A 144,179-nucleotide genomic window follows, 5' to 3' on the forward strand; every position below is an offset into this window, starting at 1 on the left:
CATGCATATTTCGCATGCATATGAAGAGAACTGCAGCGGCAGAAGCCCATTACTCAGTAGCGTATAATGTTGAACTCTTTAGGAAGAAAAGTGGTTTATTCTGAGCTGTCTGTGTACAAAGGAAAACGTCAAAACTGGCACCAAAGTGATGATGAGGCCTCTGTATATCTATCAGAAATGACAATTATCCTGGAAAACCATCTCTCTGGAACAGTTTCTTGTAAATAAAATAGTCAACTTCTGAAGCAATCGTGCAGTTATTGTCCGGGAATGCATCCATGCCGCCACAACAAATAAAAACTACTTTTAAAACTCATTTGTAAACACACAAACAATATATCGTAAAACATGACAGATGGATGGATAGTTTCTTGTTGTGTAAAAAGAGGTGGACTGGGAGGGTTGTGAAGTCATCTAGGACTTTAATAGTTAAAAGAACGTAAAATAATTTGGAATATCTTCTGTAGCCAAAGGAACAAATACTACAGCAAATGAGAAACTAATTTGATTGAGATTTGAAAGTAAATTCACATGGTTCATTTCTGCTACGAACCTGATCTTCAGCCTCACCTTGTGCCAATCGACTACCAACACAAGAATGTGCTTTGCCTCCTTTTTCGCCATTCAAACAAAGACAAGAGGGCTTCTAATTTAAAAACTCTCTAAGCAGACGGTTTGTCCTGTCTCATCAAGCGCGAGTTCTGGAAAACAAGTCCCTGAATAAAGAAAAGAAAAAACTAGCTATACTGTAAGAGCCAAAAGTGTTGTTCTATTGAAACCTGTGAAGAAACCTGGCAGCGCATTAAGTGCTTCGATGCGGATTTGGTGGCAATACTTCCAAGCGCTACATTCTGAACTAAAGTACTGAACCAAGGAAAAAAAACAAACATTTGTTTTGGCAACGACGAAACACTTAGTTGCATGTAAAACTAATTGTTTCTCTGCAGTCTGCTCAATGAATCAATCAACCAATAAATGAAAAAAATTCAGAGAATGAGAATCTCCTTCGATTCTCATTGTATGCGTTTTTGTCTGAGCGGCATGTTATTTGCTTATTTGCATTTATGAACTTCTGCTAATGATTGAGGGGCCGGCTGTTCTTGTTCTCTCTCACACAATCATCATCTATCCCTTTCGTATTAACTCAATTCAGAGCTAACCATCCTCTTTCATCTCTTTCATCTCTCGCTGTCTGTGCATCTTGTACTTTAACTCCAGCTATCCGCAAGTCTTCTCTAATCACAACCATAGATCTCCTCTTTGGCTTTCCTCTTTGCCTCCTACCAGGCGGTTCCATTTCCAGCATCCTTTGACCGATATGTCCTCTGTTCCTCGTCTGAACGTATCAAACCAACTCAATCTGGCCTCACTCACAGTCTGAGCTGTCCTTCTGATGAGCTCTCGTTCTCCATTCTGTCCAACCTCGTCACTCCAAAAGAAAATGGCAGCATTTTCAACTCTGCCACCTTCAAGTCTCTCTCCTTCCTAGTGGTCATTGGTCCTGCCTCCAAACCATACAACTAGTCTCACTTACCATCCCAGTTTGTCCCAAACATTTAAACTCCTGCGCAATTTTATCATCAACTCAATGCAGAGTCTTTCTCCAGTAAACACAAATGCGCGAAACAATACTGAACAATTACTGTTAGAATTAAGATGCATATCATGATAGAAAATGAGGATCCCAATAAAAGGTCACTCATATTAATATCTCAGCCTAGACAGCTCACCCTGTGACATAAAGCACCTGGCCACAGTTGTTACCGAGCATTCTTTACCTCACCTTCTGTCAGGTCATTCCGTGGCATTACTGGCTCCCCACTGGCTTCCTGTCTGGCAGACTTCTGGCTGCCAGGTCGTATCCAACTGGTCCTCAACCTGAGCGCAGCTGCTGTCAGGCCAGGTGGCTGTTAACTGGCTGTCTGTCAGCTGAGCAATCACCTCACTGGCTGAGTGGCTTGATCCCGGCTGTTGGCAGGTTCTGGTTTGTCCTCATGTAGTGAGAGCAGATAGCTTGCTGGAGATGAAATCAGGAACTCATTACATATGACCTTGAAAGTGGTTAACAAAATCAACCCCCCCCCCAAAAAAAAAAAAAAATTAAAAATCCCAGCCTTCTGTATTCTCTAAAAAGTCGTGCCACAACTTAATTCTTTGGATAACATGTATATCATCAGAGATAATTGGAAATGTACCAAACATATATCATCAGGATGTTTTAATTGGAGGTCCAAAGTGATTTAATTAAGAAAATGGTAAACTAATTTCAACTTACAAAGAAAAACAAAACAGAACACAGAAAACAGCATGTGCAGCAATATTGGCACCTCTCCTTAATATTTGGTTGCACACACTTTGGCGATGATGACAGCTTCCAAATGTTTCTTGTTTCAATCTATAAGCTTTTTGCACTTCTTCGGTGGCATTTTCTCCCACTCTTCCTTTGCGATATGTTCAAGCACTGAACATTTGAAACATTTGTTTCTCAAAAACAGATTTCAGACCCCCACAAAAATGTCCATATGGATTGAGATTAGGACACATTGCAGGCCATTGCATTTGGATCTTCATCTTGGTGGAGGACCCATGATCTTCACCTCAAACCAAGACACTTGGCTCCAATATCTCTTGATAATTTTCTGATTTCATCATATCTGTACATGCACTATACAGGCGAGGCCTCCATTTCAAGCTGCAGCAAGGCAGCCCCACAGTATAATGGATCCTCCACCATGCTTGACTACCAGCAGGGTTTCTAGCTTCGGTGAGTGAGGGGGAATCAGTAAAGAGTAAAAAGCCAGGCTCAAGCGGGATTTTGAACCTTTCGGCTCACTCTGTTGAAGTGTAAGGAGGAAATTAATCCAATGCACATGAAGAGGACAGTGATTTTGTGCATCCATTCACCCATTTCCTATATACCGCACACCCTCATCAGGGTTGCTGGTGTGCTGAAAAACAGATCAAATTCCTCCCATGCAGAACCCTCTGCAGTGCTGGCCCAGAATGTTGATGTTTCCTTCTTTGGCCGAGTTGTGAAAACGTTACATGGTGAGGACAGCACCAAGCACAGTGAGAGCGAGAGGATCGAGGTGCTGCCTGAAGAAAAACTTGCCCAAAAAAATAAACGCCCCTTGTGACACACGGAAATTGCACAACCCCAGCCCAGGCCAATCATTGGAGGTTGAGGTGGGACCACTACCTAGAAAATCCTGCCGCCTCTCTGGGCGCCTGCCCATATCTTGGCATATTTCTTACAGTATATCATGTCATGCAACTAATACAGATTGATGGAAAATGCAAGAAAGAAGATGTGTAGTAGAAATAACTGAAGTGATGATCTTATAACTACAATGCAAAGCCTTGTTCTTGTTATTATAACTGTGCCGAATGCTTGCATTGGCACTGAGTTGAAGTCTGACAAGACTTGCTGACATTTCCTACAAATTTGGTGTTTAACTTGGGATCTTGCTCTGGATCATGTTGTAGAAGCAACAAAAATTATTTGAGATTGAGCATGATTTGAAAATGAAATCATAGTAAATAGACTTAAAAAAAAAACAGAACTACCTGGATTATGAAATCTTGAATCAAAGAAAAACAGCACAACTTGCAAGGAACAAGTGCCATTAAAAAAAAAAATGCCATCGGTTCCAATAAATCTCAGCAGTAAACACAGCAGTGACGTCCTCCCTTTGTGACTAAGAGATCAAAGCCTTTCACGGAACACCTCCACAGAGAGCCAAACTAAATTTACATTTGGGAATTAAAAAGTGTAATGAGATTGTCCTCGTGAAATTGTGTTTCATCCAGTCCTTTGGTGCTACGATAAATCACATTCTACGAGACAATAAAAGCAAAAAAAAAAAAAAAAAAAGGATGGCGTACGCCGAGAGATAACATCCACTAACAGCGGGCGAGTGGCTCAGGTTAACAAGTGTTGTTCAACAGGTCTTCAGCAAATAGAATTAAAAGACTATTGTTGGATCTTTGCTGCACCCCAGAGACTTAAAGGCAGATTCCTCAAGTCCAAAGGCGTTCAATCTTTCTTTATCTTGATCTGACCACGACTGAATTTATCACTTGCTACTTGAGATAACGTGTTAGTGCAAGTAAATATACTATGTGCTGTGTTTTTGTACATTAACAGCTGCTGAAGACATGTCAGCCTCACCTCCACTACAAACAATTCCTCTCACTGAAAAGTGAAACATTTACAAGTCTCTTGGGTTGTGTAAAGTCGCATGTTTTTTTTTTGCTTGGCTTCTCTTTTTAATGGGACCACTGAGTTACTGGTGAAGGCCGGTGTGATGATGACCATAGAACCAGAAATAAGGCTGACTGCAACATCCAGTAGGAAACAATCTGGGTGCTGAGTACAATGTGAGCAATACGATTAAAAGTATACATCAATTACATTATAATCATTTTCAACTCAGCTATGCTACTGTATATCGCGTGCAGCTAAAAGTATATTGGCTTATGACCAAAGTCTAATAAGTGGCACAGTTTTATCTTTGTTCCCTCTCAATAAAGATAAAGTTTGCAAGTTTTACTTTATTATTATTTTTTTTTGCTTTTTAAAAAATTATATGTAAAAAGTGTGTCAGAAAGGTACCAGGACTACGTATCATGAAAACCCAAACTACAAGTTTTCCCCTTCAATGTGGCGTTTGCTCCGTTCAGTGGGTGAGAAGATATGAACTTGTGAAATATGGTTTTATTCTTTTGGAACAGCCTGGCTATGGACTGTTGAGACTGTCAATATTTTCTAAATAATTGATTTCATTACAGCTTTAAATCGGCCGGCACGGTGGTTCAACTGGTAAAAGCGTTGGCCTCACAGTTCTGAGGTCCCAGGTTCAATCCCGGACCCGCCTGTGTGGAGTTTGCATGTTCCCCCCATGCCTGCGTGGGTTTCCTTCAGGCATGCCGGTTTCCTCCCACATTGCAAAAACGTGCAACATTAATTGGACACTCTAAATTGCCCATGGGTGTGATTGTGAGTGCAGCTGAGATAGGCTCCAGCACTCCTCACAACCCTCATGAGGATAAGCGGCAAAGAAAACGGATGGACATCTTTAAATCATTGTGTCTATTGATATTAATAAATCTACATTCACTATCTACAAACATTTGATAAGATTTTATCCAGGGATATTTTTTTAACAAAGTGAATATCATTAATTTATACGGTTTTATTTTAATTTGCCACATCCTGTATGTTTTCCATCATTTTCTTTCTTCGACTGATGATGGGAGTTATGGAGTTTCAGTTCAGATTACGTTTCATCACCCCCTGTGTGTATTGGATGTGCGTATGGGAGGAGGGGGTGCAAAGGGAGTTTCTTCTGATCAATAAATATAGTAAACACCATGGGTTGTCTTGGTTATTTATTCTCACAAAAATGAGAAAAGGTCAACAGGAGTACAATCTGAGAGCCCCCCTGCAAGTTCCCTGTCGATTCACAGTCAGCTCACTTTCCAATAAGCAAGCAGGACAGGATGCGCCATGTTGCTTCTTTTCTGTTTTGCTCATTCTCCATCAATCTCTCAATGAATGGAGATGCTCCCACCCCAGACTACCAAAATCTAATTATTGATTTACTTACTGAAGCCAACACGTTGCTTGCAGGTGGGCCGGAGACCCACAAGTAGTGCAAAAGTTCACACAGGAACCACAAGTTCAGCAGTGTCGTACCTGTACGACTTCATTGAACAAAAGTTCATGAACTATTTTAGATTTCGTCCGAACGTGAAGTGTGCTTAGTTTATTTCTCCCTGATGAACGTGATTGAGAATGCACTCATTACGGTGTCAAAGAATTGTGATTTGGAATTTATTGTTTTATGACAGCACAGGTATCAAATTCAAGGCCACGGGGCCAGATCCAGCCCGCCACATGATTTTATGTGGCCTGCGAAGGCAAATCATGTATGTCAACTTCCGTGATTCTTGTTCAAATCTGTACCAAAATTTCAAATTGTCAAAATCATAAATCTTCATGTTTAGGTATTGCAAGCGTCTTTATGTTACCAAGAATCAACAATAGTTGAAAAACCTATTACCCTTATTCTCTGAATCCAAAAGTAATTCATAAATTTCACGCATCAATATGATGAGGCGATAAACGATGTTTATGGTTTCGAAGTCATAACGGCCCTCTGAGGGAAACCGAAACTACAATGTGGCCCGCGACAAAAATGAGTTTGACATCCCTGTATTACAAGTATAGATAAATGCATATTTTGTTAATACATACACTGTAGTCAGCCAGAGCTGGAAGGAATCCAATGTTAGCAGTCCTTTCACCATCAGTCCTGTCAAACTGTGTTGTGGGTTTTTGTCTACACATTAAAAACAAAAATCCCTCTTTGGTTTAAAAAAAAAAAAAAAAAGACTATTCAAGCAACAAAGCAAGTTTTTCCTCATGTTTTTGAGATTGTAGGGTGAAAGCAACAGTGTGGAGCGAATGGGTAGCAACAGTGGGGAAATGACATTGCAGTATTTTGAGAGGAACAGCCCATCAGCAACAACAATAACAACAACAACAAAAAACACTGTAGTGGCTACTAAAGCACTATCGCCTCAACGCTAAAAGTAAGCAGCTAATAGTGTTACCAGCATTAGCTTCAGATAAAATTGTTCCAATCTTAATGAATTATTTAGCAACCTAAAGAATTAATCATGGCTAGACTATGCATGAACGATGAACAAAAATCACATTGTGTTCAAAGTTTGTTCAGCTATGTTGTGCTAATTCATTTCATATTCAAACGAAATATCCATGTTTCACCACACCCGCCCGCTTTTGTTTGTGTCCGTCTGTTCAGTTGCTTCTGTCGTCTGTCTCGCGAGCCCTCGTCCCTCATCCTTGTCTACAGGCTGTGCCAAGTGACGTGACAGATGAGCAGAGGAAATGGTCGCTCACGTTTCCTCCATAATTGGAGTTTACAGAGCCGTCGCCTCAAGGCGATATCTACAGTGTCTCATTTTCTACAGACAAGGTGAGGTGAGGGGAAATCAAAGGTGAAATCTGATTGGTGGTGAGCACGATTGTGTGAAAGCTACAAGAAGGAAAAGGACAGAATCACAAACACAGTAACCAGTCAGTCACTGGGGTCAATTAGATTATTATTTTTTTAAACACACAAAGGTTTTAGAGTTTGTCTATAAAGGGATTTTAAATATTTTGAAAAAAGCACTTTAGCAGAATCTAAAATTCTCCTGTATTTAATTTATCCATCTATTCCTTTTGACTCAAAGGTGAGCCAGAGCCCCCCAGCTGATTTTGGGCAATCACAAGTATCACATAATTTAAAGCTCAAGTGTCGTCAAACGGATGATTTTTGGTATATCATTAATGGAAAAACCCACAGCCAATATGGTCCCATGTGTTTTTTCACCACAAAACATGATTTTGACGTATACAACTTTTTGTAACTCCTCCTCTCGGAATTTGTTGTCGAGAAGAAGCAGGAAGTGACGTGAAGGACAGTAGTGCCCCCTCGTGGACTCCTTTGTTTCCATTAGTTTTACCTCCGCGAAGGTAGCTCGTTGTTCCTTCGTGTTAACCAAAATGCCGGCTCATTGCATTGCTGGACATTGCTTAAACACTCGGGAGAATGGAATTAACCTTCATAAGTTTGAAAGAAACCCGGTTCGTTGTGAAAAATGGATTGCACGGGTGCAGAGGACGAGAGCTTCGTGAGTTTCAAATAACAGGTAGGTGTGTATACAGCTACTAAAAAAAAAAAAAATAGTTTGGGGCGGACCACGTAATCGGTCTCTCTCATAATGTAGCAAAAGATCCGCGTATGAAATGTGTGGATGTGCACATCGCCCAGCCAATAATGTCCCACTCAGCCTGCAACATAGCTCGAATCCACCCCCTCTTGCACGTCGGGCCGAAACCCACCCACACCGGCTTAGCCGCCGCGTTCGGCGGTCACATCTTCCGCGAAGGCTGAGCGTCGGGCTTTGCGATGGGGGCGGCTCTGAAGAACCCAGCCGAGAATGCGTTACTCAGTCGCGTGCGATGCGAGCATGAAGCGCACAGGCTCGACTGTGAACCGTCATAAGCCACACCGGCCGGCTGCGATGAGCCCCGGTGGCTCATCTGTGCCGCGGAAGTGGATCGGACGGGATGCGGTTTAGCTGTGATGGCACATCATCTGAATATGGCTCGAAACAATAGTGTAATATTGCCCTGAGGGCTCGAAACAATAGTTTAATATTGCCCCGGTAACTTCACTCAGTTGTGTGGTGTTGTCCTTTTCGAAAAGAGCTTCCGTGTCAGAAGGGGCGTTGGAAAAATCCGAATATCTCTGTTGTTCGGCTTCCATAGTAGCAGGCACGGCGCGTTTTCAACGGCGGAAGTGACGATGACGTCAAGGACAGATGACGCGACTAATATGGCGACCAATTGGATGTCGAGGGACACTCAATGTCAGTGACGTCTTTTTTTTTTTTATGGTATGGACATTGAAGTGAATACTGTTTTATGTATTTTTCATTACAATATCTATTTTACAATGTTTATAGGGATGTCACCCGCACTTTAAGGTCTGCACATGAAGGACCAATGGAGATTAATTGGTCCAAGCAAACAAAATCCCTAAATTTATGACCACACCATCGATTAAAATGGCATGGTCACACTTGCACATCAAAGTTATCTGCCTGTGTCACATTATGCAATAACCATACAGAAAGCCATTAAAATCATATTCCTGTATCACATCATCCACCCAAACTCTTTTCAAAGATATTAGGGACCCAATCGATACATTGAGCTAGGCAAAAATTAATTCGCAACCACTTATTATAGGTGGGATGATGTGGCCTTCTTCAAAGAGGTATTTCAAATATTGATATTAACAACAAAAAAAAACCACTATGTATATGAAAATGTATTACTATCACTATTTTTACTTGCTGTGGTAAAAAATAAATAAATCATCCAGACTTTCAACACAGGTGAAAATTACAGCAGAGAAGAGTTCAATGAGGAAATTTCATCCCTATGAGCGCTTGAGGCCGTGACAGAATGACGTGATCCCAATGTGGGCGAGCCAAAATCTGGATGAAAATCATATATGGCTGTTGCTTATCAGTTCTCTGCAAGGCCCAGTATTTGCTATTTACTTTTGGAACTGTCACATGCAGTACATCAGAGCAATAATTCTACTTGTTGGAACAACCATTCATACTTGGAGCTGGAATAAACTAAAATGAACTTGATGACAATAGGTAATCTACAGTATATGTTATCGGAATGAATTTGCTGGTAATAATTTCACCTAAGATCATGTTCAAACTGCATATCATAACTGTTTGACCTATTACATTGACATTCTTCTACTCTGGCAGATAAAAAGCAAGTTTGAGACCACTTGGTCGGTGTTTTGGGAGAACAATCGTGTATTGACTAAAAAAAAATAAAATTAAAAAAAAAAAGCAAAGTACCAAGGATTTGGCAAATATATCTTGAGCACACACACAAACACACTGAAAGTCTCAAAGGAGCAATGGAATAGATGAGGAAGGGATCCATGAGCCCAAAGAACTAAATAAATATTGACTTGAAAGAATGAGGTCTATCACAGTACATAAAAGGCACACACACACAGACACACAAGCGTACAAACACACTTTCACAAAAATCCATGTTACAAAGACCTCTGTACACCATTACAGTTCAACCTAATACTTCAACAAAACCTCGAATCACCATTAATATTTATAGGAAGTCAAAGATTGAGCTTTCCAATAATAGCAGTGTGTGTTTTGTATATCTCCCTGTTTTTATTGCAAGCTAGAGCACTTTACTGGAAATTCTGACAAACTGTGTGATCCTGAATATTTCGTTCCATGGATATATTTCTTCTTTTAGTACACCTCTAGTTCTCCCTGTGTGAAGTAAAGTACTTTAAAAGTTTAAACTATGGTAATGAGTTGGGACCAGAGGTGAGTAGAGTATCCAAATATTATACTTGAGTAAAATAACCGCTAATTTAGAATATTATGACTCAAGTACAAGTAAAAAGTAAAAATAATTCAAATAATACCAAAATATTTAGTTAGGTGGAAGCACCCAAAGAAAAAAAACTACAAGAGTAAGGTGAATAAATTCTGTTGTTGTTTTTTTCAACAGACCATGAACATAAAATAAGTTAAAAAAAAACATTATGTTGAAGTTGACACACCCCCAACCACTTAATTAATTTATTTTAATTTTTTTAGGTCCCCAGAATCCAACAACACAAAAATTGGTCTCCACAGAAACATTATTTGCTTTACCTGCTTAAAATACTTTTTGAAGAAGCTTTTTTTGTGACCATACTTAGTGATTGTGTGTGCGTATGCGACACCACAGGGGTAGTGCTAATGTTGCCACATCAACAAGCGAAACATCTGCAACTCACCGCAAGGTGTTTTCTCAAGATTGAAGTGGGCTGCAGGATCCAAGTTTGAGAAGTCACAATTTAAAAGCTGTACGAGAAAGATGTTGTATTTTGGATTCTGGAAAATAAAACCGCTAAAACAGCGCGGCTATTTTTGCCGCAAATTAGTTAAATTTGATTGGCTCGTGATGGTCGAGTGCCCGGTATGTGACTGCGTTGTGCCATTTGATTGGGGAATTGGAGTGCGAAGACGTTACGATTCCAGGCGCCCGATGCGGAAGTCGAATATTGAGAATAAAAATAGATGCTCACACGCAAGAATGAAAAAATGGGAATAGCGAACGGCGTGTCGATCATTTTAACGGAGTAGAGGTATCAATCCTTGCTCCTCACATAAATGCTCAACTACAAGTGAAAAGGATAGCGAATTTAAAGTTCTCTGACAAGTACAGTTTATGGAATTTGTTAGTTGAGTAAATGTAAATGCAGTGCGTTATTCTCCATCTCTGGTTTCGACACTTCATGATGATGGGGGGGGGGAAATGATTCATTAATTAAATACATGCAGAAGCCTGCGTATAACAGAATTGAGCCAACAAATCTTTTTCATCAGTGTTTATTTACTTTGAGGTGAAGTGGTGGGGCAGGGGGTTGGATGGAAAAGCAGGTCAGATTAAATGATGTAACTCTAAGAAACAATTCAATTTCTTGCATTTTATTTTCTGTGGTAAAATGAGGCAAAATTGTCATACTTGGTTGATCGTATCATATTTAATCAAGATAATAATTATAGAAAAATAAGTAAGTGAAAATATCATCATGGAAATTGTGGGCTCATAGTATGTATTGCACAGATGGACCAAATCCATGACCACAATTGAATATTGTTCTTGTAATATACATTTTGTCTATTTCAAAAATGAGTGGTCCATGCGTGAGCCAATTGTGACAAAAATTAGTTCAGTGTTTTTTGTTTAATCCTGAAAACAGATGGACTGATGGAGAAAGATGGGCAGATTTCCCAACAAAAGCCTAACCTCCAACACAAAAAGGTGCACATTGTAGAGTATACATGCATTAGCAGTCTATTCAGTGGTAAAATTGCAAATGAAAACATTTTTTTAATCATTTAGGGAAAATTTGACATTTTACAATGTGACACTAACTGAATTTATGATTGCCACCCATGGGCTACATGTTACTTTTGAATTTTACACTTATTTCAAAGCATGATGTTCGTTCAGAGAATGTCGTTTGTCTGATGAGATGACAGAAGAGACACAGCCACACCGAATACTTCACTCTCTGATTGAAGAAAATAAGTCTCTCCTCATCTGACCATTGTGGAGTCAAATGTGTTTTCTCCATGAACCTATGGTGTATGACTTTTCTTGCTACCAGGGCCCCATTATTAATCTCCACACCCATTAGATTTTGGGTCCGACTCATTCTTTGTCCTTGGTTTAACTTATTCTTCTGTGTGCTGTTGTTTAGCATTTGTGTATCTGTAATTAGTCAACCCAGCCTCTTCAGACAAACCCTCTTGTGTGCAGCCAATCACTGTCATTCCTCATGTCTGCTACAGTTCATTGTTCTGTCAGTCCCACTCTTATGTGTCACTCAATCAGTTTCAAACATGCCCTGGTGATTTGCTCCGAGCGTCTCATCTGCCTCATTAACCTGAATGTATGTTTCAAAGCATGTTTGTTATCAGAAGAAATAAAGCAAATCCCCAAAATGCAAAACGTGTACTGTACTACTCTGCATCGATGCTTAAGTTTGAAATAATCTAAATAGCTACGTGTTTTTGGCATCTGGTCATCCAATGGGCCAATTCTACGACTAGCCTGTCTGTTGCCATTGGTGGACAGCGCTCCATGCAACAGTAAAAATGTACAGCCAACAATGCAACAGTCTTCATACAACTGTGGAGGTCATACAAAAATAAACCAGTTAAGGATGAAAATAGCGACTATCCTTGCTAGCTTCATCCATGCTGATCTCTTATTTTTGTCGTCGAAATTATGTACAATAATGCATGGGCACGTGCCAACATCGCAACACTTTATAACACTGTAGTAACACTTGTAGGAGCATGGCATTAGACGGGTTAAGGTGGAACAGTGGATCAGCTGGTAAAGCATTGGCCTCACGGTTCTGAGGACCCCGGTTCAATCCCGGCCCCGCCTGTGTGGAGTTTGCATGTTGCATGCTGCGTGGATTTTCTCCAGGCACTCCGGTTTCCTCCCACATTCCAAAAACATGCAACATTAATTGGACACTCGAAATTGCCCGTAGGTGTGATTGTGAGTGCGGCTGTTTGTCTCTATGTGCCCTGCGATTGGCTGGCAACCACTTCAGGGTATACCCCGCCTCCTGCCTGTTGACAGCCGGGATAGGCTCCAGCACTCCCGGGTCCTTCGTGAGGTTAAGCGGTAAAATAAAATGGATGGATGGAGACAAGTTAACCCTAACCTACTTGTAAAACAGGCAAGCAAAATCCTAAAATATAACAAAAGCAAGAGTGAACCACAAAAACATTTTTTGAAACAAGCTACGACAAAAATAATTAAACGATTGATTGAGTATAGATGCAGTATGTGCCTCTCCACAAATCTTATAGCAAACATTTTACAGAGAAACAACAGACATCACTTTTTTTTTTTAAGTTTATGTCTGAACCAGAGAGTTGAGCAAAGTATGGTCCGTGGACCACATTAGGCTCAGTGGAGCCAACTTAACAATTTAGTGGGTTGGAATTTAGAATGTTCAAAAGACCTCAAATATTTGAGCCATTCATTTGCTTTTTTCCTCTCCCTAAGATGGGTAAGTTAAAATGAACTTTTTAGCTTTTATTAGTTTTCCAATACTGATTTATTGCAAATAATTCAAAAAGAGTAAAATAAAATATTAAATATTTAAATAATAAACTTGTATGAAAATCAAGTATAAAGTAATTATAAAAAACAATAATTTGAAATGTTACATATTTAATCTTTTTTTTAACTGATCCAACAATGACATGACTCAAAAAAAAAAAAAAAAAAATTGACAAGTTTACCCACCGGTCTCAACTTTTGGTCCTGAAGAGCCTTACTTTTTGAGCAACAGTGCCCTCTATTGGTGTTACAGTGACTGCACTACAGTGAGTGTGCAAGTGAAACTTGCAATTTGTACATCAACCGCAGAATCATATACAATACACTTCGATAAAATTTGATACATTGACAAAATTGATAATACCAGTATACTGATCTATTAGTAAAAACTGGACACATCCATCCATTTTCCTGTTCAAGTCACAGGTAAAAACTGAAGCCTATCCCAATTTTGATTGGGTGAGAGACCAGTTACACTTTGGACAACCAATCATTTACTTTCATACCAATATGGAAAATTTATACTCGAGGGTCTAGATTTTAGAGCCTTCAAATAACCTGGCTCATGTGAAAGATTTTGGAAGCCGTGAGGAAGCCAAAATACTCAGAAAACACCTAAGCACAGGAAGAATTTTGTTACCCAGAGAACTTTGATTGCAAGACATCAAAAAGTTCAGTTCAACTCATTATATTGTAATGACATGTTATTTGCTGAGGTGCTCTGATGTGTTTTCATATTTTCCAGGTTACCAAGAACATGATCCATTTTAGCACCAAAAAAAGGGCATAAAGTGCTTACAAGACAACTAGATGGATTGAGTTTCTGATTCAGTTTAACCGAGACGAGAGAGGCAAGAGAACGGATTTTGTCCCTCATCATTCATGAGATTCTCTAGTTTACTCATGGACTGGAACTTTAATTTTATTTTTGGGTGACCCTCATGAAATCAAGTTTAATTAAAATTCCAAACTTTGCATCAACTCTCAATTAATTAAATTATGGAAAAAATCATTTTGGGGATGCAGTGTCCAGCCATTGCAGACACTCTAGTTCCATTTTGTATTTTAAATTATAAGTCAAATGCTTTTCAAAAGTAATAGCAAAAAAACCTCCATGTGACATTCAATTTAAAATAATTTCATAATTACATCGAAAGCCCTGAAAGGAGTTTGTTTGGGAGAAAAAAAAATCATACATCAGTGTTTGAGACATAAGTCATGAGAGGCTAGTGCGTAATATTGGATATTTTGATTTTTTGTTTTATTTTTGCCTTGACTTGTTTAGAGTACAAAAACATTATTTCCATTTTCTCCACTCCTTTGATCTATAAACTCCATTAACATTTTGTCTTCTTCATTTCTCTTCTCCGTGTTTTCTTTTATAGTGCTCATCTGGTAGATTCCGTAACCTCTCTGCAGCCTAAAAATAAAACAAAGTACAAGCGATTGTAAGACAACGTAAGGGACAGTCAGTCAATACCATTAAATCTTGTGTGATCATCAATCTAGAAGGCCTCTCAGTCAAGGCAAATGTCCTGTCTTTTTTCACAACAAAATGAAAATTTGTTTCAAAGAAAATCCTAAATGTCTGAAATGCATATTAACAAACCATGAATAGATGCCAGTTGTAAATGAAGCTGTGGAAAACATGCAGGCGTGTTGCTATTATAAATCACCTGTTCAGGAGTGAGGTCTCTCTGCTCCTGAGCAAGTATCTCATAGCCGACCATGAACTTCTTAACTGTGGCTGAGCGCAGCAGAGGTGGGTAGTAGTGAGCGTGCAGCTGCCAATGGGAGTTGTCATCCTTTAAGTAAGGGCCAGTGGGGGCTCCTGCGGAAAACAAAAACATAAGACGAAAGATGCAGGATTTTTTTTCAACTCACTAATAAAATGTTTTTTTTCCCAGAAACCTCTTTTCATGTATCTATTTATGAGAATGAGACCTTGCCCTCAGCATTACCTTTGCTTGAGTGCAAACAAAATTACAAATAAATGGCAGAATATATTGATGTGTGTTCTTTGTGATTCTGCAGTACACCTGCACACAAGCAAACAGAACAGCCAGGGCGACTGGCTTGACGGCTAATTAAGAATATGCATCACCACGGCAAAACAAGACCATTCATCTCTCTTGCTATTCACACAGCATGAATGAAGCACTTTGCTCATTAAACCTTTTAGACAGCAGACCAGAAATCAACCTCACTCATCAGTTATCTGAGAAACACAGTTGTACAATTGAGCAGTGAAAAAAAAACAACAAAAAAAGAAAATACTTAAAGTGGGTGTTTTCAGGGTGGAAAAACTATCCTTTAAATGACAAGACAGATTGTTTTAAATTGCACACCAACTGAAAGTATGTGCATTAGGGCCAGTTAAATACTGTACTGTACTCGCAACAATTTAAAATTACAGGTAGACCATGTTTAATTTCAGAACAATGGTTTGCTCATAAGCATCGTGATAATAGTCAGGAAGAAACACACTTCAAGAGAGAGATTCCTGGTGGTTCCAAAGTTTTATTTACTGATGATGGAGGCCACTGTGCTCATTGGTGTCAAGAACCAACGGTGCACGGGCGGACCCAAATGCAGGACTCCAAGATGAGGACATGATGTTCAGTGGGTTTTATTATAAAGGAAAGTTGTGCACAACAACACAGTCCAAAAAGGCAGGATCCAAAACACAAGAAACAATGTCCGATAACTATGAGTCACTAAAGAGCATAACCAAAAGCATGACTGGGCTATAATGGCGCAGTGGTGGAGTAACCCTGGATGCGGGAAAGCATACTCAACTGGCAAAAACCAGTGACAAAACTCCTACTTGAGTACATTATCTAATCATAGTGCCTCATGTGACACAGCTGTGACCGGGAGCAGGTGTCAGGGATGAAACCTCTTGGCCGTGCTCCAGCCTTGCTCATGACAATTGGGACCTTAAAAGCGTTCCAATTTTTATCCGGACACTTGCCAACAAGTGTATCAAGACAATCCTGTTGACATTTTTTTTTTACTTCCTACTTGGCCTTCATTCTGACATGCACTATGAACTGCAAGATCTCATGAAGGCATGTGACTGCCTTTCCAAAAAGTACCACTGGTGGACTTCAATAAAGCTGTAAAGATGTACATCTCAAGGATGATCTGTGGAAAGGAGGACACACCTGACCTCAAGCTTCATAGCAAAGGCTGGTAATACTTTTGTACATGCAGTTGATGAGTAGTAGCCCGTCTGCCCCACTGTTCTTTTGAACTTTTGCCCTGTCGTTACCAACTAGTACAGTAGAAGGTGCATCGGGATTGGGTGTCGCTCACGTGCAACAATCTCATGTATAGACCGTAAAATCTGAATAGGAATGAAATCAAACTTTATAAACCTTGTTTCCCCTCACAAGAAATCTCTACAGCAGGCACTGACAGGCAAGTATGAATCCGTAGTACTACCCACGTTTCCCTCTGTGGGATCCAATAAATCTCCAGAGATCTTGGCTGCCAATAGAGTCTAACGGGAGACAAATACACATTAAGTGGAGGGAGACGGTAAAGAAACTACCAGCGGTAAAAAGAAAGTGTAAACACAAAGAAGGAACAGATAGGGAATGTAGAGTGCTTGTATTAGTAAATGACTGTGCACTTTCTCATGATCTTTGGGAGGTTTAAAGGTGTTTGACTCTGTGAGAGAATTTAAACACCAATTGTGCTGTTTATACAAGTATTTTTAATGTGTTTTGCTGCCGAACAAGATTGGGTGCATCTATTTCTAATCCCTGACTTTTATGCCATCCAACTAATTCCATCAGTACAGCTCTACTCTAAGACTAGCATGATAAAAAGGTGGGCTGCTACTAAATAAATAAGGATTAACGGCCAACACAGATGGGAGTGATAACTCATTAGCCAGGTTTTTGAATGTGTTAATATGCGTTGTGGTTTGCGATGCTGTTGGAAGATTCACAGCATGGGCATGGCTCCTCACTATAAAAAATCTATTGCCCTTCAACTTAATTGTTTTTTTTTTTTTTTGGCATTTGCAAAAACTTGTGTGCCTTTTTCAACAGCTGAGGAATTTTGGCTGAGTCTTCTTTGCAGAATTGTTTTAATTTAAGTCACATTGGTGGGTTTTGAACATGAACTGCCTGTTTGAGGTCATACCATCAATTGGTCTGGACTTTGACATGGTAACACCAAAACCTTGATTTTGTTTTGTGAACTTGCTGGTATAATTATGGTAGTTGTCCTGCTGCATAACACAAAAACACTTAAGATTGAGGGCACAAACTAATGGTGGGACCGTGGCCTCAAGGATTTTTGGGTAGACAGCAGCCCCAGGTCATCATTGACCCACCATGTTTGACTGTTGAAATGTTAATTTTCAAGTATGCTTTCCTTCATGGAACTCACCCAAGGATGCCAATTTTGTCCTATGTCTTTTCCTTTATTTTTGTGAACTCGTGAACATCTAAAGTGAGGCCAGTGAGGGCTGCAGTTGTTTAAATGAGTTTTGGATTCCTTTGTGACCTCCTGGAGGAGCCATTGTTGCACTCTTGGAGTAATTTTTGTTGCCCAAGCATTCCTGAGAAGGTTCAGCACCGTTCCCAGATCTCTGTATTTGTGACTAATGGCTCTGACCACGGTTCACTGGCATCACTTTATTTCTCATTTGTTCGAGAATTTCTTTGGATCGTGGCGTGATGCAGTTCTCGTTGAGATCTTGTAGCTTACCTCACTTAGTCTGACAGGCACCATTAAGTGATTTTTTGATTCGAAAAATCTGACGGTAATCAGGCCTGGGCGTGTGTAGTGAAATAGAACTCAGCTTCCCAAAAACCGTGGTTAATCAAGTTAGTTGTTTTCCCATTATACATGCAAATCTAATCATTTAGAAAAGATTTTTTTTGTAACCCTGGTATTGTTTTTTGGGTTATTAAAGTGGGAGGGGGGGGGGATTTTTCACAGCCCTGTGTAGATACCTTATGTACTTATACATAGGGTTAGAGAACTGAACCTGAGTTCTGCTACATGTTTTGTCATCATATAGAATGTTTGGACTTCTTTTCTCCTGTTAGTGCTCATAATTTCCCATTGCATTATAATTCATACCTGAACGTACATTTGAATTTTCCATTTCAGGCAATAGCAGGCACTGCAATGGTGGATAAACAGCGAAGTGTCCATTTTATAAAATAACTCAGCAAGGCATAGATGCTGCACACATTGGACCTGCAACATTTAACACTCAGCTTTTGAGGCATGACACTTGCTCTCCTGTCACATATCACTCATTGCATCACTGCACTCTGCTAACCTTTGTTTCGTTACGGCACCTTTGCTCGGTTCTTCTTTGGCGAACCCTCAAACTGGGTATTTCCCTCACTGCCTTTTGCAGTGGAGATAAATATCAAGTACAGCCTGCCTTTTTAGAGCAACAGCTGCCTGGGCGGTAAATATCAATCCTAAGCGGCTCTTCCAAACTTAAGTGTATTTGTGCAAGCTGTTTCTTTGCTGCAGTCCAACATCATCTTCACAGCAAGACTTCAGAGATGCAAGTGGATTTCTCTGTCTTAGAGCCACGTAAAGTAATATTTTGACAAGATATTTGTCATATCCATGATTTTTTCAATTGTGGAAAAAAAAGGTGACTTAGGGTGACTAAAGAATGATTGTAACCAATATTGGCATGAATTGTCTAATTGGCACATTTTTATATTCTCATTAAAATCAGGGATAGCTTCTTTTCTTATATCAAATTGGCGCATTTCAAAATATGAATTATGATCTAAAAAATTTTTCACCATTTATTTAGTTCAAGGATAAAAGTGTTTCCCCACATACGTATTTGCTTTTAGCTACTTGCGAATTCACCTATTCAGAGTTTAGTGGGAATATAGCCCATCATTTGCTGAAAAACAACCCATTCACTGTCTTTGTGGTCAGACCAAATCCCAGTTATTTTTAAAAGTACTGCTTTGGTGCCAAGGAACAGCATACAGAATGTTGAAACTTCATTTTGACAAGCCATCGCACTGCCCAACAGTTTTGCCACCATTTATAGGCAATTATTTTAGGGGTGTTCATTACTTCCCCCATCCGTCTCAAGCCCCTGCAAATAACAAGGAACAAAATATTGTGAAGATATGTTTTGGAATATAATTAGTCTTTTGTCTCAACATGATGCAGTTGGGTAGGAGCAATGTATATGCTGTATTTCTTTAAAAAAAAATAGCTCCACTTTGTAAGATTCTTAACCCCCCAAAAAAACACTAGTGACTCTCTCCAATTGAAGAAATAAAAATAATTGATTTGTGGACGCAAAATCAGTTATGTTGCTGATTGCGGTGTCAAAAATATCAACAGGCACAGCAGACACAATCATTCTGATCAGCAACAAACTTATGAGTCACGGATTTTTGGTTAAGAAATTTTGTAAAGAGAAAAGAAAAAAAAATAAAAAAATACCAAGGCTTAGCTAACAAAAGTGGGGGAAAAAAATCCTGGCTCAGCCTCAAAAAGGCTTCATCCTCAGTGAAAATGAAATTTGTTTGTCTCATGGGGATTGCTGCAGATCATGGGGAGAGTCCTACTGGCAGTAATCATCATCATCTATGTAAACAACACCACAATAATCAGCACTTCTCAGGGGTCCCACAGCTCACTAACAGTGCTGCAGAGATTATGCTGCACTATAATATAAAACTGTGGAACCATCTGATGTTTACAAAAGGGACATGGTTTTCTTTCTGCTTCTGATTCAACTCCTGTCTGCCAGCTCATCTAAAAGTGCATGTAACACATTGCTTGGTAATGCCATCATCCTGTAGCGTTTGGTTGCCCGCAAGAAGAGAACAAAAATGTGGCTTCCATCTAAAATTGCTGCTTGAATTCTGCTCCATCAGCCTCTTTTTTCTAAATGTGTCTTTCCTTTATTCCTTCAAATCATCTGCTTGTCCTCCTGTGAAATTTCCACATGGCTGTGACAGTTGGCCAACCAGCTTTAGAACCATCAGATAGTCTCAGGTATAAACAATGGAATTTTTCTACGTAGACACATTTGGTAACAAACAGCTGGAAAAAAAAGAGCTGATAAAGTGGGAAGATTTCAAATGATGGAAAAATACAAAATACATTTTAGCACAATTGACTCACTTAAACTATAAAAACCTAAGGGTTTTCCATTTGGGGATTGTAGATGTTTCATTGTGCCACAATGCCTACTCCTGAAGTAGTGTACAGATAACAACATGAACTACTCCAATATGCGATTTACACTAATTATAACACTTACAAACAGCTATCCATGTTTTTCGTTGAGCGTTTGTAGAAAATGTCTCAGATAGATGTATCCATTTGTCACATTAAAGCAACTTTGCAAAGTACGTTATGAACCATTGGAATAACAATATGTCAAGCAATATTAGGGTAAGAAAAAAAAATGCATCCCTTTCCATTTCCCTTGTTGCCAATAACTTGAACGGTAAAAAGTTAACCTTTAAATATGTTAATATGTTTGACAGTGATGTATGGTGCAGTCAAGCTTTGACTGAACATTAAACTCAACTTTTGACAAACATGCTGCTTAATATTCATTCATATTAATTGAGGCCAAATGGTCAGGTAATTTGAATTATTTTAAAGTACTGCTACAGTATTGTAGTGCTATTCTCCTTTGATTGCTCATCATTCTTGTTACATTTATGTGTAAGGCGTATTTTTGGAGATTATTTCAAAGACTCCACTAGGGTAAATTTCATCTTTGACCTGTCCTCAAATCCAAAAATCCTTGCATTGATTATTATACCTGATGATTATTCCTTTTCATGGAGACTTAAAATGTATGAGTGTGGGTTTCCTGTAAATTGTGCACTCTTACCATGCCAACCCATGGAGTAGGGAAAGGACACATTAAATAGATTGTCGTATTTGGTCAGCAGTTGCTTCATAATGTCCGCCAGGCCTGAAAAAACAGAAAGGACCGGAAGATAAAGAGAGCAAACAAGACTTAAGTAGAACAGTTTTCACAGGTGATTCTAAATGACCGACGGAACGGGAGCTTACAAGAGGCAAGGTAAGACTAAGAAGAATGAGAAATATAAAAGTGGAAAGACTTTATACAAAAGCGACAAACTGTCTTCGTGCTTGGGAAAAACAACTTTGCAATTGTCAAGTAGCATCTCCCCAAAAACACACTTACTCTCCCTCTCCTCTGCGGTCAACTCATTGATTCTGAGGACATGTCGGCGTGGTAACAGCAGCAACTGGTAGGGCCACGTCGCCCAGTAAGGAACCACTGCCAGCCAATTACAATTCATCACCACCAACCGTTCCTAAAAAGAAAAGATTGTGCATGTGAGTGAAAATTCACAATTGTCAGCACTAACTAGCAGAAATGTAAATACATTGTGGAAAAAAAAAGCTTTTGGGGGCAGGGGGGGGGGGTTGTTATTCCCACCCTCTGAAGTCAAATCAGACCAAACCTCTCCTGTTTCAGGTGAGTCAGGATCACTAAAATTCTTTTATTTTGTTGCATGCCACAATAATGAAGAGAATATTAGATTACACAGTATATGTAAACATCTGGCTACAATCTTTTATGCATATGTGTCATTGTTACTATAACTTATCCTTATTTTTTTTTCCTCATTGTAATTTCAATGGCAACCTATGGATATTCACTATTCGTGGTACAGCTCAGTCCCTATCTCTATAATAACGTGGGCCCCTTGTATTATGATTACATAATACTGTGTTTGTGGCGTAAGAAATGATTTCATCAACTTTCATCCATCTCAGGGGTACCACCATGTTGGGCAACATCACGCTCTGCTGTTGAAATAAATGTTGCAAACACCATGTAACCCCAGTAGATGGTTTGAACAAAATTCTTGCAAGTTTGGGTTTATGCATATTTCAAATGAATTATTTGTAATAAATGGGGGTTACAAAACAATTTTGAAGCCATGTTGAATTTGTACTCACACCATATGCCATGACATTGTCATGCAAAAACTTGATACATACTAAAACCCGATTGTCCACAATTACACAGATTAGATATCAGGGTACTTTGATTTCTCACAGGGCTAAAACTTGTAGAACAAGATAGAAATTACTTCACAAATAAGACTATTATAAAAAGCGAGGAGAGAATAAATGTGCACTGACATTTGAATAAAATGAACTATCAAAATGTTATAGTGAATGCAATTAAAACAACATTTAGTGTAGTTATTCTTTACTGATTGTTATCGTCTTTAACCTTCTGCCACTTTCTCACCCCTTTCCAGTATTTTCACCCTGCGAGTTTAAGGGGATTATAATGCATCAGAATGAAGACTGAATACAAATGAATGGGAAGAAAGACAGAAAAAAAGGACTGCGGTGTGCTGTAAGCGGAGGATGTCCTAAAACAGACACCTCACACATCACAAAATCCCACGCAAAAAGTTTCATTCAATTAGCTTGGAAAGTTTTGCTTTCAAACTCAAGGGTATCACATGGGAGGCAAACCCCAATTCAAGCTTCTCCAAGTACTGCCGTGTGCCAATTTACAATCCTAACCTCAGGTCAGACAGACGGGAGCAAATAGGAAAAAGGACACTATTGGCAAAAACACACACACACTTTTAGGCAACCCGGCAAACACACATACACGCATGTACACACATACATACACTATCTTGCTCTGCTTCCATTCTAGCTTTATAAAGCTCACCTCCCTCCCCGCCATGTGCCCTCACAAATCTCATACGCGTGTATTTGTATGAATAAATCTTTTTTCCCAAATCATCTACGTAAATGGATGTTTGCCAGATTTCTTCATTTGCCTGTAAAGTGAAACAAAGAAGCAGCTGGGAGCATACGCTTCTGCACTAAATATAAGCTAAAGTGCAACTCCTCAATTGAAAGGACAGTGGTTCAAAGTGCCATGAGGCACTCAGATCCTAACAAATCTCAGACAACCCTATTTCGGACCTTAGCTCAAGGCTTGATGTCAAAGGTCAAAAACTACTGCATGATTTCTACCTCTTCCTTTAGTACTTAAATCCTTCAACAATCTAGCAAACTGTTTGACCTTGAAAACGTTCTCATAGGAAAGAATCTGTTCCAAGATGAAACTGCCATCGGTCATCATCATCAAATCTTTGTTTCCTGTACAGAGTAGTAAAATTGAAATTCTAACCCTTAAATGTATAAGAGATACAGTATGAGAGACATCACGATCTCATCCACAATGGCAGTTAATTCTTCTCAACTAGCAGAAATTTAAATACACTGTTTTTTTTTTGGGGGGGGGGGCACCACCAAAAAGCTCCAAAAGGCCAGAGTAAAAGCTAAACACTCACATCGATACAACTCAAATGTCCATACATCCATTTTCTTTGCCGCTGATCCTCACAAGGGGTGCGGGAATGCTAACAACGGGCAGGAGGCGGGGGAAACCCTGAACTGGTTGCAAGCCAATCGCAGAGCACATGGAGACAAACAGGTACACTCCCAATCACACCTAGGGGAAATTTAGAGTGTCCAATTAATGTCGCATGTTTTTGGGATGAGGGAGGAAACCAAAGAAAACCCACGTGTGCGCTTTACCAGCTGATCCACTGTGCCACCCACAAGTATAATGTATTTAATGCAATTTTGTTTCAAACTTATAAAACTATTTTTCACGAGATCAAAAACACCAAATAATCTTGCACATATGTGAATCTTATGAGAAAAAGTTCCTATTAACTAAACGTCTCTTGTTCTTGTTCTGAATGTCATACCAGGGAGGCACCAACTACCGGTGACAAATTCCTCGTGTGTTGTTACACACTTGGCCAATAAAACTGATTCTGATTCTCATTCTGATTGCAACAGATTCAGCATCCAAACGGGCAATTTTGCAGTTGATGTTTTCATATTAAGAGCTGCCAGTGCAATACTCAAATATGGGGTGAAAAATGAAAAAAAATCTCTGGAGCACACTTTGTTCAGTTTGCACAAAGGTATCTGCTTACTACTGCAACATTCATATTGTGCTTAAGTGCTAAATGTGTTATGTCAAAACCTAACCTCAAGGTTGCTGTTGTTTATGTTCTTCACACATGACTGGATAGTTGCCAAAACATGCAAAACGAACAAAATATGTCTTCCTAATCTTTTCACAAGTTGATGATAGATGCCACAGCATGATGCTAATGAGCATTTTTCCTGCCCCATCACATGCTTCACTGACTGAAAAACAGGCAGAGTGTGCTAGAGGAAAACAGGAAGGAAAGGTGTGACAGAATAACATGGGGAGAAAGGCAGTTGGAGCAGATGGATGATGCACGAAATTTCCTTTAATAATGGGAAAGTCAAGGGCAACTGGACTGGGTTAGAAGAGCATTCGTTACTGAACTGGATAACCAATAAATCACTTCAACACAGTGGCTTGCTATAGAATAGCATATGTCGCATTAAAATCAAAGTTAGCATAACGTCCAAGTGACTTACTGCCTCGGCATAAAAACGTTATTAACAACAATATAAAACAACTGCAATCCTTCTCTTTTATAAAAATGAATCTTTATTCTAAAATGAAGAAATAAGATGCTATTTAAAAAGTTCAAAGTCTTCATTAGCAGAAATGACTTCTGTTGTATTTCTAGTACAATGGAAGATCATAAGTAAAAAATAAAAAAATTGAACATTTCTTGCCCGAAGATAGCTGGAAAAATTGATGGAAAAAATTTGAAATAATGAAACTGTGAAAAAAAATTGTTCAGGTATCTAATTGCTGCAATAATAAATGCTTTATTAACTGCAGATGCATGATTATGCAACAATTTAACATTCATAACTGTCGTACAATTACAAAAAAACACTATAATAGTAAAAGGTAACAACATAACAGTATGGACTGACCTTAGAGGTAACATTTTGGCTAAATTTACAACTGTTTTCTCTACATGGGTGTGTCTATACTGTGGTTGTGAAAGTGTACCTTTCTCTCAACTTCTTGCTTGGCATATTGCAGCAGCAGCGGCTCTTTGTGTTTTTCATAGAAGGCTCTCTGACAACGATCAGACAGAGCTGGCTCATTTGGGAGGAAGTTGCTAGCCCACACCTGTGATATTGAAGGGAAAAAAAAAGATGTGGTAAACAAATATTAAGATATGACAGAATCCTAGAAAGTTGGTGTTCAGGTTATGCTCTGAAAGTAAGTAAAGACCAGAGGTATAGCAAGTGTTACGAAGAGTTCTGTGGCCCTGGAATTGCTTTAGGGCAGTGGTTTTCAAATGTTTTTGAGACCCCATCCCCACCCCTTTTGGGGATTAATTTAACACACACACACACATTAATTTAACAAACAACACTGTCACTTGAAATTTTCTCCGGCGGGTGTATGTGCTATAATTGCAAATTGTAAAAGCAGTAAAAGCAGGGGTGATAGTGTTGAAAACTGGAAGGTAGGGGGTGGGGAGGCATTGAAAGATTGTCAGGGTGGGGTGGGGGGCTAAAACAATCTCCCCGTCTCCCCTTTCATGATGCCGCGGCCCCCAGTTTGTAAACGACTGTTTTAGGGCCACTGTAGTTCCCATTTTTGTGTGTGCAATTTGTGGTATTGTGTACCACTAAGATTATGCACATACTGTACCTGAGATGAAAACAATTATCAATCTCAACATCAACTATATTGTAGACTTCGGAGTTAGGGGAGGGAGGAATGAGAGAGGAGGGAGGGAGCTGTCAATATCAAGACACTTCTTCCCACTCTGAACTAAAGATTTTCCCTCTTTAATTATGAACACTACCTAATCAAATAAGACTTCCAAAATGTTATTAATAGTGGTCTCTTCACCATTTTCATGAGCTTTTGCAACCTTACTTAATATTTCTGACAGTGGGAGTAAAAATTAATGAAAGTAGAATACGGAGAGCAAATACCAGAGGCATTCAGTGCGGTTTTTGCATGCCATGCAGCGCTGCCTCTGACAGACTGGCTAATTGTTTTCTGATTAAACAACCCTGAACCTATTCACCCAGAATGCAGTGCACATCCAAAGACGTCACACATATTGTGAAAAGCGTCCCTGCGGTAATTAAGTAATTATTCTTTCATTTGCAAGTATTTTTGTGTTGGCGCTTCTTCATCAAATATCATCTGCCTTCGGGGCTTAAATCCATAAATGACATCACACAGTGACTGAAAGAAAAAAGAAACGGACTCACTGTAGCTGTTAATATTAAAAGTTCTTGGACACTTCAATCTACATGTGTGTGTGTGATTATATCTGCATGCGCGCCAACATCTGTAGCTGTGGGTGTATTTGTGCAGCTGTGTTTCTGTGGACTCTTGATCCAGCTCAGATCCAGTAGCAGACTGATGACTCAAGGAGAAATGAAGAGATGACCCACAAGAGACCAACAAAGATGAGCATCTATTCCCACAAGAGAAGTTGTTTGGAATATGTTAAAAAAAAGGAACGCTTTCCTTCTGTCTAATAAATTAAAAGGCTTTATTATTAATGATGTCAGTAGCATGTTACCGAGTAACATTTTACTTAAATACAAACTTTTATCGTAAAAGATAATCTAATATTCTATTTCCAGACCGGTCATTAGGTTAAAGATCCTTGTGTAATTAACTTACTATTTCTTTGTCATTTTGCTTACTTATAAAGTCAAGTACTGAGTTAAGTGCTTATTGTAAGTTCATTTTTCAATCAAATATTGGGCAAGGATTATACTCCCTGTATCTAAATGATAATGACATGACATTGAAACACGAATAGGCACTGGCAAAACAATCTGAGTCATGAGCTGAAAAATGGAATGTTCAACTATAACATTGTTCTTTTAAGTGAAATCCAGAATACACTTGATAAATTAACCATGCATTAAAAATAGTATCTCAAAATAGATCTATTTACAGGATTATATTTTCATTGTAACTCCTTAATCTGGTCAAATAAAAGAAAACGAAAAAGAATGCCACGATTCACCGTTTGGATGAAGTCACATACTGCCCTCTATTGTCAATGTGTGGAAATTGATAGTACATGATGCTGATGTATGATAACTCCCTGAAAAATGAATGAATGACATTTATTGTCATTAAACACACATTGATCAATGAGATAGGTAAGCTTCTCCTATATCAGTGCATACATACATAAAAATTAAAATGGACGTAACTTTGAACCCCCAACTAAGATCAACTATTTGTTTTAAGTAGGTTCCTTGGATGTCCCATAAATTGAGTTACTATCATACATTTTGAATTAATTAATGACTTACCGTAGTTTCAGGCTTCGATATTTTGTGGTCAATATTGTGAGTGATGAGTAATTTGTGTGTGTGGGTTTGCATCTTTCACCTGACAATGCGGATGTGGATTGGAACAACCCATCATAGCTCCTTTATTTTCAAAGATCTAAAGAAAAATAAAATAAAATAAATGAGAGAAGTCTATTTTCCTGGCAAACACTATAATCTTGCACACAAAAAAAAAGATTGATATGACAATGGCCATAATTATCCAGTCCAAGAAGGTATTCTAAACAGTGTAAGGTTAGAATGGACACAACAGAACATCAATGCCTCCATTTTCTTTACCAGTTGACTTGTTCTAGGTTATGGGGAGCCGGAACAAAGGGGCACAAATAGACAGGTCAAATATTCACAATATTAGCAGATAAAACCATACTGCCCGCACACAGTCATGCAAGTGAATCACTACATTGTCAGTGACACGCAATACGACAAAGAACCTGAATGAATATCTTGAACAATTATACATCTCAAATGTATACTATTTTGTACTGCTCATTCTTCACATTCACATAAGGATAAGTTTCAGCATTTGCGTGACTGTGAAAACACACTTATTGATGGGAAACATTGTTTCTGGGGAAACTTTAAAAAAAAAAAACAATCACCAAGATTGTTTTCAGTTACAGTTCAGCTCGCTCCATGTACACAATATATTAAAAATATGTAAAATAACATGTTTTATCTGGGAAGGATGCCTCTTCATGGAAAAAAATAATAAATGAGAAGAAATGTGATTTAACATCAAAGAGCACACTGCATAAATGTTTTAAGCAAAATGTCATTTGTGATTTTGCTCATATAATGCTTAGAATTATGGCGTACCTTCAAAGATAAACTCATCATTTAACGCCCATTTACATATTTTTCTACTTGTAAATTTCTCTCAGGCATAAGGTTAAGCAAATATTTTAGGGACAAAGTACTGTAAAAAATTTTAATGTTCTTCCTGTTTGTCGCATCTTTGTTGTTATTGGGGTTGGACAACCCCCAAAAGTAGTTATTTCATTCATTACAAACATTTTAAATCTATTGATTATGTGATCACATTTTTTTTTCTGTCAAATGTTGGAATCAGTATCAGCCTAAATATATCTCGGTCGGGTCCTAATGAGAAGAAACAAAGTAAATACCTGAACCCAAGGGTAGGTGGCACCCAGTTCTTCTATGAGTTCCGCCCACTTGTCAATCACACTGACAACTTCTCCTTGATTCATCAACGGAAGGCTGATGTCAGACCAGGGATGGAAACACATGACCTTGCTGAAAAGATGTGGGGGATTAGTTCAAATAGTGGCAGTGGTTTAAAAAAATAAAATCAACAATATTTGTAAAAGTCTATTCTTTACCTTTGTAGATGCTGACATTTTCTTAATGTGTGTCTATTATAACTTTTTTTTTTTTTAATCATAAATGAGTGGTTAAATTGCAGCCCTGAAATGCATGGAACGATGTTCATATGTAAGTGTGTGGGAACTGCCTGTTTAAAAAAAAAAGTGTGATATCTAAGTGACACACATTTAAAACTGGGTTAAGATGGTAAAAATCGCATGTGTCTTTATGGGAGTCGTAGCCAAGATATCAAGAAACTGTTTTTTAATGTACAATCACTTAAAAAAAATTTGCCAGAAAACTGGGAACCATTTAAAGTATACATTTGACCTGTAGCATTTTCACTCTCCGCAATCACATGATTACAAGAACCTCTTTGTGGCTTTCAGTTTAAGTGATTGTTGAGTCGAGAGGTAAAAAAAATGTAAACGTATGAACTGATACTGAAGAGACGTATTTCCTGACTATAATTGATTGACACACACAATCTATTTTTGCACATCGGTTGTTCTCCCTCAGGTAATTTCAGTCATTTTGATGCAGATGCCAGGTTGAGGGAAGCATGTGGTAGAGGTGCAGAACTAGAGATAAATGTATTTTCTTGTCACCCATCCAAATTGCTTTATTCTGACAAAAATGTACATTATCAAATTGGGAGCTTATTCAGACAAGCCAGAGTTTTAACTCATTACTGTGGTTAATCTAAATGGAATGTAACCAATTAACATGTCTCCAAAGAACCTGAGACAAATCATGGACACTTGAGGAGAAATTGCAATTATCCTCTGCTACTTAGCGATATTGTAAATGGCATTGTGCATAAAGAGGTTATGTTCTCCCTCATGCTGACTTTTTGTTTCCTCAAGCACACAATTCCCCCAAAATCTTGTATGTGTGTGTATAACTGGTTGTCTCAGTGCTGCTGGGGGCCAACAAAACTTTTAATTCAAGATCCCTTTGCAAAAAACACTTCAGCATCATGCGGGAACAAATAAGCATTCCAACCAATCCGTGGTGAAAATGAAAAGACACAAACACTCAAATAACCCAAGTGTAGGAAGGAAACAATAGAAAAACAGGGCGAGAGAATCTATTTCAGAGTATCGGCCTCATTATCCAGTGAGTGTGTGTGAATGTGTGCATATCTCAACATGAGGTTCCAAGCGGCACATATATGAATATGTGATTAGATATACTGTACTGTTTTTCTTTAGGATGCAATGCAATGATACGGATTTGCCACAAAACCATTGAAGCAAGATGATTTGAGAGGAACTTTCTTTTGCAGAGGTTTTTGACCTACTCAGTAGGCTGTGGATGTTGATTGTTCATTAGTCTTGCATGCTTGGAAGGGAGCGGCTATCCTGTTTGGCATGTTCAGCATGTAAAGATTGAATGTGTGCAGTCATCACACACAGCTAAGAAGAATTTATGTTTCTAAAATACAGTGTCAAATCTTCCTGACTTTTCTTGTCAGGTTAGGAAACATTTGCATCCATCCACTCTTGGAAAACAAAGCATAACGTGCCTATGGGTGTGACCGGGTGAAGTTAAAGGAAATCCAAAACAAACATAGATAGCTCGGTACAGATTCAAACTTCACGTGAAATCCAGTACAGTAACCAATACTGATTGGTCCAAAAGAGGACTCCATGTTACAGTATTCTACTCTTGCACAACCTAAACTGACCCACTTCTGGACTTGTATAATTAAGTCACCCTTTTCTCGCAAGTCTGCCAAGATGCTCTGCTTTGAATCACACAACATGAGAATTATTAAAACGACATAATAGATGTCCTATTGTGAGAGTTGTTTGCAGAGGAGTAAAATTACACATTATAGTGAGTGATGTTCCTAATATAGGTTGTATGATAAGCAAATAAAGACTGAGTACATAAAAAAATCCTTGAAAATGAACATCAAATATTTGTAATATTTACATGGAAAAAAAACATATACTTACCACACTCCTCTGGCAGCTTTAGACTGGAACAATGGATGTTGATCTGAAGCTGAAGAGCACGACATTTTTAACTCATAATAATGTAATGACAAGAGTTAGCAAACTATTAAGAATACTAAGAACTACTATTTTTATCCTATCCATGTAAGTGGAGTGAAATTATACACATTTCCAAGAGATTTGTTTTCCCACATGTGAAATAATGACTTTCATTAGGATGACGTAAGAAACACTTACGAGGATCCGGAGCATCTGACTGCATGGCAGGGAAGTCATTTTCAAAAATAAAAGTGCTCTTGTATTCTGGATTTGTCTAGTGAGACAACAGAAAAAATACACATAATTTTCTTGCCAGTTCACAACCAAACGGCAATATAAAGCAGTGAGATGTCAAGACCAGAACGGCCTTCTCTCCAGCCTTACATTTACAACTAAAATATAAAATGCGGATAGGGTGTGTAGAAGATGGATGGTTGTTATATATATGTCATTTTTTTTGTAAGTGATCTACCCCAGTAACGGACCAGACACGTAATTTATGGGCTGCCACAAATAAACATGGAAAGAGTTTCATTTGTTCCATGACCATGTTCAAAGTTCCAAACACTTGTATCTCAAATGATTTTTTCCCCCCTATTAAAATGAATGGAAAAAGTGTTATTCTTTGCTTCACTTCTCCTTTTTCTGGTGTGAGGACTTTGGCCACCATGGGGCAACATACCTAATACAGATATACATACAGTACTGTACAAACACCACCAAAGAAGGTAAAAGATAAAGAATATATGCCTGTGCTTGTTATATTGTCTGTCTACATGGGTTGCTAGTCTGTGTTATATATAGATTGGTTAACGTGTTATAACACTAAAACATGTGATTTGTTAGCCTGTTTATGAAATTTTCTATGATGCAAAAGGCCATAATGATGTTTGTTTCAAACAGACAATTTGTAATTCCGCTTTGCTTTGTCTGACAGCAACTTCAACTGGGAGTGGCAGAAAAAGGCGGGGTACAACCTGAATTGGTTGCCAGCCAATCGCATGCCACATAAAAACAAACAACCATTCACACTCATATACGGGCAATTTAGAGTCTTCAATAAACCTGTGGGAGGAAATCGGAGTGCCCAGAGTTGGGATTTGAAACCTGGTCCTCAGAACTGTAAGGGAGATGTGCGAACCAGTGATCCATCATGTCGCTGATCTAGCACTTGCATAAAAAAAAAAAAAAAATCTCACAAATAAAATGACCACGTGAGTCAAGGTACCTCGGAATTACTGTATGTATACATGTTTTGTTAGCCATTACCTCTCCATTAGCACGTGTGTTTCCAGGACACAGTGGATTGTAAGGATCATATCTTGGTATACATTCCTCTGGAGGGTTTTCCACCTGACCGGCCCAGGGTCTCTTCATGCGGTGGGCTGAGACCAGGACCCAGGTGTCCCTCAGAGGGTTATACCGCAGGTGTTGATGCTCTGAGGGTGAATTGAGACAAAAAATATATATACTTTAACACACTTACAACCGTTGAAACATACTTATCGAGTATAATGGTTAAACAAAATATGCGTTTTGTTTGAACATTCACACAATGAGTGCTACTTAAGCAGAGTAAAGACATTTGCACAAGGCATCATTTGTCAAACAAAGTCTGGTTGGTGCTTTTCAGATAACTTGATCAACGACTCTTGTGTGACTCAGCCTGGCTGCACCTCACTTACACTGATGAGTATACACTAGTCATTATATGAGAGCATACTGGAAGTCCCACATACCCTGAATGCACACTGATAGATTTATTGACAAAAAACAAAACATTCTCACTGCCCGTGCAATAGTTTGACAATGTAGCAAAATCTTACGTGTACTAATCAAACAAAATACCAAAGTACAACAATCAATCAAAGCTGTCTGTGTAGACTTTTCAACAGAATGTAAAGCAGTAGACACTCGACCAAATATTCACATGCAAACACGACAAGAGAAACGTTTAGCATATTTTCGAAGTAAATGTGCAAAGAACGCAGCAATACGTCAGAGCAGAAAATAATGCATCTAGAAGTTATTTTAGTTGAAAACTATTCACACAGTTGGAAGTACAAGTGGTATGGATAAGAAAGGCTCAAATTTACCGACATGCTGCATCCATATATATTATTTTGATCACGGGGCGATTAAAATTATGGGAATATTCGGGATAATCGGTAAGTGGAACAAAAACTTCAGCCTCACACTTATTCTACTAGTTTTGGTTCCGGTGCAGAATTCAGATGCACGAGTTTCGGATCGACTTGTAGCTCTAATGAATTCAACATGCCAACGGAATTGAAGCAAGTACAACTCCATACCTTTTGGATCGAAATGGGCTTCAGGGCCACTCATGTCAACAACGTTGTTTAAAGTCTATTTGGAAAACGCTTCGGAGGCTACTTCCTGCAAAACAGGGCCATACTATTTGCTCTCGAAATACGTGTCTGTTCCTTAATAACAGACAACCGCGTTCCAAGTCGACCAACTTTAATGGCAGATGTTCAGCATATAAGTATTTAACAGGATACATTATCAGAACTGGAACGGACCCTTAAATGATAGCTTCATAAAAAACCGTAACCCCGTATAGTGCATTTGAATGGAACGTCTACCGTGAGCGATTCGTCATCTGATTGGTTAAAAGCTTACATCTTTGTCATCCGATTGGTTCACGGTTACGTGCCGCCTCCACTGATCCAGGAAGTAGCCGTCAATCCTTTGTTGGTGGTGAGGTACGCCATAGTTTCCTTTTCTTGTTTGCTGTGTCCCTGCCTGTTTTTGTCCGTCAACAATGGCTCTTTTAGGTTCGTGTTGTCGCCTCTTGGTCTTTGTCGGAGTTGCCGTCATTACCGTATTGGTGCTGAGACACTGGATGGCTACCAAGCAGTACATTTTCAACCACGACGATATCGCCAAACTGGCCAAACAGTACGCGGGTGAGTTCGAATTTCGAAAAACGGAAAGCACGTGAAGATGCGCGTGCATTGTTGTCACGTGTCACAGACCCGTTCAAGCAGGACTAGCACATTGTACACGTTTTGGCTTCCCTGCTCATGCTCGGTTCTGTCTACTCGTAGGGCAGGATCACGAGCAGGCCTATTCAAAACTGGTGGTCGAGCTCAGGAAGAGGTAACGCGATTTTAGAACGACTATTTATACTTCAAAGGACTCTGTTTATATTTGGGGTATTAGATACTCACACAGGGTAATAAGACCTCCACAAAAAATGCAAAGCAAATATTCTCTTTGTCGTAGCTTTTGGTTTGCATAAGTGTAAAACAAGCCTGTCATACTGAGTGTAGGTTCTAATATCGGTTACCTTATGGAACACGAAATAAAGGGGGGGGGGGGTAAAAATAACTCACTGGGATGCTGTGCAATTATCTGTCACTGCAAAGTATACCAAAAAAAAAGTGACAGTCAATCAAATGTTATTGTCCTTGTGAAGCAATAAGTTGTGCACAATTATGTGGTACATGTTTGATTACAATGCAATGGAGTAATACTTATGTAACACACAAAAGTCACACCAATTTCATCTCCCCTATTGAGCCAAGGCACCAATTTTACATTTCATGCCATACTGCATATAACAAAACAACTATCACATCTCAATTCATCACAATTGACTTAGTGTGAAATCTGAGCCTGTTTAAAAAAAAAAAAAAACACAAAACCATGACTGATTCTATAGTAGTAATAGCAACAAGTGGATACACCGGATTATTGTACCTTCCGCCATCTAATGGAAGAGTATGTAAATGTTTTACATTCCATTATACGTTGTTAGCATAGGTAGATGAATAACAGGTTTAGTTGCAATTTAAAAAATTATAATTTGGGGGAAAATTAACTGAACCTGGATCATTTCCAGAATTACCTTGGAATTAGTGTGTTATTGTTTGCAGATAATGTCTGTTAACTAGAACGTGAAGTAAAAGAAAGTAAGCTTCATGTTGTGTTGCACATTTTGAAAATCTAGCTAATCAAATGTAAACTAATGTAGGTATCCGGGCCACATCCTGCCAGATGAAGACCTGCAGTGGATTTTTCTGAGGGCTGGAGGCTTCATGGGTTCCATGTGTGTTCTCCATGCCTCCCTCACAGAGTACGTGATACTGTTTGGCACTGGAATAGATACGTCAGGACACTCGGGTAAGGCCAGAGGGAAGTGTGTGTGTTTATCACATTCTGAACATAGTGAAAGGGATTAAGTTTACTTAATTTGTAATGGTTATTCATTCATTTTTTCCGAAGTCAGATCACAGGGGCAGCATTTTAAGCATAGAAACCCAGACTTCACTCTCCCCAGCCACTTTGTCCCGCTCTTCTGTGGTGAAACTCGAGGTGATGATGTCAGAGACATAGTCTCGTCAGCATTTCTTGAGCTTCCTCCCGATATGACGTGCCCGTATTGATCGTGGTCGATCGAGATCGACACATTGAGCACGTCTAATCTTCAGGGTGTAGGAAATCCGGGCAAATCTCACCTTGCCACCAAGCAAGTTTTTTTCTTTTAAAACACCTCTGTGACTTCAGCCCCAGAGGTAGGAGAACAAGTTTCAGAGTCCCCAGACTTGCTTCTTCATAGGAAGGCATGTCAATGGAATTGAGGTTTTTCCAAAGTATTTGGTCCCATAACTCAAATTGTCATGAGTCCAAGGCTGCCCCCTGACAATAGTGTTGATGGTGTAATCCTCCTTTTTGTGGAATTTTACAGGCATTGATTTGTGAAAAGTTTCTTCGACTTTCTTCCTCTGTGTCTGTAGGTCGTTACTGGGCTGACATTTCTGACACCCTTGTCTCTGGTACCTTCAGAAGGTGGAAGGAGGGAAGTACAAAGAATGAACTCTTCTATCCTGGTATGCATAAACATTTTGACTGATTTTCTTTTCCATCCATCTATTTTCTCCACCGCTTATCCTCACAAGGGTCGCCGGGAGTGGAGCTGGAGCCTATCCCAGTTGTCAACGGGCAGTAGGCGGAGTACACCCTGAACTGGTTGCCAGCCAGTTTCAGAGCATATAGAGAATAACAGCCGCACTCACAATCACACCTAGGGGCAATGTAGAGTGTCCAATTAATGTTGCATGTTTTTTGGAAAGTGGGAGGACACCGGAGTGCCCAGAGGAAACCCACGCAGGCACAGGGAGAACATGCAAACTCCACACAGGCAGGTACGGGATTGAACCCGGGACCTTAGAACTGTGAGGCCAACGCCTTACCAGCTGCTCCACCATGCCAACCGATTTTCTTTTAATTCTGCTTATTTACTAAAGTACTACTAAACTACTGTTAGAGGCAGTAGTTTGGTTTTATTAGCTCCTTAAATGCAATTTCAGTTTGCTTTTGTCAAATGCATGATCATAAATCTAATTGTGATAAAGTGCCTTTTTTCACATTGCAATGTGAAAAAAGGCACTTTATTACAATTTTTACTTTGTGCACATATGATTTATTTTCTTACATTAGTTTAATAAAAGGGCAGCACGGTGGACAACTTGTTAGACCATCTGCCTCATAGTTCTGTGTGGAGTTTGTATGTTTAACTCGTGCCAGTGGGGGTTTTCCCCCAGAACTCCGGTTTCTTCCCACATCCTAAAAACATGATTGGTAGGTTAATTGAAGCCTCTAAATTACACACAGGTATGAATGTGAGTGCAAATGGTTGTTTTATATTTGCCCTGCGATTGGCTGGCAACCCATTCAAAGTGTGCCCTGCCTCCTGCCCAAAGACAGGTGGAATAGGTTCCAGCACTCCCATGAACACTGTCAGGATAAGCAGCCCAGAAAATGGACGCATTATGGTTAAAAAAAAGTGCCAAAGCGATAGTTGGTGCAAGAAAAAAATAACTTCCGCTCAATTTTTTTACTGTGTCGTATTGTCATGAAAAAGAGCAAAGTGGTGTTTTGTTTGACTGTATCATGAAAGAAATGGCATAAAAAGCTTGATTATAATGACTGACCTTTGTATAACATCAAACACAGGTGACACAGTGATGCACCATATGGGGGAGGCCGCGGGGGTTCAGTGGACCGCCGGAACATGGATGGTGGAGTACGGCCGAGGCTTCATCCCGTCCACGCTGGGTGTGGCGCTGGCCGACACTCTGTTCTGCACCCAGGACTTCGTCAGCTTGTTTCACACTTTGAAAGTCTACGGAAAATCGATGCTGTTGGAGATGGGAACAATGCTCGCTGAGACCGGAGTGTTCTAAATGCAAAGTGGTGACACTTTTTGACACGCGCACTGGAACAGTGACGTCACAAGTTGACGTGCTGTTTTGTTACCAATGTCTGACACGGAGTAAATTCATGCCAGATGATTGTTTTTACCATAAATGAAAGAACATCCTTGAATATGCTTGATTTGAGAACCCAGTAAGATGTAACTGCATCAACACTACAAGTGGACTTTCAAAAAAATGTAGCCACTCCCTTCCATGTCAATCTTACACAACAAGAGCATTCCTTTGAAAGCTGCCTAAACAGACAATGAAGCCTTTTGGTGCTAACAAAACAAAACTGTCTTAGCATGTGGTTTTAAGAAATGAGTCAAATTCTTCCAAATACTTGCTGAATGTGAAATTCTTCTGAGGGCAAAGCATTACCCATTCTGTTATCAAAGGTTGATCATCATATTTCTTGATGATTGCATAAGCACTGCTGGCATGTTCCTTTCTCCAATGAAATGTTTTGTGGTTTTCAGTGACACGTTGCTGTATTTTTGTCTACTACCTTGCTTAACAAATTACAATTTAAAACCATCCCGTTCGCAGAATGCATCTCATTTTTGTATCATAAACATGTGTAGTTGTCAGTTATTTTTTTCCGTTGCAACCTCTGAATTACATATCAGTGACATTTTCTCAATGAAAAATACTTAACATTAAATGTTGATAAGCACATGTGCAAATTATGAAAAGAAATAAACATTTTTGAAGTTATTAAAATTGTCTTATTAATACTAAGCATGCATTGAATAAATGAAGCTGAGTCTCTAGTAAGTCATTTTTGTCTCACCAACCTCCTCGCTTGTTAAATATGAAAAACTGGGAACCAATCCACTTTTTTGGGTCGTGTATGTACAATATAATGAGCTCAGTTGTAGGATTTATCAGTCCGTGTGTTTTAAACTAAAGGGACGTTCACTTTGAGGCGATAGTTACATTGTTCAATTAAAACATCACTGACAAATCCAAAATTGAGCAGTTTTATTTTTTTCCACTTGTATTTTAGCACCATCTCTTATGCTAATGATATGTTCGATTTTAGGTTAAACACAAAGTTAAATATACTCAACCACGGATTAAATACTGCGTATTATACGGCGTATAAGTGAAGCGAGCGTCAGCATTCCCTTAATTGTTGTGTCCAATAGTAATTTAGAAAAATATTCCAAATTATCGTAGAATTTGCAGATTTGACCCGAAAAATACATTATCCAAACCTTATTCACCCATGCTCTGGATATGCTTTCACGTATAGAATCTAAACAGCCTGTAAACTTTTTACAGTCACGACAGGTATGCGTGTTTATGTATATAACCTCACCCTGAATTTAAGATGACGCCAAACGCAATCAACGCCATTTGCTTTGGAGCAAAGGTCGACGTGGACGAATACGCTAGAGACGATTTTTAAATCAGTCAAATGGTCATTTCCATGTTCAGTAGCGAACTTGGCAATCAACTACTCACAAATAATGAGGGAGAATGTATACGGCAAGTCCCGAGGGACAAACCACAGAACCCGTTCACGCCAGTCTTCTCTTAAACGCAAGAATCGGACAGACGCCTGACACTGTATTGTGGCAACAATGGAACAGACTTACAATTGTGGGAAGTACGCACATCAAGCTCGAGAGGCAGTAAGTGAGTCCTCACTCTTTTTCAAACAATTTCACGTAGGCCAAGGGTTGTTCGAGTTATGCTAACACTGTTAGCAAACTTGGCATATGCGTTCAAAACGATCGACACGAGATTGTCAACACTCAATAGGGCTATGAAATATTCTTTCACTGTCTTATTATAGTTTGCCTAAAAATCTTAATGGGCTGTGTGAGGGTAGTAATATTTAACGTTTTCTTGGCGTGCACCGGTTGCCTAGTTACCCTAGTCGAGTGATTGTAATCCATGGTAGTTTGGTGCCCTCTACTGGAATAAAAAATATTGGCGCAAGAGGGAAAACCGTGCAATAGTTAAAATCCCACTTTGGTTGGACCCTCTCTACCAACAATACACACGCAAATGAAGATGGCACGTGCCCATTTGTGTGTTTAACTTGTAATGTAATTCCAGATCCAATGTCGCTTGTATGTCAAGTATTCGACGTGCACGGCCCAAATTTAAAAAAACAAAAACAAAAAACAAAACTGAGTAGAACCTAGTTGCAATAATTTTGTCTTATTTTCATCTAAGGGTACTCACTTTTTATGTAAAGGATAAGAGCATGTTGCCTTCTTCACAAACTCATGGTTTGGGAAAAACTCTGCCATCACCTGAATAATCTTTGAAAACCCTTTAAAATATTACTTAAATGATCTCAATAGCTCAAATAACATAATTATTGTGACCATTTAAAGTTTGGGAGTATGGACTAATTATGGTCTTGGGAAGAAACGGAAAAAAAAGATAAGAACAAAAAGTTGTGTTCCCGGTTAATTCGATCTTCAAACTGTCATAAAATTTTTGCATCTCAATGGATTTTCATGAAATTTCAATGATGACAGCTTGACTAAAGCATTACCATTTGCACTTATCTTAATGAGAATTGCATACAAAGCAACAAATCTGGCGATTTTACCGATTTTGCAATGCGACCAACATTTGCGAGCGTTAAAAAACACAGTGCAAGCGGTCATATCACCTTCATATTTCATTTATGGATCGATAAGTACAAATAAAACATAAGTGAAGTACTTTAGAAAAAAATATATACTTAACCGACAGGTTTTGATCGAGGTTTTAAACGGTTAAAATTGTCGAATAAAAAGTACTACAAACTCTAGCAATTTTAAAAATACAAAATGGAGGTTGTAGAAAGAAACGTCGAGTACGTCATCAGCTTCTGTGTGTTTTGGTGCAGTAATTATGTGTGCGTGTATTTTTATTCTTTATTCTTATTATTTATTTCTCTGTTATTTATTTATTCTAAATTCACACGTACACTCCTCGTACACTCAAAATAGTGACAGACATCGCACTGCAGATTCTTAGAGAAGCACAGTCTGATCCATTGCGCAGTACAATGCTTCGTTGAGACAAAATCTTTAATTCCATCTACTCCCCAACTGATTATGATGCTGAATCGCAGTTAAACGTTGCTGGGACATGGGTGACCTCAAATGTTTCTTTTTTTTTAATTAACTTGAGTGGCAAGGGCTGTAAGTGGTATTCCCAAAACCGAACAGTGCTGTTCAGCTGCACGTAATGCACAAGCCAAAAACAATCACCAAATGATCAAATGTCTTGTGACTTAGAAAATTTTACTGTTACATTTTTATTAAGACAAATAGTAGGTAAAAAGTCCAGGTTCAGAATTCTATAACAGTTTTTAATCCTTTTGTCATTTTTTTTTTTTTTTTTTTACTGATTTCTCACGCCCCTGTTTATTAGGATGATATGAAGATTGAGATGAGGAAAAAGGCTCTTCTTATCCTCATCTATCAACATCTAATGGGACATGGGTCAGTCTTGGGTTTAGTATACTCTGTTAATCTATATTTTAACTCACAGTGCAAGTTAATTACATGAAAAAACAAAAGGAATAATTGATAGTGAAATGTGTCCACCCAACAGCTATCTGGCCACAGCGGCGGCCTTGGAACAGGAGATGAACGGAGGCTTGAAGAAGTTTGAGGTGTGCGAAAATGTCGATTTGGAGATGGTGTTGATGGAGTATGAGAGCTATCACTTCGTCAAGTTCCAGAAGTTTCCCAAACTGATCAAGAAAGTAGTGGAACCAGGTGACACCATCGAACAGAAGTGCCTTGAATCTTGATAAAGTCCAGTTGTGCTTCACCGAGGTCATCTTATCTTTACAGTCCTCTGTCAAGGTGAAAGCAGAAATACGAAAAGTGGTGGAAAAAAGAGGTGCGTGCATGTCGCTTTCTCCAGAATCAATACAAATGCAGGACCTCAACAAAGTAAACGTAGCACAAATGCATAGATCATTTTGGACTATTGATGATTTGATTTTGTGTACGTGTATTTGTGTGCTTCGCCTGTCCTCTTGCTGCCATGAAACTGATACAGCCTCCTTGTGGAATAGTTACAGCTTATTTGATTGTATTTTAAATAAAAAAAAAAAAAAGACATCCTATTACCACCATTTCTCTGCTAGGGTTGCTTCTTCAGCTGCAAAGCCTCTGCCTAAAAGCCAGTTTCCAAACCTTGGTGGGGAATCGAGACAGAACACGTCTGCTCCTGCACAAGCATACGTACGGAATTTATCTATCATTTCAATTCGATTATAACAGATTGATTCATTTTGAAAGACTCTTTTGTGTGTTTTACTCACTAGGGCGATGATTTATTTGGTGTCACTGTTTGCCCCATCGCTTGTGCACAAGCTGGAGGAGCACTCGTGACAAACAAGGTGCTCGTTGTAGCTTGTTTATGGTGTGTTTTTATTTCTTCAGGGGAGCTTTAAATAAAGATGATCAGTTTTGCTTGTGACCTAATATACCCATCAGGTCTCTATTTGAGGCATTTATGTATTAATTTGAGTTGAATTTGGGTGGGGCATCTTTGAGCAGAGGCCAATATTTGTGGAAATACACTATTTTTTTCTCTTCTCTTTTTTTTGTATTTCTTCCCTTCACATGTATCTAAAGCAGAGCAAGTATTCTTCAGTTTGCAAGTCCATATTATTCATTTCACCCGGATGTGTACTAATTCCCGTGCACGCATTTTGTTGTTGGAACAGATCCCTGACAGCTCAGGAGGTAGAGGAGACACTGAGCAGGAGGTAATTACTTTCAATTCCTACAGTATCTAACAGTAATAGAGTACAGTACAGGGGGCCCTTGGTTTGTGACGAGTTCTGTTGCCACGGCTGTGACGCTACACTAAGTTATGCAGATGCAATAGTGGAGTCGAAGCTATTGTAAATATTTGTAAGACCCATACCAACAAAAGATTTCAATGGAAAAACAAGTACGGCAGTAACTAAACTTGCCACCCAATGGTCCCAGTTGTGTAACCCTATTCTTACACTACCGCAATCTCACTTTATGGCACATGAATTTTGGCCGGTAATTTCAATCAAGCAGATTTCAATTTTTACTGCCAAAATGTGATCACTTTGTTAAGTTTGAATGCAGACGAGAGCACATTTAATCGTCGCAAAAACAGTAAACCTGCATAGAGAGACACACGACTCCCACATTTAGGACAGTCAGACCACCTCTCTCTGTTCCTTCCCCTCCTCCTTCCATACACTCCCTCAGAAGGAAAACACCCCTCCTAACCAGAACCATCGTCATTCGGCCCGTGATCGTCTTCTTGATTTCCAGGACTCTTTTGTTCAATACTAGAACCCGTCTGAACACACTGACACTGTCCTAGCCATGGATACTTCCCAGAATACGAGTTACGATGGTCTCATGATCATAGTTTATGGCAGCTAAACTTTAATGAGGAGGCATCGGTTGTTCCCTCAAAAACTGTGTAAATGCTCAGAAAATCATCAAGTCATACTGTTAACCACCTAATTGAGTGGTTTAGTACTAGTCTTCAGTTACCAGCGTGCAGATACTGTATGCCTCCTAGTGGCTATCTGTAGTATAAAGATGCAATTATTATAAATTATTTGCGAGCTATTGATTCTTTTTTCCTTGATTCTTCAAAAGTCAGTAATTTCAGAATCAATACAGTTTGGGCTCCAAAAAAGGAAATAAGCCACACATTTCGTTGTTTGTGCTCAAATTCAAAGAGTGATTGTACTGCCTTTATGGACAGTAAATGAGTAACCGAATAATATTTGTGATGCACAACAGATTGCTGCCTTTTGCAGTCCGAAAATAATAACAATGCTACAAAGTGTCGCCCTTCTTCTAAGTTGAATGTTGTGCTGCGGTGTAGGAGCGACTGCTGAAACCCCTGAGTGGTTTTTCAGGAATGAGCGGCGAAATGACAGAATTCGCCACGATCATCAATAAGGTGATACACACACGCACAATCTATTATCTATTATATTACTGCATATACGATTCTCCACCAGTCATCCCCAAATTATTTTTTCTTTTCTTTTCAAGAAGGGAAGTAAAAATTTACAGATTTTATGTGATTACACAAGTGTGCACACCCTCTTATAACTGGGATCACATTCAAACTTATGATAAATGGGACGTGCCACCATTTGATGTGCCTCTGATTAACCCAAAATACACTTCAGATGTTCGAGTAGGTGATTCATAACATTTTTGCTTTCTTTCAGAGGTCTGATGGTGTTGTGCTAATACTCTTGAACTGTTCATAATTGTGTCCACCTTGTCCAGGCCTAAAGCATAATAATCGCACCATCATGCTTTAAAAGAGGTGTAGTGTTCTTTTGGTGATGAGCATTTTTGTTTGCACCAAAAACACCTTTTGGAATTACAGTAGTGCATGGCCAAAAAGGAACAGTTTCACTTGACCATAACAAGATCCCCTAGTTGCATCTGGAAAAAAATGTGCGACTATTTTATGTGGGTTTCAATCCGAGTAGTTTATTCTGAACACAGCTCCATTACTAGATATATGTGGGGTAGCACATGTGCAAACACTTCAGTTATTTTACTTATTTTGACTTCCTGCTCTCAGAAAGATTGGAAACAATTCAATAAAGTTGTAAAGGTTATAGGCGAGAGTAATACTGGAAAGGATTTTGAAATAATTTTTCTTTGTCTCATTTTTTAATCTCAAATAGCTGGCATTTTGAACATGGACGTGTGTGTGTGTGTGTATATATATATATATATATATATATATATATATATATATATACATATATATATATATTATATCCAGTGTATGTGATACCGCAATACCAAATGCTGTCCACTAGAGCGCAGCAGAAACTTTATCAAGAACGAATTGCAAGGCTCTGTTAATGAAGGCTTAAGTTCTTTCTGCTTCCCTTGTGGAATGTTTCACACTTGAGGACACCTCTTTGTGCCTAATGGCACCATGGCTGTCTGTTTCTCGCTGATACTTCCACACGCATCACTCTTTGTGTTTGTGTGTGTCTTTAAAGGACATCTATTTGCACAACCCCAACGTGAGGTGGGAGGATATCATTGGACTGGAGGATGCAAAGCGATTAGTCAAAGAGGCCGTCGTCTATCCCATTAAGGTGTGCCCACTGCTATTTCAGCCCCGCTCGCCCTTCTTCGATTCTGAATACATCTCCTTTAAAGGCCTGAAAGAGGAGGGGGTCACACCACTCCGTTAGGCTGACATTAAATCCATATGTGGGATAATATGGCAACACGTGCAGAAATTGATAGGGGAATTTCTATACACGCATATCCAGATGTCATGACTTTGACGCTTCTGATAGATGTGATGGCATCCAATCAGGTCGTCTGCATCCTCGTGACATTTACACACCGAGATGGGGACCGATGCGTCTATCTGCTTCCCTGCAGCTTTCCTTTTATTGAATAATGTCCCGCCGCCACATTCTGTCTCCATTACTATTCATTCTTCAGGGTATAAGGTCACTTTGGTGATTCCGCACAGCGTGTTTGTCACCTCCGAATCATATTAATGTATGTATTTGTTAGTGGAAATCCCTCCCCACGCCCCCACCCCACCCCCAATATAACAGAAATATCACCGGCCTTTGCATATGCTCGACTGCGACGCACACGGAAAGTTTTCCCTAATTTGTTTCCTAATTATGAAGCCTTTTGTTCTTTCTAACGTTTGTACTCTTGCTTGTCACAGTATCCCAAGCTCTTTACGGGACTCCTTTCTCCATGGAAGGGCTTGTTACTCTATGGCCCCCCAGGTAAAACAAACAAGTCTCGAACTGAATTATTAACATTAACAGAGAAAATGCTTAATGTTGACCTTTGGACTTCTAATCAGTTAAATAAAGTTTGGAAGATTTTAGGAATTTTCAAAGTTGGAATCTTTCCATCCAGAAAAGCACAAGTGAATGCCAATTTAACATTTAATGGTATTGTTAGAGGCAGCACAGTGGAGTAGCTGGAAAGTGTTGGTCTCACAGTTCTGAGGTCCAGGGTTCGATCCCGGGTCCTCCTGTGTGGAGTTTGCATATTCTCCCTGTGCCTGGGTGGGTTTCCTCCGGGCACTCCGGTTTCCTCCCACATCCCAAATACATGCGACATTAATTGGACACTCTAAATTGCCTCTAGCTGTGATTGTGAATGCGGCTGTTTGTCTCTTTATGCCCTGCAATTGGCTGGCATCCAGTTCAGGGTGTACCCTGCCTTCTGCCCGTTGACAGCTGGGATAGGCTCCAGCACTCCCCGCCACTCTCGTGAGGATAAGCCATGAAGAAAATGGGTGGATGAATGGATGGATGAATAGTCCTCCAAATAATTACTGTAGTCAGAGGAAATAGTGAGAAATACAAGTACTGAGTAACTCATGAGTCATTCCTGATTTGCTGTTTTAGGCTAGTTGTTGTTCAAAGTAATGCAGTTCAGTCTTTCTTAAAAAAAAAAAAATCTCAAGTAAAAAAGTGACCCTCGTGAGGATAAGCGGTGAAGAAAATGGATGGATGGATGGAAGTATCACAGCCAAGAGAAAAAATAGCTTAATCATAAACAAGACATCCATGCAAAATAGATGGCACTTACAATCACACCTCGGGCCAATTTAGAGTGTCAAATAAATTACCCGCAGTTACCAGCATATTCTCACGGAAAGCTTCCAATTTGGAATCTTCCAAAATTCCCTATTCTAATTTCCCATCGAAATTTATCATCGCAGGTACGGGGAAGACCCTGCTGGCCAAGGCGGTGGCTACTGAGTGTAAGACGACCTTCTTCAACATATCAGCATCCAGCATAGTGAGAAAGTGGAGAGGGGACTCGGAAAAACTGGTCAGGGTATGTTCGCCTTCAACAGGCACCAGTCACAACATTAGGTACACCTGCACAATCTGATGAGTTCCAATACACGAGGTCTTCTGAGAGTTGTGAAATATTAACAATTACTCACTGAATGACTTTAACCTCAATCGTCTGTAGATTTTTTTTTTTTAGATGAGTGTATCATGTTGATTATCTATACTTGTGTGTACAAATGTGCTCATCCCACGTTTTAAAACATTGGTATGTTAGGGGTATTAGCTGGAAAATGTCCACATATGTGAATATGTTTGTGACAAAAAAGTTCATTATGTACTCTGTCTCTCAATGGTTGGGCCAGAAAAATTGTGACAAATAGTACAATTGTACACAACAGCAAACTATAAAAATAATTTTTAAAAACCTAGCAGTGTCAATGAGAAATTAATATTACATTTGTAAAATTAGAATATATTTCACAGAGCTCTTTGTATCAGCACTCATATTTTGCAGATTTGACATTTCAATTGACTGCAACATAAAAATGAGACATTTTCTGTCCTTATTTCATGTCAAAAGTTTTTTTTTTAAATATATTTTTTATTTGTTTACAGGTTCTGTTTGATTTGGCACGGTACCATGCCCCCTCCACCATCTTTTTGGATGAGGTGGATTCTATGATGGGCCAGAGAGGAAGCAACATCGTGTAAGCTGTCGCACAAACTCTTCGTATTTATATATCTTAATGTACGGTACGACTTTCATTTTGTTCTGTCTGCCCATCATGGTAATTAAGGCTGTGCAATGTTGCCTTAAAAATGATTTTTTTTTTTTCGTCCTTTTGCTTTACAATTCTAAATGGTGCGTGTGTTTTCAGCGGCGAGCACGAGAGCAGTCGGAGGTTAAAAGCAGAGTTGCTGGTCCAGATGGACGGTGTGTCAAAATCAGAGGACCTTATTTTTGTACTGGCAGCCTCCAATCTGCCTTGGTAATTATCACTGAATGCATGCAAATGTTATAGTTTTATAATATTCAGATGTTGAGGTATGTTTACTTTTCTTCATAAACGGAATTGTGAATTTTGACAAATTGTCTTCTGCAGTATTCTTGAATTTTTTTCCAAATAATCTGTCCTGTTTCCAAGTGGAATAAAGGCACGTCAGTGAGAGAATATCAATCAGTCCTTGTAGATAAAATGGTTGATTCAGGAGAAATATCATTAAATAATTTAAAACTGGAATCTTAAGACATTTGTGACACAATTTTGTCAAAATACCCTTTTCACCTTTTTCGAGTTGGTCTGTTTTTCGGCACTTATACTATCTTAAGTAATTGAACCACTGCTCTCCCAGCCCCGCCTCCTCCCCCTATACCCTCTATGAACTGCCGATTATTTTGTGGAGAGAAAATTGTGCATTATACATGAGAAATTATGGTATATCTGAAGACTAGTGACAGGACCTTGATTTCTGTAACTTGAAATGTCGATACCACAGCTCTGATAGGAAACCAAATGTTCCATACATGAAAGTAATAATCCCTGAAGGTTGAAAGAACAAATGAAAATTGTGACGAAAATTTTTTAGATTTAGTGTCTTTCACTCATTTAAAGTGTATGGTAATTTTGATTGGAAATAGGACACCTCACTCCTTGTTGGCTGTATGAGATCAATAGGGATCTTTCTAGAAATAGAAGACAATAATGACGACGGAACCACCATTGTTTTTCTGTGAGCTTCACATTTGAAAACGTCCCTCCCCCAGGGAACTGGACCACGGCCTGTTAAGAAGACTAGAAAAGAGGATTCTAGTTGGTCTTCCTCCTGCACCGGCCCGCCAGGCCATGATCGCACATTGGCTGCCTCCTAAATCCACAGGAGAGTTGCAACTCAAAGCCGATCTTGACTATCAACTTCTGGCAAATGTAAGTTGGTCCATCTTTATTATATAGTCAAGCTTCTCGAAAGACTCCCATGAAATTGTGCATTTGTTTGGCAGGAGATGAAGGGCTACTCTGGCTCGGATATCCGACTGGTATGTAAGGAGGCTGCAATGAGACAAGCCCGCAAAGTCTTTGAGGCTCTGGAATCAAATCAGGCTGGGAGAACCAAACAAGGTCCGTTCAAAGACATCCACAGCTACAAACATCCTGCATCCCTTAATCGAACTTTCTGTAGAGTTTCATGTGCATTTTAGTTGTGTCAGTGTTGGGGTGTGACTAATTACATGTAAGAAGATGAGGCCATTTTGTTCTAAAATTTATGTAATGTAATCCATTATATTAGTGTGAGAAAGTATGTAATTAAATTACGGACAGATGTCACGTGATGACTGAGGCTTTCATCCTTCTGCAGGAGACGCAGGCATGCTGGCCATGGAGCTCGAAACTGTGACAACGCAAGACTTCCTGGAAGTCTTGGCACACACCAAACCGTCGGTCAGCGGCGTGATGGATAAACACACAGCCTGGGAAAAGGATTTTGAATCCGTCTGATCGACCCTCTTTCCATTCACTCAAAGTTACTGGACATGTTTGGCCTGTTTGGTTCATAAACATTTTACTTGGTGTGCTTTTTTTAAATTCATTTCCAGTTAGAAAGCACAGTGTTTACATGAAAAAAAAGCTAAGCATTTCTCAGCAAGCAGTCATGAAATAATATTGGGACTTTTTATGCACCATTATATGGAAATAGTTAACAGATGAATAGCTGTTTAGCTATTGTCGTCAAATACAAGTGCCTTACTTCAAATGATGTTAGAGTAGGTTCTTAAGGATGTGTTCAACGGCATCTGCAAAAGTATCGCATGTCAGGTGAGGAGGGGGGTTGATTTTATTCTCGTCTCCTTGCCTGTATTTACCTGTGAGATTACATCAGAGGTCTTGTAACTTCAGGTGAAATACTACACAGGGTCACAATATATAACTTATGGTTCAACTTACCAGTTCGAACAAGAATCCCCAGCATTCCTGCACTATGAGCCCCTCCTACGTCATCTCTGGGATCCTGCGAGAGGACAAAGCAACAGTAAACCACCTGTGAAATGGAAGGTGGGATTGAAAGAAAAAAAAACTCAGGTGACGTTAATTGAAGAGAGTATTCTTACATCTCCGATCATGACTCCTTCATCTGGGTTACATCCCAAATCTGCCAGTGCCTACATGCAAAAAAAGTCTTAGACCTACACATTTTATTATGATCCATGAGATCTTTGTAAAACATCCATTTTCTTTGCCGCTTAACCTCATGAGGGTCGCGGGGAGTGCTGGAGCCTATCCCAGCTGTCAATGGGCAGGAGGCGGGATATACCCTGAATTGGTTGCCAGCCAATCGCAGGGCACATGGAGGCAAACAGTCGCACTCTCAATCACACCTGTAGAGTGTCCAATTAATGTTGCACGTTTTTGGGATGTGGGAGGAGAACATGCAAACTCCACACATGCAGGTCTGGGATTGAACCCAAGACCTCAGAACTGAGGCCAACGCTTCTTTGTAAAAAAATGACATAACCACAGTTGGTAGGATGGTGTAACAATGGGTAAACTAAACACTTTGTAAAAGCCTCAAGAGAATGGAAAAACAACCTGTGTGAAAAAAGTTTTCTCAGGCTTTCCCACCACAGTAGCTTTACAGTCTGCGGCATACTCCAGTCCAGTTACAAAGGGCCCAGGGCCGAGGGCCAAACCATCTTTTCTTTTATAGTACCGAGCCTTATGGATTGCGAAGAGAGGAGCGCCATCCAGAATCAGTCTGAGACAAATCACAGAGTACATTAATTACTGTTCCCTAAACCAATCTCTGCAAACACCTGACAAAACAAAGTACTGCATACTAAAATAATCTCAATTTACTCACAAATTGAGTGAAATCTGGGCCTGTTCAGGTACTCATCATATTTATATATGAAATTTATGAACTAGTTTTGGAATCAGAAATCAAGGGTAATGGGTTTTTCCAACTATTGTTGTTTGGTAACACAAAAATGCTTGTAATAGCTCAATGTTATAATTTATGATATGACAAATCTGAAGTTTTGGTACAGATTTGAACAAAAAAAATCATGGAAGTTGATAACGTATGATTTGCCTCCCCGGGCCACATAAAATCAAGCAGTGGGCAAGAGCTGGCCCTCGGGCCTTGAGTTTGACACCTATGTTATATTGCATACCAATCCAGGTTTATTGTAGCTCCTGCCATTTAGTGGGAAAGCTTTTATAACTACCTAGATGCAACAGAAAATTAATAGCACCAGGCACATCCTAAAGGCTGTATCATCACCTGAAAGCCTTGTTCATAGTTTTGTAGTCGAATTGATCAGGAGCGAGCCCGATGACAACAGCATTTGGTTCAGATGTGTCGATACCTGCGAAGTGAATCGAAGCATCATTGACCTTCAGGGTGATTTTTTTTTTTTAAACTAAAACTACTGCTTTAGTGAAATCATTTTTTCACAAGCTGTATCCATGGAGGAAAACATGTTTATTGTCATGTGTACCTTTGAAATCTTCCAGAGCGCTGTCCTCCAGGAGTAGCAATGGTCTGTATTTTGTCTTCTCTAGGAGGCTCCTCGCAGCGCTCAGAGATGTGAAGACCTCATTTTCCTACATGACAGAAATTACAGCACATAAGATAGCAGTCATTAAAGGTCAAGTGTCATGCCTATAAACATTCTAAAATAGATATTGAAATGAAAAATACATATAACATTATTCACTTCAATGTCCATACGAAAAAAATAAATATGAGCAGAGACCGCGTCATCCATGCGAAAAGTTGCGGAAGTGTCATTCGACATCCACGTGGTCGCCATATTGGCTGCATCTACTGTCCATGAGGTCACCCTGGACATTTGCCATTGAAAAAAAAACGCTGTGGCCCCTACTGTGGGACATGCCCCTTCAGACACAGAAGCTCTCTTCGAAGAAGAGAATATCTCACAATCGAGTTAAGTGTCCGGGGCAATAAACCCTATTGTTTAGAGCCATATTTAGATGATATGCGGATAACTTCTAACAACAGACTCCCAGACAGTATGTATAAGCCAGCCTAGCTGAAGCCGTGGTCTGTTGACGAGGAAGCCTTTGCCGGGGAGCATGGCACGGAAGCCATCCGACGCGCACATCGACAAATTTAGCACCCCTGTCATACGTACGCGGATCTTTTGTTACATTATGAGAGACGGATTACGTGGTCCCCCCCAAACTATTATTTTTTTTAGTAGTTGTATACACACCTACCTGTCATTTGGAACCCATGAAGCTCTCGTCCTTTGCACCCATGTAATCAATTTTTCACAACGAACCAGGTCCTTGGAAACTTATGAAGGATGAATCCATCCACCCGAGTGTTCGAGCAATATGCAGCAATGCAACGAGCCGGCAATTGACCACTCCGTGGATATTGCGCAATCCGCGTCACTGACCAATCAGAGGCCAGAGATCTGCATAAACCAAAGCCCGTTTTTGCTCCCGCCATTTTCTCAGACAACATTGCATGGTCCAGTATAGTTTTAGTTAGCGTTTTATCGCGTATTTGGCTTATTTAACAAAAAATATGGTTAAGAGGTGGAGTCACGGACTTTGTAATAGTGACGACAGGTATCCTGAAAGGCTAGTTGGTGGAGTTCGATTCGTACCCTTTCCAAAACCGAAGACCCAGTACGAAAAATGCCTTTGATGGGTCAAACTTTGTGGAAGACCGCATCATCAACTAAATCCATCTAATATCAACCGGAACACGTTTGCACGAAGGTATGCCCTATATTTGATTTTCAATACATGTCTCGTATAAATGAATTCAAAGTTCTTCGCTAGCATAACACTGCTGCGTGTGAACAATTGACACACTTATTCTTTGTTGAGCGATATTTAGCGATGATCGGACTGCACAAACGTGTCGCTTTCTTGCTGGCTGGCGGCCGAAGCTTAACCAGACTGTGTTTGAACGAAGGTATGCCCTATATTTGATTTTCAATACATGTCTCGTATAAATGAATTCAAAGTTCTTCGCTAGCATAACACTGCTGCGTGTGAACAATTGACACACTTATTCTTTGTTGAGCGATATTTAGCGATGATCGGACTGCACAAACGTGTCGCTTTCTTGCTGGCTGGCGGCCGAAGCTTAACCAGACTGTGTTTGCACGAAGATATGCCCTAAATTTGATTTTTAATACACGTCTCGTTTAAATGAATGAGACGTTCTTTGCTAGCATAACACCGCTGCGTGTGAACGATTGACACACTTATTCTTTGTTGAGCGATATTTAGCGATGATCGGCCTGCACAAACGTATTGATCTCTTGCTGGCTCGCGGCCGAAGCTTAACCAGATTGTGTTTGCACGAAGATATGCCCTAAATTTGATTTTTAATACACGTCTCGTATAAATGAATGAGACGTTCTCCGCTAGCATAACATTGCTACGTGTGAATGATTGAATGAAATCAGAAGCATGGCGTCTCTCTCAGTTAAGAATGTATTGTATTTAGAATCTATAATATATCGTTGATTTAAATGAAATCAGAAGCATGGAGTCTGTCTCAGTTCAGAATGTATTGTATTGTATTTGCTATTTTTATTGTTTGTCTTACGTCAGCGCATGTGGCGTGACGTCACTTCAGGAGGCGTGGTTCAGTGCCCTGTACGGAGGGGTCAATTTGGCTAACACGAAGGAACAACGAGCTACCTTCCTGCAGGTAAAACTAATACAAAGAAACGAGTCCGCTTGAGCGCGCTCTTGCCTCCAACGTCACTTCCTGCTTCTTGTCGAAAACAAATCCCTCGAGAGGATTTTCATGTCAAAATCATGTTTTGTGGTGAAAAAAAAGGATGGGTCCATACCGCCTGACGTTTTTTTTTCCATTAATAACATACTAAAAATCATCCATTTCATGACACTTGACCTTTAAATAGGTTATTTAGCACCAATTCACAGACGCTCTTCCAAGGGACTTTACTAATTGAACAGGTCAAGTACCACACTCTTTATACATTACGTAGTACATATTGCAAATGGTGAAAGAGGCAAAGAAGAAACCTCAAACAGAACCCAGGCTCTGTGGGGTAACCTTCAGCCATCCCTGGTTGGTTTGGGATTGAGAGAGAGAGTCAAGGGACAGACGGTAGGTAGACATTTACAAAGAATGACTCTGAGGGACGCATAGTCTGATACAGTAAATGTTTGATTTTGTCACGAAAAATACAGTCAATACTATTTTGTGAACAGCCTGATTTTTTGTTTCATAAAAACAACAATACACAATAGACATGAATTGTATAGAAATAAAATCTGTTATAGAGATTGTGTTCTTTACTAACTTTTAAGTACATTACTGTTATTATGAATATAACTGTGGTCAATCACAACAGAATAATTATTTTTTTTTTTGTTTGTTTTTTTTTTTACCTGGAGATCAAAATTGAGCCGTTGCAGCCTTTCCAGCAAGTTCTTCTTACTCTCTTTGGTTGTGTTGGTCACAAACTTGATGGCAACAGACGTCTGCCGTAACCTAACAACATCCAAAAACAAAACACTGAGTTGACAACCTGGTCCTCATTCAGATAGCGGTCCCCCCCCGAAAATCTCCACACCTGGAGAGGGCATCCTGCGCCCCAGGCACCGCTGTGTCTTCTATGTGCAGAGTTCCACTCAAGTCAATGAGGACGGCCTTTAAAGCACGTCTGCTTGCCATTCTTGTCACCTGCAAGAGAAAAAAACGAGAGCGTGAACCAGGGAGGGGGCAGGCTATCTTTAAAAAATACTGTATATATCAACAATATTGTACACCAATGGTTGGCAAAATATGGCCCATGACTCACTGAGCATTTACATTATGATGAGTCCTCTAAAGTAGATTAAATATATTTGTTCTATACAAATAATTTCATCTTGTTAACGCTATTGTTAATATTTTTTTATATTTTTAATGTAAGTATATTACAATTAAATTAATTACATTTTCTTTAGTTTTTTATACAAGTATTTGTCAAGAATGCTTTTTTCTTCATTGAAAAGCAGTAACATACAGTATTTGCATCAAAGATTGTGTACTTTATATTATTCTAAGTAAAAGAAATTAACGAATAGAACATGTAATAATCCTGAATGTTTAAAGGGCTCATTTCCATCTGCTTTCCATCCTTTCATAAAAGCTACTTGGCCTTCAGTCAGGGTATGATTTGTTAAACTGATAAAAAAAAAATAAAGTCCACAGTAAATGGAGCTTTGGACATGTTTTAAAGCTGCCTGAATCGTTTTTTAAATAGATTATAATCATAATTCACGCCACAATTGGAAAAATTGATCAGATTACTGTTTTATTCAAACCTAAATCAGCAGAGGATTAATGACCAGTTTGTCCTAAAAATGGTTGGTGCCCTGCCTCGAATGCAAATTTTTTAGATGGGGTGGGGGTAATTTATTAGAAGTTAATCATGATCCCCTATTATTATTTAGACATGCTTGGATTTTTTTTGTCATTTAGTTATCATTTTGGGTGGACTTACTTAAGCATCTGATGCGTTTCGTATTTGTAATTTGGATTTAGCTCAGTTAAGAACTGGAATCCAAGCGTATGTCTGTCTGTGCATGTGTGTGTTGATAAGGAAATTATGTTTTGCATTAAACTTTGCAATTCAACACACTTCTTTTATTGTTAATCTGTTGATCCGTTTATTTTATTGCGAATGGTTACAAAATGAATATTGCATGAATATCCAGTGAAAATGAGTAAATGTTGTTGTTGAGATCATGTAATTCCCCTCAAGGGATAATAAAGTATATGCAAAATAATAATGATATGTATCATGTACAGTAGTCATATGCTAGTGGTTTAGAACTGCAATTAATCTAATCATAATTCATTTTAGTCATTATAAAAATCCTAACCCTAATAACGACGTAATTTACGATAGGAATTCTAACTGATGGGAGACGTTTTTGTGTCGACACGTAGTTGTAAAAGACACAAATTGACATACTTTAGAGGAGTGAAATCTTCTGAAGACGCTTAATTTGCTCACCTTTGAGGGAAAAGCTCAATGACTGCTCCTGGTTCCAGTTCGAGTCTTTATCTTTGGCGTACTGAAGGTAGGGTTCTCACTGCTTCTTGCTCGGTACTGCCCCCACCCGTTCAAATGTGTAATTTTAGTCTATGACACGTAGCTCCATCGCCATTTGTATTTTATTTTAAAAAAAATATTATTTTTAAGAAACACAACCCCGCTTTGTGATTTGACTTCATTTCCACCACATTTCTGGCCCGTAATCATTTAAGAGGGTTATCCTTAACCACTTAATCAGTCATTATTACAATGATAGAGGGGAAAAAAATAAAAACATATGTCCCCCATTTCTCTAACAACTAACAGACGTATCGCATTAATGGTTCGTTTATTACGGTATTAGCATAAAGGCTCAACCTTGTCGTGACATGATGCCAGTAAGCACGGTGACAAATCCTCTTTTCATGTTACCCCTTCATCGTGAATACATGTTTTTTTTCCCCCAGTTGTTTTTGTGTAGATACACCATTTGCATTTTACATTAGATATGAAAAACATGTTCAAGATTTATCTGTCTGAAGGCTGTTTTGAGAGTACTCTACCCAAAATATACTAATCTTCCATTTATGTTTTAATCCCTTTATATTTTGTCTTAAATCTACACCTGTTTAGGGAAAATTCAATTCACTTTATTGAACCTTAAACTGTCTTGTTTTGTTTTTAAAGTTGGTGGCTTGTTATGATTCCAGACTGATGTCACAAATTATAGATATAGCTATTTGGAAAAAGCATAAATGAATGTATCAACATAATAATGTATACACTACCTCAGTATTAATAGTTTTCAGCTATTTTTCAATTGATTCATATCATACAAACTAAACATCACACTTCAAGCTGTGAATTGCAAACATGCATGCAAAGATAGCCTGTGATCACTGACAGATATTATCATAAAACCAAAGCTCAATGCAGCCTAATCACAGATTAAATTGACATTTGCAGGGAACATCCCCCCTGATAAACATATGCTTTCAATTCTCGCAGAGCCGCATTTATTCACCCTCATTATTTTAGGATCAAATTTGGTTAATAATAACATTTGCTGAGATCAAGAGGCAAGGAAACGGTGATAATTCACAGCATATGGGGATTATTATAGAAGTGGAGCTGTGGGGCGGGGGTGGTGGGCAGATGAGTAGCGCAAGAGAACTGTGTCAACATTTATTATACGGAGGTGAAAAAAAAATGAAAGGAAAACATTTTTTGGATTATGACAATAATAACAGAGCAACAAGAGAAGTGAAAAACATAAATGCAACATTGTTTTCATACATTTGGGGCTCATCCGAGAAGCCAATCAAGAGTTGCAATATGAATTGTAGTTACAAGCATCTCATCAGTGTAGCCACTTGGCGACTGTTATGCACTATAACATGAAAACATACTTATAAAAGATGTAGCTCAACTGAAGGAATCTGTTATTGTTTTCTTAAATGGGAGACAACACTCTTTCCACTCAAATGTGAAATGTGCATGTGTGTGTGTGTTCCTTGGACCTCCATCTTGAGATTGATACTTGAGCCTGTGGACCGCTCGTCACCCAAAAAGCAACAGCAGGACAATGGAAGCTGTATTCACTATTATAAGAGGCACTAAAAAACAAACAAACAAACAAACAAGTAAACAGGGAAAACAGAGCTAAGTCAAAGTCACTGAAACATTCACAAGAAAATTATAAAAATGTGTTCATTTCATTACTTGCATTTAAACATCAAACAAAAACAAAGCACTTTTCAGATTTTTTTCCTGCCTAATTTCATGATTTAAAATGTTGGTGCAATATTGCAATTTCTTGACATGGTACACAATAGGCCAGGGGTGCCCAGACTTTTTTACCCCAAGATCTACTTTTCAAGCAGCCAGCCTCTTGCAAGGTACCGTGGGTTGTGATGATGCTTCCAAACCGTTTTAAGGTTAATGTTATGTTGCTTCCTATATTTAAAATACAGAATTAGCTTTTTGTGCACTGTATTGGCTGTGCTTTCATCCTGGATCAGGCTGTGCCAAGGTAGAATTTTGACATTATACAGCATCTCATTCTGCACTTTCTACTTTGTCTTGAGACCAGATCTTTCCCACTCGGAAAAGAGGAAAATCTCATCCAGTTTAACCATTTTTTCTTTGATTATTCACATACTCTGACAGTCATTGCATCTTAAAACAACAGGATTTCTTTTTTTTAACTTTCTCCATTAATATCGAAAGTAAACATAAGTAGCATGTCTAGCTCGTCTTTGCTCTACGTTGCCCAGACTGTGTCAACTAAAGCAGCGGTGGTGGACGCTGTCATTATAAGACATATTGATGGGCTGCGCAAGTACTCTACATTTGTAATTATGAGTGTATGTCTTTAAAAGCGGGGGGAGGGGGCTGTAAGGTGAGTGTGGCGGAGCAGTGGTCATTGCTAGAGAAAGTTCCGTGTGTCGCCTAAAAGAAACCAGTCCTGAAAATCTTTTCATTTTTGACAGTACCTATGTGAATTGTGGCATTGGATGTAACAACTAGTCATCCCTCACTCATTGAATCACATTGCAAAATGCCACAAACTGAATAGCTGTATGTTTTACTTTCAATTTGCAGTGGAGTATTTTTTTTTTGCGCACAACACAGAATGTCTGCGAAGAGACTGCATCAGCGGTGCACAATTGCCCACGCGCGCAGTTTAGAGGGAACATTGGCTGACGTCTTTTTTTTTTTTTTTTGCACGCCGTCCCATGATCAACGCATTGAGCACTCCTGCAATAGGCTGTAGGATCCACTCATGAAAATTCTAAAAATGAAAAAATTAGAGTGATTGTAATCTTAAAAATAAAGTATGAAGTGGATCGATAAAATATTAAGGGTTTTTTTTTTTATTAAGTAGGTTTTCCATAAGATTCTGTTAATGTTTGTGTGTGTCAAATGGATGTATGGAACCGACCTCTCATGACAGTTCGCACTGAGCGGATGAGATTGAGGACCTGGGCTTTGATTCCCGGGTCGTCTCCAAAACCTGTAACGCCCTGGTCGACACCTGAACCAACTAGAGAGAGACGGATGAAAATGCATTGAGATGGTACAATGCATGAAGCATGAGCCAGCACTGATCCATCACACATACACGCACACACACAATGGTCACAGCATTATTTATCTCTTACACCAATGAGATCAAATACAAAAGTTGACTTTAAAGAAATAATCGTCATTTATAGTGAGATATACGATCAACAAGTGTTTGTGGAGGTAACAGGTGAGTGTAAAATATTAGAAACTACCCTCAGAAAAATGCATAGCATGTTTACACCACTGTCATTGATATTCTGTCAACTACTATACCAAAAATAAAAAAAACAAGGCAATAAGATGCACAGAGCACACGTCATAAGTGGGCTTGTGGTGTTTTGCAATATTTTTTTTGCATTAAAAACTGATCAATCACGCTTTTTGCATGTGTACAGTATTCCAAACAAAAGCAAAATGTATCTTTCCCCTCATTGGAGATGGGCAACCCTAGTGTGACATTCATTTCTGGCAAGCACATTTCAAATACGTTTACCACAAGAACGACTGAACACTTACTTTTTCTGAGAAACCTTTCTTCGTGCAACACAGCGATGGCGTTTGTGCACAGAATAGCGGTCTGGATGAGAGAATAGAGCGTCAACGCCATGCTGGCAACTTTTTTTCCTTTCTTTGCTGCCACTCCTGTTGAACTAGGGAGGGTGCCGTAAATGAGTAGAAGATGGCGTACAAACGAAAGTGTCGTAAATTGCACATGTCTGAAAACATCATCGTTCCCCCCCCTCCCCACAAAAACGTGGATTTCCTGTTTTAGACTTTCACATTCGTAAGCGTTTCACCCCTTTTTGCTCGAACTGCATCAAATTATTCATTGTTGGCAGTGATTGTTTATTTGACATTCAACTGGATTTCTTTTCAATTAATCACTTCAACATTTCTTATAATGAGCAATCCCAACGTTGTTTATAGTCTTTTAATTTACACATACAATAAATCATAGAGAGCGGGAACATAGGTTATTTAAATACATCTGCAGTTTATAATTATAACATCTTTCTCGGGTAATGGCAACGTTCTCCATTCATTTGGTCCAACCTATAAACAAGATGGCGGCGTTTTCATTTCACACTTTGTGACATCGACAACAACATCTTCATTTTCTCTTTGTAATAAATAATCCTATTTTTATGGTCAGGGGTTTAGGCCCAATACCGAAATGAAAATAACAAACACATTAAAATAGACTGTGATGATGAATACACTCACACAGCGCATATGTACAATTGTTCTTGGGATATTTTACAAGTTCAATATTTACAAATTATGTCCATTCAGCATCAGCCAGAATCACAAACCAATCGAAAAGGCAGCATACCGATCACCTCTGGGTGAAAGTAAAGCCTTTCATGATTTTTTTTTCCAAATATTTTAAAAAGTATCTGGCAAAATGTGTGCAAAATAAAAAAAAGTACCCATTATGATACTTAACCGCAGAATACTTTATGACAATATGACAAATAATGTTCTCTTTGAGGTAACATTTCCTGCATGTTAAGGATGAATAGGTTCACAGTAAATAATGGCCGCTTTACAATTGATCACAGCAACAACAACAAGAACAACAAAAAAAACAGTAACAACAGCAACAATATTAGCGTGAGGACCATCCTCATCCAGTGTATTTATTTACAGCGGCAGTTCGGAGTCCGGAACAAAACAGTCTTCACTGAATCTGACTTTGTACCTTTAAAAACTCATTAAAAAGCCAGGTAGTTCAACTTCAGTGGATGAGCCGTGAAGGCCACCAGGTATGTTCATGCATGGGGGAGAGGGGGGTATCTTTGGGTCCTGCTGGACTGACTGCTGATTTTAATTCGAAGCCATAAATTTGGTTTCTCTTTCAGGAAATCAATCCCAGGGAGCAGGACAAATGCTTCAGATGTTAAAAAAAAAAAAAAAAAAAGGCAGAGAAATATCTGCATTTAAATGTCTTTTTCTACTCATTTAGTTTTTTTTTTTTTTTTTTGCTGGAGGTGTTGCAGAATTCTTCTTCCTTCCAGGTAAGATGACTCGGGCTGTGGAAAAAAAAAAATCAGTATTATACTATGAGTTTTCTTATTGGTAATCCATAATCTACCCTAGTTTATAGAATTAAGGTGAGACAAAATTTATACAAATTTGATACTGGTTAAATCTAATGATGAAAAGTAAACTAAATTGATTTATAATGAATGAAAGGTAAATTAAAGTCCATCCATTTTCTTTTGCCGCTTATCCACACAAGGGTGTGCTGGAGCCTATCCCAGCCATCAACGGTGCGGGATTGAACCCGGGACCTCAGAACTGTGAGGCCAACGCTTTACCAGCTGATCCACCGTGCCCCCGATTTATAAAATCTGAAAGGATTTAACTTTTAATTGTAGTTTTTGTTTTAAAGTAATTTAAGTATCACAGATATCATTTTATAAAGTTGAATATTAATTTGGTTCATTTTGTTGTTCAAAACAGATTAGGGATATCAATATAAAATATGGATAAAATGACCTTTACTTACCTTTACTCTACTTATTAAGATGGGAGCTGATCTTTTCTTTTCTGATGATGTTTGCATACGGAATCTGAAGGACACAAATGTTAAACACATGTTAGCATATTGTCAGGGGAAAAGCACACACATGGCAAATAAATGACTTATCAATTATTACTTCAGGGGATAAAATGCACCCTTGTTTTCATATGAATTCTTATCGTTCTGCAGGCTTTGCGACCGCGTGCGCGCAACCGCGTCCACTTGGATCAAGCGAAAGAAAGCAAAGACAAATGGAGTCTGTCAGTCATCCGAGATGATCGATTCGAAACGCTGCACCCCAACTCCTCACCCATGAAAGACAAACGCAACGATTTGCATCGACGCTGCGTTCGATTTGGACGTGCAAATAAGCAATTGCAGTGCAGTCAATCGCTTTTCTTTTTTTAACCTCCAACAATAAAGCTGGGCAACTTTTTCAAATCTATTGTACGTGTGGACTTATAAACTTTATATGCTTAATAGTGAGGGTGACGCAGTATAAATAGTTTTATATGGATTTGTCTTACCATTTGTAAATGCTGGACCATCTCTTCTCTGTACGCGAGCTCTCGTTTCATCTGGTCTTGGAAATTATCTAAAATGAATATGACACTCCGTTTGAGAAACCAGTTCGTTGCAATTGATGGAGGAACTGCAAAAGTGCACGTCGGGGGAAGGTGAAGGAGAAGAGAAGGGAAGGGGAAGGTTAAGAAGAAGAACGAGTGGAAAAAGTAGGAATGCACTCACGGAAGACAGGAAAGGGGGATGTGCCCTTCAGAGCGTGAAATTCTTGCTCCAATCTCCTCCTGAAGTCTATCTGCTCCAGGAGTACTTTCTGGAGCTCCTCTGTCCAGGACAAAAACAAAAAACAGAACCTTTCAGATGCATGTCCTTATAATTCCCCTGTTCAATTTTGCTTTATATTGCAATATGTGTGAATCATGTCAATTCTGCGTACCTTTCTCCATATTCTCTACATCCTTCTTAAGTTGCACAGGAGATGCAGCGCCTTGACTTTGATCCCCTGAGAAAACAAAAACAATCTTACATGAATATTATTCTTTTCATGCTGATATATATATATATACACAAGCGCATATCACACGCTGACCTTATTTATCAACGTTTCGGATTCTTCGAATGAAACGGCCTTGATTGAAGAAGCTGTAATTAACCAAGTGACCTCTAGATGTCAGTGTCGCATTGTACTAACGACTAGTAGCGTTGCCCACTTTCTCGTTGGATTGCAAAACACATTACGTGTTGAAAATATAGTTTTAAGTAGAGCTTTGATTGGAAAAAAAAATTGAATAAAGTGGTTTTATGGTTCTCATATATCAGTACAGAATGATACCGCAAGTGTTGAGCATTTTGCTGTACTTTTACTTGTTATAAAAAACTAAGAGGGGAATTAGTATTTGTGACATGACTCCTTATCAACAGATGATTTACACTTACATGAGCACAGAGGTGTGTAGAATAGCCAGACAGTTTACTTTAGCAAGAGTACTGTTACTTCACAATTATAGAACTCATGTAAAAATAAAATAGTAGTCCTCCAAATGGCGGTACAGTGGATCAGCTGGTAAAGCGTTGGCCTCACAGTCCTGCGATCCCGGGTTTAATTCCGGACCCGGCCGTGTGGAGTTTGCATGTTCACCCAGTGCCTGAGTGGGTTTCCTCCCACATTCCAAAAACATGAAACATGAATTGGACACTTTAAAATTGGCCCTAGGTGTGATTGTGAGTGCAGCTGTTTGTCTCCATGTGCCCTGCGATTGGGTGGCGACCAGTTCAGGGTGTACCCTGCCTCCTGCCCGTTGACAGCTGGGATAGGCTCCAGCCCTCCCCGCGACCCTCATGAGGTTAAGCGGTGAAGAAAATGGGTGGATGAATGAATGGATGAAATAATTACTTTAGTCAGAGGAAATAGTGAGAGAAATACAAGTACCGAGTAACTCATGAGTCATTCCTGATTTGCTGTTTTAGGTTAGTTGTTGTTCAAAGTAACGCACTTAAGTCTTTCTTATTAAAAAAAAAATCTCAAGTAAAAAGTAAGTTGCATTCAAACTACTCTAATACTTACAATTCATCCAATAAGCTACTACCCACCACTGTATGTGAGAATATTCTGGTTGAAGTGAAGCAGTGTTGAACAATAGCATCACTTTTAGTGATCTCTGGCTACAAAAAAGTCCTGGAGACAGTAGATTTCAACCACAGTGAGATAGATTTTGAGTACCTCACAGCATTTCGCTCCGAAAGAGAGGTATACGAGAACAAATATATTTGCTAATTTCCTCCCCCATGCACACTTGTTCCTCAAACATCTCATTCGGAAGGCCCTTTTCAAAATGAGACTGAAAACAGCATGGGACGCACATGTTTTTTTCCAATGTGATAATGATGTGATAATCCCCCCCCCCCCCCCCCAACACACACACACACTCAATGTGCAGTCTCCTCCTCCTTCAGCCCTCCTTTGCTCTTTCCTCTCCTTTGGAGCAGAGAGTTCCCCTCCTCGCCTCTCCTTTTGCTCTCCTCTCTCTGTCTCATTTGACAAGCAAATTTGCAGACACCGCCCGAGGATAACAACCTCGTTTGACAGTCAATTAACCGTGAATAGTCAAAGCCAAAGCGGTTTGCATTACATAAATGGAAAATTAGATTATTTTTTTTCTCCCTAGAAACAGAGGGGAGAGTTTAAAGACAGTGGAGGCGGCGAAGGAGGGGAGGGTCTGCGTTCTCGGAGGAGTCAGGCCTTCTAATCACGTAGAGCTTCCCAACGCCCAGGGAGACGTTTGGCAATCAGGGGAAAGGTGTTCTCATTTAATTTGTTTCGTGTAATTTTTCGAAATACATTACACATTATGTGCGGGGATCATTACGAGGCGTGTGTGTGTGTGAGCGGGAGTGTGTGCGTTCGTGTTAGTGGGGGTAGATATAAATGTTGGCACAGATGTCATAAAGCACTTTTAATGTCTTCCTGACAGATATAAAAAGGCAATAAGCTGTGATCTTTTTTTTCGAACGGCAAAGGTTTTTTTTTAGCGCCGAGGAAGGAGGGGGAGTCGGGAGGGAGGCAATTATGTCTGCGGCGATATTGGTCTAGGATGGAGGCTGCCAGCGCCGCTGCTTATTTCTGAGCTGATGTTTTCTTGTTGAACTATAACGGCCCCCCGAAGAGCAACAGCCTCGGTGACAACTCGGCTAAGCAGCTTTACACTTCCCTGTGTGCATTTAGGCACTTCATTAGGTACACCTGCACAACCGTACCAGACCCAACACAAGAACTGTATCCAAAGAAAAAAACACTTTTACACAGATAATTATGTGACCTTTTCATCTGTCAGACTTCAATATCGATCTAAATTGGTCCTCAATGTAAATATGTAAACTTTAGTAAGCTCTTTATTTCCAGCACATGAACAACTTTCAGAATTCTGATTATTTTTACACTTGCCTGTGGTTGAATGATTGTAAATGCCATTTTTCTTTTCTTTTTTTCAACTTAAATGCACATTTGATCGACTTTTTTTTTAATTGACGTGGACTTATTTTTGCAACATTAAGACTAAGATTATTATGTTTCACAGCTTTTATTGAGCTGAGGCACCCAGTTAGCATTACAAAAAAAACTCAGGGCAAACTTCCACACAAAATGTATCACATTTGAAGACCGAAATAATGATGATCTACCTTTTCTCAATTTACTGACATATGTCCTTGGTCGGTGTGAAATGTGGGCCTGTTTATTGAACACAAAGCTGACACACTCTGCGAAACTTTGACGATTTAGTTTACAAACGGCAACAGGTTTATTGTCCCTCCGGTCAGGAAGCGCATCTAATTGTGCAACTTGCGTCGCTGGGTGAACAAAGACATATTTGTAATTCATAAATAAGAAATAACATGAAACTGGATAATTTCCCACGGCGCCCTCAATGACCTCTCGCGGCACACTAATGCTTGGGGATCATGGCTGTTTTTATGCACATTAATAAATCTCATTTGCTGGGGATGCCCCACATTTATGGGGTATATAATAGTTAAGTAACCCATGGAAAATATTCCCTCTGAAGCAGAATTTTCACAAATCTGTTGAGGTACGCTCGATTATGATGAGCAGACCATTACACCATTGCTAAATAAATACCTCCATGACACTTACTGGATTTCATTAGATATATTACAAGTGCCTTATTAGAGCCAAATGAGTTATTACGAAGTACCATCCACCCCCTCCCCCTTTAAATAAGTCATTTTGCTTAATCTACAAATTGCACTATTCATTTTCCTTTTAAATTTCAGGTTGTCATTCCCTGACAGCATTCAAGAAGATGGGGGGAAAAAAATAAGAAGAAACCTACCTGAGCTTTCCCTCCAATAGTCCGGTGCTGGTACTGATGTCTCATTCTCAGCTCCAAAGAAGCTGCTCTGCTCTTTGTTTTCATCTGAAGAAAAAAAACAAAAGATTTTTGAACCAGCCATTTATGATCTTGTCAGACATAAGGTGTGTACACGTATTGTGGCAATGTGTGAGTGTGTGTTTAATAAAAGAAGAGGACGTCAGTGTGTGAGATGAGAGCAGAAAATGAAACATCCCAGAAATATGTGACACATAAAAACCTTCAGTCATACACTCAATAGAACAAAGCCGCCATAAAATAGCTTGCTCAGACACCAAATTAAAAAAAAAGTGTTTTATTTTTTTGAAAAATAGATAGTAAATCATAGGTGCTATAATAATGATACTGTGTGTATATGCCGTACGTAAGACAAGGGTTATATTAAATTACCTGACATGGAGTCTTTGGTAGCGTAGGCAGGTAGTCCTTCATTTCTGTTTTTGTCTACCTGGAATCACATAGACAGGATGCAGTTCTTATTACATTTGCTTGCTATGCATCATAAACTGGAACAGCAGTAGAGCACAGAAGGTTTTTCAGTAGCTCATTATGTATAAAAACCTGTTTTCACTGAGTCAGCACTGGGATTTCTTTCTAATGACAGACTTTAGGTGTATCGATCGGGGTTTTCCTCTTTGCATTTGTCTGCTGCCACTGCTGCCTCCTTCGTCGGAGGCCAGGTTAATGCAAGCGGCAACAGGTTCAAGATTAGAGTTGCCCTAACAGGCTGAGGGTACAATGACAGAACAAACAGACGGCGGCCATTAAACGGCCCCCGTGCCAGGGTCTATTAGCCGGGATCAGGGTGGGGTGACTGTTTCAATTCCTACAGGGAGTGAGGAGGAGGGGGGCTATCAATCTTCTTATGCAGATCACATCCCTGCCTGCTGCAACACCATTTAAATAATAATTAGCTGACATGGCCTGCGGGCATATTTACGTTTTTGTAAGTTGGGTCTTCTCTGTGCGGCGGGCTGGAGCTGGAGAGCGGCAGGCTGGCGGGCGAGGAGGCAGGCAGGCTGGGCGACTCCTGTCGGATGGGGTCCGCAGAGGAGGGAGGGGGAGTGGTGGGATACGCCGCAACGTTCCCCCTTTCCTTCCCCCGATCCTCCCTGGCAGTGTTGCTCACCGCGGGCAGGAACAGGTTTGTTTGAGTCTGCAGGGGCCGGCCGGCGAAGCCCCCCTCATCTTCTTCGTCTTCCTGCTTGGAGGACTCCACATCCACCTCCCCGTCCTCCTCGCTTTCCCCTCCCTCCGCTTCTCCTTCGCCCCCGCTTTCGCTGCCGTAACTACAACTACTGCTGGGCGAGAGCCGCGGGTGGCGGTCCGACCGGTCAACGGTGACCCCCAAGTCTTCATCCGTCACCCCGGTGATGCCACCGCCGTTGCTGTGGAGCTTGGCAATGCTCTCCGCATCCTTGATGACAGGGCGGAAGGCTGACCCGTAGCTTGGCTTCCTGGTTTGGAGTGTGGGGTTTTCTAAGAGTTTCAGCCAGCTCTCTGAAGTCACAGGCCGGAGGTCAGGGGTTACCATTGTACAATCGGGTTCAAAGAGAGCAGATCTACATGCGGCGGCCCCGTTGTTGGGGGTCGGGTTTGTACTGACAGCGTTCCCGTTGCCGGTCGGAGCTCCGGGTTCAGATGAGTCAGACAGATCCAGGAAGGCCTGCCGAATGGAGGGATTGTCAGCCAGGGAGGAGAGGCTGGGTTGGGGCTGCAGGTACGTGGGCACCGGGATCCCACCTGCTGCTCTCGGGGGCCAAAACATGCAAAAGGGCGGATAAAAAGTGTCCTTACGTCCGGGCCATAAAAGACCCGACAGCCCCGTCCCTTTGTGTCCCACCGAAACGTCACTGTCCTCTTTTTTCTGCTGACAGAGGCTGAATGCGGGAAAGGGGTAAGGAGATGGGAAAATCGAAGTGGGGGGGAACTTTTGGAGCATGCCGAAGCCTTTGCTTGGGACGGGGATGACGGGGTAACTACGCGGCGTCTTACGGGGGGATAAACCACCTCCTTCCAAGTCGTCCTCATCTTCAAAGTGTGCTCTTTTCTGAGCGCCCAGGTCACCTCCCATCATGTGAGGTACCACCGAGCCTACGGTCTTCATAGGGGCCATGGGATGACAGTGGCCCCCGGAGGGCAAGGCCCTCTTCCGACTTCCTCCGTTAAACATTGCCTTTACGTCTTCCCAAGCGTAAACCAGCTCATCAGCTGGGTGTTTGTCGCTAAGTTTGAGGTGCCGCCGCCAGGAGTTGAAGTTGGCGGCATCGGGTTGAGTGTACTTGGCGTCCGGCGTGCGGTGCGAATGGAAGATAAACTTATTGGGGGAGAAGTACATATTGCAGAAGGAGCACTTGATGCATTTGGCCCGTGAGCTGTTGTAGCGTGCGGGGATGAAGTTACCACGGCAACCCCAGGCACACTCGTGCGTCACGTCGAAGGCGAAGTTGTCGGGCAGTTTGGGAGGGATGTTCTCTCCCAGGAAGGACTTGCAAAGGCGCTCGGCCTCGCGTTTGGTGATCATGCCGCAACGGCGCGACGAGATGGGCATGGCGCCGGCACGGCGGAGGATTTCCAGCTGAACGGGAGTGCACTGGACACAGGTGATGCCCAGTGCCACACGACGGTTATGGATCTCGTTGTAACTGTAGTTTTTGAGGAGCGTGTTGGAAATTTGCGCCAAGCAAAGTCTCTCGTTGTTGTCGATGACCAGCGACACGATCGGAACGCCGTACAAGATGACCTGGCCGACCTGATTGGGCTTGAGGGGCGAGGAGGACGACGAAGGTGAAGGCGAAGATAAGGAAGATGAGGAGTGGTGGTGGGAGGGCCGGGGAGGAGTCAGGGCTTCCTGTGGGTACGGACCTGTTGAGCTTGTCATGATGATGTCATTTGGGTTGGAGAGATGAGACTTGTCCATACTGGCACGGCCAACCTGCAGACAGAGAAATTAGAGGAAATAAAACAACAAAACAAACAAGATGTGTTGCAGCTGCAGGAATAAATGCAATAACGTGCCATTTCCAATTCAACAGGACACAAAATATAGATATTTATCATGCACTGCAAGTGATGGAGTGTGTGCCTTTAAATTAAATTCATAGCCTTGCTTTCAGACCTCTGTCTTTGAGTAACTGTACAGTAAATTTTAATTAAATATGCTAAAGTGAAATTTATATTAAATTACAAGTATTACAAATTAAAAAAATATATATATGTATTTTAAAAGGTCACCATCTCTCTATGTACTTGAGGTGCACCTATAGCATACTTGTCCATTCTACATTTAAATCAGTTACAAATTCAGAGTGTAGCAATGGTTTGTAGTTTTCAAATTGAAAGAAAAAAATATAGTAGAATATAAGGTATGGCTATGCTTTATTTTACTAAAACGCAGTACAAAACGCATAAATCAAACTTTAGTATTTTGAGAAGGATTGGCACTCATCAAAATACAAAATGTTTCCTTTTCATGCAGAAACTTGCAGCTTCAATAAATCCCTGACATTAAAAAATTTTCATCCCAAATAAATGTGTACATTAGAGTCAGCCATTAGAAATCATTTTGGAGTCTGTATTCCTGCAAAAAAATATGATTTGACATTTGTGTGTTGAATTGAAATCATGTAAAAACACATTTTAACTTGAAACGACAAAACGAACCGACGTCAACAACCGATGGCCATGTATTCCGTTTATTTGTTAAAGGTCAAATATGAAAACAAATCATTCATGTGTGTTGTATTATGCATAAAAACATTAAGGTGTACAGAAACAGTTAAAGGTAACAGCGTTTATAATGGAAATATTCAAGACGCTCATATTTAGAGTGTGCAACACGGATAAAATATTTTAGCACGTAAACGATAATGAAGTCTAAAACTTTTACTACGCAAGTATGCAATTTTGCATCTATTTTACAATTTATCGTTGCCAAATTATGAGCCGAAGCATATCATTGGAAGGAAATTTTTTGAATTGATTTTTACACTTCTACTAAACGGGGAATCAATTTAACGTGGTTGGTTATTCATGGCCGCCGCATACTTTTTTTTTTTTAAACGAGCAAAAAAAATTGATTCCCGTAATAGAGCCCACACCACAAAATAATTAGTATTTCTAATCGAAACGAGTAATGACTGACTTTAGTTATTTCTTTCCAATTCCTCATTGACGGGTCAACTTGCAATCATCGAGCGCTTACCTCTATCAGCCGAGAGTCCCCCAAACTGCGACTTCAAAAAAAAAAAAACTATTACTTGACAAATCAGCTTCTCCTACATAGCAAAAAAATTCTCTTTTTGTGTAAATCAGCAAATATGTATTTTGATTTTGATTTTATCGGATCTATTTACAGTGAAGCTGCACCTAAGATGTGACTAAACCACGGACGCACGATCCGTTTTTATTCGCCTTTCTGAGGAGCCAAGAGCCGACTTAATCCTTCTCTCTCGCTCTCTCTCTCGCTCTCTCTCTCTCTCTCTCTCTCTCTCTGTCTCTCTCTCTCCAGTTTGATTGGCGTGCAGCTCGAGCTCAGCCCACCACTTCAACTTGCATCATATGAAGTTCAAGCAACGAAAATTTAACAGAATGAAAAAACACAACAGAAACTATCATACCGTGTCACGGGTGGCCATTTTGTTATAATAAACGTAAGTTCTTTTTTTTTTTTTTGGGGGGGGGGGCGATCTTCGCAGTACAAAAAGACTTTTGTCGCGCTTCCGTATCGTTTGAAGCTCAAATATAATTGAAGAGCATAAGGGAGGTCATATTTTTTTTAAAAAAACTTTGTCATGGTGTTATTTCAAAAATAATAATAAAGCAAAACGATAAAATAGCGTCGTTTAAGGTCCATTTAAGAGATGACATTTGCCAAAAATCTGATTGTAATAATCATTTTAGAACAAGCTACAATTAAACATGTAATATCACCACCCCCCACCGCTCCTCCTCCTCAGTGTTGTTGGGTTCTTATATTGCCAGGGATCATCAATGGTTTGGTGTTACGGTCTTTATGGTTGTAAATGTGTGCCATATTGTTTTATGAATGTTATTCCTGTTGTGGTTAAAAATGGTGCAGAAAATGGATGCATGACGCAGTATATGCTGAAAACCCTTCCAGGCCAAATTGGAGGTTGCATGTTCTGCAGGTTCCTGCTTCCTTCCATACTTAAAAAGAAAAAAGGTTCATTCAAGACAAAATTGTCCATGTGTGAATGGGCTGATGAATGCTTGTTTCGAAAGCATGTGTCATGCAATTGTGACCAGTCCAGGGTGTGTGCAGCCCAAATCATCTGGCATGGGCTCCAGCTCACCAATGACCCTAATGAGGACAAATGAATAGCAAATTAAAGTGTGTCTCTCGGGGTAAAACTACTTCTTCACCAGGCCATTCCCCCCACTTTCCTTCCTAATCGTGCAAATTGTTTCACGAGTTACAAAATCTGCGTGCTGCGGGTCCAAATGAGTGCGTTGTGCAACAAAAGCCAGCAACAATGCACCGGAAGAGCATCTTTGACGTTGCAGCATTATTTATTTGACGAAACAGGCGAGAGTCTAAACAAGTTACTGACTCAAAAGTCCCCGACAGGTTTCAGCTCTGCTCCACTTGATCGAGCAAGCTCAATTACTCCATCCGCTAAAAATGTGCAGCCAAATTACAGATGGGAGCACGCAGACCTAAAAATAAAGTCATGTAACCCAGATTGAAGAATGTCGTCATCCTCTTCAAATGTCTTTGTGGGAGGGAGAAGTGGGGGGAAAAATGTTCATAATTATCAGGACAGCTTTCCCAGTGGCCATTTTGTTAAATGGGCATCATTCACATTCAGATAATTATCATTTATTGTTGAAATGGCGCTAAAGCTAACATTAATATTTTAGTATATTGTGCAAGTGCCTAATTAATTCAAATATTAATTTCCTATCCATGTCCAAAGGTGAGCTGCTGGAACCTCTCCCAGCTGGCTTTCGGGTGAGAGGCGGGGTACACCCTGGACTGGTAGCCAACCCTCACAGGTTACATAAAAATAACCATTAACACCACATTTAGACTTAAATTAATGTAACACGCATGTTTTGGAGCACACACATTCTACCAAAAATATGTAGCGTCCGCAAAGGAAAATCTGAGGTGAGCATCGAACCCAGGACTGCGACTGTGAGGCAGATGTGCTAAACACTTTCACCTTTCAATTCAGATATTATTCTCAACACGTGTTTTCCACTTAAGCGCAGCGGAGGTCTGTGTCATTCCTTTAATGTTAATTCATAATGACATTTTTTGGACTGTGGTTAAGGTGCGAGTTGAGTTGGGCCGGTGCCATCATTTTTAGAGCTGCTCTTAAATGTGCGCGTGCAGGGGACGTGGACGGCACTCGCGCAAGCCCCATCTGCTCCTTTTCAAACCAATTTACGTCGTCACGGCGCGTGCTTTTGTCTGGTGTGACATCCAGGGGGCGGGGCTGAGCGACGACTGACGTCACAAGGCAGTTTTGAACAAAGTTTTTTTTCTTATTTTTTTTTTACATTGTAATATTAGCTCAGTTTGAAAATCGAGTTTCTGTGATGATTATCTGTCGCATTTAAACAATGCAATATGAATAGAATTGCTTTCAAAACTTTATTCGCAACTATTGTCACGCTCGAAATGAGAACTGACGGAAATAATTAAACGCCTCATGTTTCCGACAACATGTTATTAAAAGCAGAGCATGACTAAACCAAGTCAAGCGGCAAAAGGGCTTATTCCAATACAATACAGCCATTACGCCCCTTTGGAATACATTTCACTGTTTTCATAATGTATTAGCCGGTCGCCCCACTGAGAAATTAATCATGCTTTGAAAAAAAGGAAAAATAAAAGACTCGCTTGTGTGACTTCGGAGGGTTCAGACCAGTGAAGCGCACACTGCACACATTGAAGAGAGATGGAAACATCATAAATTAAGAGGTACAACACTAAGTGAGCTTGAGACGTTTAACATCAGAGCTGTCAATAAATGCAACACGCCCCAGGTGAGTGATTACCATACTAAAATGCGCCCCCCAATACCAACTCCCTTTTATATAATCATCAAGCCCCGTCCATTAATAAATTGAGGGAATTTATCGGATATTTCATAGATATTTGCATTCTGTTCGGAATGTAGGAAAAACCAATTAAGGCGTGCTTCAAAAAAAATATGAATAGAGGCTAGAATAAAGTGCTTCATTCATTTAGTGTCGATTAAAAAGCAGATGTGGGCTACAATATGGGCGCTCCAAATGTAATCCTTACTTAATGCTGTGCTGTCTTTTCGTGAATGCAACTCTTGCGTTTGTAAAAGATTTAGCGCGCCATTATAATTAACACACATCTTTTAAAAAAAATTGGAGCAAAAATAACAATTGGGATTATTATTTTGATTGCAGAATTTTATTACACAAGTGCGGCTTTGAAGCGGATTGCTACCGTCCGTGCAGGTCAACCCCCCCCCCCCCCATCCCTCCTGCACGGCTGCATATCAACATTTCAAATTGAAAATAATGAAATCAAACAGCCACCATTCGAAGTTTTAGCACTTGCAAATTCCGATTGTCCGTTCTGCTTCTATTTAATACTCAAAAGTGTTGCTCAGGGAAAAATAGCCAGTCTTGTGAAGGAGATGTGCATGGGGGCCGGGGGGCTGCCTTGGGCACTTGTACCAATTAGCACAACAGACGCACCGCTGAAGATTACCATGCAATTCATTGACAAGCACATTAGGCAAGGGGATTAGTCAAATGCGCATTCTCGGAAATAATAATAATAATAATAAAATCTTTACTACTACTTCAAAGTGATTATTTTCCATTTTTCTATTTCCTGTGCCTCAACTCAGATTTAAAAAAAAATCCAACTCAAGATAAAAAGAAGCAAATAACCTAGTACCATCTATAGAAAATACTTAACTCTCAGTATCCCCGTCATGACAATATTAAAATATGGCATCATAGTAGGCATAAGGGTTCATTTAAAATGATGTGGAGGGTTTACTCCTGAAAGGTATTTGTAACAATAATGTAAAGCACTCTCTTTATGCAGTTTTAACATTAATACTGTGTTCAAATATAGAATATAAAGCAACTCATTGAACTAAAATATACATTTAAAAACTACAAATGTCGGAAAACAAACAGGCTATTAAGAAACTGCAACTGTATTGTACTTCAAAGTTAAAACCAGCCAAACGGTACCTAATGTACTGCACTGAAAAGTGTACATCACAGGAACATTTTATAGTGTGAACATTTAATTCAGTAATTTGATGACACATCACAAGAGGGAGCCTGCATACTATAAGCGGTAGTCATACTGCACTTTGAGAATGATCGCAAACAATTTGGTCCCACATATGTCAAAGTATTGACCTGTGACCTTTTGGCAGTAGACATGCGCAAAATCTAAATCATGCATGTCAACTACATAAAAGTCAGGACGTGTAGTTAATTGTTTTACATAGTCCAGATGCATTTCCCACTCATTCACAAAAAGCAGTTCTACAGTATTTTATTGCTGCTCGTTAATTTATTATTATTTATATATATATTTTGCAACATTTATCTCCTGGATAATTCCAGATAACCCCGACACAATGAACTCATTTTACGTCAAGTGCGCAGGAGCTGGAGCATTCAGACATGGCGGGTGATGGTTATTTACACAATCATCAAGAGTTTATAATTAAAGGCTTGCTTTGCTTTTAATGACCCCCGGACACAAGCAAACCTGTGCAAGTTATTCTAAGTGGAATGACTAATGAGACGTCAACGCCGAACAGTCAACTGAAGCCAATTAGCTTCAGCGCAGTCAGACAGACTGCAGGGGGAAGCAGACTGACTACAAGGTCAGGTGTAGGGGTTGCGGGGTGGGGGATACTCCGTGTACGAGTATGCACGCAGTGGGAGTGAAGCTGCTTGGAGTTTGGATGTAAATATTTACCACACTAATGTTTCACTTTTACTTATTTGGGTAGTTCATTATAATAATTTATAAATCCATCAACTGTTTGACAGATCAAGGGTGGGATTGAATTCATTCACAAACTCCAATTAAGGATTAATGTAAGAGCTAAATTTACACATTTAACTTTCAATTGCGCTCACACAGAGTAAAATGGAAAAAAAAAGATGAAATGATCATGAAAAAAGGGCGGCAGGGTGGAGCAGCTGGTAAAGCATTGGCCTCACAGTTCTGAGGACCTGGGTTCGATCCCGGCACTGCTTGTGTGGAGTTTGCATGTTCTCCCCGTGCCTGCGTGAGTTTTCTCCGGGCACTCCGGTTTCCTCCCGCATCCCAAAAAAAAAGCAACATTAATTGGACACTAAATTGTCCCTAGGTGTGATTGTGAGTGCGGTTGTTTGTCTCTATCTGCCCTGCGATTGGCTGGCAACCAGTTGAGGGTGTACCCCGCCTCCTGCCCGTTGACAGCTGGGATAGGCTCCAGCACTCCCAGCGACCCTTGTGAGGATAAGCGGCAAAGAAAATGGATGGATCATGTATTTTACAATTAGGGTAGTTTGCGCCATTTCAGGGAACTCCCCATTCAAGAAAGTGGACTATTTTCAGAAAGTAGCAATTATATTATTGAGCGCATCCAAATCCAATGTCTCCACAAATGAAAATTGTCTTCAATGGATTAGCCATTTTTAACAGATTAGCTAGGTGTTGACCCCCTTTGTTGCGTTAGTTTCTTTCTTGTATTGTCGTGTATATATTTCAGCACAAAACACATATAAACGTGTAAATTTTATGGATTGAAAGGTGGTGGTGGGGGGGGGGGGGTGAGTGGACTATTTGTGGCACACTGTATAAGACTATTACCTTTTGTCCAGGAGAATCATTCTTTTCTCCACAGGGTGTCAAAGTGAGACCCCTTCTACGGGGAGAAGATAACTAACCGGATGATCTCACAGTATCACAGCTTAATTTTCTTTACTGGGGAATATTTGAAGGTAATGTAACTTAAATAGGCCATTGAAGAGCAAACAGCGTTGTTTTATGTGGGGCATAAAATCAAGGCAACTCACCGAGATTGGCACTTAGACCCGAAGAAGACGCTCAAATGAAATACCACAAATGTGCTCCCATAAGGCTTTTACTGTATTTTCTTGCTGTGTGAGTGTGTATGAGCTTTGTTTCCTGACAGGAATTTCAGTCTTAATAACTTGCCATTCATATCTGAAATATCTTAAATGATATGAGAACATTTGAAGAGAAGCGCAAACTGCTTCCATAATAACGTTGTTATTGTTACAAAAGTAAACAGTGTAGATTATATAGTCGAGTGCAACTCCAAAGTTGAACGGAATCTCTTTTGGGAAGATGGACTATAGATTTATTTGAGATCTTGAAGACATTAAATGTACACACATTAACCGAACAATACAAACGGAACTGTTGTACAAGGATAGCTTGCATTTTTAACATGCTTATCCCACATGTTCAACATTATGGAGGCATTATTCGGTCACATGACCTCCGAGGTTTGGCCCTGAGGTTTAAATGCGAGTAAGTGTCCGTACATTATATAAGATACGCGATGCGTTTATGCGTCTCGCCTCGTGCCCTTCCATGTTTTCGGCCTCCTCAGCCCCAGTAAACAAGGGCTATGTTAATGTGAACGTTAAGAGGTCTATTAGTGTAGCAGACAGGAAACGGAACAACCAAAAGCTTTCTCTAGCCGTTTATTATTAATGAGGCCAGGAGGTTAATTTACTGCTTAATCACCAGGCGGCATAGCGAGCCATGGAAGGGTCGAATAAAAGCCGAGAGCGGGAAGACGGAAGACTTCCACAAGAATGAGATTGTGGGATTGTCAGAGGGAGGGAATCATTATTGAGCAACACAAAGATGATTCTAATCATCGTGTGGATTTAATTGTTGCCGTTAGTTAGAATGTAAACTCAGCTGGCTGGCGTTGGACAACTCCTGCAAGGAATGTGCTCAAGAATTCAGTGTACGCTCGTCAGTCTCTGGACTTCAGACCAATCGAAAACCTGTGGAAGCAGCTGAAGCTTCGGCGTTCCTAGTTGTAGCCGAGAGTCAAAGGATTTAGTTTTTCAAAATAAGGTGGGCCTAAATCCTCCTGAGATGTCTGCATTGTTGTGGCATTGAACAAAATGAAATAATTTTGGTGATCCTCACTAACCTGAAACAGGAGAGGTTTAGTCTGATTTGACTTGTGACAGCAAGACCAAAAATGAAATGTCTGTTTTTGCAGAGTGTATTTCAACTTTTGGTTATATATTATTCTGAGTACTAGATGTGTAGCAAAAAGTGACCTCGGAGCAGTTCAAAGTGCCTCTGAAAATGATTGATCAGCACCCCCCAGGGATTAGCAGTTGTGGTGGGGAAAAAAGTGGCCTCGGAGTGGTTAAAAGTGCCACAAAAGTACTGTGCTCCCCCTCCCCCAAGACACACGCGTTCTATGTCTCTATGACGCCCCCTTGCACGTTATTTTTGTTTTGCATTTTTACTTAGATTCAGTCTATTACCACAATCACAGAATACTAGCGGGTGAGAAGATGCCTGAAGAATGGAGGAAAAGTGTGCTAGTTCCCATTTTTAAGAACAAAGGGGATTTGCAGACTTGTGGCAACTATAGAGGAATAAAGTTAATGAGCCACACAAGGAAGTTATGAGAAAGAGTAGTAGAGGGTACTTGGGTCAGAAGTCAGTATTTGCGAGCAACAGTATGGTTTCATGCCTAGGAAGAGTACCACAGATGCATTATTTGCCTTGAGGATGCTAAAAGTACAGAGACGCTCAGAAGGAGCTACATTGTGTCTTTGTTGTCTAGAGAAAGCCTATGACAGAGTACCAAGAGAGGAACTGTGGTACTGCATGCACAAGTCTGGTTGGGCGGAGAAATATGTTAGAATAGTACAGAAGGACATGTATGAGGGCAGCATAACAGCAGTGAGGTGTGCCGTTGGTGTGTCAGAAGAATTTAAGGTGGAGGTGGGACTGCATCAGGGATCCGGGCGACGAGGTTAGAGTGGAGTCCCGTTGGACCATGATGTTTGCAGATGATATTGTGATATGCAGTGAAAGCGCGGGAGCCGGTGGAGGAACAATTAGAAAGATGGAGGCACACACTGGGAAGGAGAGGAATGAAGATTAGCCGAAGTAAAACAGAATATATGTGCATGAATGTAAGTGGCGGAGAAAGAAGAGTGAAGGTCCAGGGAGAATAGATAGTGGGGGTGGACGACTTCAAATATGGGGGTCAACAATACAGAGCAATGGTGAGTGTGGTAAGGAAGTGAAAAAACGGGTCCAAGCAGGTTGGAACAGCTGGCAGAAGGTGTCTGGTGTGTTATGTGACAGAAGAGTCTTTGCTAGGATGAAGGAAAAAGTTTATAAAACAATGGTGAGGCTGGCCAAGATTTACAGATTAAAGACAGTGACACTGAAGAAACAACAGGAAGCAGAACTGGAGGTGGCAGAAATGAAGATGTTGAGGTTCTCGCTCGGAGTCAACAGGTTGGATAGGATTAGAAATGAGCTCATTGGAGGGAAGCAAACGTTGGATGTTTTAGAGACAAAGCTCGAGAGAGCAGACTATGATGATTTGGACATGTTCAGAGGCGAGAGAGTGAGTATATTGGTAGAAGGGTGCTGAAGATGGAGCTGCCAAGCAAAAGAGTAAAAGGATGACCAAAGAAAAGGTTGGTGGATGTTGTGAGGGAAGACATGAGGAAAGTGGGTGTTAGAGAGGAAGATACACGAGATGGGCTGAGATGCAAAAAGATGACACGCTGTGGCGACCCCTAATGGGACAAGCAGAAAGGAAAAGAAGAAGTCTATTACCACAATCGACAAAGGACCATAAATATAGAAACTGGAAATTACTCGGTAACTAACAAATTACTCACGGGATCAGATAACAGTCTAAATTTATCAGATAATCCAAACAATTGCTGCGTTAGCACAATTCCACGAGGTCAGGAAATACCTGTCCATGCGTTGTTGGCAACGTGTGTGGCGCAGCTTATGTTCACAACATCACGGTGTCACAACAGAGCGAAAAGCCACGCGACCAGACACACTTTAATTGTGTAATCCTGTATGTAATCCCATCAAACATACTGTATAGCAGCAGCAGACTTGTCCAGATTAGAATATGAGCAGTTAATCTTTATACTGTACATTGTTTGTTTTGCCTCATAGAACAGACAAACACAAAGATTCCAGGGCAAATTGTCTGGAGCAGAAACTGCATCAAATGCTTCATGGTACTGTAACATGTCATTTATACACGATGATTTATCATGCACTATGTGAGAAAATAACTATCTAGTATCCACATAATAGTAAAGGCAATCAATTCAAGCCCAAGTATTGAAAGAAAATATTAAATATGACTTCACACAAGAAGACATTGTTCCGGGAACCTCATACAGTACATTTAAACGGCAATTAACGATCAAGCTGCACTTTCATTTTTCAATTATTTGATTTCTAATTATTTGATATTCAAGTTAAATGCTTCATGCTGTTTGCTTTCAGGCCCCGAATGATAAAAAAAAAAAAGCATTTGGTTTACAAAGAAGGGCCAACGGGCAAAACAGTGAACAACAGAATTAAAGGCTAATAATTATTGTTCCAGAAAAATAATTATTCTTCAGCCAAATAGCTGCTCTAGCATTTTGTATTTAAATAATTTATATTAGCCACGTTTGTGTGGGCAGCATGCACAGACACAAAAATCTAGCCCTTACTTACACGGTGTGTGCCGTCGCATGCACACCATGAACGTTTTTATTTTCTGATGCAGTACATATGGGTGGAGTTTACGTGCGCATTGTTTTGGCGGCACTAAAAGGTCACATTAAGACAGTTCATCAAAACAGATCTGATCATCATTATCATTGTTATGGCGATTCTCGATGATCTCTCGCTGATCCACTCACTCGTAAATAAGCAGTGGAAGTGCAGGATTAAAGGCAGGGCTGAAAGAGGCGTGCGGGATGTGTGACACTGATCTGACAATGTTCATGTTTACGGAAACGCGAGCCCCTGTTGTTTTTAAAACGTGTCATAAAAACAAGCATGTGTCGTGTTAACAAACACACTGACCCTCAAGTCCAAATACCAACAAGAATCTTTTTTTTTTTTCTTCTAGTGGATTATTATCCCTTTAACACTGGTATAATCTATTTTTTTTAAATGACAGATGTCATGCTTTGATAAATGGGGGGGAAAAACAGATTTCACAGTCACCACATCTACATGTTAGTTAAAAACACAGGTATTTCATTACAGGGTTGGCATCTTTGGCTCGATTTAAACACATTTTTGGAAATGCATCGATGTTGAAACTTTAGATTATAATGAAGATGGACAACTTTTCTGTCTCAAATGTATTGTATAATTACAATTTGTCTCACATCTCCATATGTAATCATTTCAATTCATTTTTTAATCTGTTAATGCATTGTTTGGTCACCATTTCCACAACACTAGCATGTATATGATTAATTTTAAAGTTAGTTCACATACAACTTCTGCTTTATGGAAAGATAACAAGATAACATCGGATGTAGGTTTAATATCCCAAATCACTGAGTGGGACATGAACCAGCACAACCTGCCTCGAGGTCAGGCGTGTGAACCACGATAGGCTTGTGACTTCAAATACTGCCCATACAACTATATGGAAATTATTATTTTTTTAAATGATGTGCTGAATGTCATTTTTACAACAATGCTCGGGCCAACTTTTTTGACTTTGCTCATTTTTGTCTATTTTAGTGGTGGTCTCGGTGCACGAGGTCACTCAATTGATAGCAGCGATGGCAGCGTGGCGTCGGTACCCACTCAGTGATGGTGTGAGTGGTCGTGTGTCTCTATGAGGGCCCTTTGATTGACCAGCGACCGGTCCAGGGTATCATTCGTCTTTTGCAATAAGCCAGGTTTAACAGGCTCAAGCTCTCTGTGACGCTGAACAACAAAAGCTAGAATAGAAAATTGACAGATGGATATTTTCAATTTTTTTTTTTACCAAAAATGAAATGCATATTTCATTGACGGACCTGAACAGAGTATTAAGAAAGGATGTCAATTCCTCTACACTAAACAAAAACAGCGGCACAAAGATTTTATTTCCAGTAGGCCTGATTTGTCCCCCTGCGCCATTCGACTCCTAAAATACACTTCCTTTAACAGCTTTAACTATAAAACTTGGATTTCAAAGAGCATGAGGGATCCAAAATATGTTTGTGTCTTTTCATGAAATCCCTGCTGCATTACACTCACGAGGGCTCGGCTGGATAAGAATCAGAGAATGTAAAATTGACAGATGGGCCTATTTGAGAGTCTGAGTGCACGGGGACACTTGCACAGTTTGGGCGGTTTTTCTGTCACCAGGCGTACATTGCTTAATGATGACAGCTACACTCAGTTGTATTTATTCCGATCCCCAGTAAGCCTTCGAATACCCTCTCCCAACAGGAGCAACATGTTGATTTAGAAAAAAATCAAAACATATGTGGGCCATTAACATAGTCTCCAGATGCTGCATCACAAATCCCAGATGCTGTGGTGCTGTGATTGGCCACGAGGTTTAATCATGACAATTTTAATGCACAGCAGTAGAAACAAAGAACGCGGTCACATGACATGCAACTAGAGTAAACCACGTATGAGGATTGTGAACACTGTGGCCGAAGTTAAGGCTTAATTCTTAGTGGCATACATTTAACACACTTCCGAGAGTGCACCTGAGAGTTTCCTCAAGATGTGCTCACATCTTACATTCATGCAGAAGTTACTCAGTGGTGAGAAACCTGAGCAGGAACAGCACTCATGCATAGGTTGTGGTTGTCCAACCAGACATGTTTGATTTGGACATTAAAAGATAATAAAATCAGTACATACAGGCAAAAGTGCATGTAAAGTCATGTTGTGCGATTTAAAATGTTATTTTTCCAGGGGCTGTTTAAAGATGATCCTCTGAGTGTCTGATCTCTTAATGAATGTTAGATTTAGAACTCTCACTTCCCCTCTCTGATCCTGAACTCCTGGTTAAGTTGGATTTGGAACGTGCTCATAAATATCTCCAGCCTGCCCCTTACAGCTTGCCGAAAAGTTACTTTGTAAATGTATGAAAAGCATGGCGACCAAACATGGTTTTATTATAATCCTTTTTTTTTTTTACCTCTCAAAGTTGATGTGTGGTTAATGTGATTTGCTGGAGCACTATTCCAGTTCTTCACTTTAAACTACAATGATTAATCACTGACATCCAGTTTTGTTAGAGACACAAATTATTGATCATAATTTCAGATAAGGCAAATGCAGCATGTTGGTATCATGCTAATGAGAACATATATTCATATATTTCTAAAACAACAATGTTTGTGGAAAAATACAAACATGAAGTTCCCATATCAGCATCTTAATCCAACTTTACTGTGGGATTAGTTCTATTTCTACTCCCTTGGTGGCAGTTTTATAAGCCTCTGAAATGGATGTGAAAGGTGAAGTTAAAGGTTAACCATTCATCAGAAATAGTTAAACACGTGATGCCATCAAATGTCAAATATGTGATTTAGATTTCACTTCATTTATTTATTAGGATAAAATATGTTAAATCAAATAGAAAAACGGTTTTAAAACATTGCATTTTAATCAAATCTGTTGATGCGGGTCACCTGAGCAGACCTTAATAGCTATAGTGGGTGATTTAATGATTGCAACATATTTACCAAGGATAGTCTTTGCACTAAGACTTTCTCGTATTTAAAGAGTGGTTTGAACTTATAGTGTGACATCTGTATGCTGTATTGAACATAATCTATAGTTATAATAGGATCAGATCTAACTTCTACGTATCAGATATTTCCTAGTCTTTATTTTTTGACTCCATGACTGAAACATTTACAATAATTATCTCGACTATACACAGTACGATATAATTTCACAAAACAGCAACATATTGTAACAGTCTCTTAAGTGTCTGCACTATGACTCCAGGTGCAACTGAAATATTTTTTGGGACCATTTTCAAACAATACACATAATTGAATAAAGAAGAATAATGAAAAGGAAAATTGCATACCTAGGCTTGTCAACATAGAATTCAATCGGTGAAGTGGCGCCGGTGTTTCCACGTTTGTGCTGCCATAACCAATGTTTCACACACACATTTATCGCAGAGGAACGCCGTGTTGGGCCACTGATAAACTTTACCAAAACTGACAGGGCAGGGGTCTGTAACTGATTTTCAAGACATTATTAGATGTGAAATGTACATATGATTCATAAGTGAGCTGAATGGTAGCTAGTTCTTTTTTTATGTAAAATGGTAATTGCTAGCATCCCAATGCTAATTACCATTGATAACAGTTTAGCTGATTTTGTTGTCTCAAATGCTGCACAGCGTTTTTAATCATATGCACAGGACCAACATATGTAATATCAGGATAGAACTCCAGCCTGCATGAGAATAAAATGCATTAGTAGCAAAGCTTACTCAAGTACTTGACAAAACATCTATTACGATAATCCATTCCAAAAAAGATTAAATGACATAGGAAGCCCAGTGCGCTTTACCACCACCTCCAGGAGTGGAGTGGACCAAAGGAACAGCTCAGCACATTGTGAGTTAACATACCAGTAAGAGTTTTCAAACTCCTAGGCCTTGGTAGATGTCTAGAGGTTCTTCATAATTCCAAAAAAATTAAGATCTCACTGCGAAAAAGACTCGGAAAGAATGTCATTATTTCTTTCCTGTACAACCAAAAAACTCATGGAGTTCAGGTCCTGGAAGGTTTGATTTATGGCCCTTCCTTGGTTCCATCTGTGTCAGCGGGCGTTACTTTCTAAACCCTTGGAGAAGCCTTCGCTGAAGTGGATTCCGGCGTTTTCTCTCCACGCCTATATTCCTTTCATGGCACCCTCCCTTTTCCATCCCTCCACTCCACTATCATGTCATTGCGTGTCCTGCGGGATCAGGGAAATGATTAAGGAAGACAATTTCAAATACCTTTCATGCCTTTCCCTGATGACATCGCAAAGTAGGTGGGCATGGAGAAAGTGGTAGATGGCAAGGGGTGCACCCCAAGACATAGGCTGGAGACAAGAAGGCAAAGTTAGATTTAAATTTTTTTTGGGGGGTACATACAGTATCTGTCAGATCAATGACAGTGAATCGTGTGTTCATTATTTTTTTAGTACAGCTTGTGGCAAAATCAAGTATTAGAAATCAGTCTTTTTTTTTTTTTATTGCGCTAGCTGATATAGAGCCAGTGACTTTGAAAAGTCTCATGTTTGTTTAGCTGAATGAAGATAGTATGAATAGTATTGTCAATGAAAACATGGATATGAATGAGATGGATGAGTTTTGACACCAGAAAATGAACATGTTGGGGAAATAACTGTTTCAGGAACCATTGGATAAGAAATCATGTTCAGTAAAGGTTATTGTGACATATATATATATATATATATATATATATATATAAGGTTCCCCTTAGAGTGGCAGGGCACGTGTGTGTGTGAATGATTACAAAGCTGAATGTGTGTGTGTGCACAAATGGATGTACGTAAAGCAGAGATAATGAGATCTTGTTCAGCTGAGGCCTGGTCTTGATCCCCAGAAGCCCTGTACTCATTTCAGTGGCAAAAGAACTTTGAATTGAGAGAGGATGAGCAAGAACACCTCGAGCACAAACACGAACGCGGTCTTCATTGGTCCGCTACCTGGTTTGTTCTTTTAAGTTAAAGCTCGCACTGTATGTAAGGGGTACGAGAGTCCTATTTTTGTCCTGACCTCTCTCCACGCTTCCGAATGACTTTTTAGGAAACTCACTTCTCTGAGCTCCACTTCTAAACTACATACACAGGACAGAGGAGGCATTTTGAAACTTGTTTTCTTGGACAGTAAAGAGGGGGATTGTGTCAGGATTTGGAACAGGCTCAACATGATCCTTGCTCAGATGACAAAATGCAAATTGTAGTATCTACTTAATGTTATTAGTAGATTCGTTTAAGTTGACTACCCTACCATCTGGATCCAGAACTTCCTTGCCAGCTTTGGCTTGGTTGGCACACTGGTATGCCCCGCCCCCACTGTACAATAATAGAGCTTTCATAATTAATAACTTGAATCCATTATTTTATCATTCCAATCTACAGAAATAGAGCCTTATGACTCTTGAAGATTCCTGAAAGTCAACCCACATTGAAAAGTGAGTCAGCCTACTTGGAATTTAATTAGAAACGGGCTTGATTTGCATCGTGTCTGGCTCCAGCGTACTCTGATGTATTTTACTCTTGTATGAAGCTGAATTTAACTCAATAAGTACGAATTGTTCATGTGAAATACTGCTGCATCAGTGTTCTGAGGATAGTTCAAGCCTCTTTTCCCGTTTTCCCTCATCCCTACCTCCCTCTTCGAATGCCTCTCAGCTAGTTTCGTCACACGAGTTAGTCCAAGCTATCACTGCTCCCTTTTCTTTTTGGCATTGTTCAAACTAAATGGAAACACGGTAATTAGCTTGTTACAATTAAAGCAAGACGAGCGGATGAATTGTAATCACCCGCAATGGAGTTCCTGCTTTCTCCCCTGCAGCCTCCAACAGGCCAGCTGAGCTATCCTCATTTGCATAATTAAAATATACAAATGATAATGGATTTTGTAGTCAATGTCCAGAGGCTGCAGAGGCAGGGACGGATGGAAGAAAATATGAAATCACAATAACAAACACGTTGACTTCGCCCAGAGGGGTGGAGGATGAAGGGAAGGAGATAGGAGGAGGACAAGATGGCGTGACTTGAAAAGTGGATGGAGGGAAAGAAGGATGTGAAGATAAAGAAGCTTAAAAAGAGAAACCAAGGAACAGAATAAAGGTGGGGCAATTATATTAGTAAATAGCACAGGCCTGGTCCTGGCCTGCACTGCCTTCCCTCTGGGGAAGTCTTCTGCCTGTTTACATGAAATTGGGATAGAATTAAACATGTAAGAGTTGTCCTAAGACAAGCCAAAATGAAATTAGATCCTGGCTTCTTCTTTTTTTTTTTTTTTTTTTTTTTTTTTTTTTACCTTGGAGCACCGTGGAGCCACGCGACGGGGAGGGAGGAGACATGGAGGGAATTTTGCAATTAAGCTGGGGACAATGTCGGTGAAATTAGGCCTTGGAGCCGACTTCATAGTCTCTCCGCATTTGTCTCCACCCCCGCGCTCTCGCCACCCAGCACACTTCTCCTTCCGCGCTTTTCTTTTGCTGTCAGAAAGTTTGGAGGCGAACAGCTGTGGCCTCTTGATTTTAATGTAGTAACTGGCTTCATAAATATACCCAAACATGACATACCAAAGTGTGAGAAAAGTGCCAGCCGTAATGTGTGCCCTGAGCGCTGGGCTTGGCCCAGAAGTGTCTATTCTTTATAGAATGCTTCAGAGGAAAAATGACTTAATACTTTTTTTCCATTCTCTATAGCACTCATCCTATTCTGTCAGAAGGCGGTTGGAGCCTATCCCAGCTGACTTTGAGCAAGAGACGGGGTGCACCTGTCATATGGATTGTTTCAATAGACTACCATGGATGTTTTTGATATTCGGAATGAAGCTGGAGCACCCGAAGGAAGCCAGGAAACATGCAAATTTCACACAAAAAGCCCAGACTCAAGATTTGAACCAAGAACCTCTCAAATCTTGACCGAGAGGCTGATGCGCTAATCATTATATTCTCTTGCTGCCCTTTTTTGTCAGATAATTTTTAAACAATAAAACAGATTCAAAAGCAAAACCTTAAAACATCTAGTCTCCACTTTTGGATTCATTACTTACATTCTAGGGTTCTGCAATTAGGCGTAACTTCTTCACTCTTCAAGCTTTTATGAAATATAACTGTCCATGCTTGCATCACCGCCCCGCTTGCGTCCTCCCTGTCTGGGCATCTGCGTAAGTGAAAGCAATAACAGTGGCAGAGCTGTAAGTAAATAATGAGGAGTAATCAAAGTTAATGGAACCCAATGGGAGCTTCAGCTTCTGGGTGTAGCAATAATCTCATTTAGAGAGAGGCAGATTTAGTGGATAATTGGGGCCTAAGTACTGTCTGATTCCCCTGCTAGCTAACTAACTAAGCGAGCTGCCGAAGCTCGTTTGGTTTGTCATCGCAAACGAAGCACAAACAAAGAAGACACATACAGTATTGCCTTTTGACGTGGCTCGTCTCCTATTTGTAATTCTATTATTTTCTCCAGGTAATTTTACTTCCTCCTAACATTGCACAAATGTTTGGTTAATTGAAGAATCTACACTGTCCATAGGTATGAAGAGTTTGTTTGTAGGAGACCGGGTATTGGCTGGCGACCAGGCCACAGTGTAAATTGGCTCTTGGCCAAAGACAGCTGGGACAGGCTCCAGCTCATTTGTGATGCTAATGAGTATACACAGAAAAAAAGGAAGAATGAATAAAAGCTGTTGTTTTTACAGTCTTCCCATAGTTTTTCCAGGAACTAAATTTGTCCCTTGAAGTAGGAAAGAGGTCAAAGTCCAACAGGAAACAAAGGCTGGAGTTCATGCTGCATTGATCACTGATTATTTATTCCAGAAAGTGAAGAGGACAATTTCTTAGGTTCTTTGAGGACAGACTGAGGCACAATAAAACATAGTGGAATGAAATTTAGAACAGCACGGATCTCTATGCTGTCGTGCAGCTAAATTGTTAAAATTTATTTCTTGAAGGCGTGATGAGTATGATGTCATAGTTTGGACAGTATGACGTTGCAATGTGTCATTTGTTTTTACCTGTGTAGGCAGCGGTGTCCTAACCAAGGTTTTTTTCTGATGCTAATGACTCTCTTTAATGTCTTTTTTTTCTTTTTAAATGGTATCACACTTCAGTTTAATCGTTGAGGTTCAACTGGAGTGTGTCTAATTTTCGGGGATTTCGGGATACTTGCAAATGTATTTTTTCTAAAAACGTATTCATAAAGGTGTAACATTTACTGTATATGGAAGACAAAAGGAAAAAGACAAGAATGTTTAAAATACTCGTAGTAAAATACTGCAACCCATTTCCCAGTTTTTACTGCACCTTGCTGGTGTCAATGTACCCTTAACATCATTTCAAGCGAGATTGCTCTTTTCTTCAGTATTCTGCTCATTGTTATATTTTATTTTGCCGCTATCTCACCTCGTCTCATCAGGTATCCGTTTGTCTCTGACCTCGAGACAGTGACACATATCCTTGCATTCGATATGTGTGAAATGGAGTTAATGGAGGAGGCTGTCAGTGTCACCATTGGGGGTCCACCCGCTCTTGTGAACAACCGGCGCGTTGACCCGGGTGTGTGTACTGTATCCGCGTCTTTGGCATCAGAATGTTTCTATGTGCAGCCGTCCCTGAACCGGAGGTGTCCAGATGTCATTAAGGAACGATATTGTGTGTGTTGCTTTTCATTTTGGCTGAAGTGTTGAGGCTTTAACCCTCAATTTCAGAAAGTGACAAATCATTTACGCCACTTTTTGACCATTTGTTTTCTAACTATGTGTATTTTTGCACTCGCCATTTGTCTTCCCCAGCACACATTTTGTCACTGACAAGACTTGCAGATGGAGTTTGTTGAAGAGATGTAATGTAGTTTGTGTTATTCAGAGTACAAAAGTGCTGAAAACAATGTAACAATGCAACACTATAAGACCGATCAGGGTAAAGTCTTAAATAGTCTAGTCTTTGATGGGCCCTTGCCAAGTTTTTATGAAGTTCAAATCATATGCAAAATATGGCCAATTTTATTTTAAAAGTGGTGCTTTTTATTTTGACAAGCAAGAGCGAAACTTGTTTCTTCAGTTAAAGTGCTGTCAGTTTATATTTAACAACTTTTATGATCTCAGCAGCAGCTATAAAAAAAAAAAAAAGAGAGACTCGCAACAATGCCAATAGTAAACAGAATTATTATCTCCTTCAAACAGTGGAGAGAACAAAGGGGGATTTGAGAGTCACAACTGGGAATGGCTAAAATGAGTTCCTGAAAATATTAATATCAAATATTAGAAAAATTGAATTTCAATTGTAATTTCAATATGATGACTTTTTTTTTAATGACAACAGATACCATCTATGTACACAAACTGCAGCTGATTAAAACAATGCAATACAAATACATCAAAATAATCCATCCATTTTCTTCACCGTTTATTCTCACGAGGGTCGCGGGGAGTGCTGGAGCCTGTCCCAGCTGTCAACGGGCAGGAGGCAGGGTACACCCTGAACTGGTTGCCAGCCAATCACAGGGCAGATAGAGACAAACACCTGCACTCCCAATCACACTTAGGGGCAATTTAGAGTGTCCAATTAATGTTGCATGTTTTTTGGAATGTGGGAGGAAACCGGAGTGCCCGGAGGAAACCATCAAAATAATATGGAACACAATTAAGGTTAGGATGTTACTGTGGCGACTGGCTGACAACCAGTTCGTGCTGTACCCCACCTCCAACTCGGTGACAGCTGGGATTGGCTCCAGCACTCCCGTGACCCTCATGAGGATCAGCGGCTCAGAAAATGGGTGGGTGTTACTGTGGCCCTTGACAGCCACTGCCGCCCCTCCAAAAAGAGGTGTGCACAAAGGCTTTTTGTCCATGGAAAAATAATCAGCTAAAACCAAATCATATCAGGGGGTGCCAAAAAAATTAAATTAAAACTACCAGGTCAGGTCACATATTTAAAAGTGCACATTTCTATCCCTCCTAGCCATGTTTAATATTTTTAAGTGTAGTTATGCTATTGTGACTGTAAGTATCCGAGTTCTGTGTGCCCACACTGTGTGCATTAGGTTGTATTGAGGTGTGGCTTAAAAGGACAAAGTCAGCGTGTTAAGAGATGTATTTAATCTAAAGATATTAGGCTGAGGTTATTTTTACTTAACCATTGTTTTGTATTAAAAATACAATTACTGAAAGTAGTTATGAGCATTGAGAATTACCTTTGGGAGAACAGGGAAAGGCTGGGATTAGAAGTACCTATCCCATAAAAACGTGTACACTTCTAGAAAGAAAGGCCCCATCCATCAGCCCACCAAAGCTTTTCCCAATTTATATCACGCATTCTAGGCTTATGAGCGGCTAAGTCCCCCATTATGTAGATGAGAAGGATGGGATGCTTGGATGTTATTTACAGGAGGCATAAAAGAGGATTTAGTTCAACTCCTGTCACTCTCTTTTTGTCTAATACATTTTCTTGTCTTTAAACGACTCCTTTATTTTGCCTTTTTTGTTGCTTCTGTGGCACAAGGACTACCATTGGTATGTACATGCAATATTCACTACGATATCTCAAGGTGAATAAAGCCACGCAAGGGTTAAAGAGACACTTTGTATACATCCTGTAGTATTTGTCCCCTTCTCAAATTCTTGTATGCTTGCAGAGTTTCACCAATTTAGTGTTTAAGATCATCAAGCAAATATAAACATCAGGAAACAATAACTCAAGTAGCGAAACATAACTTTAACGCAGTTTAAATAATTTTATTTATGAAGGGTCTTATGCCGTTTCCAGCATTTTTGTAGAATGCTTTCTGGAAAAGAGTCGGCTGGTGCTGGAAGGAAGTTAGGACTCGTCAAGTACTATCCATCCATTCATCCATTTTTTAGCTACTTATCCTCACAAAGGTCGCGGGGAGTGATGGAGCCTATCCCAGCCATCAATGGGCAGGAGCCGGGGTACACCCTGAACTGGTTGCCAGCCAATCGCAGGGCACATAGAGACAAACAGCCGCACTTCCAATCACACCTAGGGGCAATTTAGAGTGTCCAATTAACGTTGCAGGTTTTTGGGATGTGGGAGGAAACCGGAGTGCCCAAAGAAAACCCACACATGCACGGGGAGAACATGCAAACTCCACACAGGCGGGTCACCGTGCCACCTATAAAAAAATATATTGGTATCTTTTCAACCTGAACTTGAACAAAATTATGTGGATAATGCTCAGGTTTTCTTAAGATACACAATTTTTTGCACACTCTTGAGTTATTTTGTCTGAGTTGCAAGACAAATCAGAAAATGACAAAATCATGAAGTGAAAAAAATGTGGACATGGAATTAGAACTTATCCTGCAAGGAGAAACTGCTGAATGTTATTAACTGGACTCTCATAGTAACAACAAAATGATTCATTCTCCTTTAAATACACACATAGAGAGATGATGTGATGTGTGAAATAGTAAGTGGAACACTGTCATGGCCTCTCAGGTCAAATCTTTCAACAGTGTGATCAGGGGGCTCTCTTACAACTGTGCGAACATACTGAGACCAAGAGTAAATTGACCTCTGAGTCTGAGCGCCAACGAGAGTGACTCGTCATTCTGTCAGCCGTGCTGATTGGCTCATTTAAATACCGCTCAGGTGTAATTGGCTGGCAAATTAAACTGCCATTATTGGACAGGCAATGTGGGAAGAAAATCAGAGGGGAAACTGACAGGACAAAATGACCATTTTTTTCCCATGGGAACCATCGGAAAAAGAAAAGAAAGGGAACACACACACGCACGCAGACACTTCAGGGAGACAGTTTTAAAGCTGTTTCTGAACTTTACTCGGTCCATGAAACTACACCATATTCATACATAAATAGATGTATGCGATCTGGGGAAAAAAATCATTTTATCTTTAACTATAATGAATACACTGCAAATGAATATTGTCATGAAGCAGATCAAAAACATCTACCCATCCATTTTTATATGGCTTATTGTAATTGCAGCTGGAACCAAACCCATCGGGATACATCATGGACTTGTCAACTAACCGCTGAGATATGAAACATACCATATGTAAAAAAAACTTGCCCTAAAATTGAAAGGTAATGTCAATAAAAGCAAACAGCGGAGCCTCGAGAGTCCAACACAATCCATTCCAACACTTGTTGACCTCCAGTTTTTCCATAATTTGAAAAAAAATTCCCTCAAAGGGTGAACCTATCGTGTGAAAAAAGAAAAGTAGGAAAAGTACAGATATGATTTTTAGGAAAAACAGTAACTACCAACCGTCATACAACTTTACGGCAGCGTCACGTCTCATATGACTAAGGGCGCAACTCATCGAGCAATAAAGCCGAACTGCGGGCTTTGTAATGTTGGGGAGTAACTATTGACATTGAACAATATAACATGATTTATTTTCAAAATGTATGTAATCCAGTGATTGTTTATTTTTCTTGTAAGAAGTACTGCAGTGTCTTTATTCAGATTGTTGGTAGGGAGCTGCATAAACCAACTGTAGAATTATTGCTTTTTCCGTGCAAAGGAGGACTTCGCGGCATGGAACCAATTTAAGATTATCTTATTTTTTTACTCACTAACTAAAACTCAATTTCTCTCGAAAACGGAGTTTCTATTATGGGTTTCCTTTTCATATTTACAACACGAATTGTACGAAAGCTCATCCACAATGCGCCATAGTTTGCTCCATCTCCCCATCTATCTGTTTTGAAAGTACTTTCTTTCCGACGTTTTTCCAACTAAACAATCCGTCACTGTCCTCTGTTTCCCTTGTCTCTTGTCCACTCAACATTTTGACATGGGTCAGTAATAAAACTGATGGATGGACGGTGAGCAGACCTTCCAGGTGAACCCTGACCTCCCACTGTGTGGATGTGTTTGTTTGTGTGTGTGTGTGTGTGTGTGACATAGGCCCATCTGTGTGGGCTGCTAAGAGCCTCTTTCTATTTGCCCTTTTATTCTGACCCACGTCCGCTACGGTCAACACTGAGAGCCCTCAGGCCTTGGGGAGCGTGTCTCCTTTTCTGTGTGTGTGTGTATTTATGAGTGTCAGGACATGTCGGGGTGAGTCCTTAGGAGAGCAGAGACACACGCACGTGCAATTTTTCATGATCTCATCAATGCATCAATGGATTGTGAATATAGTAGTAATGATGGCTGGGTGGCCCCTGGCCACTACTTACTGAATCAGATATGTGAAATCTGATATAGCTCCAATTTTAAATCCATTTGTAATGCAATATGCAATATATAATACATGCTTAATGTGAAGGTCAGGACCAGAAGTTGGGTCAGTGAAAGATCGTAATTGCTTTGTGAAGAGTGGTTCGCCTGAGTTTGCTCTATTTTGGAATACTGTGCTTAAGTGATATACCGCACTTCAGACCTTATTTGAAGTATTAGCTTAATAACTGAATTATTACGTGGGAGATAAAATGTCATCTATCCTTACCAAATTTAATTTGAAAGAAGATGGAAAATACACCCAAATCCAATGATGGTACAAAATTGCTTCATTTTAATTAAAGGCACAAGCCCAAAACACTTGTTTCTAAACAGGTATGAGAAAAATCCACTTTTCATTACTAAAAGCTATTTTGATAACGAAGAAGTCATCATTACTATGTCAACTATAATTTCAGTAATGACTGGATTAGCCTCTGCATGCTTTTATCTTTCTTCCACTGTGATGACAAAAGAATCGCTAATGACTAAATTGTGTTTGCTCGAGATTTTGCTGAACAAAACACCCTTAAAATTACATACAATTCCAGAATTTGAACCACATGGAGTCAACAAATCTGGCAAAACTTCATCTCAGTGAGTATTTACTAAAGGAATGTCCCCCCTCTCCAATATCACTGAAGGCAGAAGGGTTCCAGTGATGGAAAACGGAATTATGACAACGACAGAACTGCCAATAGAACTTGTTGGCAATGTACCGATGACAGTTAACACTGTCCTGGATTCTCACTGGAATATGGCTAAATTGACAATACATTCACGCTATTTGAAAGTGACAAGAATAGAGTTCCAGGGAGCATGAAATGCATGATGTGGTGATTTACTTTAAGAGGCATATAACTTTTTTTCTGGCTGAAGTGGTCATTACTGCAATATGTTATGCATACCAATCTTGGCTTCATTATTCCTATCAAATCTGCTTTCTTCACACGGTGCAAAAGTGTTAATTTAAAATTGCCTCAACAGTAGTAAAGATTTTATGATGGCAAAGTTTGATTGTATAATTTTTTTTGAAAAATAGAACGTGTCTACTGTCTAGTATAAAGAATTTATTTATTATTGACACAATTATACCAATGCAATTTTGATCTCGAATGTATATTGGAGCATAATACGGTGCATTAAATCCATGATGTATTTCAAAATAATTCTGACAGTACACATGCTTGTTATAATAAGAAAATCATTTTTACTTTTGCAAGCTGATAGAATGATGGAGCAAGCTGGACTGCTCTTACCGTATCAGAACCCTTGAGGAATAGTGCCTACTTTTTACTGCTTACTAAAAATCAATAGCTGTTGCGAAAATAATGAATAGAAAATGAAATTGAAAAGTATTTGCATATGATGGTGGCTTATGTACACAATCTTTTTATCTTGGCCAGAACATAAGAGGTGAGCTGGAGGTTTCATCAGTGAACAGACGTTTTGGCCCATGCCATTGTACGATTAATACATGGTATTGAATATGACATTATAAAGGCTAACTGTACTCTGCTAATGACATGGTCCAATGAGCCATCTGTCTGGGGAGCAAAAAGGACAGCAGGCGTTTGATAGGCTGTCAGGGGTGAAACATACACCCGCACTCACCCAATCATAGATACAATGTGTGCGTCAGCTCACACACGCGCTAACAGTGTGCCATTAAGTGCTGTTTAGGGTAGCTTTTATTTGGTGTGAGTGCGTGCGTGCTTTGGTGCCCAAACAAATGGATTCGATCCCCCGGCAAACTGCACGAACGTGTGCGTGTCCCAAAGCGCTGTGCCCTTGTTGTGACATCATCTATGAATGCAATAATTGAGGGTCTGTAAATTGCCGCTTTTCCCCACTCAGCGTCGCCCCATGTGTCAATAGCGAGGTTCAAGGTGACGGAGCGGATCAATACGCAGAGACAGAAGCCATCCGCTGAATTTACAGCCCAGTGACAAGAGAGCCATGAAAGTCTGCTTGCTCTATAGCCTTCAGCAAGCTGCTTGGACACGACTGCAGAGCTCGCGGCCTGCATTTGTCAAGCATGCAAGCCAGTGATTCTCTGAAGGAATGCTGTGTCCTTGTTGTTTTGGAGGGCAATTTGGGTCCGCATCAGTCACAGTGCGCTGAAGTGTGACTGAAGCCTTTTTTTTTTCTTTTTTTGCGATAACGCCACTTGAAGCATTGAAAGAGGAAAAACCAACTGTAGTAATTGATAATCTATTCCAGCACAAAAGCCATAAATTTTTGTTACTCTGCAAGGCCATGCACCTGAACAGTGCAGGGTTAAAAAACAAGAAAAACAAAAAGTGTACGTGACCATCTTCATTTATTTCAGAAACATTTGGGTCTCAGGAAAAATCCAGGTTTCCATGAACCAGCCTTGGAGCCAGGCTAAGTTCTCAGGGAATTGAAGCTCTTTGGTGTCTATGCATCAATTCCCAGAATCAAAACTGCTCCAGTCTGAAGAGGAGAATGCACAGGGATGAAAAATGCACAAATTGAAGCACAGAATAAAAGATTTCCACATGAATGTTGATTTTACTTTTTTAGCGTATACAATTCTAATTTTCAGATTGTAACTTTTTAAAAACACGACCAGAAATTAGAAACTTACATTTGTGTCAAAAATGTTTGAATAACTGAACCTTCTCAGCATCTAAATACAGCTTGACGACACAAAACTGTAATTACCAATAAATCAAAAAAAGTCTTTGTGTAACCGGGATTCAAACAACACAAAGTTAAGACCCAGCGTCTCTTCCCTATGACACTGCTTTTATTATTTTACTAAAATGTAGTCCACATCTCATTAAATCCTGTCCTAACCTATTTTCGGAGTGGATAACATGAGCATTAAAAGCCACACATTTAAGATGTTGTGAGGGGCTTATGTTAATAAACCTAAAAAGTCTCTTTTCACTGTGAGCAAAGCTCGTCTGATTGGTAAGACAGGGTAAAAAAATAGAAATAAGAACACATCAAAATCAATGAATCTGATTTAGGACTGTAATGCCGCAGAGGTGACGATACTTGGGTGTAACTTGGTTTAACAATTTAGAGTAATTTTAAAATCTAAACTCCGTATGTTTCTATTTTTGATGACATGATCACAGTTTGTATTTTCATGAAAAAACTTAAGAGGAACTTACTTGGTAAAATTCAGTGCCAATCCAACATAATCTATACACTGACAGTAAAACTTTGGATGAGAAGTGACTCACCAAAGCGTACAGCAAGGAAAACTACCTCTTTGTTGGAGTAATAAAGAAAAATGAACAAATATGGCATTTCTTTTATTTATTTGTGTTTTTCCATTGTATTTATGTATGGATTTTTTCACATACATTCATGAGTTTATGTGTAAGCATCTAAGAATTCCCCTCAAATAGTCCAATGTCTGCCGGGTATGGATGTCACAATGATAACAGGTGAGCTGTGAAGGTGACAATGTCTGCTGTTTTTGTTTGTGTGAGTTCCAGGTGATGGATTAGCTTCATTTCTAGTGTAAACAGTCTGTCTGAATGTGTGTGTGTGTGTGATATGTGGTTCTGCTTGACCATGTGTGCCCGAGTATGTTTCTGTCACATCGTGTCCATTTGTACGTGTCTTTACTGGCAAGTGTGCGTCTGTAAGCGTGCGTGTCTGTGTGACAGTGTCTGAATGATGGGTTGAGTGTAGTGCGTAACGTAGCGGTCGGATGGTGGCTTTCTATGGCCGGGAGCAACGGCGAGCCGTGTGTGTATAATCAAACGGGCGATGACAGGCACGACGGACATTGCGCGGTCACGATGCCGACAACCGAGTGACCAAGAAACCTGTTCAGCAACAAACATACACATAAACACACGTTCAGTCCTTATGTGGGACGTGAATATTATAAAAAAATACATATATATTGACATTTTGTGGGCAGTTTTGGAAAAATAGTTCCAAGAAGTGTCAGATTTGTTAAGAAAGTAGCCATGGGATCCTTAATTCCTTAAAATTGTCCACCCATTCTTGAGTTCCAGACGTTTTTCTGTGAAAGCCCTGCAATCAGATATTTGGAATTTTTCAAACTTATCTACATCACTAGCAAAGCTGATCTGACCAGTTGCGATTGCTTCAGTCCTCACGCTGAGTACAGGGCCAAATGTGTCAACCAACAAAATAACATACTCAAAGCCATCTCCGCCTCAAGCTGGGGCCCGAGTGCCGAGACACTCACCGTGACGTACAAAGCCATCGGAAGGTCCGTCCTCATCTCACTGGAAGAAGCTCCAGACTCAGCAGAACGCCGCCGCCCTCAGAGTCACCACCAGCTGCCTGGCCATGGCTAACGAGGACCACCTGCATTGTGAGACCAAAATCCTACCGGTGAAGGAACACAACGAACTACTCACCCGGCAGTATCTGCTACGCTGGAAGCGCACCCGTTCCATTAGGTGTCAAACGAACCACCTCAACCGCGCTTACTTCGCCATGACGTCCGTAAATACCGTCAAGACATTGAAGAAGACATCCCCACCGACACAGTGTTCGATGAACAAGCCTACCAAGACGGGCTACGCAGGCTCCATCGAACGGCAGTTGAAGACACGGTGGCCGGCTACAAACCGGTAGTAATCCTTGGTGGCTACCCTACCCCTGAGGTGCACAAAACCGAAATCGATCTTCCGCGGACCACAAGATCCAAACTATCGCAAATCCACTCCGGATGAAGCCGCATGCTCAATGACTATATGGCTCGTCTCGACAATACTGTCGTCAACCTCTACCCAAAATGCGGACAGGGCCCTCACGACACGCAGGACATCTTCAACTGCGCAGCGGCTCTCACTACGCTGACTCTAATGTACCTGTGGAAATACCCGAAGGAAGTGGCTGCCGTCCTGGAACTAGAAGTCGAGTGAACAATGCCTGGCTACAACAACAACCTGCGAAGCTGTCGACACAACAAACACGTTTGCTCTTACAAGGAAGTCTACTACGTGGAGCCAACCGATCAGAGGAAATGGGTAGTCCCTGCCAAATAGTGAAAGCAGATACAAAACTGCTTCAAACAGAAGTAGCTGTCAGAGAGGACTTTTCTGGACACAAGTATGACAAAATTAAGGTTGTTTTTTTTTTTGAAATGAAATTGACACTTTGGTGCTAAACTCATGAGAGTCAATCTGTGGAGGTCTAAATATCACAAAATAAAGACCAGCAAGGGGAAGCTCTCATTTTCCATCCCAAAAATGTCAGAATACGGACTTTCAATCTCATTATTTTTCAACCAATTCAAACGATTTCCGCTTTAAACTATCAATATAAGTAAAATATCAAAAAAATCCCAAATTCAAATATTTCCTTTATATAATCATCTCCATCATATTTTGTAATTGCTTTCACATTAGACATTTCCATTCATTCAACAGAATTTCAGTTTTGCACTTCAGCACTCACATGCGATTTCATCAGAATTTGCACTTTGCAAAATTATTTCAGAATTTAAGTGGCGTCTCCCAGACAGGTCTTATTTTGTGTTGTGCAGTTACGTAAAATGAATTATATTTCACGAATGGAGGGTAGATCAGGAGAGGAAAAAAAGACATTAGCTGTTGCTTCTCATAAAACATAAATCTCACGAAATTTAGCTTTTTTAAAAATCAGTCAAACGCAAAGTTTATACACTATGATGACAGTATTACGTAATTGGAGGGGGGGGGGGGAGTTTAGATATCTTGAATGGCTGCTCAGTAGAATATATCTTAAGCGTAAGACAAAGAATATTCACAGGTCAATGCATGAAGTTTAACTCGCCCATGGTAATCCAAATTCAAAAGGCCATTTATTCTGCTTTCATATTGTTCAAAAAACACTGCCATTATTGACTGAATTCAAACATATTGGAGGGAGTTCAGCCATCATCCAGGAGCAGATCCATTTTATGTTTACAATTTAGAGCGTGCTTTATAAAGAAGTTCATGCTAGTATTGGCACTTGAACATGAAGGCATGTGCACTTCCTGTTTTTTATTTTTTTTGTGCGTCTCTTTTAGTCCCCCGGTGAGTCAAACACAAGGTAAACGTATGATAATAACATCCTCAGAATGTATTTCTCTGTCTTTCTCCCTTGAGCAAAACAAGCCACAGCACACACACGTCCTCCTCGCTTCACCCCCCCGGGCAGTGCGGCGAGCGTCCGGGTGTGAAATGTAAAAGGCAGAACGCTGTCGTTCAAACTGTCCCAGCGAGCGAGCGTCGTTTCCCCCTCGCACCCCGGCTTTCTTCGGGCAACTCTTTCTCCACTTTGCTTCTTACTCTATTTCTCTGTCACCATCTTTCCTCACCTCTCTCATTTTTCTCTCTCAGGTGGGCTCGGCTGTCGCAGGTGCGCGAGGTCTCTCAGCCAATGAAAAATGAGGGCCACTGCACACACCGACTTTGATGAACCTCACTGTATGCCGTTCTATCACTCTTCTCCATTTGGATTCCTCTGCCAAAAAAAAAAAAAAAAAAAACTGCCCAGTGACACACACATACACCCACCCACACGCGCACCCACACACACCAATTATTCATCTTTTTGAAGGATGCTGCACTTGGATGGCTATGAGTTCAAGAGGTCCTTTGTTTGTGTGAATATTATGTGAATGTCTACATATGTGAAGTCCCTGGACTGGGCTGCTCATATAAATGTACATTCATATTACTGTATATACTGTATATCATCACGTACCTGCGGTTGTCTGCTGACATGTCCAGGAGGTACGCCGCCTCTCACGCGAGATCAGATGTGATCGGCTGCAGACCACCTGAGACCCTGATGAGGGAGAGCCTGTTAGAAAATGAATGGCAGGTACAGACTTGCATGAATACACTACTGTCTCGTACTGTAGATCATCAAGTTCATGCCATTACTTCTAATTGGAACCCTATGTATTTTATTGATCAAGATGACTGAGATTAGCACGGGAATCACTATTTTTAAGGACTATTTTCACGTTTAATTTTTTTGAAATAAACTCAACGCTCCATTGAGACTTGTTCGAGGCAGAGTTGATTTCCTTTTTAATCAAATTATTTTTAATTTTCTCATGGTAGTTCCAATTTCAAGGCCTCACACTGCCAGTAATTCGCTACAGTCCAATGGATGTTAAGTGCATATTGCCATTTTGCATTGATTGTCTATATTGCAACTCACGTCCACGGTCACAGAGGAAAGCATTAATTAAAGTGGGCCTAACTTGCCGAGTTGATAACACAGCAACAGTGTGTAAATGTGTGTGTGTGTGCATGTGTGTGTGTGTGTGTGTGAGAGAGAGAGAGTTATACCTGCTATGTGGGCAGCTGTAAGACTCTAGGGGCTAATCCCCCTCTATTGGGGCCTAATCCTGTTCTAATCCCTTTAAAACTCTCGATCAGGCTCTTGAAATCTCAGCGGGGATAAATCTTGTCAAATACTGGAAGGACATGGGAAAACATTTTTGGCCTTTGTGTGTTAAAAAAATATGTCAGTTCATAAACATACACATTTTTTTTCCTCAGAATAATTGAGTCTTCATCAGTTTCATTTTATTCTTTCACTGGATTTTTCTATTGGAAAAGATGAAATCAAACATGGCGGCACAGTGGGGCAGCTGGTAAAGCGTTGGCCTCACAGTTCTGAGGATCAGGGTTCGATCCCGGCCCTGCCTGTGTGGAGTTTGCATATTCTCCCTGTGCTTGCATAGGTTTTCTCCAGGCACTCTGGTTTCCTCCCACATCCCAAAACATGTAACATTAATTGGACACTCTAAATTGCCCCTAGGTGGGATTCTGACTGTTTGTCACAATGTGCCCTGCCCTGCCTCCTTCCCGTTGACCGCTGGGATAGGCTCCAGCACTCCCCCCGACCCTTGTGAGGATAAGCGGAAAAGAAAATGGATGGCTGGATGGATGAAAATGAACATGATGCAGTTCTATTCGGTAGTGCGTAGTACAAAAGCAAAAGTACTGTAGGCTTTTAATTGTTTAAGCAACAGTGTTTTTGTATATACACCAAGAGATTTTGTTATTTCTAATTTTAAGATAAATGTACTCATAACAAGTAATAAAACCTCAAGTTATAACGCCTTAAATTTTTTAATATTAATAAAAATGAAACATGCTTAATGCAAGGGAAATACTCTTCAACAAAACTCTCGGTTAGAAGAAATGTTTTGGCAGATAAAGAACAAGCAGATTTTGTTTACTAGCGAAATGTAATCTTGGTTAGATATGAGTTTCTGCAGTGTACGTTTGCTCCCTGTACCCAAAATTATGCCTCACAGTCACACTTCTTCAATCATTTCACGTGTACACTTGCAAAAGTTAAGACGATGCTTATTTGTGCACCCACTCTCTTTAATCTTCTTGTTCTTCCTCAAATACACACCCCTCCACCCCCAAACACGCTTCTCCAACAGATGAATGCATTACTAAAATGAAAAACAAAATAACAGCTCCGGGCGAGGAGGGAGGGATGAAGAGAGGTGATAGGAATAGCGGCTGTGAACGAGATTTTATTTAAGTGTTCTTGTAAACCATTTACGATATTAATGTTGCAAGGCAACTTATCAATATTTCAAACCATAAAAGGTGCGGTTGCGAGTAGAAATGGCAAACCAGCGGGAACGTGCACTCTCCGCTTGTGTTTGCGTGCACGTTGGCCTGCATAAAAAAGATAGAGCAGAGTAGTACAGTGGAAACTCCAAAGTCGGTCGCCTTGAAGCTCGACCAAAATCTATGCCTGAAATTTCATTTTTCAATACGAGGTTTTAAATGTGAGGCCCAATGAGAACCATCGCTAATGTACCTGACTGAACCCAATTTCAGCAAGCATCAAAAGATGCACTTTTTGCTTGTTCCTTTGGCTTTTTGGGGGGATGTGTCACTGGTGAGTGAAAGAAAGTGAAAACAGAATAAGAATGTGATGTTAAGTGAAAAACATTCGTTTTACTTCTTCTTAACTTGTTTGAGTCAACGAGTGTTTCAATTCAACACCAGTTGGACACGATCCCCGATGATCATGTGGATTACTGAGTGGAAGTGTTCATTCCGGTAAGCAATTTTTAGCACTGTTACTGGTTTTATTTTGTAACTACGCAATTTTTTTTTTTTTTTTTGAGTTATATTTTCCACCAGCATGGCGGCACGGTGGAGCAGCTGGAAAGCATTGGCCTCACAGTTCTGAGGTCCTGGGTTCAATCTCAGACCTGCCTATGTAGAGTTTGCATGTTCTCCGTGTTCTCCTGCATGGGGTTTCTCCGGCCACTCCGGTTTCCTCCCACATCCCAAAAACATGCAACATTAATTGGACACTCTTGACTGCCCATAAGTGTGATTGTGAGTGCGGCTGTTTGTCTCAATGTGCCATCAGATCGGCTGACAACTAGATCAGGGTGTACCCTGCCTCCTCCATGTTGATAGCTGTGATAGGGTCGAGCACTCCCCTGACCCTCGTGAGGATAAGCAGCTAAGAAAATGGATGGATGGATGGATTTTCCACCAGTTCCAATATGCCAGTTAAAAAGTGAAATGTGTAATAAAGCGTATAACGTTTTTTGGGGGGGAGGACTGGTCATTAATAATTATCTTATCAAGATGGTTCTTCTTTTTCCTAATCGGGAGAAATATTGTTAAAGAGGAACCAAAGCCAACATATTTATTCTAAAACATCCCCACAATGGCTATTTTTGTGCGCTAGTGTTAGCGGCTAGTGGCTAATAGCGAGCTGCCTTGGCCACTTGCCTACGGGACTCAGCCGGAGGTGAGGCCACTCCGTTGGTGCAAGTGATCTGTGAGTGCCCAGTAGCCACCTGGCAGTGGGCGAATTCCTTTTCAAAGGTGGTTTATTAGGTACTATGTGGTAGCATAGTATCCTAAATACAGTACATATGTGGATTATACAGAGGGTCGAAATTACTTTTCAAAGAATCCCCCGTCACAAAAATAGAAAACAAAGAGACACACAGGAAGTGCTGCAGTCCTATGGAACTTTGAAAATGGCAAAATCAAAACACAATGAGCCCACATAAAGCTCCCGTGTACCTGGAATGTGTCAGTATGCGGCAGACAAAGGCATTAAGAGGTAGGGGCAGGTGCTTGAAAACATTAGGACTCACATGCACGCACGCGTGCACACACACTGACCTCTGGACAGTGTTCTGTCATCCTGGGTCTCCTCTTGTCATGTCTAGTGTTACACATCCAAAACACTCCCTGAACACAAACCACTAAATGATGGCTGCAGGCTGGAAGAGCGAATATGTGCCTGTGTACTGTATGTGTGAGCTTCCGAGGATGAGAGAAGACGGAAGGGAAAAGGAAGACGGTGTGGCGCTTGTGTGAATGGGGTAACTTGCGTGAGTGTGTGTATGATGACCCAAGGCAGGGCCAGATGGATGGATGTTGTGACCAACCTACAGGGATGCACTCACGCTTATTTACACAAAGCACCCGAAGGTGTGTGTAGTTTTGTGTGGGTGAGTGATAAAAGTATCCAAATGTTGCCTTTCACAGGGATTGGAAATTCTGGAAAAAACAACCGTATTACGACAAACTAATAGCGGTCAAAGAGTACTAGGGTTTTTTAGAAAGGTCTGTTAACGCCCGAGTGGAATACATTTAATATATATGCTTTTGCATGCGTTGTGGTAAAGATTTATGTATTTATGGAGAACTGAACAGAACTCCCAAAACTTATTTGAAGTGCTCCTTATATGGTTAGGGGGGGAAAAAAATAATCTGTCCTTTAGGGGGTAAATTACACATTTTTTTTTTTTTTTTTTGGACAAAGTCCTATATGGGAATTCTTCCAAATGAGTCCCTATCAGAAGCAGGTATCCTTGACCTAATGAGGGCGGAGCATGATGTCATAAATTGACAATGATTTAGAGAATGCACCCCAAAAAAGAAGTGTGGAGGGCACTGTTCATTGCTGCTTGCAGTTAATTTTAATTGCTTAAGTGTGGCCACGAAACATTTTCATTCCAAGTGTTATCATGCATGAGATCGTTCAAGACATCAGCATACCTTGCAAGACCTTACTGAGTGGTTGCCATCGCCAAACTACTATAGTAATAATGTTATAAAGTGAAATGTGTAATAACGTGCTGAAATTATTTTTACAGTCATGTGACCATTAAAGGTCATTCTGCTTAAAACTTGCCTTTACACTTACTAAAATTTTATGGTCGGCCGAATAGTTTGACCTGAGAACATGTTTCGTTCTCAAATTTAGAGATTTCATCGTATTAGGCCTCTAAAGTATGAATCACTTGTGTGTAGAAAAATAAAACTGTTTTTTGTTTGAGGAGGTAATCAAAGTAGGTATTGACAACTCTGTCAACAAGTAATGTAAGTATATCTACTAGAGTCATCCTAGTGTGTGTATACAAAGTAGTTGCAGGATTGGGATCTTGTGTACGACTATTCTCGACGAGTTTCTGTATTTCTGTGTGTTGGCGGGCACATGACTTCGATCCCTGGATGTTTTTTTTCCAGTACACAAGTGCGTGATGGCATGCGCCTGTTCATAATGTAGTTGCGTGTTCCTTTCAGCCCTACAGCATTCATTTCTGTATTGACAACATGCTTGTCCCTGTCACACAGAGAACAGGAAAAGAAAGGCCATTCTTATTGAGACCTCGAGAGAGTCCATCGCTTCATAATGACCTCCAGCCATTTATAAATCATACTTTAACGCGAGGGAGACGGATCTCTAACCGCTGACAGATTGCCAAATTGATCAGAATTACTCATTCATGAATCAGTCGTGGATTTCTCCAGCATTCAGAGGAAATGGAGACAATTCCAAAGTGAGCTATCCATATGACACGTCACTACAACAATAAAAATACTAGAACAAGTTTTTTTTTTTATGTGGATGGCACTGCATTCTAACAGTTATTCTCATCTTTCCTCCTTTCGTCTCGACCCTTTCCGCCAGCTTTCCCCCATTTGAGTCATCTGCATATGGACAATCAGCAGCTCATGTTTACTGATTCGCTCAATCAGTTCTCGCTTCTCCCTTGAGATCCCGACTCCTCGTCCACAGCCGGTGAGCGTGTGCTTGTGTGTCTTGTGAACAAAGGCAAAATCCCGGAGAGAGCCACGCGGAACGTGTTGATCGATCCTCTGCAATTACCAGTCAATCGAAATGTGATTTATTTCCACAGGAATCATTTCAATATCAAACCTGTGTGGGCGCGTGGGGAGAGAAATCCTGGTCGATAAATGGAACCTCACTTCCCTATTCCAAATGCTGCATCCGTCACTCACCTAATCCATGTCTATCGCATCTTCTTGTTTTGCCATGACAAAGTGCTACAACATTTCAACAACTACGCTTTTCTCGGACGTCTTCCTTGCTGTCGACGTTGACACCCCAAAAATTGTGCGAGCAATATCACTGTTTGACATATATTGGATGCCACACAGATTTTACATTTACTAGTTTTTTTTTGACTAAGTATTGACTCTCTTTCAGTCGAATCTTAAATACATTTTTAATACAAAGAATTTTCATTCAATATAAATGATTGTGACCTGTCACGATGACTGATAGAGATCTGTAAATATGTTTATACTATGTACGTTTCAATTTCATATATCTGCTATATCCAACTACTGATACCTAAAACAAATGTAGGTATTTGCAAGTTTGACATATCTAAAGTATCGTTTTGAGTAGGCATGATTTCAGTAACACATATCTCCAAAATCTTTTTGCATTGGTGAAAACTTAATTTAAGACATCTGGAAGTGAACATGTACAGTAGAGTTCTTGAACTGAGGTGAATTCAACATACCTTAAATTAATGCCAGCCAAACTGACGCGGCAAATATGAAACTGACGAGCAGAGACCTGCAAAAGAATTGTACATCTCTGTAATGGCAAAGCCCATGCACATCACTGGCTAAAGAGACATCACATGTCCAAAGTGAAGTGCCACTGAAAATATCTGAAATGGAGAAATTGGAGAAAATAATTATTCCTATATTTTGGCCCAGGGAAAACTGAATTACAGATATCTGCAACAAATATCCAGTCTAGTGGTTAAATGGTGTTGCATATGTGTTTGATTGCTTCATCTCATGTGTATTTTCTCGATTCCTTTAATTAGTTTGAGCATGTTCTTCTTTGTTTTGATCATTCCACTCCATATACTTTTCCTCTTCTTATTCACCCCATAACCCTTAGTTTAGCCCCCCCCCCCCCCAAACTTCTCCCAAGCGTGCCCCCTGCCCCCATCCCTCTGCTCCAGATTGCTCCCCAGTGAGGCTATCATTCTGAGGACCTGTCAATGCGACCAAGTCATCCGGACAAAAAGACCAACTGACCGATTGAGGTATTTTGAATCTTAATCGCCCCCTCCCGCTCCCACAGCGCCATGCTTCCCCTCCTGACTTCCCAGCCTTTTTTTGGGGGGCACTTAATTAAGTTGCCAAGTGGCTGTCAGGAATAATTTTTTGCTGCGCCACAGGGCCGAGGGCCATGGTGGACTTGACATCTGATAATATTGCGTCTCCGCGTTGATTGAAATTGATTTTGGAGGGGAGGGGGGCCCTCCTCGCTGCCGCTGTGATCGTTTGACAACTCTTAGCCAATCAGCCTCAAGGACAGCCCATGGACCCATTCTTTGGCGAGGCAACTCATATTCCTACAAATGATGACGTGTGTGCGCGTGCGTTTGCGTTGGGATAGTAGGGGTCAGTCGTGGAGTACCGTCGCGGGGTCATGGAACTGGCGGTCAAATTTCCCATAAATCAGTTAGGCAGAGGGGAGTTAAAAGTGTTTTGGTCCGTGCGTGTGTCTGTGTGTGCTTGAGCTCATCTGTATATGCAGTTGCATTTGAGTTTTTTTATGTGTAGCAGTCTTATTTTGTTTGTGTATGCTACCCATGCGACCCCCCCCCCCACCCCATCCGCTCCTCCTCGAGTTAATAGAGGGTATAATGTTAGATGCAAATGCCTGTTTTAATTGTTGTTTTATTAATAGGAAGACAGGGTGTTAAGTAAGGAACATTTTGATGAAATGCCACTCAAAACCAAGCCGCAGTCAGAATCAATCAGGTTAATTAATTACAAAAGCAGACACCACAATCAGTTTTTCATTTTCACGATCAGACTCCGCCACACGCCTCCGGACAGCCCGCCGAGGGGTGAAACAAGTGACGGGGCATTTATACAAGTCCTTAACGTATTTACTAGGATCTGTCCCAGGGCAAAACTGAATTTTTTTTTTTTTTTTTTTTTTAACTGTTTTGATTAAAAATTAAATAAAGGCATTTTAATTAGACATGGCCAATTATCATTCTGGCTTTTGATAAATATTGTTTTCAGTTACATGTCTGCCCGGGAGTGTTATTTATTCTTGATAGTTTATTGTAATGACATTTATTTACTAGTTTATCATATTATGGGAATCAAATTAAAAATGTAATGGCATTTGTTGAAGTATCATTTAAAGAAAAACTTTTTAAATTCTATAGCTTCTGTTACATGAAATTTATAGTACATATACATATATATATATACATATATATATATATATATATATACACACACAAAGTACACATTTGGATTTTGTGTTAAAAAAAGACATTTGAGAGCTGATTTGTGGATATATTTCACTCTGAATACAAATAATCAATTATTTATGTTATAACAGTCACTGTAACTTTGAATATAACTATGCAATAAATATATAAGTAAATATATGTTAGCCAGGACCACCTCACGAGTCACTCTTCTCACCTCGGTGCACAGATGATTCAAATTAGCAGTCAACCACTACTTACTTACTCAGTCACTCATTCATTCTAACTCCTTCACCAAGCAGCACCATGCCCGGAGCAACCCCTCCACCTTTGAACTCCACTGCACCCTAAGTAGGGACCCCAGAATGTTATGCAAGAGACTCAGACTTCTGCTCCCTTCCAGTAGATCTGTTCCTTGCAGTTTCAAGTGCAACCCCACAAATTTGCTCCTGAAGAAGCCAACTTTGCTTTCACCATTAATCATCTGACATGAAGGTTTCATCCTTGGGGAACTGCATGGACTCCGGTCGACACGTTTTTCCAGTCATTTTCCAAAGGGCTCCTGCAACTTTTTTGGCATGAGGGGTTTTTATTTCCAACGCAGCATAGGGCTTGATGAACATGCATCAGGGGAATCAGGCAGTGTAAGACTATTCCACTGATTTTTGCACCAAGGCCCTTCAGAGTGATTGGTATTTCTCCGGTCTCTATGATGCTCTGCTCTATAACCTACCTGATGACATCAAGGAATTAATTTCGTGGTGTCTTATATTCTAATGTCCCCACTAAATGGTGTATTCGACCTGGCTACTCAAGTGTTGGTGCGTATCCAGGCTGTGAGATAGCAGAGAAGCCAGGATACAAAAGGTTGCCAACCTTCAGGATGCCCTCAGGTTCCTTCCTTTGCCACCACTTCTTTTTCCAATGCCATCATCATCGAGAGGCTCGCAGAGTTGTGCTAGGTTCCTCTCCCCTGCTGGTCATCACCTGTGTTTGTGTTCTACTCTTACCTGTGACAATTTTCTACATTTCCTAGTTTCTGGGTTCAAATTTCAGCTCTGGTCTTCCTGTGAAAAGTTTGCATCTTCTCCCAGAGTTTGCTTGCATTGTGTCTAGGTACTCCAACCCCCGCACCACCACATTCCAAAGACATCAGTGTTTGGGTAATTGAAGGCTCATGTAAATATGAATTGGTTATTCCACTGCAATTGTCACTTTGTATGATTATTTGAAATTAATGGCTAAATGTGAATGAAACTGAAGCCAAATCTCGACTGTTTTAACTAGGTTATAGATGTCACTTGGTGCATTTCTCGTCTGACTCTGAGAGCTGTTCTAAATTCCTGATGAGGTTATGTCTTCTTATACATTTTTTTCCCAGACTGTCTAATCACCTTTCACTGCTGCAGGCAACAGACAACCTGTACCAGACAAACAGTCGGGGAGTGACTTTTATTTTAGATCTGCGACTTCTTGTGATCGGTTTTCTAATTTGGAGACATTCTCAATCTTGTATATGTGGAACATTTCATAACATTCTTTAACTATCATTGTAATTACAGAATCTGTCCTAATTTGGGAGGTGTGCAAACAAAATACTTCAATAGGATATCTGCATTGGTAAATAATTAAATTGACCTCTGTTTAAAACATAATCACCGACATATTGCTGATGTGCAAATAACTACTGGAAACCTTTATAATTGTTTAGACGGGTGCATGACCTCTGTCAGTAGTTTATTCTAATGGGGGCTTTCATTGATATTGCTAATGAGTATTTGTCCCTTCATCCGAGTTTCCTTTACTCCTCAGCATTTGTCCTCTTTTGTTTCTACATTGACACCCCCTTGTAACACGCAATACTTCTTTTTTTTTAATAAATCTGGAACATGCTGCTTCTTTCTTCCTTAATAAAGCTCTCTCTTCCCTCCTGTTCCTCCCGCTACTCTGCTTGGGCTTCTTGTTGGACAACCGGGCTATTAACCTTTGTCCAGCGCATCTCTCATCCCATCACTGCAGCAGTAATTAGGAGGTCGACCCTTTCCTCCGCTGTCAGTTACACATATGCGTGATTGCATGCACACTCACACAAATCATATACACATTAGTTCAGAATTAGTAGAAACCAGGGAACTACCAGTGAATAAATTTTGTTTTTCTGGCAGAAAGGTAGTGAGGTTGCAAATGATTGTTTGCAGACTGACTGCAGTTGTCATTTTTCTCTGAATTGTGTTCCGCTGAAGTGGAAATTATTGCTCGTGTCAACAAATCAAATTAGTTTACTTCATGAATGAGCCAGTCATGTTGTCACAGTTAACAATGACAAGTTACAGCCATAACTGAAATTTTAAAAGCCATCATGTGGAATGCCATGTAATATTAGCAGGTTATTCAGGATTGCATATCTTTTTTTTCTACAAACAAAAATGCTTATTAATTTGAACAATAAGTATAAAATGTCACTAGGGCTTGCAATGTGTATGGTGTTGTCAAACAGTAATTACTTTTACTATATATGTTATAAATTAGAATCATTCTAATTAATGATTACATGATTATATTATGAAATATTTAATTAGATTACATTTTAAATGATTAAATTGTGAAATTCTTAAAACATTCCCTATACAATTCACAAGTTGATCCTGGATCACTTCACATTACTTGAAAGAGCATAAATAAATCAACTGTTGGCATTACAATGGAAGAGCTTGTGTTTGACTTTGTTTACATTTTCAGTCTGATGATATTCTTTTTTTTAACAATGAAACGTGACAGTTTCCAAGAGAACGACTTCATCTTATTGTATATATTATAATAGACATTTAGGTGCATATTTAGGTGTCCAATCTTTGCTATAAAGCATATAGAGCAAAGTATTTTTAGAGTATATTTTTTCCCTCTCTCTCTCTTTCTCTCTCCTGTTCTTGACAGCAGCTACCTGCTGCGTCCGAAAATGAAACAATGACAGATGTTAGAGTGAACCAAAATGGTAACAGTCATGGACGGAGTGCTAAACAATGAGCTGAAACTTGCTCTAAAGCACCGTAACACTGAGTCGCACGATCATTTTCTCTGGGTGACACAATGAAATATAGACTGTCAACAGTTACTCTGTTATCAGGATTGCAATCTTCAGTTTTGACTAAAAAGCAAATATCACTGCCAATACAGTGAATAATTTTCACAAGCATCACAGTGATTATGTCTCTATTACCACGTACTCTGTTAGTTTCAAGGTTTAATAAGATCGCAGAAAAAGAGATTCTCTCCCGAAACTGCAATTGAATTAATAGAATGGTCGGCAATAAAAGCATTCAGTGAGTGATTTTATGCTTAACTCTACAGTGTTTTAATAGCCAATCACCCTCTGTGCCATGAGCACACAAAAATATAGACACAGAGAGATGGAGGTTGAAAGGATTGGGCAATGAGCTGTCAGAAGTCTTTTTTCCATCACATAGGTCATTGGCTGATCTCTGTCCGTTTCTTCTCTCCCCATCTCCTTCCCTCCCTCCCGCGTCCCCTGCGTCTCGTTAACGCAACATACAATTAACGTGCGTGCGTATCAGTGTCACAACTCTGCTCTTGCAACTGAGCCTAAATGCCACTTGGCGTAGAGCTAAATAACACGCGTCCTCCTCCCAGTCAAACAATTATAGACTTCATGCACAAAACAATTGACGCTTGAACACGTTAACACCGAATTAACTTGACACAGAAGTCCACTGTGGAGCTGAAGTGTCGGGCTTGAAGAGCTGCAACTATCTGGGTCATCTCTTTCAATAGCCCTTTTCCCCAATTTCTTGACAAAAAAAAAAAAAACCCAAAAAATCGGTTTGGTCATTGTTTGCTGCAGTATTTTTTGCTATTTAATTTTAATTAATTCATGGTTAACATCAAGGGTATTTGAAAATCAAACAACATTTATAAGTTGCGATTGTGAAGTGCCTTGTGTGACAACCACAATGCCACACCATTTCTAACTTTTTTTTGGTATGGTACCCCTTTTTGGAGATTAACTTCAAGCAATGTTTTTCTCTGAACGTGTAGCTGACGCTATCTTAGCAGATTTAATTTCTTTATTTTTCTCAAGCAGCTGCACCGTGGGTCCTCTGGCAAATCCGAGGGGATGATCGCTTGACACCATTGTGCTATTTTTCATAAAGGTACGCAAATCCATCACCTGTGGAGCAAGCAGTACATACCGTATGGCTCACAATTAACTGCTGACTCATTCTGTCCAACTGCACTGATTGTTACACGTGCACTAGGCGCAACCCCATCCACACTGCAGTAGTAAATATGTGAGATCTAAATCTCCTCACAACATTGTCTAATTACTTCCAACAACATGGTAGCTGATTATCATGTAATTGCTGCTCCGCACACAGCCAGTCCCTCTCTCCTCGTTAGGGTTATTACTGACTATAATTACCGCTAATGTGCAGAGAGCAAGCCATACCAACACTGAATGTACACATGTTGGCAAAAATCGCTAAACCTCACCTCAGAGAGTACTTCAACTTTTGGGGGTGACTTTGCGACTGGTGCAAAAAGCAATAGTAGAGAGATTTAGGCAAGTATATTCGTGTTCATTATGTTGCCTCATTTAGGAAATGCAACTTGGAGGAGCCAAAAGTCTCTAATGGTCCTCATATGTCAATTCATGTCTCACTGGTGTCTTTCAAATCTCATCCCATTCCCTCACCAGACATTTTGTTCACAAGATCCCATTGGTAAGCCCCACAACATGTTCAAACTCGAGCCAAAGAACATTCTAGACATTCATATTGAATGTTTGAATAGTGCATCAAAGTGTAACTGTCGCATATTACCCGAAAAACCACATCAGTCTTTTCAAAGAGTAATACAAAAAAAAAAACATGCAAGTTCAGAAAGTGTTTGTAACATTGAAGGCTCAAATGTGTTGTTTTGATAAAACCATTCAAAACCAATCCACAAAAACCAAATGATTATAGAAATGTGTTTTCATGTTTTTTTAGGGGATGCTTTAAGTATATCATGTCATCAACAGAGATCATATCCCAAATTGTTTTGATACCCTGCAGGAAATCTGATAAGTAGCGACATATGGTTTGCATTTCAATAAGAGCGGCATTTGTTATCCGCTGCTAAAAGCCAGAAAGGGAATTAGAAATGCTCGTCTGTTTATTAACTTTTACTGTTCCTCGCCAGGGTGACTCGAGTCTACTATATTGCATTTGAGCCATTACATTTACCAATTTACATTGAAAAAAAATGGAGAAACAGAAAAACAGAATCCATGTGCATCTGATCTGAATCTCTAAAATACAATCTCACCACTGGGTAATGATACTAATGAAAAGGAGTACATCTCTGAAATTCTATACAGGAGCAAGCCGTGCACAGTTCAAGTGGTGCAACTTTGTCTTCTACAGAAGGCCTTCACTTCTCCCACCCCCTCATGCTTCCTCTGACTAAAAAGCATTTGCGTGGATCTAAATCCAGCTTAATTTTAATTCTCCAACTAAACTTGCTGTGGAGAAAGCTATGAGCGCAAAGCTCCTTTTACGTTCATAATCACTTTCTCCTTTAGGATAATGGTAGCCCACGTCTGCCTCTCTCCATCTTTTGCCCTCCCTGCTTCGTCTTCAACCCGCCGTTCCCCCCAAACACTATCTCTCTTTCTTCGGACCATTAGTGATATTGCCGGGCCGCAGACCTCTGTGTTAAGTCACTTAATCAAAAGCAATGGGTTGAAAATCTTGTTTGGCCTCTTACGTCTGATTCATTCCTGCAGACAAACACGGTGGAGAGACAGAGAGGAAGGCCGCAGGGAAATAAACGGAGCGCAAGACAGATAAGTGGGGGGGAAAAAAAGGGAAGTGAGCAAATGTTGGGAGAGTGCGAGAGAGGAGAAAGGACATTAGGTGGCGATGCGATGCGTTATCAGCTAAGCAGCAACATAAAGGCCATCAATGGCCCTTTGGACCTCTGGGGCAAAAGAAGGCCGCTGTTCATTGAACCAGCTCTTACGACAACGCGCATACTCCAACAGTGTACAAGTGTGTGTACAAGTTACACAGTCACTGTTAGAAGAACATCCCATGTACTACGTCCTCAATTTATGATGTTTCGAGGTTAAAACAAAAATTAAAAAGGTGCACAAAGAACTGGTTTGCCGTGCATTGTGTGTCGTCACGTGACACGAGGGAATGCTTTATTACTGTACGTACTATTTTTAATTGGACTGTTTTATATTTATGACCTAGAAATGTTTTCTCTCTGGCCGTGGAGCTGAACGAGTTTCACTTCCAAACCCGGATTAAAAAATATGGGTGGATTGTATTAAGAAGGGCATCTAGCATTTAAAAAAAGTCTGCCAAAAATAAACAACTAACTTGCTCTGGTGACGCATGATGGGACAACCCGAAAGTCCCAACAACCTCCCGGTAGATGGGTTTTTCCAAACAGACAGTATATTATTCTCGATGTATCATGACTTGTAGAAATTTCAGATAGGTCAAATTGATGAAATCTTTAATTTAATAAAATTACACCACAATTGTTTTTTATTTGTCTTTGGTCCAACATTGTAAATCCATCTTTTTAATCATCATACACTGTTTGGTTGGGGTAAGGTCACTCCATGTTTAAAAATGTTGTGTCCAAACAACCTTTTTCTGTCATCAACATATTTTTGGTATTTACTTCTGCCAGGCATAGAGGACAAAAGTTATTGTTTTGATCACAGGTTAATTTATTCATTAGCTAAATTATGCTCCTCCGCATGAAAAATTACAAATGGTGTAAATTAGGATGAAAATGCATAAACAGTCGATGCAGACAAAAATACTGTGCATGTTTTTTCATTTGAGTGAAAATGGATGCCTTGGTTAACTGACTTTCTACTTATTCTAATAATTAATCATCCATCAGGACTCAAAGTTCAGAGTCTCTTCTGCACACAAAGTGAAGTGAAATATATTAGATGGGAATTTCTGGCAGGCAAAAGATATTCAGGATGCGATCACGTGTAATGACATCGATACAGATAAGAATATGAACATTCACATTATGATAATGAATCATAAGAGGATTATTTATCATCGGGCAGTGATGCTATTACAAGTAAAAGAGTAGTAATGAAGTTATGACTGAATCAGAAGTGTGCATTTGTGGATTGAAATTAAACTATTTTCTGTTGGTTTTTCAATGCAAATAAAGGCATTGTTATACAAGAACTGCCCTCTTAATAAAGACGTTTTGTTTTTTAATCTTGCAAAGTGGATTAGTTTTTCATGGCTGTTTGGGGAAAAGGAAATGTATACCTCTTCATTTCCATTAGACAAGAAATGAATGAATAAAAATGTTTTTTTTTTTGGGGGGGGGAATGCTTCATTAAATTGAAAAATCATTTCAGTGTGGGAATGGGACAAATGGAACATAAGGAACACCAGATTAAGTAAAAGCACACACGCAGACATTTTGTTTTTTCCATTGTTAAAAGTAACAAAAGAAAAGTTTCCTACCCGTCTTCATTGCAGTTGACAGATTTAAATAATAGTCTGTTTGGATTGTGGAGGATGTGCAGCAGACGGAGTGCTTGGGTTCATCATCAAACGTCTGTAAAAACAAAAGAATGTGAGACTGCAATCATATATTCTTCGGAGAAAAATTGAAATACCATCTGTAATAATATGACTTACAATTTGTCAAAAACGGGGAAAACCTGGAACATCTTAGGCATCAGTTGGGATTTTTCCCAAAGCTCTACATCAATAATGCACTCTGACAGTCATAAAGCTTTGAACGTTAAGGCGCTCAATGATTTTGCCTTAGTTGAAGAAGTTGCATCAGTACTTTTCTCCAAATGTAGAAATCTCTACAAAAGCCTAGGATTGAAAAGATGGTTTAAAAGTCATAAATTGAATTGCATTTCTATAATTATAGTAAAAGTCCACAATTGGAGTGTATTGCCATGAATTACCCTGTGATGCACATCGGGGACAAATGAATAATCTCTTACCGCGCCAGATGATCGGTCTTTTCATTTCCTAATTGAGAGAAAGATGGATTTAAGAGAATTGTGGTATACCCCTCTCATTTCTCCTTTATTAATGGCCTTTCATTCCATACTTCCCTATGTATGTCTGGTCAGTCTCAGGAATTTGGGACATTGAAATGTGGAGCACAGTTAGAGGCTCACGAAATCTTTTTAAATGAAGTGATCTCATACAATTTAGTTCCTTGTACAGAAAATAACTCACTGTGAAAAGTCAAATGAAAAATATGAATCAACTCAAGGGAGAAAATGTTTGCTTGGATTTAATATAACAAAATGTGGGCTCCCTTGAGAAGGAATTAAAAAACAAACAACTAAATTAACTCAATCAACAATTGACAACCCCCCCCCCCCAAAAAAAAAAAAAAAAGGGAATGATTTTGGAATTTGACCCTAAATTTGTTGCTGGACTAAAATTGATCTAGTGTTTACATTTGCCTTCCCATTAAAAGATTCTAAAAACATGAATATTAAATAAAGCTAGGAACAGAGATATTGATTTTTTTTCTTGTTTCAGTAAGTCATTCTCTGATTTATCCAAAAATCTACTGTTGTGTAATGTTTCTCAAGTACTTCACCACAATATAAACCACCAGGAAAAGAATTTGCCGCCACCACCACGTACTAATGAGATAAGTCAGTCTTGGTACTGTGACAGAAATTGTTGTGCGTGTGTGTGTGTGTGTGTGCCGTGCCGGTTATCTCAAGTATATCACACTCTGTAAGATTCAATCAGGGCGATTTTTCTATTGTCACGTGTGGGGTTTTTTTACATTTCCAAGATGGATAAAGACATCAAAAATCAGTGTGTGTGTGCCCCACTTGAATATTAAATCTCCACACAAATGGGACTTAAAAGGTGAGAAGACCAGATGGAAAAAGGAGGATATAAATAGCATTCATTTCCATTCATCCATTGTCAATAGGGATTGTTGTGGTTTGGGTGAGTTTAAAGTGAGCTGAAATCTACCTTTGCTGCCTTTGGCCAGGAGGTAAAGAACACCTTGGACTAGTTATCAGTCTATAGAGAGAAAAGAAACAGTACACTCACGTTCACAAATACTGTATGAGCAATACAGTATTGTATGTATGTATTCAATTGAACCTAAAAATGCACTTTTTGGGACAGTAAGAAGAAGCTGATGAACCCAGGCAAAACTCAAGCAAGTCAACACCCCATGAACCGAGATCTGAATTCTGATCCTCTCAACTGTGATGCAGATGTGCGAACCACAAAGTTCCTGCTTCATTTCCTATTCTTGAATATGAAGTGCTTTTTCTGGAGGGGTCTTGTTTCCTATCCTAGTTTGCCCTTTTTGAATTGATAATATACAATTCTGATGAATATTCAGCTCATTACATCGCGTGAATAGTTCCTGCCATTTTTTTTTGTCTTTTATCACATGAGAAATGAATCAAGCCCCTTCACCGCCTCTTGCGCACGTGACAAATTCTGTGCCGTTGCAAGTGTTGTCGATACACTGGAGGTGCTGAAACTTGAACATCAAACACACTCTATCACCTGCCGATGCAATCAGTGGTTGGCACAGGTGTACACCGAGAACACGCTGAATTGCACACCTCTCAGACCTTTAACAACTTGCAATTCAATTAACAGGCAGTCACATGCTCAAAATGACCCACCCTCAAACCAAACCATTCACACACCAACCAATCATCTCATGCACAAATCGTGTCGCCGTACATACACACACACACACACACACACACCACACACACACACACACCACACACACACACACGCAAACACAGATGAGATTCAGTCCCAATGCAGACGCCTCTCACTTCAATTAAGGCAGACCAAAATACGTCTTTTGATGTCAGTATTGGCTATCAGGAACATACACCTGATGCTAGCAGCACGAGCGGTCTCATTGTTTGCAACACAATGCTGCTAAACGCTAACATCATCTGGCTAGCGGTAAAAATAGGCGGACGTTTTCAAGGGGCACAACAGAGGAGCATTTGGGATGAAAATAAAGTTTTGTTGCAACCATTTGTATTTATATTTATTTATTTTGGTAAAAAAGCAACAGGTAACACCTGTGTTGAGATGAAGATGAACAGCTTGATTGTGTAAAGGTTTGTTTCTCTTTTATCATTTACCATTTTTTGGAGAGAAAGGACTACATCGAGTAAGATGACAGATTTGGGGGGGGGATGTGGTCATCAGGTTATTTTACTTTTTTCCTCATCCATCCATACATTTTAATGAGCCTTTCCTCGCTGATTCAAGGAGAAGAGCCTTGAACAAATTTTCGATTTTCACCAAAACTTGAAAATCAGTTGCCCAAGACTAAACACCACCCAACAGTTTAGACAGTCTAACGTAAAGGTTATCGTAACCCAACAGTTTAGACAGTATCACTTAAAGGTTATCCTAATTGATTATTGTGTGGTGCATGTCATGTTAAGAAAAACTCCCTATCTGCTTGGGGCTAGCAGTCTAATAAACCCCTTTAATATGTCTGCTTGGAAATACTTTTGTCAGATCATCACAGAGTTTGGTTGTGGCTGTGATTCTCGATCCTGTTGAGTGTCAGTTGTCTCCCAAGTGATTTGCCACATTAAAAATGACAGCGAAAAGAGTTTGCTACTTTTCAAACATCAGCAGCAAAGCTAAAATTTAGCTGAGCTTCGTCTAACAGAGATATGAGGTGTGTGTGGTGTGCTTTGATGGTCATTTGTAGAGCATTACGCACAAAAGGTGATGACTTGACTCATGAGAAGGGAATTACATTTTCAAAATCAGTGAAGTTGTAAAAATCAGTTCAAGCAGTAACTACAAAAGGCAAATGTGAAACATTAACAAGATGTTATCAGAGAAGCATGATCAGGCCACAAAGGACAGATTAGAACTTTATGGTACATATTTACAGTGAAATCTGAACCAAGTGATTCTCCTGGTTTCTTGGATGCATTTTATCACAGTGGCTTTTGGATTTGCCAGACGGCATGTTCAATCAGGGATTCTAAACAGTTATTCTCTACTTTTCAAAGATGATATTTTTGATGATCTAAGGTCAGACAGCATGAATACGCAAACCTGGACGAGGGTTAACATGGAAACGCTCATTCTGTTGTATTCAAGCATCGAAAACGTATTCTCTTTTACCCTCGAGGCTTGTGGTGTGGGGGTAGTATTAAGGTACTAATATATATTCAGGGGCAAAATGGGAGGATGTGTCTATCGGTGCACACTGGAGCGCATGCATGCAAAGTCATTTATGTCTGTATGCGCGAGTGTGCCTCCTTGTTCATCTGAATTGAGATCACTGTGCAGGCGATCCAAAATTAAATGCTTTGGCAGAGTAGATTGCATGACGTCTCCATCAAGCTGCCGTGAATAGGATGCGGCCTTTGACGGATATGAGGAGTGACACACAACCAGGCAAACATACACACATGCAAAACACAATATTCATTCTCAGCCATCGCTTTTTAGCATTATTTCCCGTATGCAAATTTCTTGGAAATGTTATTCTGCGGAATTCCAGAAAACTTGGATTGGCAGAGACATCCAATCCAATATTCCATGAGCATCAGTCGATTTGGATACTGCAACTTCATTACAGTAATGTTCCTTTCTCTTTAAGACACATAAAACAATCAAGCACTTAATGAGAGCTACAGATGGTCTTCTCAAATATGCACCATTTTTCTTTTCTTTTTTTTTTTTCTTTCGTGCCAATGGTATGCATAGCTGTCTGTTTGACATCACAACAATTAATGATGTAATCAATTCTATCATTTGATCACTTTGTCATTCACTGATTTTGACTACACACACACTTCCCAATCTTCACGCCCCAAAATCATAATCATTCTGGTGGAATGAGACAAATTATATTAAACTTTTCTTAAAATCACTACAGGAAATAACAGTCGGAGAAAATCAGTGTAACACAGCTGCTTTTACCATTTTAATGTCCTACTTGACACATGGCTAATCCAAGAGAGCTGCTATATATTTTGCAAAGCACTAATACCCAGACTGTGAGCCAGATGGATGATAAGAGTCTCAAGAGAAAGTGAGAGATTTGAGAGTCCTGCTCTCAGCAATCATGTCTGCACAAAGTATTAGCACAAATTGAAAACATAGTTAAAATGTCATCCCCTGATATGAGATATTTCGCTGTCAAGATTGTCCTGAATCAACAGGATACTTACAGTATGCTGCACCCTACGTGTACTGCTGTCATTGTAATCAGTTTTTCAAAAGAAAGTTGTTCATGCCGGAGCTTTGGTTTGCTCCATAGTTTGAGCCTGTCTTCTGTCCTTTTGTATGTTCCCTAATTTAAAAATAAACACTGTTTGCTTGAGTTTAGCTCTACCGTGACTCTTATTTATCACGTAAATAAATTGATTTGATATTAAGTAAATGCAAGTTTTGACATTGCTTTTCCTTCTTTCTTTTTAAAATCAGAGTTAAGGCTTGTTATGATAAAAGGTCAAATTTTAAATACTGCAGTAGTAGTGGGATAAAAAAAAAAATGGGAGTCTGTGTCTTCATTTTGCGGTCTATAAGAATCATAAAGCACACTTAAAAGGCTGAGGGGAGGGAGGCCTGGTCGATGCAAAGAGGTGACAGCCTTCTGTGTAGAACTTACAACTCCTAGTTAAAAATGAAAAGGAAAAGCATGAGCCTAAGACTCCTTGCACGTTGCAGTAGATCACATGCAGATGCATTCGCCTCCACTAACACCACTGTATCCCTCAAATCCCTCGTCATAAATGTTACTTATGGTTGTTTTTAATTTTTTTCCCGAAGTGAAAATCCCCCGGTCGACAGTTAACTAACAAACGGCATAAAGGGGAGGGCCAGAGATTAGTCCGTGATCAAAGTAGAAGTCCAGCAGTGCATTGTAACATTACTATGGTGTAAAACAACACAGTGAGAATGTTTTATATAGAGTAAAAAAAAAAAAAAGTCAAATGTCTCAATAGTATATTTTTGTGCTTTGGAATAAAAAAACTTTTTTTTTTTTTTTTTTTTTAGATTGACGTAAAACTACTTCTTGTTCATATTGTTAGGGCACAAATGGACAATGTCAATTATCAAGTCTACCTTAATAAAAAATACCTGCGGATTAAGGCTACATGATATTTTCTCTGAGCATCATCATCGTGATGTACGTGTACGCAATAGTCACAATCCAGTGTCTAATTGATTGTCTTGGCCGGACTGGAGGGGAAAAGTTGTTTGTAGGACGAGTCTGAAATAAATCTTTTGTGAAACCAGTCCTTGAATATTTCTATTAGCCTTTGTAAATTGCTGTGAATAGTGTTACCACATGAATTTGAGTTACGTTGTGTCAAGTCAACATGAACAGGTGTGTTTCAGCAAATGCACAAACACATCTTGAGCGAACATGAACGGCATAATGAAGAGATTAAATCACAAGCGTGGCTCTGTGTAATTGCCTAATTATGTTTAACTAACTACAGAAGGGGAGTAATAACCAAACATGTCTAACATGGGAAATAAAACACAGGCAAAAGGGTGAAGGGAGGTTAAATACAGGAGCTGAGGTATACTTCTCGTGGCTGTGCACATCCAGAATGTGCCAGGATTTATTTCCTCGAAGATTGCCCTTGTGTAGATTGTGTACTTAGTCATGTAGTTTATTTCAGCACAAGACCTGGAGGAGGAAATGTGATGTAGGTTGAGATGTACAGGTTCCATGTCACATCGAATATGGAAGACACTCAGGGAAAAGGTGTCCATTCGCTGATGTGTTCAGTAAGTTTGAATAGAGATAATCGAACAGATATTGGGAGGTACTGCTTTGACTGTGAATCTCCTCACTTTAACTAACCTGGTGTACATTCTTCTCTTTCCTCATCACACTATGTCAAGATTGTCCTTATGGAATAAATTACATTAAAACCACAATATACACCCAAATATGATCCTTTGAATTTTGTTAAAATGAGCTCTCATTAGATACTGTAGCCTTTGTGATGAGGCAAAATTATGTTTCAGGGCAGTTTGAACTCATAAACTCAGTGCGGTTGAGGTTTCACTGGAGTATTTCATGGAAAAAAATAGATTTTGCGGGGTGAAAAGAAACAGGAATACACTTGTTCCTTTTGAGATGGAGATTAGAATTCATAAGCTTCTCACCACAGTCTCCCAAAAACAGCTCTTTACCTGCTCTCTTCTATCACTGTGTCCATCCATCTGACCCCTCCTGTTCATACTGAAGCAATCTAGCAGCAGTCACAGCCTGCAAAATTAATTTGACAGGTTTGCATTAAGGGACCTGATCAATACCCACTTAGACCTGTGAGGGCTAAAGCCAAGAAAAATAACACACCCTGGCATCCCCTGCACTCCCTCTGTACCAAATGAGAAAAAAATGAATCTTGCACACTTTTTTTTTTTTTTTTACCTCTTTCAATTGCTCGGCAGCCCTAAGCCCTGCTCTCGATCAGACGCACATGGGCGCGTTGGCAGTGACACATGAAAGTACACACAGACACGCACAAAGGCACGAGCATGGTGCGCTATCGTTGGGCTGACCTCCCGCCATTGATCGGCAGCCGTTAAGTTGACAGAGGGCCCGGGAAAGGGTGCGTGTTTGTATGTTTGTACGTGAGTGTGTGAGTGCTTTGTGACTTTCACTGGGCACTTAAGCAGACAACAATCAACTATATAACCTTGATAGAGACTCATCTTGAGTGCAGACTATAGTTGCTTGTGATTGAAGGCCTGAAAAGACTATAATTTGTGCCCACTGGTACTGAAACACAGAACGTTGGACAAGGACCACATTGGCAATGCATCTAAAAATAGAAAATGGGAGCCCAAAGACACCATACAAATAGGGGAAAGGAGGCCAAAGTTATGGCAAAAATTAAATTACTATTGTCTTACTATTTTATCATCAAAGTTTCTATTATGCTTGTAATTTCATTGCTGGGACGTAAATTGGTAGTTTCAAACAAACGCATAACTGCCACTTGGGCACTGTATCAAACTGGGGTTGGACTAAAACATGCAATGACTTATTGAAAAAACCTAGTATTTTTCAGTTTTTTTGATTCAGCAGTCAAAATGAGACTAAAGAGGAAAGGCCAGTAATATCAAGTTAACATTTTAAGAGAATTCAGTAAGCCTCAATAGTGAGACAAGAGCTACAATCCACTCCTCCTTGTCCATTCGTCACTGAGTCTTCCAGGACTATCCCATCTCATCCAGCCAGAAATCAATACCTGGGCCCTGAAAATGGTCCTCAATAAACAGCAGAGGGGGAAGCATGGGCCAGAGCCAAAGCTCCCCCCAATAGACACACACCTTGTGCGTGCTACACAACATAAAGTAAATGAGCGCACTACTTTTCCTCGAACTTCATTCAACCGATGTGGTGGCTTCATCCAATGATTCAATTCTCAAGGTCACAGCGATATTTCAAATGTGGTCATGATTCACTCAAACAACGCATTCAGAGACGTGCCTGGAGTCTGCAGACGTGACTGTTGTGAGAGCATGCAAACATCTTGCGACACACGCCATGTGGTAGAAGAATGGATGAGGGAATTGAAGGGATTTTTCCAAAGCAAATCAAGCTTTATTTCCCGTTTTACACATAGGAAGGGATAAAGGGACATTTCTGTATCCATCATATTCCAACAAGAATATTGCACAGGTTAAGCAGTTACAATTAGAATCAAGGGTGTCAAACTCAATTTTTTTGCACGCGCCATGTCATAGTTATGTCCTCAGAGGGCCGTTATAACTGGGAACCCATATGAATTAATTATTGCCTTATATTGCATATATACATGTACACAAAACAAATTAAAGGACAACTAGTTTTGAAATAATAAGCGTATGAAAACTTTTTAGAAGTGGACTGGTAAAAAGAAAAAATGTTTGCAACATTTTAGCGTCATAACTTACATTCATGGGCCATGTAAAATGATGCATCTGGCCATGTTTGGCTTCTGGGCCACCAGCTTGATGCCAGTCAACTAATTTTCAAACCTTTGAGCCTTTTCAAGTAACAATAGGACAACTTCAACAATCATATGTATTTGTGTATTTCTGAGTTTTGATAAAGAAATGCACGTTTAGTGGTTCTTAGGATTCAAATTGTCCAGTCCGCATGATGACTGAAACCTTGTCTTTATGTTTAATTTGACAATTGGTTTAAAGTACAACCACAGGTATTGAATATTTTTTTTTACATTATTCTCCAGTTTATGTCCTTGATTAATCAAGTAATTGGATAAAAACTTTGCATGATTTCACAAACATGAATGTGAGTCATTATGTCTAACTGGTTATGCTGGGCTGTATTGAAATTGCTAACATCCATGTTACCTTCAGTTGGCAATTGCAGATGTGCTGTTGTGAAGCTTTTTTCCGTAAGTGTGAAATGACGCCTGGCTTGTCGACATCGTGCCATGTTGGCAGAGATTTAGCTTTTACCTGATTTATTTTTTTCGTGATCAAAATGTTATTCGATTAATCATTGCAGCCATACTTGAAAGGCACATTGTCATCATCGACTGGATTGAAGCAGAACTGCACTGACCCAATCATATGAAGTAACCAGATAAATCTTGGTTCGCCGTAAAATCGTAGAACGTTTGCTCAGGTTATATGAGAGCAGGGGGTGAGCAAAAGAATGGAGGATTTGAAAAGGGATGCACATGCTCGCTAAGATTCTTCGACGAAATGCAACTGCCGCATTGCCCCTTGGTGACCCATCCGCACCTACCTGCTGAGCTCCATTACAGAAGACATGCAGGTGAACAAATGCACATGAATAACAAGTTCCTTCAGGCGCTACACAGGTGCCAAAGAGCTCCCCAGTCAACTCGCACCCTTCTTCCTACACCCTCAAACCACCGCCAGTCTCTGCTAGATGTAGATTAGAAGAGACATCAATAAATAATTTAGCCCTCTTTTGACTTTTAAGTAGGAATCTCCGCAGTGCAACATGCAGTAGTTTCTGATGGCGTATCAATCAAAGCCAGTTAAAAGCGTGTAAGATCAGCACAAAAAAGAAGAACCATTTTCTTCCATTCTTGTTTCTCGCCCTCTCTTCCATGCTATTTTGTCTGGTTGATGGGACATTAGATGGTATTCAGATTCATCAATCGACTCAGATTTACTGGTTTGTGAGGCATACCGATACAGTGCAAAGCAGCTCATTCCCATTAAAAATAAAAAAAAAAAACATGCTGATCAAGAGACAACCTTCTACTTCATTCAAGCTGCCAGAAACCTTAAAATAGATTATTTCTACATAAAGGTAGAAACCCAAATGAAGTGTCAGAAGACTATTGAATTGCTAAATCTTGCATACACCCCGATATTGTTGGTGATGATAAAATACAAGAGAGACTTGTATGAAAATGAGCTATATGAGACTTGGATGGTGCTGGAGCTCACATAATCAAATGCTTTACAGTTTGACAATAACTCCCATGACATCGAACACCCTGAGCAAAAACAATTTTTAGAAAATGTATTGTCGTCTAGACTGTTATTTTATCACAGGTCAACATTTTCAAAGTAATGTTAAAATAATTCAACAGAAACAAGCATTAACATACATGACAACACCGAGCTCAATTCTCCAGCGTCATCAGCAGATGTGTACATACCCTCATCTCGATACAATAGAGATAAGCTAAAAGCCTCCGAGGCTCCCAGTCTGATTCTGATCTCCATAATATCTCCACTGACACACACACACACAAACACACACCCACACACACCCACATACACACGCTTGCACACACACAAATAGAAAAGTGTCTACCTGCCCAAATCCAATTTCATTTTTACACCTGGCGCTCTGTGGGGACATGCTGAGTCCTAGTTTACATCAAGTAGCATTCAGAGAATACCATCACCCAGATGGATTTTAAGGCCGTAAAGATGCAGGGCGGGCTGATATGATTATAGATTATTAAATCTGATTCCAGTCAACACTATGTCCAGTGTTGCCAATTTAAATTGTAGACATTTTCTTTTAAATGTGAGATGCTCGACACATAGCGTGGAGCAGAATTTGTACGTGGCTACCGCTTTGATAGTAGATATATACTGTATATTTACTTTGAACTTGGGACAGGATGCCTGTATAACTGCCCGGAGAGAGGTGACGAATAGAAAAACAAAGCACAGAAATGTCCCAAATGCAAGGAAATGCATCACTGAAAGGAGTTTTGTCAAAGATGCTATGGCACGTCTTCGTGTGACTGGCTCCAAGTCAGTCCTAAGAGATCATTAGCTCCAAAGTTATGTTACATAACAGATGATATGTTATAATACGTTTCTGGTATTTAAAAAAATGTTTTCACAAATGAAAAATCTGTCGTCATTGCACACAATGCTGTTTGACCCTGCCTTTCAGATCCACTGTTTAAAGACAAAATGAAACACTGCAATTCATCTCAGGTTTGACAACACATTGTGTCGGATAAATTCCATAAATCCACCAGTATGTAAAAATAATGTAGGATTTTCCTTTTTTTAAATGACCACAGGATAATTGCTAAGCATGATCTTTTCAAGACATTCGAGTATCGGGCGATGGCCACCTTTGCTTGCAAGGGAGGGCGAATAAAAATAGTCCGATTATTGGTACGTGATTAATGTATTCCAGACTGAAGTGATTTTTGTCAATAACAATGGTAAAGGAAATGTATATTTCCGAGCCCTTATAATCCTCACGTGTCTTATGTCCCACATTATACAGTATGTCGTGGGCTTCTTCTTCTTCTTTCGGCTTGTCCCGTGAGGGGTCGCCACAGTGTGTCATCTTTTTCCATCTAAGATTATCTCGTGCATCCTCCTCTCTAACACCCACTGTCCTCATGTCCTCGCTCACAACATCCATCAACTTTTTCTTTGGTCTTCCTCTCACTCTTTTGCCTTGCAGCTCCATCCTCAAACCCTTCTAACCAATGTACTCACTCTCTTGCCTCCGAACATGTTCAAACCAAAGTCTGCTCTCTCTAACCTTGTCTCCAAAACATCCAACTTTGGCTGTCCTTCGAATGAGCTCATTTCTAATCCCATCCAACCTGTTCACTCCGAGCGAGAACCTCAACATCTTCATTTCTGCTACCTCCAGCTCTGCTTCCTGTTGTTTCTTCAGAGCCACCGTCTCGAATCCGTACATCATTGCCGGCCTCACCACTGTTTTATAAACTTTGCCCTTCATCGTTCTGTCACATAGAACACCAGACACCTTCCACCAACTGTTCCATCCCGCATGGACCCGTTTCTTCACTTCCTTACCACACTCTCCATTGCTCTGTATTGTTGACCCCAAGTATTTTAAGTCGTCCACCCTCGCCATCTCTTCTCACTGGAGCTTCACTCTTCGTCCTCCGCCCCTATAATTCATCCACATATATTCTGTTTTACTTCGGCTAATCTTCATTCCTCTCCTTTCCAGTGCGTGCCTCCCTTTTTCTAATTGTTCCTCCGCCTGCTCACTGCTTTCATTGCAGATCACGATATCACCTGCGAACATCATGGTCCAAGGGGATTCCAGTCTAACCTTGTCTGTCAGCCTATCCATTAGTACCGAAATAGGAAGGGGCTCAGCGTGGATCCCTGATGCAGTCCCACCTCCACCTTAAGTTCTTTATAGTATGTTGTGGGCACTCCAAGTAAATAAAAGGCGGAGCAAAATCATGTGGCTTGGAGATGATCTGAGCAGATCTAATAATCACCTGAGGGATTTGTGAGAGAATCTAAGCGTCTAAGTGCACTGTTTGATCTGAGGCACCGCTGGGACACTGTAGAGGAGCTCGATAACACCTCACTTTAAACGACATACTCATACGACAAAACGATTGAAGCCGTGTAAACATCGATGCCAAAACATTGCGTACCAACATGCCGCTACCACAAAAAAACATTCAACAAAACAACAATAAAAAAAGTACATGAACAGTGTCGAATCTATAATATCCAGTACCTTGAACATATTACATGTACAGCTGAACATGAATATCACTTAAAACAATGAATACACTTTTGCTTTACTTCCCAGAGTATGATATGTTCAAGCTTCTGAATGTGTCAATTATGTCACTTTTTCACATGCACACATTGTACAACAACTGTGTGCTGTTTGCCGAAGGGGAATGATATTCTATGAATTTTCTTGGTTTGGAGCAGAGATATTGACAGCTTTCTCATTAGACCTATTGAATTGCATTGTTGTGCCTCGCGCACACACACAGACACACACATGCACGCACACACACTGACAGTGACATTGCGTGTCACTAGTGCACTCTACCTATCAATCTAATGTTACAATTGCATTCTTTCCACCTGCTTAAACCTGGTAAAAGAGGCGGGTCGGGTGTGTGACTCTTCACTGTCACCCAGCTGACTCACCCTAACCTTGACCTCTAACCTTTAGCAGGCCTCAGTCCATGGTTTGCAAGAGGGGAGTGGAGAGGATGAGGAGGAGGTTGATGACGGGGATCAATAGATATGTTCTCTCGGTCACGCCTGCTTGATGAAAATGAAAAACATTATACATCAATTAGGTGTGACATCTGTTTCGCAGTTTGCTTGAGAATATTGTTCCTTGTACTCTAATTACACTCGACATGTCAACCAACTAACTACTAAACGCATTTGATAAATTATTGCAGCAGTTTTAAGCCATTTTGGCATGAATTATTATTGTCAATACTCAAACTGGTTACAAAAGGTGAATTCCAAAGGATAAAAGAGCAAAAAATAGCCAATGTGTTTTCATTCAATTGAGTTGTTCGTGACAAACTGTCAACTTTATAAAAAAGAAAAAAGGGAAAAAATATTAATGTTTAAAAAAATATTTCCATTCATTGAAGCAGTTGTTTACATGAAAACCATTAAAAAAAATTGGCATTGTGTTTAAATTTTCATTGAGTAGTACAAATATTGAAGACTACAAATAAGCACAATAAAATATGAAATAAGTACAATAAAAAAAATAATGTAACTACAATGTACACAATATACCAAAAGTAGTCACATTTAAAGACCTCAATAGACAATAAGTGCTTTTTCCATAATGCAGCTTTTTTATATTTGTGATGCCAGTTTAGAAGGGCACCAGTGATGGCAATGAAGTGCAATCATCACCATAAAATAGAAATGGAATGAAATGCAACATTAGGAAGGGTCAACTGTTCAATACAATGTAAGCATCACAATTTATTCTCAATTCAAGGATAAATTTACTTGAGTCTGAAATAACATTTTGCTTTTTTAGACCCCAGTTAGTACAACTTGGAAGTGTCATGAGGCAGTTTGTGTTTCACTTTGGAGCTTACTGTGGACTACAATTGTGCCTTCATTGAACGGGGCTCATGAATGTCACAGTCCAAATAAACATGAATGATCACCATTGAAAGACAGGATAGGACACAATCCTGAACATAAAAAAAATTAAAACATTTAAAATATTTAACTGACTATAGTACAATTCACCTTGCAATTTAAAACCTATTAAAGAGACAAAAAAGTTTTTTTTTCCATTTGATTATCTTCTTATTCAGACAATACATCTTTATGGTTTGATCAAAGATGCTATCTTACGTTAGACCGATTTTCCTAAGAAACAAAACCATCCTAGAATCTCTTCTAGAACCATAAAACCATCTCTCCTTCTCTACTTGGGCCTTTTGTGTTTTATTGCATTGTCCTTTTCTCTAGAGACTGTGGGGCAGCATCCCCCGTGTTAGTGTGTGTGTGTGTGTGGTGTGTGTGTGTGTGTGTGTCATTGTGTTGTCTGAGGGGTAAATGCGGAGTTAAACAGATATATCCAAGCGTAAAATCTGAAAAGGCTCCCCAGCGGGTGCCAGAGGGGGTTGTGGGAATCAAGCACATATCAATTGAGAGGGCCGCTACTGCTGAAAGAAAGATGGTGACGGAAAGAAAGATACAGGATTGTGCTTGTATAACTATACATTACAGACCAATTTAGTAACTGTTCAAATTGTGTTCTTTTATTCCACCTTTCCCTTGCATTTTTTTCAGTAACACACACACACGCGCACACACTCTTTTTCCATCTCTTAGCCCGACGCTATGCAGTGTAATGCTCTACTTGATTATCTCATTGTTTTCTGTAAGTACAAGCCCAGATTGAATCAGCCTGCCCTCCATTGTCTCTCTCCAGTTGGTGTGTGCGCACACGCGTATGTGTGTGGCGCTGGTAATGAATGGCCAATCTAGTCTATCTAGAGAAAACCTTCTCATCACAGCGTTCCCGTAATTACTAGCTCTGTGTGAAAACGACGCTCTTCTTTATTACTTTGCAATGCAGTGCAAGCAAAGCTCACAAAATGAGATAAACACACAACTAGTCTTTGTGCGTTCACAATCACTTTCAAAGAGTCGTTTACTCCAAGTGATGCACGCTGAGCTTAAGTGACAAGAACAGCAGCATTATTTTGAAGCAAAATTTATACACACAGCTGCATAAAATCATGCAAAGGTATGACTGCAAATACTGCAGCTATGTTGTGTTGGTTTTGCTGCAACCAAGGAAAAAAAAAAGTTACATTTCGTGCAATATCCAAAATAATTATTAATGCTCAATGGTAAGATATATTCATGTTCATTTACTTTCACATACATCTCAGTACACGAAGGATGACAATGGTACAATTATTATTATTGAAGTTAGGGGGAAAATTAAGGATTACTTATTGTACTCACTTTTAATATCAATTTTAAGTGGTGTTAAAGGAGGACTGATACGGCATAGCCAATATACAGTGTAGGTCAATAACCAATATAGTAGCAGGTATATGTAATAGATATGTATTGTAAATCAAAATTCTTAATACCCTCAAAAGGACAAGGCAAAGACAGAAAATTACCAAATTAAAATAAGGAGCTTTAATTATTAAAAGTATCTACATAAACCGTAAGCTGTATAATCGTCATCTAGTAGATAATTGTGGACAGGGTAATTCACAGTTTCTTTATCCATATATCATTATTTCAAAAAGATACAACTTATGTGACATTAAAACACTAATATAAGCTCCAAAACGTGTATACAAAACAGAATGCTTGACTTGACGTTGCCCAAAAGGGTGTTAAGTACCACTTAAGTGAAAAAAAAACTTGATATGTGTTGCCGTTTTCCTCACCCGAGAGAGCGTGAGTGGGGAGAAGTGTGCCAGACTTTGCTGATCTGTGTTTGGGTGCGTGTGTGTGTGTGTGTGTGTGTGTTTTAGGGGGACACTATGCACACGAGCAGCGGAACAGAATCTTCATGCAGCATTAGTTACACGCTCACCAGTATCGATTTATCGGTGATGAACGATAATCGGCTGATTTATGGGTTGGGCTCTATTTTTTTTAACAACTCAACTTGAAATGCTTTGTGACAAACAAAGTAAAGAAAATTCACAGACACACACACACACACACCACACACACACACACACACACACACACACACACACACACACACACACGCGTGTGTGTGTGTGGAGGGTCCGCAAACTAGTTGCGAGCAAATCAGCGGTGCCTCTGGTATTTGCAGCCAAATAATGCAGTTCCATGCTGCCTCTGCTACATCAAGACACAGTGAATTAACATCTCACAATTGAGAGAAAAACGAGACTAAACTACAAGGTTCAGGGTATAGAGTGCGGTCTGACTTGAGGTAGCATTATGTTTTTATTTGACTGGTGCTCCCGGAAGAACTTGTAGGCCTGCCGATATTGATTGAGCTTTAGCTGTTGACAAGGGAAAAGCAAACATATAGAAGATGTTTATCTCTTAAAATCTTAGTTTCCACCAAATAAACGTTGCCTTCCATATATTGCAGCACCAACATGAAGAGGACTGCTTTTAACAGCACTACTAAGCACACTAAAACAGTACATTATTTAGCATTATGACTGCACCCGGTATCCATGCACCCTAAGTCCTGCCTCCCGCTGGGAGCCATCAGACCGACGGACGAGCCTGAGGCATTTGGGAACAATGAAAGGAATTAAAAAAAAAAAAGGGGGATGGCTGGAAGGAGAACAGGGAGTTGGCAACAAAATAAGGGATTAAAAAAACAGGGTGAGCACTTTGCAAAACATCCCACCCTTACTTGTTTGAAATTGTGTTATGATAAAACAGACTATTGATATCTCCTTGGCGTCGGAAAAAATGTCACAGAAAATTATAAATGCTGAACATTTTTAGTGACTACAAGGTGAAGAGTCCTTATAAAAAGACAGTTTTTATTTTTACATTGTTTTAATTGCGCTGAAAAAAAGGAAGTAAGTAACATGAGCCTTGATAATAAACTCTCCAGGATGAGTCCATTAGGCGCTGCTTAGCAGCTGGAGCAAGAGTGATTAGTACAAAGGCAGCCACCCATAGAGGATGACAAATAGCACTGGAGACAGAGCATGATTACAAGCGTGTATGAGGCCAGAAACGATATCAACACAGAGAATGACAGATGGCGGTCAGAGCGCAGTCAGTGCTGGCCGTATACTGCTGCAACTAACAATTATTTTGATACTCAATTAATCTGACCATGATTCTTGTTTTGAATATTTGATGAATTGGTTTAAAACAAACTACAATTTCCACCCCTTTGTTCAAAATCATGACGTGATTTCAAATTGACAGCACAGAAAATGCACCAACATACAAGGATAACAATTCAGTTACTGGTTTGGGCCGTGATATCAGAAAAAAGACTAGCAAGTCAAAGGAAAAAAATTGGCAGAATGATAGCTCAGGAAACTCGAAAGAAAACTGATTGTGCTCACACAGAGTCCTCTATTGAACTGCTGATAAATCCCCCCCTGTCCAAGGGTCCAATTCCTTCTGAAAACACAACAACAAAAACCACCACGCTTCACTGCATTGTGCTGTTCTTTTGGTGATGAACACTGTTGTGCGTGCAGCAAACCAGACCACGTACAGTATTCCCACATGAGTTAAAGAGATTTTGTAAAACGAATAGAAGAGGGGGATACGTTTAAAAAAACAGTACAAGAAAGAAAATGACGGGATGCAGCACATATTCACACACACACGCACATTACCCGCGAGTGACAAGGCCTCATTGCAGGTGTAAATTGAGGCTGTGAGGTGCGTGTGTTGTTCATTAAAGCCGAGTGAATCTCTATTGGTTTTCATTAAGGGGCCTGACCACACCGCCTCGATGGTTAATCTAGATAGCGATGCTTCTCCGCTCAACCCCTCCCTCCCCTATCTCCCAATCTGGCCCACACATACAAATCAACAAATGTATACACACACTTTGAAGTTATTTTCAAACACACACAAAACTAGATTCTTATTTATTAAGTGGAGGTGACAGGTACTGAATAAGTTGTTTTCTAGCACAGTGCGCGTGTCCATGTTTGTTTGTGTTGTGGTCTGAGATTGTTGGAAGGTGTGCATTTGTAATGTTTTTCTATGTAACATTTGCAGTGTGACACTTATTTTCAGTACATAAGTGCACAACGTCTAGTTTTTCTGCATGTAAGTGACCACACATTTTTGTTCTTTTGGATAGTGTATGTACGGTGGGTAGTGGAGGACAATTGGTGTCTGTGGTTATGACTTAAGTCTTATTTCCAGGGGCCATGTCCTGGCTAAACAGAGCTGACACAGTTCTTCTCAGACCACTTATCTGTCACGAGGAATTAGACACTAACACATACTGTGAGAAATGAGTTGGAACACATACACACCTTTTGCCACTATCTCCCTCGCCTATGAGCACACAATATATGCACATGTACAGACACGTGGACCTTGCATCAATTTGTGAGAACGTCTTGTTGGAGGCTACAGTATGTGCATTAGTTCAAGGGTAAGACCACTTCCAACTCTGTTCCTGATTTTTAGCCACAAGGGCGTTTGTCAAGTTGGGGATCAGCAATTACACTGCAGGAGTCATTTAAGTCACACATTTGGCATGAGGATTACTTCAAGGGCCCTACAGGATGCCTAAACGAGGATTTACACAAGTTGTAGATCGTAGAAGAGGGCCATTTTGTTCAAAGTGCATTACAGAGCATACTATTAATGATCGTGTAAATTTAATTCAGAGATTTGTTTCTAAATATGTTGTACATGTTGAAGTTAAATGCAGGAAATGGGCAAAGACAGATCTATGTGATACTTATTAAGATATAGCATTGACCTGTTTTTTTAAATTTTATTTTTTCTTGGGTGTGGCTAAAGGCATGAGTTCTGAGTCTGAGCACCTTTGTTGGCGTTTGCGTTTATTTTGCACAAATGTGGTCTGCAGTAAGCTATCTAGCTATGCATCTTCACTTCCCTGTAGTCCGATGATGTGGCAGCTTTAGAGCTCTTCGTAGTCAGCCCCGAGTTTGCTCAAGTTACGGAAAGAAAGGCAGAATAGTGAGGAAAGGGAAGGGACGCAAAATCCCACTTATGAGCCAGAGTGCGGACTGAGTCTGCTGTGACCGTTTTGGAGTGGCTTATTGTCGCAGTGTGGAAAAATTCCAAGATATTTTAAGCCATTTTTTATTTTCCACAGCTCAAGCATGTGGTTACGTGTGGGCATAAGAATGATGTTAGAAAAAGTAGCATCCATTTTACAAGGTTCTAGAAGAGGTATTTGATTGACAGCTCACAGTTGAGCAAGGCATTACCAGCACATTCAGTTGCCACAGGGCACAGCATTTGAGAGCAGATACAGAAATTTCATTTGTCATGATTTTGATTTTTTTGTCATGTTATAACTTTTTTTCTCAGTCATTCATATTTTGAAGGGTTCACATTTCGTTGTGGTGTGTCAAGTTCAAAAGACTCATTGTCAATTTATAGGGTTTTTCAGGAACAGGGAAGTAATATGAATATCAAAATATTGAGGTTGAAAAAAAAAAATAATAATGTACTATTATTATGCACACTAGTTGAATGTGCTTTACGATTCAAACATTTTATACCATTTTCCCTTTATCGTCATGCCTCGCAATATTAACCATCAAGACCTCGTTGCATGATTTTGCTTTTCAAAATAATGGGCAAATCAAGAAAAGTACATTGGAAGTGCGTTACATTAATTCTTTTTTTTTTTTTTGCTTCCTGTCCCTGAACATACCAGTTGAGACTCAAATGTTATACAAACTGAACCCAATACCAGCCAAATTGTGAAGTACTTACAAGACCATCACAAGTCACAAAACATGACATCTGACAGAAACAAAAAGGTACCACATTGATAGTTGTAGTACAACTGCACTTCTGAACTGTGCCCATATAGCAGATGGAGCCTGAACAAATAAAAACAGCAGCCAGGTTTAACCAAGAAACGCAAAATGTCCTCTAATTTTTGACGCCATTATTCCCACAACCACATACACAGAGGAGCTTTTAGAAAGTGCCCAAGAAATATGTCTAATGACATCTCCACAAGTGTGCAGCAGCACAGATGGGATCGTGTCTGATCTTGCCATCTCATTATTCAGGTTCAGCCACTCTCCCCTCTCGAGTGGTCTCACTGCACCTTTAGCCACGCTTCAATTCAATCATGGTACTCTATTGTGTGTTCTCGGAGGCCATCTCAAGGCTTTGAACATGTGTAGGACCATCTACATATACACAGACATGTACAAAAATTACATCTAGGAAAGCGTTTTCTCCCTTTTTCTTTTGAGTGGGAGTGAATATTTCTAAAAACTACTGCATATAAAACATGCTAAAACCTAGATTCTCGCAGCTCCCGTAAATCTGGCGCAACACATGCCGTAGCCCTGTAGTGAGGGGAGTTCGACCAGGTGTTAGTAATTTCATGGACTAAGTTACCCCAACATATCTAAAAGAGGAACGTTGCCACTGCTGTAGGTGTGATTACTGTCGACTTCAATCCTGTCCAATGAAAGCGGCACCTCTCATGCCCTTGAAATATGACGTGCTAGAAGTCCGCTGACAGTCTTGGATATGGTGGAAGAAGAAACAGTTTCATTCAAGTTGGGGAAGTCAAAGCATGCAAAGTATGCAAAACTGAAAGGAGACCTCCATGGGTGGATGATGTAATTGGGATCACTAATATCTGCCATGTGAAGAGGGCATGATGATGATGATGATAACAATAATGATCATCATAATATGTTCAATGAATTGATTTATACAATAATTCAGTGTTTGATGTCTATAGTTCACATATTTATGAATGGATAACATTTGACATCCACCCAATGTCTGCAGAGCATGTGTATCTTCTTGCCTCAAAATTCACCAAAATCCAATTACAAACTGTGTCAAAAATTAGATGGCGTCTCAGCAGGCTTAAGTCTAAACTAACTTTCTGACAACAAATTGTCATGCCACAAGAAATGAGAAATATGCGCAGCAAGTCTTGCACTTCAACATGAAGACCTGCAGGTTTTTGTACTCGGCAGCAGTTGTCATAAAAAAATAGAGCCATATGTTTAGACCAAATAACACCCCAAACACACACACAAAAAAAAAGATCAAAATTCAAAAGAGCTCCAAAGTTACCTTAAAAACTCTTAAATGGTATAGAATGTTACATAGAAACTATTAAAAAAAGTGGATTAATTTGTAAGATTTTCTTAACGCATAGATGCAAATTTTGTAAATATGGCTTTGTATTATTATCAGTGAGCATTTGGAATTTAATTGGCCTCTGGTTCACATGGCACAATGATGGAAGAGCCTCGAACAGTATAGTGGCATCCTTGTCAGCCATCACTGCATTGCCAATATTTTTGAATGGCTCTGTCATTAGTGAATTAACATTTAAATCAATGATTCAGAGCCGACTTATGGATCAATAACTACTTGGAGCCATGATTTATGCTACATTTCTAACCACAAAAGCAACATGTTTCTTATTTTGAGGAACAAGCCCAACTTTGAATGGCGTCAGCTGCACAGATCACATCAACAAAACGTGTGTCCGCATGCACAGACATTTTGTGTGTGTGTGTGTATTCCCAGGAACCCAGACAGAGTATAAAGCATCTATCTATCCTTTGGAACAATCAATATTTAGAAATCCCAAAGGACCTGTGGTATGAAGCTATAAACAAGCAATGGAGTACAGTGCGGAGAGACCACCAAGCACACTTACGCGCGCACACACAAAGAAGTAGCAACACGTTCAAGTGCGCATGCAATCAAGCTCACTCCGGCAAAAAAATGGAAAAGCCTGAAGACAGGCAGGGAGACAGAATTAGTCAAAAGTGTCATAATCACATGAATATTGTAATCAGATTAGGACTCGGCCCCTAAGTGATTTGCTACAGAGGCCATTTAGTGGACGTGAAATCAGATGAAACCATAGCTATCGAATATCATCACAACTCTGCATTTGATTACCAACTCAAACATGAAAAACATTTTCAAAAGCTGTTTATATAGTACATAATTACTGGATTTGTATTAGTATTGTTATTGCTGGGGAGAAAGAATCATACAGGGGTTCTTATGAATTGCAAAGAGTTTTGTTACAATGATGGCAACATAAAACTGAATTCATACATGCTGTATTCGGTCACTAGCCTGTTAATGCTATAGCAATAAAGAAAAAATTAAATATAATAGTAATAAAAATTACCAGGCCATTAAAAAAAATAAAAAAATCAAATCAAAATCAAATCAAGTGGTTGCTGTGGTAACTAAGACTTGTGCCATGAGACAATGTACTCTGAAGCCAATGAACAAATTTGGTCATAATGTGCAATTCATGAACTCCAAATGTTATAGTTACAATATAAATATATATTAAAAACAATTCTAGGCCATAAATATGCTACTTAAATCAAAAACGCTTTGTATGCATTTACCGAGTATGTCTGCTGTGCTTCGTAAAATTCTTAAATTAAGCCATTTCTTGAAGGGGAGTTTACTTTTATTTAAAAAAAAAAAAAATCCCTTTTGCCATTCTTTTTAAAAATGTCACTATGTATAACCTAAAAGTAGAATAAGAGTGACATCTGTGAAAAAAAATATCCTCTAATTATATTTTTAAGAAATCACTGTGTGTTGGGAAAGCAACCAGTCAGACTTAGAGATGTAACTGAGGAGGCAAGAATCTTTTGCTGTACAGTGGCTAACTCAAACTTGGGATTCACTGGCAGCCTAGGCCTATGCTCTTACCTTGGGTTTCAGGAGCCTTAGTGAAACTATGGCAGAATAGAATAGAACAATATCCATCCATCTTCTTATCCGCTTATCCTCAAGAGGGTCGCAGGAATTCTGGAGCCCATCCCAGCTGTCAACGGGCAGGAGCTGGGGTACCAGCCAATAGCAGGGGACATAGAGACAACAGCCACACTCACAATCACACATAGGGGCAATTTAGAGTGTCCAATTAAGGTTGCATGTTTTGGGAATGTGGGAGAAAACTCGAGTGCCCGGAGAAAACCTCGGGGGGACGGGGAGAACATGCAAACTCCACACATGCGGGGCTGGGATCGAACCCAGGACCTCAGAACTGGGAGGCCAATGCTTTCCAGTTTATCCACCATACCATATAATTTTACGGCCCCAAAAAAAAATCAAAACGCTAATTTGCAACATCTGGGCCCAGGGCTCGCAAACAGAAGCAGAGTCATGGGACCTCAACCAAATGAGAGAATTCTAAAATGCAGAATGTCGAATTATCAACATCTCTGCTTAATAGGACAGTTTATCACCTCTTTTTGATTTTACAATTCCATATGATAAAACTGATTACATTTAGTGTGATTGTAACACTTCTTTACGAATAAGTCATGCTATCAACGTAACAGGCAGAACTAATGTCGGCTTGTTTCCATTTCAAATGTTTGCTTAGTATTGCATTTCGCTGTTATTTTGTTGAGCTGGAAATGTGTTCTCTGAGATTATTTATCGCGACTAAGCACTTTCTTGATCGCATGCCATTACGAGTGGCCATGTTTAAGAATGAACATTAGTGGGGGGCACGGCTTTGCTCAGAGACTAGATGGGGGCAGGTTTAGTGAAGTGACGCTACATTCTAATCTTGCCAGCCGTTTCAAGCAATGCAGGAAGGAATGTTCAGGGCATGAAACACCAGGGATTGTAAAAGTTTCCAACCGTTCAAACACATTAAGACGCACGGACTCATCTCAGTTGGTTTGCTTGACAGTCCTGTGCAGAGAGCACCTTTTAATATCGTATGTGTTTTGTGTCATCAGAGCAGGTGGAAACATGGCATGTAATTAACATGTCATAATCAATGTGGGAGAGTTTGACACCTTGTAATCACAATGGGGAGATTAGCACTCATAGCCCCTGGACACATTTAACAGAGACACACAAACGCGCCCACACGCACACTGATAGTTCAACACGTCCACACCACAACAAATGGTCAAACACATGCACACAGATTGAAAAACTTTGCTCGTGGCAGTCGGGCGGCTCAAACTCACATATGCAACAGCTGAAAGCGCACACGCGCGCACGCAAAGAGGGCCTGTTTAATATCATTTACATAATGAGAGAGCAGCCACAGTAATAGCTTTTCCTTTCTCTTATTATCATAATTTCACCCTGGGCGCCAAATGACAGAAAAAGGCACAGCAAACGAGTATGAGAGAGCAACACAGCAGCCCTGTCTCGTCCTTGCTACCTTCAAACAACTCCTCCTCAATGTCAAGGCCCGCTAGCCTTCTGCTTCCTCCTGGACACTTTTTACTAAGACTAACAATCACTTCATTAAGTGAATTGACATCAGCGGGCATTCATTGGACACGGAGCCTTTTCAACAGTTTGAGTCAGGAAAATTTTTGTTGCTATGTCCTAAAAATAGTCATGCCAGAGACAAATTCCTTGTGTGTTGTCACACACTTGGCTAATAAAGCTGATTCAGATTCTTATCTAAAATAACAAATACACTGACTCGTGCTGAAAAGGATGAAGTAGAGTTAATTTTACTAACAAACAATACTTAGAAAAAAATATATATTTTTTGTTTTGGTTGTGCCAAATTGACAAGACAACTATATCTCTCAAAACTGCAGCTATGTACTACTATAGTCTGAGTTAAAAAAAAAAAAAATGGAAAAGGCAAATGTGACAAGACCGTCTCTTGTATCTACATCTGCTGTAATTGTAAACCACAAAACCACATGCACAGCATAAAATGCAAAACTTTGAAAGGCAGGTGCATGATTAAAATCGATATTTAAATGTCTGAACTGAACAAGAAGCCCATGGGGAGGCTTGGGTCATGTTCGACTGAAAGACATAACGGACTCCTGTGACTGTATCGGTCTGTAAGAGCATTGATTACTGAAAAAGAAGACATAAAGAGACAACGCTTCATCCTTAAAAGAAGGATCAAGTGTTGAAACCGAAATAAAGGAAGAAGGGTTTTAACCTGTTGAATGTTTCATCTTTTCAAGTTTTGCGCCATAGAATCTCCAAAGTCAAAAACTATCTTTTGGGTGATGCTAAGCCATCTCCGATTTCATCGACATTCCAAATGAACATTTTCCACCGATCAATTACATAAAAACTTCTCAACGGTCATACAACTCCATGAAAGCAGAAGAAAACAACTTAACTTAATTCAAACAACAAAAAGATTTGGTCAATACAATAGGTCTAGGAGATAAACACTTTGGTAACAAAAATTTGTTCACGACAAAAACTACCGTATTTTCCGCACTATAAGGCGTACCTCCAACGAATGGCCTATTTTAACACTTTTCACATATATAAGGCGCACCGAATTATAAGGCACATAGAATAGACAGTAGAGGCTGGGGTTACGCTATGCATCCATTAGCAGGAACTGCACTAAAGGCTCAAAATCGAGCCATATATCAGGCGCACCGGAATATAGGCCGCACCATCAGCTTTTGAGAAAATCAAAAGCTTTTAGGTACGCCTTATAGTGCGGAAATTATGGTACACATTGAAACTTCGGCAAATAAAAGCACTTGCGTCACCAAACACCAACTAACAAAAATGTTAATTGATTAACCCTGTCTACTGGCAATCACTTATCACACAAACATATTTTTGAGAGCCACGGGAGTCTTTTCTGCTTTCACTGGGTCTGCTTACTTCATGGTAACTTGAGATTGGGTCCATTTGTGGTGTGTTTGGTATGCATATTATGGCAGTTCAATGTCAAACTGTTGCTCGACATTTGCATGCATTTGGTGAAACTCCTAATCTCACAAGGTTGGTTGAAGGTGTTCCAGACTTTTTTTTTTTTTTTACACTTCATGTCTAGTTTTCATACATCCATCAGAATCAGCTTTAATGGCCAAGTATGTAACAACACACATTATATATATATATATATATATATATATATATATATATATATAATATATATATATATATATACACACACACACACACACACACACACACACACACACACACACACAAATATATTGTATAACATTCATTGAATTTCCCTCCACTTATTTAATTTCTCCTCTCTTTTGTCAAGTCTCCCCAGCTCCATCCTTCCTATTCACTCCTGTATTGACAGAGCAAGAATGCATTTTGCTAAAACATTGGCTTATGAATCATTGATGTTGCCGCGGAGGTTTCAGTGGCGCAGGGGCAGCCGGATGTAAATAAGTGAGGATGAAGTATGGTGCATGGCTAGATGATACTTAGCCCGGCCAATGAAACATTGATGAGATATTTTTGTGTGTGAGTGTAATGCAATGGCTATTTTAGAAGGTTTGATACAAGGGTTGTTTACAACTCCAAACTAGACGCTGAAGAACTCAGGAGGTGGATCAAAAAAGAACCAATGCGTGTTCCCTGACTGGTAGAAAGTATTGGCAAAGTATGAGTAACAATGATGGAATAGGCTGACAAGTGAAATGGATTATATTACTTGAGTAAAGGCATAAATGTAAAATGACAAAGTCCTAAGGCAGTCAGACATTCAGTACACCAGACAAATACACATTAATGTCGTCAATGTTTTTGACATGCGTCAAACTGCCTAAAATGAGACAAGGAAACATATTTCAAAGCTTAAAAAAAAAAAAAAAGTTCAAATATATTATTGCCAAATAATGAATTTGTATACATTACCGGCGTGAATTTTTAACAACAAACGTTTGTTTCACTTGCACCACAGATAATCCTCGCAACGTGCAGACACACTGACACCATCACAACCAATCACAGTTCTACACCTTCATTAAACCATCATTCGGACCTCTTAGTGCTTGGATCCTTCTCTCCAAGCGCCGACCATTTAAGTCCACTAATACATAAGTGTGGTCAGAACAGCTGCATTATGCATCGACTGGGGTCAGGACACAATGAACTGTGTTGCGCTTGACTCTAACCACACGTTGCAGAGATGATGTCTGTTTCTCGCTGAAAACAAGCCTGCCTGCGCAATGCTTACATGCTCTCTGTATGCACAAAAAGGAACACAAACAAATGTAAATATGATCCAAGCATTCTCACTGACTGGCAAGAATGCAAACACAAGCTTTTCATATTCGAATGTGCACAAAAATCGCCCCTTGTTGTAATACAGTCATGATGCACAAGCATTTGCGGCATGGTGATGCAGCTGGTAAAGCGTTGGGCTCACAGTTCTGAGGTCCCGGGTTCAATCCCAGACTCGCCTGTGTGTAGTATGCATGCTCGCCCCGTGCCTGCATGGGTTTCTCCGGGCACTATGGTTTCCTCCCACATAACAGAAACATGAAACATTGATTGGACATTATGAATTGCCCCTAGATGTGATTGTGTGTGTGGCTGTTTGTCTTTATGTGCCCTGCGATTGGCTGGCAAGCAGTTTAGGGTGTACCCCGGCGTCCTGCCTGTTGACAGCTGGGATAGGCTCCAGTTCTCTCCACGACCCTTGTGAGGATAAGCAGGAAAGAAAATAGATGGATGGATGAAATATTTACTTTTCTCTTCTTTTTTCTAAATCTGCAACAATTGTTTCCAAAAAAGGAGCACTCTAGAGAAATGCATTAAGAGGAAAAGAATGTGAGAAAAGAAGAAAAACAATATTCAACATTGATTGCTGTTGGGGGACATTTGGAACCTGAAGGTCATTTGAAAATCATGTGTGAACTTTCTACTGTACAATCCAGAAGTATTTTCGAATTCAGGCAGCTGCATGTGGTCATTCCGTTTGCTAAAACAACTCAGATTGTTACTTCCACCTCCCTATTTTTGCCAACAGGTGGTTTGAGAAATTGATTGGCTTGTTAGTCGCAATACCTTTATTATTCATTAAAAAAAAAAATTGAATAATGAATTAAATAAACACACACACTCATACTATACACATACAAACACAGAGCACTTAACCACATGATGAACCCCCATTATCTTTTAACCACAGAAAACAACAGCTCCTTAAGTTTAAAGAAACAAACTCTCCGTAGACCATTATCTATTCACCGCAGAGCAGAGCACTTTGGGCTGGTGTTTTACTGTTAACCACTGTTTCTGAAATGCATTACCTACTTACCGCAGTGTGTGTGGTGTTTGTGCATGTGCGTAACTCCTGGCATGTTGTGGGTCACCATACACAAACATGTAATGGGACACTTTAATGAAAGGAGGAGGAAGACTGGGATTGGAGAGCCAGAGATGATAGCACAAGAGGGATGACACAGTAGAACAATATTGAGCTACATAAAAGAATGAATTTGATGAATAGGAAGAGATGCAACACACTAGGACATCAATAGCAGCAAACCGCTAAAGTCACATCAGAGACTTGTGGAAACAATATCTCAACTGATGTTACATCGCATGACCGAATGGGTAAAAAGATGGTGAGGGGATTGGAGGGGGGACATGAAGAACATGTATGGTAAAATGAGTACTAATTACTTTGGACTTAATACTGCGGGCCTTAACTCGATTAAAACACTTCATACAAAGATTTTTAGTTTTGTGTTTGTGGATCCATGGACCATGGATAATAAATGGCACGTGTAATCCAGTGTTGTGGTGAGAAGGGGAGAATCAGACAGCAGTGGATTATAAAGATCGTGTGCCTACGTCAACAAAGTCACGTGACTGGCCAAATTGACGGTCTAGCAAAGCATTCTTCAATACTAAGTCGGTTGGAGATGCCACAAAAATACGTCCTATAGCACTACGCCCAGAGTTTTGTCCAAAACTGTTAAACATTTAGAAGGTGATAATAAACAAAGGTACGTGGAAAAATGAAAGACACTTGTCAGAGAGGACCCATATTTAATGCCAAAGTTGATGTTTTCGCCGATACGAATTTGGACTGTTAAATGGCTTCCGCTTGTCTTGGACAACTGGATCTATACATGTATCTGGTGAGTAAATTGTCGAGATTTACACGGAAGAATTTGAAAACGTAGAAAAGTCTGGACAGATACAAATACTTCGTTGCTGGATCTGTTCTCAATCAAGAATAAATCCCACACAGTGATGGAGCCACTCAGATTTTTTCAATACAAATACCAATATTTAAATAAATGACCCCTGGATTTAAACAAACTTGCACTCATTAACTATGTTTGGGGGCGGGGGGGCTGTTGTGACAACCAACGGCACAACAGGTTTCAGGTACTGTAAATATTCTCCTCCGGTTCCATGTCTCCCACAATGTCGAGCAGCTCTGTTTGACCGGCAATATGGCACCGTGAAAATGGTGGCGTCAGAATCCACAAGCTCTATAGATACCTCAAAAAGTTTCCAATAACTAAAATAGATCACTTTTTGGAAAATTAATTGCTAAAGGAATCAGAATTCTACAAATAAAAGTCAGCAAGCTGGCAATATTGGACTCACACTATATAACACAGAAGTGGTGGGATGAGGTGAGCAGTGGCTAATGTGCATGAGACAGGACCACTCCTTCAATAAAAGATAATTTCACTGATTTCATACGGATTATATTTCCTCAAGGTGAGATTCATTTGATAATCTGCTTCTGTATATTTTATGTTGCACATCATACAGAGAACCTGATCTCACACACGCAGCCACATAATGACAGATGTCAGATTGAAGGCATGTGATAAGTGCTGTACCTTGTGAGCTCCTGTTGAGCATCCGTGCCTTGCTCATGGCCACATTGACAGTTGTCGGGAAAAAAAACGAGCCCTCCTTCCACCAACAAGTTGCCATTTCTTTTTCACCACAGCAGGCTTGAACCGTTCCGAAGCCCAAGTCCCGACAGGTGAGTTAGTGGCGCCCCTGTAGAAGAGTGGGTGAAATAGGGTGAACAGTGTGTCGTTATTCTTGATCCTGCTTTGACAAAGACAACTGGGAACAGTTTTAAATTGTGGGAAAAGTGCGCAATATGTCCCGTGTCTAGAATGTGCTGATGCAATGGCCTTCCTCAAAGGTAATATTAAAGGGATACTCAATACACCCGGGGGAAAAAAGGAGAAGCAGGCAAATTAGTTGAATTTCTGAGCAAATGAACACAACAGGAGAGAGACAAAGAGAGCAGGTTAAAAGTGAAATTGTCAGAGAAACTACGACTTGGCGGCAGCAGTACATCTTGATCAACAGATGACTGATCATATCAGCGCCGGCCATCTTTCACCAGCCGCCGTTTGACGACACGACGTGACCCTCGCACACACGCGCATCCACATCCATTTCCCCAAACGTACCCCCAGGCAGGAGCATCAATAACATACGGCCTGGCCAGGGGCCTGAGT

General features: G+C 39.9%; 7 protein-coding genes and 1 long non-coding RNA gene across 14 annotated transcripts in view; 2 read left to right on the plus strand and 6 right to left on the minus strand.

Moving 5' to 3' along the window:
* LOC133491058 (uncharacterized) overlaps positions 1-6,946 on the minus strand; it is a 60,110-nt gene extending 53,164 nt beyond the window's left edge. For both annotated transcript variants that reach the window (XM_061801936.1, XM_061801934.1), the window contains exons 1-4: positions 6,799-6,946; positions 6,260-6,344; positions 1,947-2,017; positions 1,784-1,878 (exon numbers count right to left, since the gene is read on the minus strand). In XM_061801936.1, the coding sequence (XP_061657920.1) occupies positions 1,784-1,878; positions 1,947-2,017; positions 6,260-6,344; positions 6,799-6,869 (322 nt within the window). In that variant the 5' untranslated portion in view covers positions 6,870-6,946. The remainder of the gene's footprint in view (positions 1-1,783; positions 1,879-1,946; positions 2,018-6,259; positions 6,345-6,798) is intronic.
* Positions 6,947-14,516: 7,570 nt separating this feature from the next.
* Positions 14,517-33,665, minus strand: galt (galactose-1-phosphate uridylyltransferase). Of its 3 annotated transcripts, none has more exons than XM_061800792.1 (11): positions 33,559-33,665; positions 32,185-32,354; positions 31,114-31,189; positions 30,877-30,925; positions 28,714-28,843; positions 27,627-27,683; positions 25,251-25,373; positions 21,474-21,606; positions 21,153-21,236; positions 14,959-15,113; positions 14,517-14,702 (listed from the first exon to the last, which is right to left on the minus strand). In XM_061800792.1, exons 2-11 carry the CDS (start codon positions 32,290-32,292, stop codon positions 14,637-14,639), a joined length of 981 nt encoding a protein of 326 aa, XP_061656776.1. In that variant the 5' UTR covers positions 32,293-32,354; positions 33,559-33,665; the 3' UTR covers positions 14,517-14,636. The 3 variants fall into 3 exon arrangements, with proteins under 3 accessions (XP_061656776.1, XP_061656774.1, XP_061656775.1); XM_061800790.1 differs by lacking the exon at positions 33,559-33,665 and adding an exon at positions 33,228-33,517; XM_061800791.1 differs by lacking the exon at positions 33,559-33,665 and adding an exon at positions 33,012-33,181.
* sigmar1 (sigma non-opioid intracellular receptor 1) lies at positions 33,518-37,676 on the plus strand. Of its 2 annotated transcripts, XM_061800797.1 has the most exons (6): positions 33,518-33,641; positions 33,714-33,845; positions 33,987-34,038; positions 34,916-35,064; positions 35,679-35,771; positions 36,898-37,676. In XM_061800797.1, the coding sequence occupies exons 2-6, from the start codon at positions 33,782-33,784 to the stop codon at positions 37,125-37,127; spliced, it is 588 nt and encodes a 195-aa protein (XP_061656781.1). In that variant the 5' UTR covers positions 33,518-33,641; positions 33,714-33,781; the 3' UTR covers positions 37,128-37,676. The 2 variants fall into 2 exon arrangements, with proteins under 2 accessions (XP_061656781.1, XP_061656780.1); XM_061800796.1 differs by lacking the exon at positions 33,518-33,641 and having other exon boundaries at positions 33,648-33,845.
* Positions 35,072-38,603, minus strand: LOC133490561 (uncharacterized). The gene is made up of 3 exons (XR_009792240.1): positions 38,464-38,603; positions 36,876-37,082; positions 35,072-35,721 (listed from the first exon to the last, which is right to left on the minus strand). It is a non-coding gene; the product is annotated as an uncharacterized LOC133490561 (long non-coding RNA).
* Positions 38,604-38,638: 35 nt separating this feature from the next.
* katnal2 (katanin p60 subunit A-like 2) lies at positions 38,639-48,648 on the plus strand. Of its 2 annotated transcripts, none has more exons than XM_061800789.1 (16): positions 38,639-38,783; positions 40,527-40,597; positions 40,710-40,876; positions 40,955-41,003; positions 41,254-41,350; positions 41,434-41,508; positions 41,839-41,880; positions 42,996-43,073; positions 44,149-44,247; positions 44,844-44,907; positions 45,858-45,976; positions 46,552-46,643; positions 46,815-46,925; positions 47,702-47,861; positions 47,936-48,053; positions 48,292-48,648. In XM_061800789.1, exons 2-16 carry the CDS (start codon positions 40,533-40,535, stop codon positions 48,429-48,431), a joined length of 1,476 nt encoding a protein of 491 aa, XP_061656773.1. In that variant the 5' UTR covers positions 38,639-38,783; positions 40,527-40,532; the 3' UTR covers positions 48,432-48,648. The 2 variants fall into 2 exon arrangements, with proteins under 2 accessions (XP_061656773.1, XP_061656772.1); XM_061800788.1 differs by having other exon boundaries at positions 38,639-38,779; positions 48,292-48,647.
* hdhd2 (haloacid dehalogenase-like hydrolase domain containing 2) lies at positions 40,819-55,089 on the minus strand. Of its 2 annotated transcripts, none has more exons than XM_061800793.1 (10): positions 54,959-55,089; positions 53,528-53,637; positions 53,343-53,445; positions 50,432-50,537; positions 50,215-50,299; positions 49,521-49,686; positions 49,043-49,093; positions 48,879-48,942; positions 48,682-48,796; positions 40,819-40,958 (listed from the first exon to the last, which is right to left on the minus strand). In XM_061800793.1, exons 2-9 carry the CDS (start codon positions 53,626-53,628, stop codon positions 48,693-48,695), a joined length of 780 nt encoding a protein of 259 aa, XP_061656777.1. In that variant the 5' UTR covers positions 53,629-53,637; positions 54,959-55,089; the 3' UTR covers positions 40,819-40,958; positions 48,682-48,692. The 2 variants fall into 2 exon arrangements, with proteins under 2 accessions (XP_061656777.1, XP_061656778.1); XM_061800794.1 differs by lacking the exon at positions 54,959-55,089 and adding an exon at positions 54,917-54,956.
* A 1,061-nt stretch (positions 55,090-56,150) lies between these two features.
* On the minus strand, positions 56,151-58,730 carry ier3ip1 (immediate early response 3 interacting protein 1). The gene is made up of 3 exons (XM_061800798.1): positions 58,565-58,730; positions 57,924-58,025; positions 56,151-56,595 (listed from the first exon to the last, which is right to left on the minus strand). Exons 1-3 carry the CDS (start codon positions 58,653-58,655, stop codon positions 56,540-56,542), a joined length of 249 nt encoding a protein of 82 aa, XP_061656782.1. The 5' UTR covers positions 58,656-58,730; the 3' UTR covers positions 56,151-56,539.
* A 1,284-nt stretch (positions 58,731-60,014) lies between these two features.
* On the minus strand, positions 60,015-83,079 carry skor2 (SKI family transcriptional corepressor 2). The gene is made up of 9 exons (XM_061800787.1): positions 82,999-83,079; positions 65,925-67,919; positions 65,375-65,432; positions 64,946-65,029; positions 61,534-61,599; positions 61,323-61,421; positions 61,103-61,170; positions 60,561-60,624; positions 60,015-60,081 (listed from the first exon to the last, which is right to left on the minus strand). Exons 2-8 carry the CDS (start codon positions 67,902-67,904, stop codon positions 60,568-60,570), a joined length of 2,412 nt encoding a protein of 803 aa, XP_061656771.1. The 5' UTR covers positions 67,905-67,919; positions 82,999-83,079; the 3' UTR covers positions 60,015-60,081; positions 60,561-60,567.
* Positions 83,080-144,179: the final 61,100 nt, after the last annotated feature.

Source organism: Syngnathoides biaculeatus, chromosome 17, assembly GCF_019802595.1.
Source record: "Syngnathoides biaculeatus isolate LvHL_M chromosome 17, ASM1980259v1, whole genome shotgun sequence".
Classification (NCBI taxonomy): domain Eukaryota; kingdom Metazoa; phylum Chordata; class Actinopteri; order Syngnathiformes; family Syngnathidae; genus Syngnathoides; species Syngnathoides biaculeatus.

Bases quoted from the DNA above. Each gene is read 5' to 3' on its own strand.
- skor2 (XM_061800787.1), bottom strand. From the start codon at position 67,904: ATGGACAAGTCTCATCTCTCCAACCCAAATGACATCATCATGACAAGC. The intron at 61,422-61,533 runs GTACGCAGAATT...TGTCCTGGACAG, and splicing joins TGTAGAGAATATGGAGAAAG to AGGAGCTCCAGAAAGTACTC. The intron at 61,171-61,322 runs GTGAGTGCATTC...TATTCATTTTAG, and splicing joins ATCCCCCTTTCCTGTCTTCC to ATAATTTCCAAGACCAGATG.
- ier3ip1 (XM_061800798.1), bottom strand. From the start codon at position 58,655: ATGGCGTTGACGCTCTATTCTCTCATCCAGACCGCTATTCTGTGCACA. The intron at 58,026-58,564 runs GTAAGTGTTCAG...GTCTCTCTCTAG, and splicing joins AGAAAGGTTTCTCAGAAAAA to TTGGTTCAGGTGTCGACCAG. The intron at 56,596-57,923 runs GTCGGTTCCATA...TTTGTTTTTTAG, and splicing joins AGTGCGAACTGTCATGAGAG to TGCCTCTTATAATAGTGAAT.
- hdhd2 (XM_061800793.1), bottom strand. From the start codon at position 53,628: ATGGCAAGCAGACGTGCTTTAAAGGCCGTCCTCATTGACTTGAGTGGA. The intron at 50,300-50,431 runs GTACACATGACA...TTCACTTCGCAG, and splicing joins CGCTCTGGAAGATTTCAAAG to GTATCGACACATCTGAACCA. The intron at 48,797-48,878 runs GTAAGTTGAACC...GTAATCTCACAG, and splicing joins GGGGATTCTTGTTCGAACTG to GTAAATACAGGCAAGGAGAC.
- katnal2 (XM_061800788.1), top strand. From the start codon at position 38,729: ATGGAACAGACTTACAATTGTGGGAAGTACGCACATCAAGCTCGAGAG. The intron at 38,780-40,526 runs GTAAGTGAGTCC...CCTGTTTATTAG, and splicing joins CACATCAAGCTCGAGAGGCA to GATGATATGAAGATTGAGAT. The intron at 44,248-44,843 runs GTGTGCCCACTG...TGCTTGTCACAG, and splicing joins CCGTCGTCTATCCCATTAAG to TATCCCAAGCTCTTTACGGG.
- sigmar1 (XM_061800796.1), top strand. From the start codon at position 33,701: ATGGCTCTTTTAGGTTCGTGTTGTCGCCTCTTGGTCTTTGTCGGAGTT. The intron at 34,039-34,915 runs GTAACGCGATTT...AAACTAATGTAG, and splicing joins GTGGTCGAGCTCAGGAAGAG to GTATCCGGGCCACATCCTGC. The intron at 35,772-36,897 runs GTATGCATAAAC...CATCAAACACAG, and splicing joins GAATGAACTCTTCTATCCTG to GTGACACAGTGATGCACCAT.
- galt (XM_061800790.1), bottom strand. From the start codon at position 33,261: ATGAGTGGCCCTGAAGCCCATTTCGATCCAAAAG. The intron at 27,684-28,713 runs GTATTTACTTTG...ATTTTTCTTTAG, and splicing joins CCACCTACCCTTGGGTTCAG to ATCTTTGAAAATAAAGGAGC. The intron at 14,703-14,958 runs GTGATTTATAAT...TTTTATTTTTAG, and splicing joins GAGACCTCACTCCTGAACAG to GCTGCAGAGAGGTTACGGAA.